This window comes from Semicossyphus pulcher, unplaced genomic scaffold (assembly GCF_022749685.1).
Source record: "Semicossyphus pulcher isolate SPU_LCO1_2020_fin unplaced genomic scaffold, fSemPul1.0.p SCAF_22, whole genome shotgun sequence".
Taxonomy (NCBI): Eukaryota; Metazoa; Chordata; class Actinopteri; order Labriformes; family Labridae; genus Semicossyphus; species Semicossyphus pulcher.
The window spans coordinates 9404920-9549098 of NW_027211696.1; the positions used below are offsets into that span (position 1 = coordinate 9404920).

At 41.5% G+C, this 144179-nt stretch overlaps 5 protein-coding genes across 9 annotated transcripts; 2 read left to right on the plus strand and 3 right to left on the minus strand.

The window, feature by feature from the left end:
• Nucleotides 1–6228: 6228 nt before the first annotated feature.
• LOC138601930 (mediator of RNA polymerase II transcription subunit 13-like) lies at nucleotides 6229–94322 on the minus strand. 5 transcript variants are annotated; one of them, XM_069673251.1, is made up of 31 exons: nucleotides 92892–94322; nucleotides 72564–72801; nucleotides 40925–41009; nucleotides 36040–36123; nucleotides 23347–23492; nucleotides 21817–22023; nucleotides 20524–20688; nucleotides 20206–20356; nucleotides 19990–20094; nucleotides 19063–19719; nucleotides 18717–18930; nucleotides 18314–18395; nucleotides 18080–18201; nucleotides 17870–17948; nucleotides 17547–17764; nucleotides 16172–16350; nucleotides 15088–16016; nucleotides 14606–14785; nucleotides 14228–14457; nucleotides 13941–14139; nucleotides 12597–12885; nucleotides 12260–12512; nucleotides 11990–12178; nucleotides 11660–11883; nucleotides 11397–11539; nucleotides 10959–11117; nucleotides 10434–10598; nucleotides 10023–10186; nucleotides 9143–9307; nucleotides 8907–9016; nucleotides 6229–8031 (listed from the first exon to the last, which is right to left on the minus strand). In XM_069673251.1, exons 1-31 carry the CDS (start codon nucleotides 92961–92963, stop codon nucleotides 7899–7901), a joined length of 6336 nt encoding a protein of 2111 aa, XP_069529352.1. In that variant the 5' UTR covers nucleotides 92964–94322; the 3' UTR covers nucleotides 6229–7898. The 5 variants fall into 5 exon arrangements, with proteins under 5 accessions (XP_069529352.1, XP_069529350.1, XP_069529351.1 ...); XM_069673249.1 differs by having other exon boundaries at nucleotides 18314–18392; nucleotides 20200–20356; XM_069673250.1 differs by having other exon boundaries at nucleotides 17547–17761; nucleotides 20200–20356.
• Nucleotides 94323–112817: 18495 nt separating this feature from the next.
• Nucleotides 112818–120557, minus strand: mtfp1 (mitochondrial fission process 1). The gene is made up of 4 exons (XM_069673682.1): nucleotides 120420–120557; nucleotides 116630–116757; nucleotides 115950–116182; nucleotides 112818–114654 (listed from the first exon to the last, which is right to left on the minus strand). The coding sequence occupies exons 1-4, from the start codon at nucleotides 120487–120489 to the stop codon at nucleotides 114588–114590; spliced, it is 498 nt and encodes a 165-aa protein (XP_069529783.1). The 5' UTR covers nucleotides 120490–120557; the 3' UTR covers nucleotides 112818–114587.
• Nucleotides 120558–122820: 2263 nt separating this feature from the next.
• Nucleotides 122821–128349, plus strand: lman2la (lectin, mannose-binding 2-like a). Its single transcript, XM_069673681.1, has 9 exons — nucleotides 122821–123010; nucleotides 123433–123551; nucleotides 123732–123849; nucleotides 123943–124025; nucleotides 124173–124205; nucleotides 124318–124479; nucleotides 125172–125286; nucleotides 126620–126742; nucleotides 126829–128349. Exons 1-9 carry the CDS (start codon nucleotides 122821–122823, stop codon nucleotides 126969–126971), a joined length of 1086 nt encoding a protein of 361 aa, XP_069529782.1. The 3' UTR covers nucleotides 126972–128349.
• Nucleotides 128350–132789: 4440 nt separating this feature from the next.
• On the minus strand, nucleotides 132790–137949 carry wbp1 (WW domain binding protein 1). The gene is made up of 4 exons (XM_069673767.1): nucleotides 137750–137949; nucleotides 136788–136890; nucleotides 136252–136419; nucleotides 132790–135211 (listed from the first exon to the last, which is right to left on the minus strand). The coding sequence occupies exons 1-4, from the start codon at nucleotides 137810–137812 to the stop codon at nucleotides 134661–134663; spliced, it is 885 nt and encodes a 294-aa protein (XP_069529868.1). The 5' UTR covers nucleotides 137813–137949; the 3' UTR covers nucleotides 132790–134660.
• A 1494-nt stretch (nucleotides 137950–139443) lies between these two features.
• Nucleotides 139444–141438, plus strand: LOC138602386 (ADP-ribosylation factor-like protein 3). The gene is made up of 6 exons (XM_069673861.1): nucleotides 139444–139476; nucleotides 139707–139850; nucleotides 139965–140081; nucleotides 140516–140566; nucleotides 140720–140914; nucleotides 141391–141438. The coding sequence occupies exons 1-6, from the start codon at nucleotides 139444–139446 to the stop codon at nucleotides 141436–141438; spliced, it is 588 nt and encodes a 195-aa protein (XP_069529962.1).
• The last annotated feature ends 2741 nt before the right edge of the window (nucleotides 141439–144179 follow it).

A 144179-nucleotide genomic window follows, 5' to 3' on the forward strand; every position in this document is an offset into this window, starting at 1 on the left:
TGCCATCTAAAATAATAGCAATAGCCTGCAGCTCAGTTAGGCTTTAATCAGTATCTGAAAGACATTGTGCTCCCTTAAAGAGACTTTAGAGTGCAGACGTGTGTTTTCTGTGCCTTTTAAACTTTTTTTTCCCATTAAGTACCAAAAAAATATTTGTCCTGTAGTTTATGCAGGGAAAAAAATGAATGTGACGCAGTTTTTTTTTCTTAAGCAATTGATCAAATCCACGTCTCATGTGCTTCCATCCTCATCAGTTCTCATTTTTTTAAACTTTCATTTTTAGGACCATGTTCTCCTCGTGCATGCGTGGGTTCCCTCCGGGGTCTCCGGCTTCCTCCCACAGTCCAAAGACATGCTTGTAAGGTTAACTGGTGACTCTAAATTGCCCTTAGGTGTGGGTGTGCGTGCAAAAGGTTGTCTGTCTCTGTGTGTCGGCCCTGTGATTGACTGGCGACCAGTCCAGGGTATAACCCCGCCCTTCGCCCAATGACAGCTGGGATAGGCTCCAGCCCCCCCGCGACCCTGAACAGGATAAGCGGTATAGATAATGAATGGATTATTAGGACTACTTTCAACTTTACTTTTAAAGTCTAATTTGAGCTTTAATTGGTGGAGAAAAGTGTCTAATATAAAGACATGGTGAGGAATCTGTTCTTTGTTGACCTTTCAAAATAAAGGAAACTTCCAGCAAAAGTACAAAAAAACAACTTTTAATTAATTTAACATGCAAAGTCTCCAGGACAGGAATATTGAGAAACATGAACCAGATTCACAAAATTGGTGCACATTTATTTCCACACTCTCGCTTTCCGTCTTCCTCTCCGGTCCCCTCTCATCCTCCCCGGATCGCTTGTGGCCTACAGTCATCAAGAGGATTAATGTCCTTCAAACTTTCATATCCGACGTCAATGACAGATTGTTTTCTCTGTTGCGTTTTGATGTGTGTAAGAGAGGCCCGCTTTGAAGTCTGCAGAGCTTTTATCTCCCTCTATTTACATTGGCTAAAGTGTTAAGTGTTCTCGTTTGGGCTTGGAGGATGTAATGCGCCGCAATGAGAGATTTACAGGAAGGAGAATTGCAAACTCTGTGTGCTCCTTTTCGGGGGCCTCCTTCTGACAAAAACTATTTATGCTAATGCAGAGGCACTCCCAGACAAAATCAGATGTTTTCAAACGGGCTGCCGTGCTGGGTTGGCAGATGTTCTGTCGCTGCAGCGGGGACCCTGTAAACAAAGGCTGAGGACGGCTCTCTGCGCTGAGTGTAAGCTGCGACAAGAGCTGCATTTCCTTGGAGCCATCTGGAACATGGTTGAGGGTTTGCTTAGCTGGAGCTGGCCGGACACAGGAGCACAAAAACTAATGATTAATAATAGCAAACTGACCTCCTATAATGACGCGATGTTAGGATATGTATATGACAACATTAATTCTGTTGTACTGTTTGTCAATGATGAGATTTGTACAATTTAAAGGGCCAGATCACCCATTTTTTTGTAAACTAAATGGGACATTTTCTGGAATAATTAACGATGAGTTTCACCATAAATCAAATAGACAAAAACATAAATACTAAAAATCGAGTGGAGAGAAAATAGTCCCACTGAACTGACATGACATGAAATCAGAGTTAAGTTGTGATGCAAACTTCTACTATTCCACTACTATTATAATGTCAAGTTGAGCAGTCAAACGCGTGATTCAAAACTGACGTGACACCTCCCAAACCAGTTTCCAAGTGCTTCTCAGAACAGGTTCAACTCCAGCTAAAAGAGTCTGTTTTTGTGTCTGCCCCGATGGCCCATTTAGCATGACACTCCTGCCAATGGTGAACCAGTCCCATCAACTTCCACATTAAATGGTGATCACCCTGACCTGAACCCCCCCCCACAGCTCCTGCAGAGGCCTGACCCCTCGCTGACCTGGCAGCCATATCAGAGGTCAGACAGCGACAGGACCTACCACGATGTCCTAAAGGCTGCCATGACAGACAGCAGGCAGACAGCAAGGTATCGTAGGAGTGTGAGCGTGTGTGTCCCTTTCCCCTCTCTCTTTAAAGTTCAGGAAATTCAGCGGAGTTGCCGGCGTCTACAAAGCGGTGTGAAGCTACAGCCGCCAGCTGCCTCCACTTCAGAGAGAGAGGGCATGTCAAAACAGCACATGGCTCTGCCCGGCTAAAGTCTCGCCTGCGAGTGGAGCACTCTCACAGGTCAGCTGGAGTGACAGGGTGGCTGTGGCGCTGATCACGTCTGAGCTGTTTGGTCTGTAATTCTGTTAAGATCTGCATTTGATTTACACAGAACACAGAACTGCTAGTCATCCATTTAAGCCTATATTGCTTTGTATTCATGCTGTATCATTTTGTGTATAGTCTTACCCTGCATTTATCTCTGCATTTCTTGGACAAATCTGGAGTTCCTGACAGGGAAAAATCAATTAAAGGCCCCATCAAGTCGGAACAACAAGAGAAAATGTAGTAACCAAGATACTGAGTCTACAGACTTAGCTTGATGGTAGAAGAAAACATAAACGTTATACTATTTAGAGTTTTACATATATCATTTTGGCTCATTTATTATTTGAAATACGGTAGGCTTAGAGTGACCTATCATAGTTCTGAGCAATAAATTCCACCCATCTTCTTTGTAGAGTCCATGTTGTTTCCACATTATAAATGAAAGCAGATTTACACACCAAACTAGGAAGAATGACATCCCAGCTTGGGACCATCTGAGGAACATGTGAATTACTGATATACAAATGCAATACAAAGTTAAGGATGTGGCAACCATTCCCCATATGCACACAGCGGCTATTTTCCTCTGACGTCATGCTAAAGGTAGGAAGTTCAAACGCTTTTATAATGTTGTACTGCTGAAATCCTAGCTAACAATACCATTAGCCAGTAACCTCATTATTAAACTATACCATAACAAAATTTACAAGCAAACAAAAAAAACAAGCTAAAAATCAACAATAAGACGTCAGAATTCATAACAAATATAAAATATCTTTCACCATAATATCAGTCTTTTTGGAGTTTGAATTAACAGCCTTGTAATACCGTTAGCTAGCTAACATTACCGTTGGCTAGCTAACATAACCGTTTGCTTCGAGTTAAACTCTTCCTTATTGTAATGTGTAACGCTATTAAACCGTAATGTTTGCTAGGAAGCGGTTGAATGCTAACATAACCGCTTGCTTCGAGTTCAACATGTTCCTATAGTGATGTGTAAGACTATCAAACCACATTGTTTGCTAGGAGGTGGTTGAATGCTAACATAACGGTTCGCTACAATTTAATCTCTTTCCTTTTGTAACGCTATCAAACCCTAATGTTAGCTAAGAAGCGGTTGAATGCTAACATAAGCTGTTAGCCAGTAATTTATCATATTTTACTTGAGGTATTGTTTGATTCACTCAGATTTTTACTTCCCATTGTCTTCTCAATTGCTCATGAACAGAAACATTAGCGATTTGTCAGAAACCACACAATTTGCAAACCTAAAACACAGCAGTATGACATTATATATTATTGAGCTCTCCACCCTCTGTGGGACATTAAAGAAAAGTGGCCGTCGTGTGAATGTTGTTAATTTACTACAGAATTTGTTGATCTGGAATTTTGTGAATATGAATCTAAAATACATTTCCATTACATGTAACTATTTAGTTAACAGATGTAGCTTCTTACATTGTGTTTCATGGCAACAATAGACCTGAATTGTAGTGTTAAGTCAACCTTTTTGCTCTCATAAGAGGGCTTTTCTGAACAACCTTGTCCTCTCATGTGGGCACATTGTAGACACAAAAGCGAGACAAAATGCCACTGACTTCTAATTGTGTTTGCGCTAATGTGACGTCAAACCAGACCCTGGCCTCCATTGTCCAGTCTGCAGGCCATTTGGCTGAAGCAATCCACTTGGCAAGGAAGATAACAGGTAAATGGCCATGGTCTAATAGGCCATCTGTGGAAAACACATTGCAGTCAATTAAGAGTCCACTGTGACGGCCATTAGACAGCCCCACCACGACAAGTGACTCTTCAGTGGCTTTTACTCTTCAGCTACCCGCTTCTCTTCATTCATGGTGTCCTCGAGCTGCCCAGTCTTCTCAAACACTGACTTTTTGTCCAGTTTTTTGTTGTCCACTAGGTTTTTTTCTGCTTCCAATGTTCTTTTAAAATGCCACTCAAGGATTTTATGTGACCCTGATGGTCAAAAAGAGCCTCCTTCACTTCCTCCTTTTCTCTCTTGTCCTCACATATTCAAACTGCCCCTCTTCATCGCACAAAAGGAGCAACCTCCACTCAAGAGGACGGCCTTTAGAGTCATTGCATACACATAATAAGCTAACTTAAAAGTCCATAACATTTCGTTGAAAGGCATTTGCCATTGTTCACATCTAGTGCTTTGCGCACGCACACTTTAGCATGCAGTTGACTCTCCTATATTCGGCACTGCTGCTCATTTAGGACTAACTGCAAAATTGTGCAACAGCTGAGACAGACAGCACATCATCAAACAGCAAACATCAAACATACCGCTGTGACCCGGAGCGTACGGCAGCCTTCTGCTCTGACGTCGGCTTCACTTTTTGTACAGTAACATACTGGTGTGGCACTCCTTGTTACTCTGCCGTGTGTCATTTTCTTTTTATATACACTTATGCTGGTATAACCAATGGATTAAAATGTAGTAAAAGTTTTATTTTATTCATCCTCTTTGGTCTCTGTTGTTCCTTCTTAAGACGTTTAATCGTTTTTTTGTGCGAGAACTGAGGATAAGTCATAAAACTAAACCATCTTGTTAAACAAGAAGGACAGCAGCATGGTGATAGACAGCATCTTTCATTATTTTCATTTGCTTTAATAATCTGTATAAGTGTGTAATAAATGCTTTACTTCAAAAGTGTGTAAATAATCTCCTCGCCACCTTCAGGCTTACTCACAATAACAGAAGCAATGCAAAGTTAGTAGACTTAATCTCCTCGGTTGTTGAAGTGTGTTTGGCAGATGTTGGAAATCAAAGACAGCACTGACACTGACAGCAGTGTAATAAAGGACGTCTTCCTCTTCACACGGTTTGTAATTATGAATGTAAGTACCGCTCGCTGCATTCAGACTATTTCAAGTGTGAAATATGCTGCTACTCTAAACATTTACTGTTGCATCAAACCCTCTTGAAAAATAACTACAGAGAAATAAATATTTGAACAAAAATGACAAAATCAAACTTGCATACTCATGTGATTTTAGTGTTGACACAGATCTTAGTCTAAACCAATTCTTAGCACAACACAGACCCTCTTTCTAACGCTGACATTACAGGCTTTTGTACTTATTATTATTAGCACAATATACGGCATGTACTTTATGTAGTAACTTCTACTGTAGAAGAAGTATTACGTTTTCTTTTACTCAAGTAAAAAGTAGCAATACCTCATTGTAGAAATACTTTCAATGTAAAGGCCCTGAGATCAAAATGTAAAGAAGAATTTAAAATGTTAATATCTGGGGGTTGTTAAATCTACATGAAGCTTCATATTTTTCAAAGAAAATTTTTGGTTTAAATCTAAAAAGAAAACATGAAGTTAAATGTTGAAATCTGGCAGTGTGATTTAGTTAAAGAGAACCAAAAGCAGTGAATTATATGGAATAAGAGCATAACCTGTCTTTGCTGCTGTAATATACATTATTATGTTATTATTATCCATATATTATTATTTATACCATAATGTATGTTATATATCATATTACACTGTACTACATTATACTATTATACTATATCATTGTAATTTGACCTTCATATTACCGTATTTTACTATTGACTTAATATTTCGTGTCATACTACATCATATACATAAACACACTGTAATATAGAGCACTGTATTTTATGTGCCACTTATACCTCATACCATACTGCATTATCTCATCATGCTAAAATGTTGCTATTACCCATACATGTCGCTTTATCCATAACTGTCACTTTAACTCGTCACTTCCTTCTACTTGTAAGAGCTGTATATAACTCTTATTTCATTTTACTTATTTTATCTATTATATTTTTTTGTGCTGTATTTACTTACTTGCTTTTTGTCTTTGTGCTGCTGCAACACCAGAATTATTCGGGGGGGATAAATAACGGATTATCTTACCCATCTTATCTAACCAAGTCTTCAGTTTTCCGGATCAAAAGAGAACACTGAACACATCATCATTTTCAAGAGTTTTAATAATTTACTAAAAAAGAGTGTAAAAGTAACAGATCTCTCCCGCTGAGGTGGATCTGTTTGATATTCAAAGTGATGACAGATGTAACAAATTTTTGCAAACTTGCCCTCGTCTGTACATTTGCGTACACTGAACTTGGCAATTTTTAACCTCTTGGCTGTAAATAAATGACTTTTGTACTGTATACTGTATATCAAAAAAGCTCACAGCAAAAAAATACTTTGATATGAATCAACTTGAAAGTAAACCAACCAGCATGAAATGTACAGCTTTAAGAAATTCCAAAAGACACAGCTGAAAAGTGTATATACAAACATGCTAGGAGTCTTAACAAAGAGCAGACTGAGTGAAGCTGCAGAGACAGGCCGTTCCATTGGTTTGCTTGACATCATTTAGGAGAGCCAATGAAATAAAGTATCACTCTTAAATATTTCATAACCTCGCAATGTTCAAATACCGTCGTCTTCTATTGCCTATTTCAAGTTTTCTTATCGCAGAAGAGGAACACTTTATAAATATAGAGTATACTGTATCTCCTGCATCGATTCGTTTAATTTAAACTCATTAAATAAAAAGGTAAAATGTTCATTATCTGTAGAAAAACAAACAACTTAAATGCATTTTCTTTGATAAATGTTCATACTGTGTCCACTTTTAAAGAGATGGTCGACTCCACCACCTTCATCATTAAGTGCCTGCATGGAAGAGGTAATATATATTTATGTATATACATTTATATATCAAATTCTATGACATGATATAATTTGTATAAATATGGCATCTTTACAATTGCATTAAAATGACAATTTTTATTTCAGATCCCAAGACCATTCAGAGTCAATTGGGAGAAAAAGGCCTTGTTTTAGTTTCTCATTTCCTTGTTTTAAATATTAAAAATAAGTCTCAATTCTTTGCAAATGTCTGTCTTACATTATAAACAACACATCTGTCTCGACTGGTCAAATATTTCCCATCGTGTTCGTCATCTATATAACACTTTGGAAGGTGAGGAAAAAGTGCCGTTATCAAATGCTCCCCCCCGCCTTTGGAGTGACCGAGGACGTTTGGCCCTTTCAGAATAAAGGTAAAAAGATTCAACCGGCTGCAAGTCTCAAGAAGCTCAACAGTGCAGTTCTGTACAAAACAATGTAAAAGCATCATTGATGTAACAAAGCCGTGTGTTTGTGTGGTCATGCCGTTTTTGCTGGTTGTATAATATGGAGTAATGTGGCCCTGCGCGGATGTCCCTTTGCACAGGAGAAGGTGGCTTCTCTGTAAGTTCTTCAAACGCCAGAAAGAGAAAATGGAACATAATGCTGTTTTTGTGGAGATAAAGTTGTGATATGTCAGTCAAAGGAGCATAGTTAGATCGATCCATCTTTCCTCCTCCTCAGAAAGCACCACAGAACCAGCTTTGAAGGTACAAACTTTCTGGATTTGCAGGTTTTCGCTTTTAAAATAGTGAAAAGGAATTGTTCAACGCATTTCACCCTCTCATTCATTACATTCCAGGCCTGTGAGAGTCTGACTCGTCCTGTCTTTAATTTGGCCGGTAGAATCCACAGAAGAGCTCTGGTGCTCTTTGGTGCCCAGAAGACGGAAGCGTAGGCACAGAGGAAGTGGAGGTTAACCGTCAGTCCCCTCCAATTGTCTCTTTAAGTCTCACACAGCTAAAGCATGTTCAGGATGGCGTTGTACATTTGGATCAGAACTGCCAAGTGGACCGGCAGGCAGGACTGGCGGTCCTGGGTGGCAGGGGTGCACGTCAGCCAGGAGAGGGCGTTGTACTGCTCCAATACAAACCTGTGATTAGAAAAATGAAATTTAAGCAAAAAATATCTGTTAGAAAATCAGACTTATATTTTATGATATCATATTTATAATACTATTCTCTATATATTCTAAAGGTTTCTCTGAAAGAGTCACATGACTTCCTTTAATACAATAGTGCACAGTCATTTTTTGTCCCCATTAGATTTGGTTAAAAATCAAAAAAAAGTGTAGCACAAAGAGACTTGAAAATCTTTTATTTTGAAAATATGCTGATCATTAATTTAATATTATAAATAACCTATTTTAAATAAAATATTTACCTTACATCAATACAATAATAAAAATAATTAACATTTTTTCAAATTAAGTTATACCGCACAGGAGGGAGTGCGGTTGTGCTGAATAACAGCACGGCTGTTATAGGAAGAAGATATGGATGTGCTGTTATTCAGTACAACAGCACGACCACGAGTGCGATATACGGCTTTTATATAACAGTTCTACAAGCATATAGTTGTAAAAGTAAGCAACAACAGTGATACAATAGTGATACTTATAATTAGAGTCCTAGTGATTATATTGGTACTCTATATCAAAACTTAAGGAATGCCTCTTGTCCAATCAAATTACTCGGTTGGACCTAGCTGTTGTATAATGTTATCTAATACAGGTATTATCATCTCTCATCTGTTTTGATGCAAATACAACGTTGTCTTTAGCATTAAATAATTAGATACTGATGTTACTCAATAAAAATAAATCACCTGCTCAGAAAACAGATATTTTAGCAACATAGACGCACACGGCTTCCTGTTTTTTACCCTCCAGTATCTGCCCTCACTCGCAGCTTTAGTCTTCAGTAAGCGATAAAGAAATCTAAAGGGATAAGGGCGTTGTGTGTTTACCTGAGCACATCAGATGTGGTCTTTGAGTCTAAGGGATGAGGGGTCCACTTGATCTTGTCCGACATCAGCTCATCTGACTGGGCGATGGAGATGTGGTGGTGGAGCGAGGCCTGGAGTAAAGACACAGAAAGTCAAATCACCTTCCATCTCTGTAAGTATCTCTCTCTACTAAAATAAGCTTCACTGGTATTCTTTTAGTCTCTCTCACCCCTTCACACACACACTGTGTTTAATACCTTGAGAAAGAGTGGACACTGGCTCTCGGCCTGCGGGCAGGACGCCCAGAACCAGTGAGGGAGTCCGTTTGCTTGTGCAGTGGAGACGTAGTAACCCAGAGCCAGCGGCTGCTGCTTCAGCTCCTCTGGCGGACTGTCCCTGGACAGCAGGCGCTCTCCCTGGCTCTGCGCACACAGGAGAAGGCCAGCAGCTTATTACAAACCCTCATATTGATCCTTGGAAGAGGTTTGTACCATTTATTAATCCTCTTACAATTGTGAGCCTTTGAACAGGCATGTAAACATATAATTTCACATCAATACGTCAAAACTGGTTCCAAAAATATAAATAATATGGCATTTTTATTCTGTGTAACGTCATGTCTTTAACCAGAACCTTGAGTCTGTAATAAAGATTGAATTGAAAACTGAAATATGTCATATTGAATGAATTTTTCTGCAGATGTTCTGAAGTCCCGCCATACGAGGTCTGCTTTTTATTGTGTTCCCTTGTTTTGAGCTGAACTGAATGGCACTGAGATATAGGTTATCAACACGTCTTTTCTCCTGTGCCCTAAAGACAAGTTCCCCTGCTATACTTGGCAAAACTTGGGATTTCTGTTCTAAACAAGGAGTGATGAGTGTCTAAACCTGAAGAGGCATATGTTTAAATTCCAACACATCTGTAATAAACACCCATCCTTATATCTAAAGGTCATATATAGCAATATTTCATTATCCAATTAAACTATTTTGAAGGCTGCCTGGCTTGAGTAAGTAGACAGATCCTTGTGAAGTTATATTCTTTAATGTTTCACACGGTATTTCTCTCCCAGCCATCTTTGCTTCTTCACAAACAATGACCTGATGTTTAAAGGGGATGTTACTGTCTCTGACTCACCTTGGCGTGCTGGAAATGCGATCCCATCCCCATCCCGGACGGAGAGCCAGGCGAGGGCACAGGGGAGGTGTTTGGGGACGGGTGGAGGTTCCCCGTGATCAGCATCATGTCATGGCCGATGTCGTTCTCCAGTTCATCAGGAAAGGGCAGATCGAACATGTCATCTGAGAGGGAAGAGATGATTATGATGTTAGCACAGGCCCAAAATATAAGCTTTTTTAATTAACAATGACACCTCGAGTTATAATGAATATTCCCACAAAGCAGCATGTCTTTAGTATATGGTATTATTTTGTGATTGTGATGTAGGGAGAGCTATTTTAGCACAAAGACGCCCCCTGTTGGTACAAAATAATACCTCTGTAATACTTATACTAAGTATAGCTGGGATGTTACGCTGCTCGTTATTACCATTATTGTCCTCAGTGGGGTAGGAGCTGGGTGCCAGCTGGGTGGTGGCAGAAGTCGGGAAGACGAGGATGTGCGTACAGGAAGCATCCTGAGGTGTGTTCAGCTGCGACGTCTGCAAGTTGAGAGCCGTACTGCGGCCGAACACTGAGCCCATGGTCACTGCATCTGCACGCAAACATAGGAACACACAGCAAAGGTGATGAGTCTGTTTACACTTGCAAAATGGTCCACATATACAGTATGTCACAGCATCATTTTAGAACAAAGTACAGCTATTTTTTATCCTATTTTGCTGTAACTCTTTTAAAGTTATCGGATGCATATCAAAGTTCCATTTTTTGTACCTTTTCTGTGTTTTTTTTGTATTAGATTACATGACGCTGACTGCAATTTTTGTCAATAAAACAAAACAATTTAATTACAATGTCGACAAAATTACAAAATCCCAAATTTTGTCCATAAACATTACCACTCTTAATACCAACCAATAAGCTCACAGCTTCACAAAGTGGACAGGCTACTAACCAGGCATGATCACAAACGAGCCCTGTGGCTCCATGGCTACTAGGCAGGCGCTGAGGATAGCAGGGGAGTCAGCAGCAGAGATCCCGCAGATACGACAAGCCTCCCTCAGCCGACGTGATACAGAGTGGAGGGAATGCTCCCCAAGGAGTGAGCTCCAGTCTGGTTGTAGCGAGAGAGAGAGAAGATAAGAGCAGAGATATTTAGAGGGAGAAAGATAAGAGAATCACTGTTCAACACCTTTTAACTCTTAACTTGGGCAGATGTGAATAAATAGATGTGTAAGGTGTAAAAGACAAGAGGTACACATAGTTTAACCTACAGATGTTTCTGGATGAACACATACTTATCTATATTTTGTACTTCAGTGTCTTAATTTTCCTTTCAACAGAACATATGATTAAGTTTAACTGCTCAAGAAAAGACGGATTCATTACTCACCTTTTAACTCCCCGTGCCCCAGTCTGCCTAATCGACCAATCACTATCCTCCATGGCAGTGAGGTCATCTGGATGATGCCGATACACCAATCCCACAGCTTCTGTAGGCCCATCTTCCTCGCTGAAACCTTTGGACGTCGTGCTCTGATGTGAGAAAAAAAACAATGAATACATACAAATATTACAGCATTATCTCATGTAACAACAATATGACCACATGACTATTTTTATACAGAATAAGTGTCATAAAAAATGTTTCCACACCTGTTCGGTACATCGATGTTGATAATGCATGTCTCCAGGAGCTCCCCCTGCTGGTCGGTGCAGGACACCAGGATCCAGCGCTGGTCATGTGATAGGCAGTATCCAACAAAGAGCACATTGTATTTGGGATGAGGCTCGGCCCATATCTCCCCTGCTTCCGGCTGCTTGGGACGGGTCGGACCAAGGATGAAAGGGGGAGAGTACAGCTGCAGTGGGCTGGGATGCTGGAGGAGGAATTCACATTTAAAACAATTTAGTTTATTGTCATTTTCAGGGTAGTATATGTTTAATTTACATCCAAATACATAATCTTTTCATTTCTATGCTTACCTCTGGACCGTTAAGAACAGAATTGACAGTGGACGCCGGTCCAAAGCCAGTCAGGGACTTGATGTGTGTTTGCGTGGGAAGCAGACGTCTGCACTGGGAGTAACAGGAGAAGGCCAGGGAGCGCAGATGTTGCAGGTACAAGTGGCTCTCCCCGCTGGCTGGCTGGAGGAGGTACTGGCACGGCACCACCTAAATAACACGCAAATAAAAGATTATGATGACAAGCGTAAGAGGGAATAACTCCTGTATAAAATCTGAGTATTTTTCTACCTGTAGCACAAGTGCAGGTCTCATGGTCTCAGGCAGAGTCTGTAGCATCTCTGTGTAGCAACGAAGAAGCCCTAGTAGCCAAATGCTACCTGCCTCCACCTCGTCACCCTCTTCTTCCTCTCCCCCTTCATTTCTTGCTGCACTCGAGCTAAGAAAAGCATCCACGATGTAAATAACTATAGCTGGTGGGTTGGCGTGGCTGTCAGCTGAGTCGGGCACAGTGGGGATGCCGATTCTGGCCTGCTCAGACGTGCTGAAAGAGAAAGAAAGAAGTTGCACCATAACTGTATTCCATCAAATGTCCGGAGCAGAAATAGAGTTTTGATTTGGGTCTTACAGTTCAGGGTTTTCTGCTGGTGTGTTGGCTGGTGGTGTGACAGTGGAAGGCCCTTTAGAATCGCTGGTGGCTCCTTGGGTTGTCTCCCCCGTCTGGTTTGTTGTTGACCCAGTGGGAGTCGGAGTGTTTCCTGAACTGGCAGCCACTGGAGCTTGTTCGCCGTCAGGGCCTAAAGATTGAGGCTGACCTGAAGATGCAGGCTGGGTTGAGGATGTGGGGTTTGAGGGAGGCTGGACTTTGGGGGGTACCAGAAGATTGCTGTCCAAAGGCAGGGATGACAGCTGGGGACCTGCATTCAGAATAAATGAAATATAGAATTGTAAGTGTAATTGACCATATTAAGAGAGCAGCCATTTTCCTCTGATGTCACTCCCAGGATGTGAAGCTAAAATGCTGGTATAATGTCAACTGCTGTTTTCCAGGTTGTACATGCGATACATGTATTGACTCCGACACATAATTATCACTTAAAAGCTCCCAGATTACTTATCAGTTGAAATACATTAAAGTTTGAAAATCCAGAGGGACAACGGTCAATCTTTCATGTGTCTACAACATATTATAACTAGTGTTAGCATTCAGCCACTTCCTTGCTAACAGTACAATGAGCTAGGGGGATGGCTAAATGTTTAACATTTAGTGTAACAAAATATGACAGGAAAGGTGTACATTCCTGAAGTGGCTAAATATTACCGTTTGATAGTATAACTAGGTAAGATAGTAAACATTTAACTCCCTTGATAACAGTAATGTCCATAGCTAACACTAATGTTAGCTAGGGAACAGTAATGTTAGCTGGAAACAGTAATGTTAGCCAGGAAGTGGCTGAATGCTAACTTTATCATTTTATAGTGAAACATGATATGGTAGGAAAGGCATAAATCCCTAGCTAACACTAATATAACACTAATGTTAGCTAGTAATTAGCTAGCTATAAGTTAGCGAGGGAACAGTAATGTTAGCTAGGGAGGGGCTGAATGCGAAAAATGACCATTTGATAGTAGGCTATAATTTAAATGGTATGATAGTAAAGGCGTAAATCCCTAGCTAACAGCAATTTTCATAGCTACACTAATGTTAGCTAGGGAACAGCAATGTTAGCCTGGGAGTGGCTGAATGCTAACTTTACCCTTTCAATGTATATATAGTGTAACATGATATGATAGGAAAGACATACATTCCTAGCTTACCATTATGTAAGCTTTTAAGTAATTGAATGCTAACATTAGCTGTTGTCTGATAGTACCTAAGGACTTATTAGAAGACTTTGTGCATCAAGTCGCTGGATTATATTTGACTAATTAGATTAAGTTACATTTCTTTGTTCTGTTTAAATGCTCTCACCAAGCTGTTGCTTGCAGGCGTAAGCGTAGAGTTTCAGTTTGCTGAGGTTGTCGGTGTGTTGCTGCCCAGCCCATGGTCCAGTCAACCACTGATCCACATCCAGCTCCTCCAGCTTTTCCAGCTCCACTTCTTCCCCCACGCGCACAAGGCCATCTCTGGACACCTTGGCCAGAGGACGGTGCTTTCCAAGGCGGCACGTCTGGAAACAGAGGGTTCATCCTTTCATAAGAAACACTACTTATATCACAAAACGTGTCTGTTTTCTACCATGCTTCTGATTCTCATACCTCGTAAACAGTGCTGAGCTCCTGGAAGAAGGCGTGGGCTGCAGCCAGCAGAGAAGGGCTGTTGGGACACAGCACCAAATAAGCTGCATCCCTCGGCCCCCCATATGGCTCCAGTAGCAACTTCTCCCAGAAAGGTAACGCCAGAGGGGACAATGCTAAGAAGTCCCTTTCACGGTCATATCCCAGTAACACTGTAGGGATGGGCAAGGGCTCTGGTGACTCCTCCGAACCTTTGAAAAACAGAAATAGTAACATTTTTAGTTGACTTCTCTGTGTCTTCCACACTTTATACAATTGTAGAATTACAAATGAAACATATATTTTAAAAAAAGGCAGGGGAATCATTTTTTCCCGAAACTGTAGAAGATATTGTCTCACCATAGGAGCCTCTCCCAGCCATCTTATGGAACTGCTGCCAGGTGAGCGGACCCTGAACGTGCTGGATGTTTTCCCACGTCCGTCCTGTTCTCTTCTTCTGGATGGCGTCCTGCAGGAAAGGCTGCAGAGACAGCAGCATACGTACCATATCCTGGGAGGACAACATGCTCATCTCCACCACTGTGGGGATTGGCAGACACACAGGCACACACACGAGTACACACACACAAAAAGGATACATGATGCACACATGTTAACATGATTCTATACACAAGAGAAACAAATAAACACACATGAAACACATCAATATGTAGTTTAGATATCACAGAGGCAGATAGGCAACAAAAAATAATATATCTTCCTAAACTGTGAAGCAGGACTTTATTTTAGGGACTTTATCACACATTATCCTCCAAAAGATTTATTCTTATGGCTTATATTTATTAAATTTTCTTCCTTTACAACCAAATCATGCTTCTCACCATTGGTGTGAGGCCAGGAGTGAAGAGCAGTGCTTCTGACAACAGCCTGATCTACTTTCCCTCCTGTGGAGTTATCCACATACTGCAGCCCCTGTTCCAAAGCATTGTAACACTCCACACAGGCATCGCTCCCATCCGCCCACTGCTTCTCAGACATCCAGCTTTGCAGCAGCGCCCCCTTGCGGCCATGACAGGAACAGCTGAGGGGGACATGTAGTGATGCCAGGGAAGAAATAGGCTGGGAGCACTGTTCCTGTAGGAGAACCATGACTAGCGGAGAGGCTGGAGCTGCGTCCTGCGGTCGCTTGGCCCTTGGGTCTCCCATAGTCGGGTCCCGCCGGCAAAGAGCCAGCCTCCTCTCGGCCGCCCGGCCTACCTCTGAAGTCCGACCGAATATATCCAGCTCGTCCTCCAAGAAGAGGCCTGTACCGTGAGCCAGCAGCCTGTTCACGATGGCGCTGAAGCCGCACATGCAGCGATACTGATCCTCACAAGTGGAGTCAGGGATGTACACCCCCACATCCGCTCCTTTGACATTCATATTGCAGGCACAGATACAGCAGCTGTCAAAATTGCGATCCTTGAAGACGTTGAGGACGGAGTCTGAGAGCAGGAGGATGGCGTACAGGCTGTGGGCCTCAGGTAAGGAGGGTCCCGGCCGAGCTAGGGGCTCTACAGAGCTGAGAGGCAGGCTGGTGGAGGGCGTGGAGACAGGCGAGCTGAGCTCAGTACCATCCTGCTTCACCGAGCCCTGCCCAGAGCTGGCGGCGTTAATGCCTCGTGGTGTCCGAGGGGTTCGTGGAGTGGGGACAGAGAAGCGGGGAGTGGCAGGGGACGGGAGGATCCCAACGGTGGTGCTTACAGAGGCAGTGGTGGCGCTCATCTGGCCGTACTCCTGGTCTGTGAGGGCGTTTACACTGGGGACATTTCTGGCAAACACACAGATAGAAGCAAACAGAAACTAAGAATCAGATTATAGCACTCTAACTTATTGAGTCCAAAAGCTTTAAAAAGAAAACCATGATCCATTTTTAAGGACATGAAATATCTTAGTCAAAAAACCCTGTGACAGCTGATTACTCACGTGTATCCGTCTTTGTTGAAAGCGTTATTCTGGGAATGCATGATCGCGGAGAAATGCTCCATTTTGGGCATGAGGGCCCAGGATGGTCGATAGTAGCATGTCTCAGGGATCTTGAGCGGTGGTAGATTCTGGCTGGGGAGGCAGGACAGCGGAGCGAACATGGAGGAGCCGATATGCGGCTGCATAGAGAAGACATGAGGAAGAAATGTAAGTCAGTAACTTAGTAACAGAGACACATGTCATTGCTTTGAGTGGTGTTGGGGATCAGGAAGATGGTTATGTAAAAGCCCTTTGATTTTAAACTGTAAGCACTTGGTTGGGCATTTAAGGACTTTAAAGACCATTTAAATTAACTAAAGTAACTGAATAAAAGTGGGGAATATTCTACATTGCAAATCTCACCAATTTGTTCCTTTTACATACATGAATCTTTAATACATTTACTCACAAATAATTTTCTTAAAAGGCACATTGTTAAATTAAAAGTATGGCACTCTAGTTTTTAGTAAATACTTATCAAACAGAGGTAAATTGTTCACTTGTTTGGCACTATTTTCAGCTGCGGATTAATACACATTTAGAACCTAACTGAGTATTTACAACAGCAGGATAGTGTACATTGAATCGAATCAAAAATAAAAACTACATTTTCCATGAGTACTGTAAGACTACAGTGAGGCTCATTGCTGAATTTAAAATAGCTTGATAGCTTAAAACGCTTTATTCCATATTTTAACCTTGCCATAAATATATATATGTAAGTTGATATCCACCATATCATGTAGCAACATGTTAAATAAACACATTGTCTCACTCTATGACTGATAGAAGCTGTAGCACAACACAAAGAAAATCTGTTAGCGCTCTGTTGTCATTAGCTGACTTAGATCCAATCAATTCTAATGCTAGATTGAACCTTTAATCCCGTTCCAGTGTTTTACCTATTGAGCTGCACTAACAATACTTGTTGTTTAGAGCAGCTCGTTGTTTCTGTTAATGAGCAGATGCACATAATGGTGGCCGCTAAGTGAATTCAGCTATAATTAGCATTTCCCCAGCACACGGAGCCTGCAGTCAGTACAGATGTCTGACTTATAGCAAAGATAGCTAATTAGCAAGCTACAGGTATAATTGAAGCAATTCCAACATGATGTGTGAGCCTGACAGGCTGCTCGGGAGCTGAATGCACGTCATATTGACGTCCTCTTGTTAAGCGATTTGGATGGATTGAAGTAATTTGTGAAAGTAATTAACAAATACAAAACCCTATCCTCATACTTAAGTATACATTTCTCAGTTACCACCTGGTGCGCTAAGCTAAATTTGCTGTTAATTGGAGATCGAATTGTCCATGTTAATTAAAACCTCCCCTCACCTTTATATCCTCCTGCCTGGGACTGACCATGCCCTCCTCAATCTCCATCCTGTACTCCGTTAGCTGGGCGGAGGCTAAAGGCGGCAGGTGGTCGGCCGCTCCGCTGGGCGCGGGAGGCTCCTGGCTCGGGGTGTCGCGATACGTCATGATGGGAGAGAAGGCCGGGTGCTGCTCTAAAGAAGGAGGGGTGGGAAACATCCGCTGGAGGTCTGCTACTGCTGAAGGGAGACAGGAAGGGAGAGCGGAGAGAAAATGTAGTTTATACAGTTGTAAGGGAAATTATTGCCACTAAAAATTACGTAAAAACTATACAATATACTCACTTGATGGATAAGGTACTGCAACTCTTCCTTCTTTCCCCAGGGGGCGCTCCTCTGTTGATACTGGTAGTTTGGTTGAGTGCTGGTTGGGGTAAACAGTCTACAAATTATTACACATAAGATAAAAGGATCAGATGTGTTTAATTAAATATCTTCTCCTTGGAATATTTATCATATATGTAAGAATGAAGTACATAAACGACGATGCCTCACCCCCAGCTCTTCCTCGTCTTCATCAAATATGTTGTCCAGATCCGAGATGTTCACCACCAGGTCTTTCTCTCTCGTCAGTGAAGGATTGGCTTTGGCAGCTCCGTCATCCTGATTTGAGTCATCTAAAAACAACAACACAAACAGCTTTAGGACAGCGGCTCCAAATTACCCATGATTCATTGCACTGTGAAATATGGATTGCACTCGGCGTGCTGTTGATGTCGATGGAGGCACCTGATTTTGGAGCGGAGTTAAAAATGGACATGGCGTCTTTCCCATCAGGCAGTGCTCCGTTGCTGGTGATTTCTTCTCCCTGCTGGGTGAATTAAAAGAAAGTCCAGTCAAATTTCGATGATAAAAATAAAATCCTGGAGCCGTCCTTTAAAGCAAAAGTTAGAGAAATAAAATGTGTTGATGAAAAAAACAGGTTTTTATTTCAACCTGCAGTTACTGATTTTTTTTGGCCACTTGGAGGCAGCAGAAACAGACTGTCTTTATAAACAGTTACACAATAGGAACATTAGCATTCATTGAGAGACATTTTTCAGGCCATGTGATGAATGCAAAGTCACATTATCTCTCCTTTTATCTCTATTCTTCTATGATTTTTCACAAGCTACTCTGGGGGGGTTCCTACCTTGGCCTTCTTGCTGGGTTCTCGCCCTTGCCCCTTTAACCTCTTGGACGTGGAGAAAGTGTACTCGATGTCTCCTTCCTTAAAGTCGTAGGGATCATCCCCCGGCTCCCGCAGCGCCTCCACGCCTGGCTGCTGGTAGAGGCCCAGAGTGTGGATGTGGTCCCTCACTCTGTCCTCTGAGATTTTAAATCTCTTGTGAGTCTGTGTGTAGAGTCTGGAGAAGGGAATAGACACACATAATAATATTTTCAGCGGCCTTGAATCTCTTTATCTGTATTCGTGTCTACTTTTTCACCTTCCTCTTCCTTTCCTCGCTAATATTTTGCTGCTCTTGTGTTTCCCTCACCTCTTTAGCGTCGCTCCCTCAATCGCTGTATCTGTCTTCACTTCCTCTAACTTATCAGCGGGGAGTTCAAGGGGTCTGCAGTCAGTCTTATCACTCCGAGGAGTCCTGAAGCCTCTCCACCAGCCGGCCCCGCTCTCCCTCTGCCTGAGCAGAGCTGTATACATGGCCGTCTCGCTGGTAATCAGCCCCATCCCTGAAGCCCCGTCTGGACAGACAGGCAGATCAACGGGCCCGTCGAGGACCTCCGGGTCCTGCACTCTCGGGTGAGGGCTGAGCGTGGGCGGGAGTGGAGACATCGGCGAATGGAGGAGAGACTCAGGGGCTTTTCTGCCGTTGGAGAGCGGCTTGGGATACTTGCAGCCCGGGAGAGCAGCCAAAGGCTCCAACGGGGGCTCAAGCGACACAAGACCCCCGAGCTGGGGTCCTCCTGGCGAGTCCTGCTCCAGAGGGGTCTCCTGTGTGATGGAGAGGCGGTGGTGGAAGGGGGTGGTGGCCGGCCTTTTGGACTGTTTGTCGGCCTTCTCCGTCTTGTCACTGGTCTTGTGTTTGGGCAGGGAGGGCGGGTATAACGACGGGCCGGAGGACTGAGCGGGGTTGGCACTGGTCGGGGGGTTGGCAGTGGATGTTGTGGTCGGATTCTGCTTCTGCTGCTTCAACCTGGAACAGAGTCAAGTAGGTTAAAAATACAAGAAAAATTAAACCTCTAAAGAGCCGATTTTAAGGTTATTACAGAGATATTGGCTGTAATTTCACAATAATGAGTCTTTAAGGTGCCAAAATCTCCCCGAATGTTCCTTTATTATGAGAATCTAAGAAGTGTTTCCTTTCTTCTGAGCAGAATCACTCTTCAGTTGAACACAAAGCTCAGATGTTGCACATACAGGTACGACGCTGATACTGAACAGCTTGCGTGCAGCTCTGCGGTACCTGGAGCAGCTGCAGGACGCTCTCGCTCCCAGATCGTTGAAGTCCCACGTGGTCACTCCGTTTGGCACTTCCTTCTTCGGCGTCGCGTCGCTTGGCTGATTCGCTCTGCGGGGACGAAAAAAAAAAACCCAACAGATCCATGAGGGCACCGGCTCGACTGCTTCACTGCTCTTCAGTAATAATCACGGCGAACAGAGGAGGCACACTTACACGTACTGTGGCTGGGTGAGATAGCACTCCCTCCAGGCCTGGTGCACTACCTGACAGGTTAGCTTCTTCCCAGAATGCTTTGGGCTGATGCTGGGGACCCCCATGCTGCTGTCCGGTGTGGGGACGCTGGACACGGAGGTTACGAAGCCGCTGTCCGCTGGAAAAGTGAAGGATGGAAGAGAGGCCGGAGTGAGTACAGGATTTCAGCTTTGTTTTGAGCTAACGTTAGCATGCTATTAAGCTAACAATGACAGTGCTAATATTCATTTTTTAATGTAGAGATTATTTTTATCTACACTATAAATAATGGTGTGTAGTTGTTACCTGAGCAGGGCTGCTGCGGGGACGTCGGCGGCGTGAGCGGCACGCTGCAGTGGTTTGATTCCCTGTTGAGGCCGTGAGCTGCAGGAACAGGTGGAGGCTGCTCCACTGGTACGTCCGCCTGGGCGATCAGCACCAAAGCAGCTGGGTAGGTCATCCTTACCCCACCTGAGGAGACAAAAAGCAGGGCATAATTAAATGTGTAGAGGTCAGTTAAACAGACAGCTTTTTTACTATGTTATACCCACATATAATTATAATTGGCCACCATTACAGTAGCTTTATAATAATGGAATGTGGTTGCTTCCTTATCCATTATTGTAATCACACACTCTCTCACTCTCTGCTCATATAAAACAAATAATCTTAATTCCCTTCACGCTCTCTCTCCCTCGCCGTCGTCTCAAGCAGCAAAGACGACACAGACTCTCCTTTTCAGCCGCTGCTATCCAAAGGAGTTTTGATTCTAATCAGGTCAAACCAACGCAGTGGGATCAGGCTGATTAGACAAAGCTATTAGAATAACTCCCCGGGGCTTTTACCTCCACTTCCCTCTCTTTCCTCTCTCCTGCTCTTTCTCCTCCCCTCCAGACATTTCCCCCCTTTTTCACTTGTGCTAAAAGACAGTAAGGATCACTGCAGTAACACTCTATTCACTGATCCCTCAGGTCAAACTCACTGGAATCACTAAGGGGAATCAGTGTAACGTTAGCGCCTCGCCGTTTGCGTTGGGATAATAATTAAGTGCCAAAAAAAAGGATGCCTTTGTGGCCTTTTTGAGAACATTTCTAAATCAAAATGAGGATCATATATTAAGGATAAATGAGCGCCTCTTTATGTATTCTCATTAGTCTCCTCTGAAGAGAAGCTTTCAGAGCTGAAGGCTGTGTCCGAGTGGAATAACTCACTCTACATATTTGTTCTCTGTCTTCATTCAGCTCATTTAGACAAATATTCTCTTATCTGAAAATAAATCTTTCAGTGAGGCTGTTTTCTGTTTGTTCTGGGACCCCCTTAATTGGAGATGATACCTCAGTACTCTTACAATACAAAATAATCTAGTAGCCGACCATTGATGTGCTGTGTTGTGTTTATAGAGCTCTCTAGCCCAGTACCTCTGTGCTTCTTATAAAATATGCAGAGCATGGTTTTCACTGCGGACTGACACTACAGCTAATCTGCAAATACTGGATCTGCTAAAATTATTTCTTAAAGCAGTAAAATCTGCAACTGATGTCGCATTTTGTCTCATTCCTCGCTTTCTTAAATCTAACAAACATGGCAACTTCTCCTTACCGACGATGACCTCCACCGCCACGTGACCAGTACGATCATAGGCCCGTCCTGCGTCTTCCTTCTCCTTCTCTCCGCCTCCCTCTTTCTGCTGAAGTACCATGGGGTAGAAGTAGCTCCACTCCTCCATCAGCTTGCGCGTGGCTGGGTCGCTCATCTTGAAGGCCTGACCTGTGAGAGTGCCGCTCAGACCGTACGGACTCAGGATCACTGCAGACGCAAAAAAAACAGTATTTTATTACATTGCACAGGACAGATCCATGCTGATGAGGCAGAGTGTAAATAGAATGAGTGTTTCCTCAATAAGGTAACGTAATAATAATATCGATAAGCTAATACAGTCCTCATAAAATCAGGAACTTCACTACTGATTTGCATTTAATAAGTCATACATTTACGAAAGAACATTTTTTGACATATTTTTCTTCATTATTTTCATTGTGTCATGTTTTATTTGACCATTCCACAACAATTCAGAGTGAAATATTGTGCTTTTTACTACACTGCATTTATCCTTTTTATGCAAAAAATTACGTTTTTTACGTATAAAACATCCATATTTATAAATAATAGTTCAAATAAGCTCCTTTTTGGGTAACTCCAACAGTAAATTTTGAATGAAACACAAAGAAAGCATCAATAATAATCCAACAATCAAATACAGGATATCACAAAAGTCACAGGGGCCATTTGTCTCCATTGAATTCCCCTAGTTTTAGTACTTAAAGTACATTATGCCGATAATACTTACACACTTTAATAATGAAGGACTTTTACTATGAAAGGGGTATTTATAGAGTTTGGTAAAGGCACTTTAACTTGACTTTGTTGAACTTTATTGCAGTGCATGCTCACTAAAAGATTATATTTTGTTATATCTGTGTACATAAGAAACAGACAGAACAGTAGTGTTGTGACCAAGTCATCTTTGCTCAAGTCTCAAGCAAGTCTCGAGTCATTTTTTTTTTCCACCCAAGATACAGCACCCTTACCTGTAGTACCCGGTCTTAATAAAGAGAAAAGACAAGGTGTTAGCAGCCTGTCTAATAATGATATTATTGGCCAATTTATATAACCTGTTCAAAAGGTATGACAATGAATTGTATCTGTATTATCTCAGCACAGACGCAGCCATGATGATGGTCTGCTCTGAGACAGTATTGAGTGGTAATGAGTTCGACTGATGAGGCTTCTCTTTGGGGAAAAAACATCAGGTAGCGGGGGGCTTTGATGTTGTCGTGTTGCCATAACGAGGAGTTTGACTGACAGCCAGTCATCCAATCATGACAATCACATACCGGGGAGCTTTTTGAGTTGTCCAATCATGATTCCCAGTTTGCGCTGGATACATACTTGATAGTTAGACAGAAACTTGACAACAGCTAACATTCAAACTTAGGAACACACGCAAGTCATCCGAGTCATTATGCCTCAAGTCAACTCTCAAGTCATTAACTTGCAAGTCCAAGTTGAGTCTCAAGTCATTAACTTTTTGTCAAGTCAAGTCGCAAGTCATCAAAACAGTGTCGTCACCTTGCACCGGTGTGATGGAGGTCTGCGCGAGCCGGATGTGCTGCTCTGTGACGTGGTACGCGGGCTGGTGCTGGGCGATCTCCACGCTGGTGCACACGTTGCTCTCCCCGTGGAGGAAGAAGGAGAAGGAGCACGAGAGGTGTTCACTGGGGAGAGAAAGCAGACACAGAGGATGAGATAAGTAGAGACGGTACAGGTGTGTGTCTCCTGTGTGTGTGTGCAGCCACAAATCTCTGTGTCCTATTTAATTACCTGTACGTTTACCTTCGCTACTGTACACATAATTAAATTGAGATTTGAATGGAACCAAATCTACATTTAATTATGTTAAAGTTGAGATTAAACAAACCCATGAATCACACGTATAGATAAACAAACGCAGAGGCGGCGGTGTGACAGATGAACACACTCCACTCGTGTCTTTCTAAGAGCCTTCCTTCCTTCTACCTACATTGATCATCTTCATCGCTCCCCACACGGCCTCCTTATTGCAGGTATAAATCCTCATTTGCTGATGACTGATTGTGTCTGCTACATGTTTACATATGCAGCGCTCTCTTTATTACACAGCCGAGGCACAGTCCATCATGCATTGCTCTTTTTTTTTTAATCACAGAGGAGTAATCGTTGCGGCCTTTTTTGCGATCCATACAGCAGTGGGCGTGCTGGACATCATTAACTACGAAGATGGCTTTACTGATGTATATTCTTAATCTATAAAGCTGCTTGGTTTTAAATATATCAGAGTGACGATAAAGTCAGCAGGTACTGTAATCTCCATGTGATTACCCTGCTGCCGATGCAATATCTCCTGTGCCCTGAGGGAGCCGGACCTCACTTTGAGCTGTAATGGATCATCAAATTCAATAAAGAGAAAAGGGCCAGCTCCACAGTCACTCATGGGCAGAACTAAACACGCTCCTAAGGGAGGCAGAGTATCATGTGGCGATGGCTGTGGCGGCCTGCAGATGGCGCTGAGTGAACCGAATCAGACAAGAGGAATAAACTGACCCTTGTAACAGGTGGTTTCAACACAGGTCTGCATGATCACAGGAGGGGAATCATTTCAGCTACTTGACACTGTCATACTGCTAAGGATGAACTTTCTACTTAAAGGACAGTTTTCTTACGAGTTAGTGTTTGAATTTAAACTTTTTAACAGCTCATTTAGGCCTGGATTATTTTTCTGCAAGCTCCTGTAAATGTCCTGTTTTCTACTTGACATTTTATAGGAAATGTTCCATCTTTTTTTGGACTAATACTCCAGCTAATTTGGGCTAAAACAGCTCCTCACTTATTCCCTGATACATGCTGCATTGCATCAGCAAACACTTTCTCCATTGGGGTTGTTTGAGCCCTGTTTAGCATTCAGTACATTTTTGCTGTTAATGAAGCTCTACATCCCCTAACTTGAGCTTCTTAACTTGTGTACATCATGTTTAGTAATTAATCTCGTTGTCTAGTCTCATTTATTATTTATGTGCATCATCATTAATTTACTCTTTATGTAAACTTTTCGCTTCATTTTACCGGTCAAAAGCATTTAGATTGTATTTATTCTGCTTGAGAAGCTTTCTAACTACTCCATCCATTATCCACACTGCTTATCCTGTTCAGGGTCGCAGGGGGGGGGTGGAGCCTATCCCAGCTGTCACTGGGCGAGAGGCGGAGTACACCCTGGACTGATTGCCGGTCAGTCACAGGGCTACGGGCAATTTAGAGTCACCAATGAACCTAACGAGCATGATGTCTTTGGACTGCAGGAGGAAGCCGGAGTACCCAGAGGGAACCCACGCATGCACAGGGAGAACATGCAAACTCCATACAGAAAGGCCCACTATCTTCGAACCAGGAACCTTCTACCTGTGAGGCGACAGCGCTAACCACTGCACCACCATGCATCCTCATGGAGAATATACAAATCCTATAATGCTATTTATTAAAGAGCCAGTTTGCAGATTTTCAACCTCAGTCCTATCATGCTATTATGTGGAGCTAATGCCATTATGGCTCTGTGCCGCTATCCGCTTCTTCAATGGGCCCTGGAAAACCTCCGCCACATGACGTGTTTTACGTAGGGAGCTCGCTAAACTACACTTCCTCAATCTAGGACGCCCGCCTGCGATGTCATGTCGGTTTCGATTTCGTCAGGTTGGAAATGTAGACTGCAGACCTGAAGATCCACCAGTATATTCTCGTCATATTTTGGATTCTGTACTGCTCTGAGCCGTTGCCTGCAGCGAAAACGGTAGCACTTCACTCCAACGTCCTTTCAGAGGGAGGGGCGCAATGTATGCTGGGTGTTGTAGGAATGTAGAATGGGCGAAACCACGAGCTGTTTGTACAACTTTCTCCACAGCTATGGCGCCACTTTCAATTATTATTGCTTCTATCGATTACAGAGATCACCAGCTTTGACTGACAGTAGCTTTTTCCAGGAGTGAACTGCTCCTTTAACTCTTTCCTGACTGGTGTGTTAACTTCACCTCTGCATATGGAGCTGTTTGGGTTACGGAGCTTATTGCTGGAACTCTTTTAGTTCTAAATTGCACCCAATCCACCTTTGCACGCTCGCTCTCACACGCATACACAGCACAAAATAATCTATCATCTCCACAACCCTCATCCCCACAACACATGACTCAAAATGTTTTCAATGTCACTGCCCTCCAACTCCGTCCTCAGTGCATCATTACAGCATATGAAGAGCTATTTATAGCCGCGCGGGGAAGCTCAAGAGAACAGCTGCAAGTCAAGAGCACCAGTTGAGCTAACTGCATGCACATATGCACAAACAATTTACACATAACCAGCTTATTGCAAAGCACAAAGCTGCTCTGATTACTCTCTGATCTCGCTCTGATTGCTCATAAGATAATCTACCTATACACTGACAGGCTAATTGGCTGAATGATAGATGTAACGTATGTGTTTCACTGTGTTACGCTCCCTGTTTGCAGCCCTGCAAGGATTAAATAAGTCTGTGAAATGAAGCATCCATTAGAGTTTATTTCCCTCTTGTGTTGATAATCTTGTTTATATTGTTATTGTATATTTTTATGAGATGTGTGCGCGCTGATCGGGAGTGATGTGTGCACAGAAACACGACTCCCCGAAGGCCGCTCGTAAAAGTGCAGCTCCGGCCAAATAGCGGGGAAAACGCATGCTGGAGATCACGTCTGCGGTGCTGTTGTCTCTCTTCAGACGGCTTAGAACCGAATTAGCGGCTTGATTCTTTTGATAGTTCAGCTGGAGTTCGTGTCTGTTAGTGAAAGCTTGTTCACCAGATTTTCTGTTGACTTATTCATGAAGAAAATTACAAAGAAAAAGCCTTAAAAAAGAGGCAGCGTGGGGAAATTATTTCAGACATTTCAGTGGGAAAACTCAGCAGGAAATTCACTCACATTTGATCAATAATAAAAGCAATCAGTCGACTAATGACTCACGCGTAACAATTATGACCTCATATCTATTACAGCGGCAATAAAGTGCAATTAAATGCGAGTGAGGCGAAAGCAGAAGTACAAAAAGAGCATCAAACTGCAGGCTGACGCAGCCGGGAGATTGATGCTCCCTGTCCTTTTACAAAGGGCATTTTTCTGCACAGTAAGCGGGTGTGAGTGTGTGGACACACTGGGCTCCGTGCATCCTCGGGGACATTTGTGCAGTCGGCAAAGCCTGTGAGTGTGCGTGTGTGTGTGTGTGTGTGTGTGTGTGTGAAGAGAGTGGACAGGGATGTGAGGCAGCTGTGTGTGCTGCCTGGGCTGCATGAGTACAGGTATTAATAAATGAAGAGGAGTGATGGCTGAGACTCGCCTCAGGGCTGACAGTACTGGAGAGAGATAGAGAGAGGAGACGGAGAGGAGGAGGAGGAGGGGTGATGAGAAGAAGAAGAAGAAGAGTGAGAGGAGAGAGGAAAGAAAGATAGAGACAGAACGGGCGCAATAAAGGTAGAAAAATTAAGGGCATAAATGAAGGGAAAATAGAAGGACGGAGAGGAAATTAGGAGGACAAGGAAGGAAAGATGAGGAGTGAGAGCAGAACGAGTGCGAGAGGAAGAGGAGGAGGTGAATAATTCAGCGCCACGCACTGCAATCGCTGCACACATATCGATGAGATCAGAGTTTTAATGGGTGGCTACTGAGCACAATTTTATGGTGAAATCAATCAGGGGATGTAGAGGCGGAGAACACACGCACACACACACACACACACACTGTACATGTGTGTGTCTGCCTGAGCTTATATGACAGCGTTAACAGCGGGCTATCGTTTGTATGCAAATGTGCACGCAGGGAGACGCAGATGCACACGCAATTACCGGAGCAGACACACGCGAAAAAGGAGCTACGTTGGGGCTCGTATGACAACATGTGTCTTTGTATCCCGTCGCAGCAGCAGCAGGCGGCCAGCAGGAGAGCTGCTTCATGTCCGACGTGCATCGTGGAGTTGACACACGCGTGCGTGCACCTGCGTGTGCAGGAGAAACAATTATGATGTTTTTCTGAATGCTTTTATGTGGAACTCAGCGGGACAAAGAATAGAAGAGATTAGATTAAAGCAGATGGAGAGAAAGAAGCTTTTTTTTTCACTCTTATCTGCATCTTAATCCCATGATGTGATAACTGTTTAGATATCATTAACTGCACTCATATTTTCCCTCCAATCTGAGGGATTAATCTCCCAAATCTGCACCTTATATTCCCTCTTCTCCAGCACTACTATGACTTATCTCCATCCTCCTTGCTGCCTCACCCTCCCACACACTCTGAGTGTATAGACACTGGTGCTCCGAGGATGTTTACACTCTTGTAAGCTCTTGTGAGCAGCATGTATACACAAGTCCTTCCAGTACGTTTTATTCTATACACGCAAATCCTTCAACTCCATCGCACATGCAGAATACTCCCAGGCCTTTACAGATGTATGTGTGTTTGTGTGTGTTTCTGCGTGCACACATGATTAACACAAGCGTAAAGGGGGGGATGCAGTCAGCTTGATGTATTATTCAGGAGCCCCAAGTGGGTGGCTTTAGCCGGTGTTTGTGCTCGAACTGTTTATACGGACTCAGGATGAGACGAAGATGACATGATGAAGCAGATTCTTTTGGCTTTTTTATGAGCGCGGGACGTGCGAGGAGAAATGTCAGCTTATTGTGAAGGAAATTAGTTTTCTTGAAAGTCCTGAAAGAGAGCCGAAAATGACGTCAAAGTCGGTGGTCGGTGCGCGATTCCCACGCAAATTAGGCCAAAAAGGAAGTCGTGAAATCTCTATAAGAACACGAGTGTGAGCAACCGAAGGCGTCCTGCGATGCATCACCGTCCTCTCTATTGATCTCTGCATTTTTCCCCTCTCGTTCACTCTCTCTCTCTCTCTCTCTCTCAGTAGTTAATATTAGAAATGCGTCCGTCTCCAGGGAGGCCTCCAAGAAACACGCAGAACAACACGATTCAGAGGAGAAAATACACACACAGATGAGTAATCCAAACATTTAAAAGTTTCATCATGAATGAACTTTAAAGTGTAATAAAAAACTTGTCAAACACATCAGATGACAGAACAGCCGTCTCATTCAACCGTGCATGTTTTTACGGCTCTCTATGCAAGTAGTCAATCAGTGAGTCACTGCACAGCCAGGAGCTGCTGGCTTTCATACAGCACACTGTCCACTGGCCTCTCAATAAAAGCCTTTTTATGGCTGATGGATCGTGCATACAATTATAGTAACAGTCAAATTAATCAATGACTGAGAAAGAGGTGTAATGGTTTGTATTGGGATTCTTTTCTGCAACACATTTTAGTGACATTATTTAATAGCAGCTTAGAGCTGGATCTTCTAAAAATAAAATCTTTTATTCTGAAAGGGCCCCTCACCTAAACACATTATAGCTTTTTATTGATCTGCACGAGTCAGAGAATGAGGTAGCATGAAAATATGGGAACCTTTAATCAGCTGCACGGAGAACTTCCCATGTCACATGACTGAATGATCGTCTGTATGATCGTCTCCGTCTTCACCACACTCATGTGGTTCTACTGTGGTTAAAGTTGACCTATCTCTCAATTATTATTTGTATTTATTTGTTTTTATTTATCATTATTTTTTCATATAACATAATTGTTACATCTTAATGTTATTTTCTGTTAATGTATTTTTGAAGCACGTGTCTTTGTACTGTCATTGTGGGTTGTATACTTGAGAAAAAACTAAATAAAATAAAAGATTTTTTTTTAATACATTTTATATATAATTTTGAAAACACAGGAAATATCAACAAATTTAAGTTTGAATTAAGTTTACTTCATTTTGCAGAAGCAGCTGATTATCAAAAAGTAATAAATAGTAACAGAAACAGTGAGTGGCACGTCTTCTCCTTAATGCTAATAACTTATTCACTGACTCAAGTATTGAAAAGCTAATTACAAAAAATCAACTTATCAAGATTTCCTCTTTTAACTTGCAGGAAAACAATCTTTGAAATCCTTTAAATCTGAACCCTTAAACTTGTATGATGGTCTTTATTAGCAGGTCACACAGTAATTTAGTCAGACAACCACTAATTCAGTCAGTAAGTCATTTAACCCAACCATCTGTCTGCAAGTTTCATCTATCAGTTAGCCCCTCAGGGGGTAAATGTCAGCCACCTTTTCAGTGGTAAATGGACTGAACTAATACAGATATTTTCTGCTGCCACACGACATGTCACACTGACACCAATCTCCAATCAGGATCTATGCACACATTCAATTTGGGGTCCAGTGAGTGACTGTAGCAGTCAGGGATCGACCCCCCAACCTTCTGTTTGAGAGACGACTGACTCTACCACTGAGCCACAGCCGCCTTCACTCTCTGTACAGATGTATGCTCATTATCTTTGTGGATTCTAATAAATTAAACTTACTTTTTAATATCCCTGTAAAGTATTTATGTAAGAATTAAAGGTCTTAATTTCTGTTTTCCTAAAAAAAAGAATGAACCAGTTTAACAACAGAAGAGAAGAGTATCACGTTGTTCTGAGCGAAGATGAGGAACAAAGGCTGGATGAGTCTGAATTGCAGCTGGGAGTTCAAATATTTCTCGAAGCCCCTGAAAGCACCACAGCGAAGATTTAACCAAATATGCTGAAATGACTAAAAGTAGGTCAGCTGGCCGTATTTTGTTATATATTTTAGATTTTTATGATGAAACTTAACTTAATTGAAGATTTTCTTTACATTATGGAAACCTCTGTATCCATTATATATCTGTTTTACTGATACCAACACATAAGTGATGTGATGTCTGCCCGGTAGTTGCAGTGTTGGTAAAGAAACACGGGTGTTTTTTTTCCCTGTACATTGTTTGACCTTGTGATGTGGACTAACACCAAATGTTTGTTGCCTAGGAGACGGCTAATACTTCACTGTCACTGGTCCCGGAGGAGAGGGAGGAGAGGAGGAGAGGAGAGGTCAGGTGAGGATTCCTGTGATATTTTAGAAGTAGTTTGTGTTTCAGGTACCAGAGGGCTGCGTCTGTGTTACACTGTTAAAAAGGAACCTTTATATGACACGTGTGTGTGTCCATTACTGCAAATAAAAGCACCTGCATGAGCAAACATAGTGTGTACTGTACCAAGTAATGAGCGGGAGAGAGACTCTAATACATCCATTCAGCCGTCTATAGTGATGATTAATTTACGACCCCCCACCTTCTCTGATCCCCACCTCCCCTCCTCACACGCTGAGCTCCCCCTCCTTCCCCTCCCCTCCTCCTCCCTGCTCGTCCTCTCTCCTTTTCTCCTGCCTCTTCTTCTCCGCAACTCTCTTTCTCTCTCTCTCTTTCCCCTCAGCGTCTGATGCAATCCGTTACCAACCCAGAGTGCTGCTATCCTCCCATTCAGACACAAAGAGAGCACCAACGTTGTGCTGAGAGAGGAGTCGGCGGGGGGTGCAGGAGGGAGGGAGGAGGGAGGAGGGAGGAGGAGGGCGGTTTGGATGTGTCCTGGATGTGCCAATCCTCGCCGTGCCCCCGGGACACACACGAGATAAACACCAGATAAGCCTGACAAAGGCGGCAGCGCCAAGGCTCAGGAGTTGGCACGGCGGTGTAAGGGGGCACGGCACGGATGTTTTCGCACCAAAGCGCCCCCTGTTGGCAAAGTGTGGGAGTGAGGGGGAGACAAAGGAGCTGGTTACAGCTGAGGCAGGAGGTCAGTGTGTGCCTAACTGAGCAATGCTCCCTTGTGGCGGGGAAACACGGCTGGACAGAGATCCGCAGGGGCTCGTACGGCTCACACTGTCAATTGTGGGGCAACAATGCTATTCTGGGAACAAGGGGTGTGTGTGTGTGTGTGTGTGTGTGTGTGTGTGTGTGTGTGTGTAGAGGCATGTGTGCTGGAAGCTAGCAGTGGAAGCAAACGTGCAGACATTTAAATACAATTTCTTTGTGTCTACATACTAAGAGTATTTCTCCCTCCGTCTCTCTCTCTCTCTCCTTCCAGGATGTTCAATAATTCACCCACAGAAGAAGAAGAAGAAGAAGTCAGCGTCGGCTCAGCAGGGGGCGTACCATCTGACAACATGTTAATATAGAGCTGTCAAAGTGTGGAGGAATTACACGACGCACTAAAGAGGCACACGCACGCACGTAAATCTCTGCGCTCAGTCAAACACAGAGCGTGATTTCAGGATGTCTGAATGTGTTTGTGTGCAGACACGCACAGCCAGGGCACAGGAGAGTTAAGTTAAATACATATGTTTGTAATATTGTTTCAGTTCATTTTCTACCTATTTTTATATGTTAAGGTTTCTAAAATGACTCCTAGACAAGCCCCTTTCACACATACACTGCACTCGTGAACATTTCCCCGACATTGTCCAGGTGGGGTGAATGTGTGAACGCAAATCTTTTATCCAGACTTCATGCGCAATTTTTCTTGCCAGCCTCCTAGTCAAAAGTTTGCAAGAAGTAGGGGAAATTGGAGACAGGAAGAGACTCGGGACCTTCTAACTGGGGTGGCTGATGCTCGAATTGTTCGCCAATTGCCAGGGACTGCAGGGACGGGTGTGAAAGAGCAACTCCGGAACATTCAGGGGCAGGCTGTCTTTACATTTTCTGGAATTTGTCAGGAGTGCACGTGTGAAAAGAGCTTTACAGGCTTCGATTATGGAAACATGTGAGGAGTCAAGCCCATAAAGAAAAAAACAGGAATTCCCCTTTAATGATCGACTTGTCAAACAGGATATTAAACCCAATGAATGCACACAGAGCTGCACAGAGAGTCTATAAAATATGTCACAACTAAATATCATCATCAGGGTTAGAACTGGGGTCTCCTTATGTGGCCAGTGATGTCATAACCATGTATACAGAGAATGAATGTACAAGCTTGGATGGTTTGTTTAAAGGGCCAGTTCACCGATTTTCAACCTCGGTCCTATCATGCTATCATGGGGAGCTAATGCTATTAGGGTAGAAGCTATTCGCTTCTCCAATGGGCCCTGGAAAACCAAGGTGGAGGCCAGGGAGCTCGCTAAACTACACTTCCTCAATCTAGGACGCCCGCCTGCGATGTCATGTCTCGTTCAAAGTCATCAGGTTTGAAATGTAGACTGCAGACAGAAGATTTTTTTTAGACGGTCCACGGGTATATACTCGTCGTCGGATTCTGTACCGCTCTGAGCCATTGCCTGCAGCGTAAATGGTATAATTTCACTTCAGTGTCTCTCGCTGGGCCGTTCCTTTCAGAGGGAGGGGCGCAATGCACGCTGGGTGTTGTAGGAATGTAGAATGGGCCAAACCACGAGCTGTTTGTTTCTCCACAGCTATGGCGCCAATTTCAAATATTATTGCTTCTATCGCTTACAGAGAACACAAGCTTTGACTGACAGTGGCTTTTTCCTGGGGCGAACTGCTCCTTTAACTTTTCCCTGACTGGTGTGTTAACTTTACCTCGGAGTATGATTTTAGCTGTTTGGATTACGGAGCTTATTGCCGGAACTTTCCAGGGGCGAATTTCTCCTTTAATTGTAGATGTTGAGTATGAGCCACTGCTACAGTTTCAATGCTCCTCCTTATTTATTCTGCACGTCCCTTAAATCTCCCATAAGAGCTCATTTAGGAGGAGTTTTGCAGACTGTGAAGGCCATAACGCCTGATTCACATACTCTCCACTCTCATCAATCTTCTTGTTCCCTGTACGGAGGCATCTGCATTCATTATGTTTCGTTATATTTATTCTGATTTTTTCCTACAATTTATGACCAGGGGTTGCAAAAGTACGCACGTTCTTTGCTCAAGTAGAAGTTCAGATGTTAACAAAGACTTTGGGAAAGTTTGGAGCACTGAATCAACTTCTTTACTACAAATAAAATAAAGAACAACTCATTTCAAATCATGAATTCCCATCAAAATCATTGAAGCTAAAGTAACAGGCCTGTAAGCAGTAGAAAGCAAAACTAGAGTAACATCCAGTAACGAAACACTTCACACCTCAGTTTAACACGTCCTTCTGCAGTAAATGTTTCCATGACGACTTTCAGGTAAAAACTTGCACAGTCACTCAGGGCTTCCTCCTCACAGTTTCTCTCTTTGCAACACAAGAGACACTCCCTCTCTCTCTCTCTCCCGAGATGTCACGCAGTGTGGCTCACCGAGCGACTTTCACCCGCTGCTCCGAACAGCTCAACCTCAGTTTGCTACATCACATCGCAGCAGACTGCACATGTGTCAGCAACTTTGTAAAGCAAGGGTTTCCTGTGCAGAGCTTCATTTGCGACAGATTTGAAGGACAATAAACCGAAAACATTTGTAGCTCTACAGTTCAAAAACTACAAAGTAAATATAAGTAGATTTAAGGTAGGGCTGTACCTGATTAAATATAAGTTTTTTAACTCCTATATCAGCTTCCATGAGTGTCATGTTTTACCTGGACATTACATCATTTTCTTGCTAACTACTTCCTTAGTGTTTCAAGTCATTTAACCATCTTTTTAAAAATGTACATCACTCAGCCAAATGAGGGGTTTTAGACAGCAGGTGTGTTAAAGTAAGCAGCAGCTCCTGGGCCCTGAAGCCCCACTGAAGAACATCAGAGAGTCAAAGATTTTTTAACAGCTATATATTTTTTATATATATATATATATATATATATTATTGTAGCAGATAATTAATCTCTCAATAAAAACCTTGCAAACATGAAACAATGAAGGTATCCTGGCTAGCTGAGCACTAAGAAACAAGCTAGTGGCAGCTCATGACCTCCTGTCTGCCAAAGAGCATAAGAGAAACATTTAATTTAACATCAAACTACTTTATTCAGTGTTTTTACTACATTTAATTACCTGTTCCTTTACTTTTAGAGAGTAATAAACCTTTGCGGATAATTCGGCTCAAGTTAAAAATGTCATAAACAATGATCCCTGAAGAAATCCTGACCCTAAAACACCAGCTGAACACCAGCTGATGGTCCTGTCCACCGAAGAGCACTGAAAAAACACAGATTTTAACGTGAAACTGCTTTATTCAGTGTTTTTACTACTTTTAATTACCTGTTCCTTTTGTTTTAGAGAGTAATAAACTTTTGTGGATAATTCGGCTCAAGTTAAAAATGTCATAAACAATGATCACTGAAGAAATCCTGACCATAAAACCAGCTGATGGTCCTGTCCACCAAAGAGCACTGAAAAAACACAGATTTTAACATGAAACAGCTTTATTCAGTGTTTTTACTGGTTTAATTACCAGGTCCTTTTGTTTTAGAGAGGAATAGACCTCTGCGGAGAATTCGGCTTCTGTTAAAAACTTTATAAGCAATCATCACTGAAGGAATCATAAAACCAGCTCAAAGTCCTGTCCACTGAAGAGCACAGAAAAAACACTCATTTTAACCTGAACCTGCCTTATTGAGTGTGTTTTCCTGTTTTCATTACTGGATCAGTTTCTTTTGGGGAAAATGGGACCTCTGTAGATAATTCGGCTCCTAGTAAAACCACATTTAAAGGCTTGTTTTGTAACACACACAGCCTGCCATGCTTCTCTCCTGCATTACTGTGTGTAAAATGATGCAACAACAAAAAAAGACGGAGTCTGATGAATCTTCGACTTTTCGTGGGCAGCGCTACTAAACGATGTGAGCCATTTGGCAGCTAAGTGGATTCTTAAGAGCTGACTTGAATCGTTAGCATTTCAGCGCGGCTATGTTAGCGATGTAAGGAATGTAGCATCGTCACCAGCAGGAGCAGCTGAAAGTGGGCAGACCGAGCTGTGAGAGGGAACTTCAATAACCGAAGCAACAAGTTGAGCTGCTGTCATCACACCCACCCCTCTTTTTTACTCGCTTTCAGTCTGTCTCCCACACTGCCTGCACAGTTACCCAGCGTGACACACACACACACACACACACACACAGAGAGCTGTGAGAGCTCGGATCGGCTCTCACCTCTCACCACCATTCATTCACTGTCCTGCTTTTTAACAGTCTCACACCACGAGCAGCAGCTGGAACATCGAGGAGAGAAGAGTCGACAAACGCTGAATCACATGAAAGCCTCCGCGCCGCCCGGCTGTGTCACACTCTGACACACACACACACACTTGGTCACACACATGGATGGAGACATGAAACCTCGGGAGACATAAAACATGCTGAAGATTTCTCAGGTGTCTGAGGTGTGTGTGTGGGTGTGTGTGTGTGTGTTCAAAGCTCTTCTCACCTGTTGCCCAGAGCCTTTTCTTCCAGTTCATGCGGCTTGAAGAACCACTTCCCGATCCTCACGAAGCCTTTATCCATCAAACATCTGCAGCAGGACGAAGAAGAAGAGAAGAAGAGTTATTCATAAGGCACTACTTTTTGAATATTTGACAGTACAGTACAACTGGATTTGTAAAAAGGACATAAAAAGAAGTTGCCTTTTTGCCTATTTAAATTGTTTTATGATTTATTCCACGTAAGCTGCAGCGGGGAGGAGTGTATGTATTTCTGCCGCACCTGAACAGCCGTGGAGTTTACAACAAGCGCTCAGGGAGAGGAAAGGTAATCTCCCTGCTAATCTGCTCTCCCCAAAGTGGCGTGCACTTTAACACATAACCCTCCAAAACCTCGTCTTTCATCAGATCAAAATGCGATCACTTCAAACCGCCATGCTCCCTATTCGGCTATCCCGCCATCTGTACGCTTCTTCACCTCATTTCAGCCTCCTTTTCCTGACTCGTCTCTGTGAGCAGGTGCCAGAGCATTCCCCGCCGGATCCTCTGACCCGGGTCGACAAATTACAAAATGATTCTACGGCTTCCCTCTTCCATCTTTGGGGCCATTCTTTCCATCGCTTTCTCTTATCTGACCACGGCTGATCCGATCTATCGTGGAAGCAACTCATCTTCTACAAACATTACCAAAGGCTGATTCGCTAACCGCTTAATAAGGTCAGTATTGGCCCTGATACCAATTTGCCGTATCGGATCAGTGCATCACAAAGCAGGGTCACTTCACTGGAGCCCTTATTAAGAACAGACTGTGAGGGAGTTAACAGAGCGTTATATGCATGCAGTAAATGCAGAAGCTGGTGCTGAAAACCCTCCAGATACAGCTCCTTTAATGACGACTTAGCACATACTTTTTATGATACTAAAGCCAATTTAATACTTCTTCACTATAAACGCAACATTTTATCTACAATTTATGCTCCTAAAGCCAAATGTTTTCATTCTTAATTGCATGTCTTAAGGAAAGCTGCGCACTCAGAAAAAGCAGCGAACATTAAAGCTCAAACATTGTTGTTTTGGCCACATGGGGGCAGCAAAACCAGCTGTAAACTAAAGTTTATATTGTTAAACATGTGATGAAGCAGTTCCTGGTTTTACACATTAGACTTTGAGCAATATTCGCATCCATTCGGATCCTTTTAGTTTTCACCGACTTCTAAGATAAGATAGACTTTATCATACCTGCCACCATTAGGGTGTGAAAAAGAGGGAGATTATCCGGGGTATCGACCGCACATAATAATAATAAACGTGCCAATGCTGCAGGATCCCCTCTGTGCCTTAAAGTTTAGCTTGTGAATGGCACAGTTAGCATGCTTGCTAACATCATATTTCCCACGTGCTCTACGCTAAAGTCCGTTCTACACACCTTACAAAATGCATGGTATGTATCAGTGCAGCTAGGGGCAATAAAGGGGAATTTCTAACACTAATTCGGGTAAAATTTTGAGGCATATTTTTTCTTCTTTTCGTCCATTTTCAGCAGCAAGCTAAGCGGTAGAGAGGTAGTGAGGAGTGACGCATACGCACGCCAGGTAGAGTGGTTTGAGCATGCTTGCCGCTGCCTCCAGTTGGGTTGCCAGGTCTTATGACACATATCCTACGTAGAGGTTGAGGAACACCGGTTTGATTGGTATCAGTGTGAAATAGGGAGATAATCAGGAGAAGTTACAAATCGGGAGTAAAGCGGGAGCGTGGGTTAAAATGAGGGAGACTCCCGCCCAAATCGGGAGTGTTGGCAGGTCTGAGTTTATCGATCCCCCATTGGAGGAAATGTACCTGTTAAAACAGCTCAAAGTGAAGGACATTCTTGCGTTCTTGCACAAAGTCAGAAACACACACGTTGTGCAGCATGTTGATATGGTTGTGGATGAATGAAGTGAAGGGGAATATCTGTCCGTTTAGCTGCTAATTGCTCAACCCTGTTCTTTAGCTAGTCGCTAACACCTAAAGTGTTATATTGGTTTGTCATAGTTTTCCAATAAAAACAGCTGCACACATCAGAAGCGCCGGCTAATGCGGGCTTTGACATTGTTCCAAAGCACTAAAGCTGTTGGCCAAAAACCAAAACTATGACGCTGACAGACTTCTCGAAGCAAAGGACAACTGTGGGGCTGGAAATGTTCAAATGTAAACTGTGAATGAGTTGATTAGAGCAGCTTCAAAGTTTTATGTTTCGGAGAGTGTGTGCTTGATTGACAGGTGTCTCAAGCTTAGATGAAAAACTCCAGACTTGGTGACATCTATCTGACGACCTTCCTGCATGTTTTAGGTTTCTGCGTACTCATCTGATTAGATTGTTTTGCTCGTTATCAATCGCCTGAGAAGCTTCAGTTGATTGATAAAAAAAGGCGACTGCAATGGGTTCCTTAAAATCGAGCCTCAGCGAGTGGCAGAGGTCCCGCTTCCTTAACACAATGACACAGTCTGGTCTCCGTCTTAGGCTCTTTTGTGATCATAATCATAAGTCTGAGTCTTGTCTATGGAGCTAAATAAATAATAGAGACATTATTTAAGTAAATAAATTAAGTATTAACTATTTTTTAGTGCTTAACATTTGGCTTTTGTAAGTGTGACGCTCCTGTTTGTTTTATTGAATTAATCATGAATGCTTACTTGTTTGATCAAGACTTGTGTAATTAAAATGTGGATTAATAAATAATACATATAATAATAACAAGAGAAGGTGACAGAGGTCGATTCCATGTGTAAGATACAAACCAGGAAGTGGAAGCGACCCCTCCCGTGTTGAAATAGTGCGCTATAAAAGGAGTTAGCTTCAAGGTAATAGGAAGGTTAATTCAGCCTGCCCCCTCTGATGATCACTGATGCTTAACTTAATAGAGAGCAAATATGTGCTGCTTCATTTAACAGATGGCTCTGACTCAGAAAGGAGAGCTTTGGGTACTTGAGCGAGTGATTCAGCGCTCAGATTATAATTTCATTAAGGTGAAGCGGCTGGAAGAATAAAGTAACGCTGTCTGTCAACATGACGCGAGGTTCATTTGTGTGGAGGCTTCTGATTGGTCGAGATTTACTTTCAGAAAGCCATTTTCAATTATGTTTCAGCCTTAAAATCATCTTTTAGTATGCAAAAAGTGTTTAATACATTACATGTGTTATTGTTGATAATAACATAAATGATTGTGGGGACATTTTAACCATTTAACCTTTGTTAAGTCGTCTTGAGGAAAAGTCACTTTCTTCCCACCCACGCTCCATGAATCCAAATGTACCTTCACCAAAAGAACACCTACTTCCTGTTATAGGAATTTTATTACATTTATGAACCTACATATCTTTAAATTAACAAAACTTTTACTCCCCTATTTAGCATTTATAAACCCAACGTTAACACTAGCGACCGTCAGCGAGGCTGTGGTGGCTGGGGCTCAGAGGGAGAGTCGGTCGTCTTTCAATCAGAAGGTCGGAGGTTCGATCCCCAGCTCCCTCAGGCTACATGTCGAAGTGTCCTTGGGCAAGACACTGAACCCCAAATTGCTCCCGGTGGCATAGCCAACGGGTATGAATGTGATAACTGATTGACAGTTGGGCTTTTTACGTTGCAGCCTTTGCTATCAGTGTGTGAATGTGTGTGTGAATGGGTGAATGTGACATGTAGTGTAAAAGCAGCTTTGAGTGGCTGCAAAGACTAGAAAAAGCGCTATATGAGTACGGTCCATTTACCATTTACAACCGCAACATAGGGAGCCAACTGTAGACGTCGAAGTGTGCTCCTGTAACTACCGTCTAACACTATAAATGCCGCCAAAGAGAACCAAACTGAGATCTAGCACTTTGACAAACTGTAATTTAACACTTATAATCACAATTTAAACATATTTTATAGTAGGGCTGCACGATATTAGAAAAAAGTGACATTGCGATAATTTTTTGTTCTGCGATATTTTTTGTGATAGAAAAAAATACATGAAATCATACCAGATAAATGCAGTGTGTTTTTATGTCCATATAAACATATTAACTTTTTTAGGGGGGGACTTTTAAGTCTCTTTTCCTTCAGAGAGAGCGTTCAGTTGGAGTGACACGTTTGACAGACCTGTTAGATAAACAGTACGTCGTCTCCCGTTTACGATGTTCCTGTTGACACACATAACCTCACGCCGTGTGTGCGCTTGCAGGTGTAACCGCTAACAGTAAACACTCTGCGGCACGGCCGCTCCGTGAACTGTCTGTTTATGTAGCCACTGTGTTAACAAGAAGCAGGACGAGGTGCCGCTGATAATGACAGTACACACAATGAAAAGCCACTAACATGGTCGCGTGCTTGTTAACAGTTAACGGGCAGGTGACGCAGACTCTGCAGCTCAGTGTCAGTTCGCTCATGAAGGCTCCTTTTGTTGTAGATTAGTGATGGAAATATGCCAAGTACTCCTTTTGCACCTAGCAACAATAAAGTAGCAGCTTCACTTGTTGCAGGTAATTTGCCTCACGAACTGCACGTCCTGCGATGTGACCGTTGCACATGTGCACATCGCAATTTACTGTGCAGCCCTTTTTTTTATAGTATTCACTCTTCTGTGTGTTGTTTTTGCAAGTGCATTGCAGAACACTACTTACTAATACATAATTAAAGCTATTAGGAAGCAGTTATTATACATTAAGATGCTACTTTAAAATGCGTCATGCAGGGGGAGGTTTTATTCTAAGATATCTTTCTGCAATAAACGGAGCGTGTATATTTTGTTTAATATGCATTACCTTCTTGGGAACTATTTTTGTTATGTAACATGTTTTCATAGTCCCTGCATATCATTGGGCAGCCCTCACTGTGCAGCTAATGAAGTGCTTCTGGGTAATGTCGCTGGCTTTTACCTCTCCAGCAGGTTGTGTATGGCCTTAAACAGGAGGGTCCGGCACTCGTAGGACAGCCCGCACTCCCACAGCCCCTCCTCAGACACTGAAAGACAAGCAGAGAAACAATCATCAAATTATACATCTCCACATTTCATTGTCTCGCTAATAATAAATAGCAAAGTCGTAATATTTCCAGTGACGGCGAAACATCTGCACACAGCAGCTTGCGGATAATAAACAACACATGATTCAGCGTTTAACTACATGTGTTTATGGTTTGCTCCGTCAAAACGTGCTGCATGTGCTGATTAGAAAACCTGCACGTCAGATCAGAGACGACACCGGAGATGAAGATGTGTGTGCGTGCGTGTGCGTGTTTATGTGTGTGTGTGGAGAGAGGCTGCTTGGCTGTACAGCTGTCAGGTTGGCTGCAGCGACAGCCCAGTCAAACCCCATGCAGTTGTCAGCTCCAGTTAGCTGCAGAGGGAGAGTGTGTGTGTCTGTGTGTGTGTGTGTGTGCAGGCCAACACACATACTTGCGTGTTCAGGTTCGTACACGCAGAAATTGAACATCTTTTTTTACAGGGAAATTTAAGCGTCAAAAGACAAACATGGTCAAATCTGCCGCACACGGGTCACAATCCTCCGTCCCCCTGGTTTCTTTAACCCCCCGACCCTTCCCTGGCACCAACCCCCCCCCCCCCCCCCCCCCATCGCCGTCCTCCCAAAAAAAACTGAACACACACAAAACCGTTCACGCACACACACACACGCAGAGGAGCCAGTTAACAGTGTTTCTCTTTGTTCTTTGCCATATACCTGCAGGGCTCCTGGAAGAAACTGGAGGCTTGTGGGTGGGTGTTGTGTTTGCTTATAGGGTGGTGGCAAACAAACCAAGCATCACAGAAATACACAAGAAAAAGGGAGTGAGCGAGACAGAGGAAGAGGAGGATGGCCTGGGGGAGGGGTGGCATTAACAACCCCAGTGGAGGTTTTTTCTCTTTCCACCTCTTTCTTCTTCTCTCATTTCTCCCTCTTTCTTTATTTCTTTGTTGATATTTCCCTCCTCTTTCTTCTTCTTCTTCTTCATACCACAGTGAATGAAATATCCTTACTCGCCAGAATTGCCCCGTAACCATGGAAACGCTGGCGGTGAGAACATGGCGCCCTGGCATTCAATTTCTAACACTGGTCCCTCCTCCTCCCCCCCCCCCCCCCCCCCGCCCCTCACCCTCCTCCTCCTCCTTCTCCTCCTCCTTCCTCTGTTCTATTGCTTCTAACACACAACTCCCTCCTCCACCCCCCCCACCCCCCCCACCCCTCATTTACTCCTGCTTCGGGGCTCAGACAGGAAGCTGCTCGCTCTAGCCAGAGTGAGAGAGAGAGAGAGAGAGAGAGAGAGCGAGCACCACGAGCAGAATGCCAAGTATCCAGCAAAATCCAGCTCATTAGCTCTCACTGTCTCTGTATCTCCCTCTCTCTCTGCTACACCTAAAAATCCACCAACTTTTTTTTTTTGTCTTCCCCCCACTCTGCCAATCCTCCACATCCCAGGTTCATTCACTCTCGTCGGGACCGGCTCCAACGAATGCTTTTGACCCCCGTTTCTCCAAAACTGTGTCACACACACCTCAGCTGATACAATACAGTAAGATAAGATAAGACACTATATGACACGCTGAGAAAAAATACGATAAGATACGATACATTACGATGTGACACATTAAGACCTGATGTGATATGATACAATAAGACACATTAAGGTACTATGAGATACAATAAGACTCAAAAAGACACAACAAGATACGATAAGACCTGATATGAAACAAAAGAAACGATAAGACATAAGATACAACGCGATTCCGATTACATTATGTTGCGTTCCGTTGCGATATGTTAATATTCCAAACATTAACATACGTACATATCGTAACGTATGATACGATACGATATGATACATTACAACATGTTAATATTCCAAACGTTAATATACAATACGATAACGCATGATACGATACGGTGCGTTACGATACGTTACGATATGTTAATATTCCAAACATTAACATATAATACGATACTTTACTGTAAGATAATATACGCTATGAAAATATATGATCTGATAACAAATGATAAGGTAATATACGACACGACAAGATACGATAATATAAAATCCAAAAATAAATGATCATGATAATACAATACGATAATATACAATACATACTGTATGATATATTTTACATTATACACATATACATACTGTAATACACCATACTGTATTTATTTGTCACTTTTATATTGCACCTTATATTGTACTTTATGTTATACCTTATACCTCATACAGTATTATACTGTACTATTACATACAGCTAAATGCTGCTGCTATTAACCGTACATGTCACTTTATCCCATAACTGTCACTTTTGTCACTTTTGTAAACCAGTTGTATATACATCTTATTTTATTTTATTTATTTTATATATTCTTATTTCTATTTGTATTTGCCTTCTTGCTACTTTGTCTTTGTGCTGCTGCAACACCGAAATTCCCCTCTGGGGATCAATACAGAATTATCTTATCTGAAGATGATAAGAAATGATACAGTATGATCAAATACAATAACAAACGATAAAACATATGATTCGATCTAAACGATAAGATAATATAAGATGCAATAATATGAGATACGATAATAAACAATACAGTAAGATGTGATAATATAAGATTTATGCAATATGACAAGATGCGATACAAAACCATAAGATAAGACACCAAGTGATCCGATACGACATGATACAAAACACGTGTTGATTCTTTATTATCCGATACATTACGGTAACTTTATTGATCTACCACTGGGTGTTTTTCACTTGTTGCAGCAGCTCAAGAGTCAGAGTGAGGAAAAGAGTAATCATGTGATACATAAAACACAGACGACAATAATGAAATAATAACATAATCAATAATATTAATAATGATAATAATCAAACTATCTACACTGTGTACACCTTTCAATTATAGGTAGATAGGACTTTAAATTGTGTAATTGCGCCTAAAAATGCACAAGAAAGTCAAGATAAAAATGGTGTGCTGCATTTTGATATAACTCAGGGTAATGTTAGACAGTAATGAAATGTATCTATAAATATAGTATATGGATATAGATATAATCCCGAATCCGCATCCCGAAAAACTGACTCAAAACTTTTCCACATTTGCTCCCCTAATTCCTGCACGTGCTCTTTCTGCTCCTGAACGAGCAGGTTCAATGTGATTCATAAATCCCAACATGCTTAGATTCCCGGTAAACATGGATTCCACATTAGACGCTCCTGTTTATATTGTCGCTGTCACAGAGCCAGCTCACTGCACCACAACAACACGAGGTGTGACAAATCACTCTCGCAAGCAAACAAGGTCAGAAGCACGCACGCACGACGCCACACTCACACTTTATAAATATAGAAAATGAAGTGTGAAATAAAACAATTATCTGATACATTAAAGCTGCAAAATCCTGCAGGGGTATGTGTGTGTGTTAGGCGTCATTTCACCAACATCCAGTCAGCGACCACCATGTTTGGAGTTTTTTTACAGCCTGTTAATCAGAGGAGGAACACAGATGGCCCGAGGGAAAAGCGCGCTGTAGACACTAAATGCACAGCTAAGTGCAGGAGGGCTTTACAGCACCATGATCCATCATTCATCACAGGCTGAGCCGCAGGAAACCGCATCACGCCTGAGAGATCTTAAAGGAACTGCATCCAATCAGCCTCAATTAGATTAAACTGAAAGCTCATCATTTTTGCTGTTTACTGATTTTCAGTGATAAAATGCCAGATTTTTTAAAAAGAGGCGGACGTGTTTAACACCCATATGTTTACTTTGAAAAAAGTGAAGAAAAATTGGAAGCGAGAAGCACCAGAGTCCTGTCATATGAGGAAAAATATTTAGATTTTATAAATATAACAGTGAAGCAACAGTCTGTGGTGAAAATATTTTACAAAAATACAATATTGTCTGTGTTGATCTATGTTTTTTGTTATTAATCAGAGAAAATTTTACCTTTTAACAATTAATTGATAAATCACTTTGTCTATAAAATGTCAGAAAGTTGTGAAACAATTTCATTTCAATTTCTAGAGCCCAAAGCCAGGTCTGCAAATTGCTTTTTTTTGTCAAACCAAAAGTTTGGACAGCAAAGACTTTTCATTTTCAAAAAAACAAGAAAAATAATGAAAGAAAAAAAAGAAAATTTTTCATAGAAAATAATTCCTGAATGGTAAAAGGCTGGAACCAGAAAATGTTTGACATTTTTGCTTGAAAAATCACAAAAACAATTAATTACAATAGATTATCAAACTTAATTTGATCGCTTAATCGATTAATCAGTTAATCGTTGCAGCTCTAAATCAAATACACCAAAATTTGACATTTTATTGTCGACATCAAATGTGAATGAAATAAATTACTGCAGTTAAACAGTGTTTAAAAAAAGTTGTTGATATTAAGAAAGAAGTCTGACAAATAATATTTGTCCAAATATACACGAACATCAGGCTTCACAAACCATCAGAACCATTAAGAAAGTGTGTGTGTGTGTGTGTGTTCATCTCCCTGCCTGCAGGGTGTGTGTGACAACTGAATCCCAAAGTGCCTTACTGTGCATGTGAGCTCTGTGCCTGCACTCTGCATGTGTGAGTGCTGCATGTGTGTACAGTGAGTGAGGTAACGTCCTCACAAATGTGTGTTTATTTTACACGACCCCCCCATCCCCTCCATCCCCGTGCCTCCATGCTCTTAACTGCCGCGCCGCCACAAACACAAACAAGCAGTGATGGAACTGGGTCGCTGCTACCACTCTCTATATTTCCACCTCTCTTTCTCTCCTTCTCCTCCTCTGTATCTCACCCTTTCTTTCCATCTCTCTATCTCTCTTTTCTCAGTACCAAACCATCTCTTCCTCTCTCTTATTTTTACATCCATCTTTTAACTCTTCTTGTCCCCTGGCTGTTTTGGTCCCACACCACTAGAGGGAGTGACCACTCACCACAATATTACTATCTGTGCTAACAAACATGAAGATGGTATTGATCTGAAGGCGGGAGTCGAGGTGTGACAACACTCTGTCTCGCATACGATGACCCCTCTCCGCACGTCTCCTTCCTCCCCTCCTCTCTCTCCCTCCCTCCCTCCCTCCCTCCCTCCCTCGATTGCTCATTTGTCTTGGATCAATAGCAGCAGCAGTCCTGGCGTCCAGCGGCGTCTCTGCAGTGTGCAGGCTATGAGCTCATACTGAGTAGCGTTTGTGTGTGTGTGTGTGCAACATTGTGTGTATGTGATGTCACACAAACCCCAATGCCACTTTACTAATTAGCTGCCCTGCTGCATGTCTGAGCAGAGGTTGGTCTCTGTTTGCTGTGTGTGTGTGTGTGTGTCTGTGATGCCTGCGGTGCTTATGCATGGTAATGTGTTTTAGCATGCTGATGTGTTTTTACTAATAAGAGAAAGAAAGAGAGATTAAAGGCTGTACATGTACAGAAAAGGGAAACAGAGACAGAGGGACAACGAGGGATAAAGACGATGATATGTCTGAGTGGATGTGTTCACAAATGGGTCGACAAAACCTTCAAGCTTCTAGAAAATTCCGCTTGAAATCGGAAAACTGTTTGTATATCAAAGTTGAGAGTCTCATAAAACATTCTGAGTGAAAACAAACCATCACAATTATTAGAAAACCAAGTTCAAAAACTGCTGTTGAGATCATTACTCAAGTCAGTTTGATTGACATCTGCCTGCTTCTACCCATAACACATGACAGTCAGTGCAGCGTAGATCTTTATGACTGTGTTCGGAATCGCACACTTCACCAGCAGTACATACTGAAAATATAGGATGTAGTATGCCAAAAAAAAAGCCTTCTGTATCCCACAATGCAAAGCGCTTGAACGTCACAATGGCGGTTAAAAATTGGCAGCAGCATTCGAGCAGCTAAAGAAGCGGCGGTTTGCTTTTGGCGGGCTGCTGTTTACTTCCACTTTCAGAAACTGGAAACTGGCGCAGCAAACTGCAACAGCTCCATGCTACATACTGCCACCAAGCGCAGCATTGCGATTTGAACTAGCCACTGATAAAGTTACAATATGCTTTGCTAATCTACACCATAGCTAGCTGTTAGCGAACACGCGCAAAGTTAGCTAAGGTGCACCTTATTGTTCTGAAAGCTAAGAATGCAACGCTAAATGATGGCGCTGTAGCGTTAGCATGTGCGATATTATTGCAGAACTACACTCCCTCTACGGAGACTAAACACTGAAAAGAGATCATAAACATCCCCAACTAAACTCCCGAATCCAAACCACAACCATGGTCAATACTTAACACCTGTGGTCATCAGTAATCGCTCACAGACTATGCTAACACTGGGTGTAAAATAGCTAATTAGCTGCCGTGTGATTGTTAGGAAACCTTACAAAAACTCAAATGACAGCATTTTTAATTGAATTAGTTTTATATGCTTGCTATATTATATAAATGAGACCCTAATTTACATAGTTAGAAGGCTATTGTGGACGTTGGTTTCAGTGCCTTTAATTACAGATAAGAAGAGAACAAATGTTTCTGTCTGTGAGTCTGTTGAAATGGAAAACACGGGAAAACATTTATATATTAAATTAATTAATCAGAACATTATCTAAATGTCAAAATCTTTCAATATTGACTGTAACTGACAACTTTGACAACTGTCTTTTCCTTGATTTAATTAATCAAAAATGTCATGCACTCAACAATAGCAGATAACCAGGTTTAAAATGTCACCTGAGTGCTGTGATAGAAATTGATAACGCTCATCTCAAGCTGCCCGTCACTGAAACCGACACGAGCGTAACACCCCGAGGTGCTGGATGAAGATGTAACCAAGGAAAATGAAGAGGCCGTAAGAGCTGACTGCTTCAAAATAAAAGCACGGGCCGTGCAGTGAGCTTCAGATCAGCAGAAAAAGAGAAGTAATAGTTATGTCACTAATATTGATTGACAAAGCAATCAGACTGTGCAGATTTTAAACTAACTTATTGATTGACACATGCACACTGTTTCCCTCCCTTCACTTTTTGCTTAATAACACCGAGTCAAGAGATTCTATAAAAAGGAGAAAGGAATAAAAGTGTGCAGGGGAGAAACAAGGAGCCCAGAGGGGATTACTTACAGCCTTTACCTATATACTAACAGCAGTTCACTGTCTTTGTGCTGGCTGTTAATATGGCCATAATGTGCTGTAATACCCTGGCACTGAGCCAGAGTTAATGCAGCCCGTCCAGAGGAGCTACACAGCAGAATGTGGGTTTATATAAGCTAAATTAATTCATGTAAAGAAAGGAAACAAAAACACATTGAGTGTGGCTGTTTTCCACTGCAGGAAGTGTTGCTAAAGTCAGGATGTGAGAGAACATTTCTGAGGGCTTTTACTGTATTATTCAGGAACTTTACCTCCATGTCCATGGGAATAATCTGCTTCCAATTTGGGTTCATTGGCTGTAGTCCGAGTAGATCGCAAACTTTAAAGCTCACAGGTTCCTGAATGTTTTCGTCAAAAGGGCCTTGTTTTTTGGTGAAAGTTTAGTGAGGAAAAATCTTGCACAAGTTCCTTTGGTTCACAATTTCTTACATCATATCTGGCCAATTATATTTCTTTGAATCTGTTCCTTCAGGAAGCAAATGATGTGATGCTTTTCTTTGAATACCATTTTTGTCATCTTTTTCCGATCTAAATCCCTCGAGATGGTTCCAGAAGATTCAGCTGACCAACATCAACTCCACTGCAATGCTTCATGTCGAATGAGTCTAATCACCAGTATTTCTTGGTAGCTATCTTAGTGTTAAAGAGGGGGTATTGTGCTGTTTCACATTTTAAGACATATATATAATGTAACAATGTTGGATGTCTATACTGAACGTGGGTGAAGTTTCAAATCTGTAGGTAAAAGTATGTTGGAGGCTTCTCAGCTCAGTCTGCAGGCTGCTGTGAACGCCAGGTTTCACACAGTTTTTTCTACATGCTGCACTTTGTGACGTCACAAAGCTGGCCAATCAGAAGAAAGCTGGATTGTAAGGGTGGGGAGTTGTTTCAGGCAGAGGCTGTATGAGGGCCTGCACAGAGCGCCAGTGTGAGAAAAATGTTGAGGTTTTTTTAACTGTAAATTATGCTAAGCTACTCCACAAGTATCACGGATTGAAATATGAAGCTTGAAATTAGCATAAAACCCCCCTTTAAATGTCTCTCCACGCAAACTGAGATCAATCCTGAAATCAAATTGGATTAGCATCAAGTGATAACGAGGCTTGGTTCAGACACATATTTCCAGTATTAAGTTTTATGTTTGGAGCTGTCCCCGTCAACAAAGGCACAAATGGACACAAAAGCACTCGGAGACACCTAAAGCATCACTTTACGAAGCACAATCTGGTTTAAAGCAAAGCATTCAGATAGCTACCCTGTGAAGCTGATCAGTTACATCACCCCATGTTTAAATAATAAAGGGATTCGTCTCATCTTCCACTGCTTATTAAACTCAAACTGTAACATCTCTGTTTTTCATCTTCTGGGGTGACGCAAGGCCTCATTACTTTATAATCGCTTCCATAACTTAATATTAATACTTGAAGAATAAGCTTGTTTGTGTTCAGACATACATTTCTAAGAAGCAATTTGACGGTTATGTAACAGTGGCTTCCTGGTCGTAGCTATAAATCAGTGGAATCGTCAGCTAGCTACAGTTAGCTTGAAAACAAGCTTGCTTCTATGTTAAACGGTTTACAATCACAGCTCTAAAAGGCCTCTGTGGCTTGTTAGTACTCCTGTTTTGTTCTGTTTTCAGTCACATGAATCAAGCTGCCTGATGGGAAATATTTATTTCCAGACAAGAAGTGGGATCAGACGAGGTCACTGAAACAACAAGGAGCATCCGACAGCGGGAGCAGGAGGACATGGCATCGCACTGGGCCTTTCATCTAGTGGTATGTGAATACTGTGTGATTGTACAACCCTGCACTATAGGTCACACTGTTAAAAAAGGAACATACTGATGTTAATGCATGTCATAGTGTAAGTACACATCAGAGGCTTTCTTAATAATAAAGAATGAGTGTAATATGCTTTTGGAACATTCTGTATGTCGTGTCAAGATTATGAAAGTAAACTTTACAGTTTAAAATTTTACAGTGTAAAATCTCATTTTCCACCTAAAACAAAGAAAAACATTTTTTTTTTGGTTTACTTTCTTCTTGAATTCGTCGCCTCAGCAGCTTTTCAAACACACTGCATCAACCACCTCTTTCTGTGTGACTCATAGACACACCCACCCACACGTTCTCACGCTGTACAGTGTGACACCATTACCTACATTTTTCAGCGACACCTGTCAACTCAACAGAAGAGAGGCTCTGCAACACTTTTATGTTTCAAGTGATTTTATTTTAATTTGCCTCATCTTTCATCCTCCGTCCATATTCTCATCTGTGTTTTTCCATCTTTTGTCCTCTTGGTTCATCTTTATTAAATTAACGCTGAGGCCTCTATACGAGCTACAAAAGCAAACCATCAGATTGATTATGTCTTTATAGTTATTTTCAATGCCTGTACCAGAGGGGTAGGTGTCAGACGATATGATATTTGTGCTGCCAGATTTTCCACGGCAAAGACTCGCAGCATGTGATACGTGTGAATGTTAAAATGAAGGAGGAGACTTTTTTGTTAAATAACACCTCTCATCTCTTTGATGACAAGATCATCAAAGAGGTACGAGGTACCACTTTGTCCACAGAGGCTGCCAAAAGCAACACAAAGTTCCTCATAGGAGCTTTAATATCGTCTTAACGTGTCAGTCCTAGTTTGGGTTTCTGTTAGTTTTGTTGCCTTCTGGAAATTCTGTCTCTGAACTGTCCGCCAAACCTTTTGGTGCTGTGTGAAGTTTATTCTTATTATTAATAACTTCTGGTTAAAGTTTTGACTGTTGGCTTATCAAGTCGAGTTAGGCCTCCTTCAGGTGCAAAATCTCGCCAAATGAGAGCAATCATATTTTAGTAAGGATGGACTGTTGCAATGTGAGGTACCTGCAGACAATTGTTTATTTTTATATGACTCCACAGATTGCAGTAAGCTACATTATTAGCCTCTTTTACATCCTCTTTAAAACTTTAAGTTATAAGAAGGCATTTATGGATTCTTTTTATATTTTACAACCGAGTATTAAGGAGACAATAGAGAGAAAAATATCAGAGATAAAGAGAAGAAAGTTGTGATTTTATGAGAATAAAGTGGTAATTTTAGCCTCTTTTATTATGAAGGGAAATAGCAAGAAGAGCCGCCTGCGCTTAAATAAGAAACCTGTGAAGTGAAACTTCACAATGAGGATCTTGTGGAAGTTATGCTTGTAAATGATCGAACAGGAGGCTTCATACAACTATAGATATATTTGTGGGACACACCTGGTAACGTGGAAGCATAGCATACATGTACCTTGCGAGCACATGCGAGATCTCCTACGTCGTAATGCGAGCTCATTACACAGCTTTAATTAGCGATACTTTAGGAAAGGTTACACAGATATGAAGCACCACTTTGTCATCACTATCAGGACATGGCCCTAATACTCCATCGTGATATCAGCCTTCTTGTGAAGCCCTGTGTAACCTAGTGAGGAACAGCTCTATATAAATAGAAGTTTTTAATATAAATGTAACAACATCATCATACATGTCTATGCATTTACACTGATGTATATATACAGCATGTGGCAGGCATTAAGGCCCAGAAAGCTCAGAAGGATGGACAGAACGCGAGGCAGCAGAGACAGCGAGAAGGAGGAGGAGGAGAGGAGGAGGAGGAGGCACAGGGTAAGTGAGGGGATGAGGGAAAAATCTGGAATCAATTAGGTGACTGAGCCGGAGTTGCTCGCATACTTGTGGGAGTGAGTCAGGCAGAGAGGCAGGAGAAGGGACCAGGGTGTGAGTGCTGTGCCATGACTCTATGTGTTCACATAAAGAAACTATACTCCTGCTTAATGAGTACTTTGATGACACATCTAGTTGGGAATGTATACATCTACTGGATATAAATATTGTTGTTGTCTTCTTTCTTCCTTAATAGCACCATCTGGAGCAGAGGAGTCAGGTTGCAGGGAGAAAAGCTCCACCTCTCCTGAGCTGAGGTCAAAGTGGAGGGTAAGAACGGGCGGCTGGCACCCACCCAGGCCGTGTCAACACAGCAGCTCTCGATTTTTTTTTTTTTTTTTACACAACTTCCTCTCGTCTTTTGCACGCCAAATTTACAGCGCTTTCTTTTCTGCCGCTCGCTGTAACAAGTTGGGGTGAAAGAAAAGCAAAAACAGGAAATTTGTGAGCACATGAAGAAAACAGGCCGTGTGCGACGCTGAGGTTTGCAGAACCAAAATCTACCAGCTTTAAGTAACGCTGATTTTGGTTTATTCCAAGCAGAAAGAGACATGAGTAAAAGGTGAAAACATAAAGTGTGTGTGTGTAAAGTTAACAGATTGAACAGAGTGTGCACACAAAGAAGCAGGAGGATGGAGGGATACAGTGACGAGGTGTAACTCTCCGAGGAGTCCGCCTCTCCGTGTGCAAACAGGGATCTATTTCACAGACAAAGCTGCACGTTTTACACTCTCAACAAGGAGGAGGGAATCATCAAGGGTGCGCAGGAAGTAAGAAGGAAATAAATAATTGAAACCAACAAAGAAGAATCTCCAAAATCTCATTGTTAACACTCAGAAACAGCTGCTCGGATTTCCTCATCGAGCCAAAGAAAAGGAAGCAAATTCTGTTTGTAATGTTAAAAACTTTCTCCTGTTTCTCGCCGAGAATCATTTATTTTTAATTCCGCAAACAGAAATGACACATCAACTCGCTAATTTATTTAGCATCTCGCCAGTCAGCCCGGTGCCGATCTGTAGCGATACAGCGTGCCATTACTGTCACAGCATGTTGACAGTGTGATTTATAATTTACAGGATATTTTACTGTATTAATGCAGAGGCGATGGTGTAATTAGAGAGAAAAGGATCTAGCTGGGGCTATTATACCAACAGAGGGAACAAAATGAGATTACGCTCTAATATAACCTGCTGTAAAACGAGTGTGTGTGTGCGTGTGTGTGTTCAGAGACACAAAAGAGAGAGAGAGACGAAAATAGAAAAAGAGACAAAGAAGTAAGAAAATAGGTCAGCATGAAACAGAAAGATTGCTTAGAAGTCATGACAGAAGAGGTAAGGAAGTGAAAATGAGCGATGTATTATGGTGAAAGTGAAGTGTGTGTGTGTGTGTGTGTGTGTGTGTGTGTGTGTGTTTTGTTTTGGCCTCCCGCCAGCCCTGACAATCAAAAAAGAAACAACTGTGCAGAGAAAAGCCAACAGAATTATCCCACAGCCTTACATAATTTGACAGTCACTTAGCTCATTCAACTCAACACACACACACACACACACACACACGCAGAAGGCAATGCCACACACACAAATCCTTTGATGTTCGGGATGCTGTGGATGGAGGGATGCTAAGTGCCAAGTGTTTTCCCAGAAGTCACTGGGAAATAAATAAGTGAAGGGGACGCGGCGTCTCGACTGTTTTGCACACATTGTCAGGAAAACACATTTAGTCTCAGTGTGGTCTCAAATAATCACAGCTGGCCTCTTGGATTTAAATAAATGTTAGAATAAATATTATAAAAGGAAAGAAAGTGAACTCTGTAAGTGTTAATTTCTCTGCTAAACAAGATTAAATCAATATTTAAAGGGGGGGTATCATGCTAATTTCATGCTTCATATTTCACTCTGTGATACTTGTGGAGTAGCTTAGCATCATTTACAGTTAAAAACACTCCTCATTTTTCTCACACTGGTGCTCTGTGCAGCCTGCCTGAAACGACAGCTCTGTCCATTTAAGAAACCCCACCCCTTTGTGATGTCACAAAGTGCAGAGTGTAGAAAAAATTGAATCCTGGCGTTCACAGCAGCCTGCAGACTGATCTGAGCTGACTGAGCTTTTGCCTACAGAGTTGAAACTTCACCCACATTTAGTCTGGACATCCAACATTGTAACATCATGTCTTCAAATGTGAAACAGCGTAACACCCCCTCTTTAACAAGACAGCAAAACTTCACGTGTCATTCCTTTGATTCCTGAATCTTCTTCTGTCTTGTGACCTGGCGTTCATAATTAATTAACCATGTGTGGTTAACATGAAAAGGATCACTACTATAATGTTATCGTTTTAGTGTTTTATCTGACTTTTCAAAGGACTGTGTGTTCAGACATGCAGGAGATATCATGCGTTAATTTGCTGGAATTCAAACGTGTATTCCCTCCACGTTTTCAGTTTGATGGCTCTAAAACTGAAGCGTGAAAACCATCATCTCGTCCTGAGATTCCCTCCGCACTCACTGTGTGAATGAAGCCGGTTTGTCTGTATAAACAGGAAGTAACAGCAACTGTATATTTCTTCTACCGAGCTGAATGAATTTAAGGAATATTTGTATTAAAAGTTTGCTGTTAATGTAAGCAGATGTTTCTGAGCAGCAGCAGCAGCGGTGGTCTGTATGACGGCATCAGTGATGATTCTTGGGTCGACTTAGGCTACAGGATTTTATGCTTTCATGCTTCACCTGGATGAAGTCATATTACCCCAGATATACAGTAATAATAATAATATAATGTTGTTGTTGTCGGTATACAGATATAGTGTATGTTTAACATAATGGGATTACACGAACTGATTGAAGGACACATGAGGAGAGAAGTGAGCATCAATGGGAGCTTTATTTTCTGTATGTTTGCTGTTGAACTGAAATATGTGTTTTAAAGCACTTCTTCAATTTGTGCATAAAATCAGGTGGGAAAAAGATTTTAAAAAAGTTTTTACGCCTGGCTGAGGTGGGAAAATTGGTGCAATAATTAAAATACTATTCTGTCACCAAAGACAGAATATTCCGGCAGACAAAAACATCTAGGAGATGGTAATGTTCCTCAAATATATGACCTTTTTCCATCATCTTTTCCACTGATTAGCGGATCTAATTGGTGCCAATAGCTTCAAGCCAAGACTACCTTCTCCGTTGTCGGAATCTTTTACGGTCTGACTAGCAACTTGGGAAGCGAGAATGAAGATACGACATCTCAGAAAGGATTGCTAGCTGCACTCGCATGCTTACGTCTATTTATAGATGACCGCCAGTGGGAGCTGGGATGCTCTCCAGACGGAGAACCAAAGCTTGCTGATACGTCATTGATCAATACTACGTCAACTACCCACCCAGAACACTTCCAATACTAAAATCCATTCTCCATGTTTACGCAGAAGATTACATTGGTGCTAATGTTATCTCATCGCACCTTCTTCTGCAGCAGTGGTCTAATGACGCTCAGCTAGCAACACCAACTGTTTATGTGGATGCACCAAATATTTGCACAGCAGTATCAGATGGAAAACTGCATTTCTTTTCATTTTCTTTGGCTGACTTTGTGTAAATTTGACTGGAAACTTGGCGGATGAGAGAACAACAACCAGACAACCAATTAACAACACGACTGAGTCATGAAGTCGACCACAGAGAAGCACAACGTCCTTCTTCTTTCAGATGTGACGCAGTGGACAGTTTCATACAGGAATGAGCTGACCTATAAATACGCAGAATGCTAGTGACACAAACTAACTGACCCTGACATCAACTGGACTCTGTGCTGTTCACACTAGCCAACAGCCTGTGGTTTCCCCAGCAGCACCACACGAGGAGAGGTTATGACAAGAGATCACAACAATGTCTTTGTCTCGTCGTTCCGGAAAAAGAGTTTGTGAAGTGGGAGATTTGAGAGCGACTGATACTAAAGTGGCTTTCTGTCGGCTGTCTGCAACGCCATCCCAAGAGCATGAGGTCTGCTCAGGTTCCCGCTACTCGGAGTGTTGTTCAGGTAAAGCAGAGTGATGCCTCCTTTGATGCCCGCTCATTCAGCGTGAACCTGCAGCTGTCAAAATAATGTGTCAAGTGTCAAGAAGCTAGAAGAGCCGGGGCACGAAGAAGAGAAGTATCCAGAAAAAGCAACCCGGGGATTTAATATATGTAAATATTCTGACAAGTATAACATCATAAACCGCAGGCTAGATTCAGAGACGGCTAATCAATATTAATGAAGAGATTGTCTGCTGCATAAAAAAGTTTAAACGTGCATTTATTGAACCGCATTAAAATGAAACACTTAAAGATTCAAATATAAGAGCATGATATCATTAATCACAGCCTTAGCGCCGGAGCTAGCCGTGTAAAAGGACCGTTTCTGTGCTGTTGACCCTCATGTTAAGCCACAGACACTTGAGCACCTCATTAGAAGTGAATGGGCCTCGAGGTGGGAGGCCGGGCGGCTATTGAGAGGCTTAGCGGGGACTCCACAGGGCTTCCCTAACTGCCACTAGAGGAGAGAGAGAGAGAGGGAGAGAGAGACATTGACAGCTAAGATCCCTCTCTGTCTCTCCTTAAGATGAGCAGGAGACAGAGAGCTCTCCTCTGTTTCCAGACAGGCCGAGACACCGTTCATTCATGGAGGAGTCTGAGTTGTCTGCACTGTTCTCTAGTCTCATCTTTAAAGCTCTTATACTTGAATAGAATTATGGAAGTCAATAATAAGACATCAATGATGTCTGGATAGCTTATAGTACAGCAGATTTAGCCAATTAAATGGCTGCATAGGGCCATACTTTACCTCCTAGTCTGCTGTGATGGCTATTATCATCCATTTTTAAGGTGGAAAAACATATAGTTGGAGGCCTTAAGGCTGTAGCAGTTCTGACCAGAGCAAGGCATCGGGAAGAAGTCACGTGACGAGGCATAAAAAGGGCATTAAAAAAATCATTGGTTGGATGGATGGGTCAAACAAACACAGGACTCTCATGCTGGAGATCAGAGTTTTGGTTCTCACGTGCAACAGCATGCAAGCATCAGATATCGAGTCACATCGCAACTGACGCTTGCTGTTCACACTGCATCCGTCAAATATACACTTCAGTTACGCCATGTGAACAAACCACACTGCTATCAGCTCCTCCTTCTCGGCAGGTAGCTGCGTATCAGCAGAAAGTAAACACAGTTGTGTTAGTCCGCATGCGTTGCTAGCTAATTCAAAGAGCGAGATGGCAGAGAGGACAAGATTTACTTTATGGAAATATTCCCATTATTTAGAATTTGTGGGCGAAAGGGACAAGAGCAACATGACGGTGAAATGTAAGTTGTGCCTGGGGGATAAGTGCTTGTCAGCTGTGAAAAGCTCTACTTCAAATTTGAAGAAGCATCTGCAGCTAAATGCAGCTCCGCTCCGCAACACTGGTGGGACTAAGAGCCTGTGTTGTATTGTTGTAATGGAAATAGCTGTGCCTCTGCCCAGTTCACTGTCAGATTGTTAGCATAATAAAGAGCTGTGAAGGTTATACCGCGTATGTCATTCCTGTTATTAGGCTGCAGAGTTACAGATTATGGGCCCTAAACTAGGCTATACTACATTCAAATTTAGACGTACAGTAGGCTATAAGCTGTCCTAACAATAGAACCGTCATGCGTAACGAGTCGCATTACTTTTCTCAGTAAGTAACACAGTAACGTAAAAGTAACATTACCCAACACTGACAATCGATTACTGGTTATTTTAAGGATCTTTTAACATCTGAAGCAGGTGCTCCCTCAAATGACGAGGGAGCCGCAGAAATCTAAAGAGTGATGCTGGATATTAAAGTCATAATTCCAACTCGGCACATTTGACCAGAATGGAGACAATTGTGTCCTGCAGTGGAAACATAAAAGATTAGCACACAATCTAATGAAATGAGCCATCAGATAATTTAGAGCTGATTGTCTTTCTTACTTGACCACACTGGGCTTTGTATACATCATTTAGTACATGATGATACGATGCTATGATAGCATTGTAGCTGCAAATTGGTCCCATACAAAAGTATAGTTTCCACAGAACAGTGTGGGAATCTTCCTTCTTACGCAGAAACGATCATTTCTGCTGTTGGCTTCACAAAGGTCTCATTATCCCAGTATTTATAACTGAATCCTCCAGGCTTCTTTCATTTGAGCCAGAAATGTGCTTAAAGAAGATAAAGGATAAAGTGATGATAAAAGAACGGTCCGTCGTAAAAAGGATATGGGAATGCATTAAAAAGCAGTGACTTTAATCTTAACTGGTTACACAAGCGGGCCGCTAAATTCAAAGAACAAAAAGACGAAGACACGGGCTAAAGTCTACATGAGTCTGCATGTGCAGGCTGTACCAATCCAAATATTCCATTTTCATGATTGCTAATTGTTAAACAAACAGCCGAGGTCCCTATAGGAGAACAGCCGTCCATTGTGTGAGACATCGATTGTGTGGGCTCTGCAACAAAATCAGCATTTCTGTGCAGGCGATAAAAACGCCAGGGGAAAAAATCAATCTGGCCGTTGTAGTCACTTGATGCCGGCTGAGAGGCCTCCTCACACAAACTGCACATATCAAAGGAAGCTGGCTCGTCTTCAAAAGGGAGGATGGAGGAGAACAACAACACTATTCATTCCATTTAATCCACAATTATTTATTTAAAAATATACGTATATATAGCTTCAGTTTTTGTTGTTGAACACATTTGGCTTCAGTCTGCACAGCTTGATGCGTCTGTCCTGAAGCAAACTAAACCCAAATCTTAAAGTGAGAGAGAAACAAGATGTGGAGGAGTGCTATCCTTATTTATTTATTTCTACAAAAAAAAAAGATGCTTTTCTCTTTGTTCTTGGGGTTTTTTGCTCAAAGTATTCTTTTGTTTTAGATGTTTTCCCATGCACTCTAGGTGCTGAGAGCTATATTTAAAAACGACTGCATTCTTAATGCTGCATGATGACGAAAGGAAAGGTGGGGAATCAAATCTGAAAGGAAAAACTCCTCACAAAAAACAGGTTTCAGACCAAACTGATGACATATGTGCAGATACATATAGTGCAGTTTTATCTTTCATTACCCTAACTTTATCTCTACAGTGGTTCCAATACAAAATCAGTACCTGAAATGCCTCCGGTATGGCCTAAAATGCACAATTGGTTATAGGCTAGTGCACCTGTCATTGCATCAGTCTGTTCATTTATCTCCTGACAATAGCATTGTCAACAACACCGATGATGTAATGCTATATAATGTAACATTAGTCAGAGATAACTGAATTAAGTTTCTCCAGCACCTCAGCGGACACAGCAGATCTGAGCAGCTGACAGCCTAGCTAGCGTTAGCTTAGTTTATTTCTAGGTGCTCTGTATTTCGGAAAGCATTCCGTTATGGGTTTTAACAGCAGCCGAATTATCTGCAGAGGCCTCCTTCTCTCTGAAACAAACCTGCCCGGTAGTTTAGACCTGTACAAACACTTAAAAAGGAGCGTCAAGTTTAAAATCTGTGTTTCTCCAGTGCTCTTAAAGGAGCAGTTTGCCCCTGGAAAAAGCCACCATCAGTCAAAGCTGGTGTTCTCTGTAATCGATAGAAGCAATAATGTTTGAAATTGACACCATAGCTGTGGAGAAAGTTGTACAAACAGTTTGTGGTTTCGCCCGTTCTACATTCCTACAACACCCAGCGTGCATTGCGTCCCTCCCTCTGAAAGGAACGGCCCAGCGAGAGACGCTGGAGTGAAATACTACCGTTTTTCTGCAGGCAACGGCTCAGAGCGCTACAGAATGCGAAATACGACGAGAATTTATCGGTGGATCGTCTAAAAAATCTTCAGGTCTGCAGTCTACATTTCAAACCTGACGATTTTGAACGAGACATGACATCGGAGGCGGGCGTCCTAGATTGAGGAAGTGTAGTTTAGCGAGCTTCCTGGCCTACGTAAAACACGTCATCTGGCGGAGGTTTTCCAGGGCCCACTGGAGAAGCCGATAGCGTCCTCCAAAGGTACAGAGCCAAATTGCATTTTTTTTCTACAATAATGGCATTAGCTCCCCATAATAGCATGATAGGAGGTTGAAAATCGGCGAACTGGCCCTTTAAGCAGATACAAGTGAGAGAAATTTGTTCAGTTCTCAATATCGTTTAAATTCAGGTATTGGAATCTAAATCGGAAAGGAAAACATGGTATCCGAACATCCCGAGGTATAACAAAGGGCTGTGTGACCTGGTTTGAACTCGCTTTGAAATGCTTTGAAATTTTTATGGCATATAAGATGAGTGCGGACATGAGTGTGGGATACATAAATCAAATGTTCTTGCACTTGGATTGTTAATGTGGGATGTAAATGTGTAGCACCTGAGGCAGCATGTACGATCGACACCTCAGGTACATCAAGCATTTCATCCTCCATATATGCAGACTCATTAAAAAAGGTGAGCAACTTTTGCCTGCCTATTGATACTACAAATAATCCCATAATGCTCTGCACTGACTCAATGTTGCATTTGTGATGAGCTGCAAACTAAAGGGATTTCCATAAACCTGTGTTCTGTATTAGTGCTTTTTTTGTTGATCTTGAACGCAACACAGAAATGTCATCCTCTCCCTTTTCCTCCACCCTCCATCTCAAACTTTGCCCCACCCTTCAACTCTGCTCGCCACTTTTCCCCCTGCTGCACCCTTCCAGACTTAAACCAATTCCCTCATGGCCTTTCCTCTTCCTCTCTCCATCCTTTTCTCTCCTCTCTTCTTCTGCAACACACACACACAAAGCTCTCATTCTTTCACTTTGTGGCTTTCCTTTCAAAACTGAAAGCATTTGAAGGAAAGAACGTTCACCCCCACCCCTGCTCCGCGCAGCTGGGAAACTTCACCCTTTACCATCTCATCTCTCTCTCTCTCTCTCTTTCACACACACTCACGCACACACACACAAGCCCGGTGCAGGGTCAGGAGGTCACAGGCCACGCCCTGACAACAACCCACAAGGGGAGGAGAGAAGAAGAAGAAGAGGAGGAGGAGGAGGAGGCGGGAAGGAAATCAAAGAATCTCCCGTCCGTCCCCACGAATTTACAGACAAGTAAACATGACTGAGGCAGTTTTTTCCCTCCGTTTCTCAGCCTGCGTCCTTCATTCCTTGTTTCCTTGCTGTATATGTTCCCCTCGTCTCTCAAAGAACAGCCAGAGGAAAAAGTTCCCCCCTCGCCTCCTACAAACATTTTTTGTCTCTTTCGCAGCACGAATTTGCACCGAATCTGCGACAGCTTACTGTACGTCTGTCCATCCCGTCAGAGCTCGAAAGAACAGACTGATCCTTTCTCGCGGATTTGAGATGAGAAAGATGTGAACAGGAGGTGTGAAGTGACCAATTTTTCAAAATAAGTGTCTTTTTTTTTTCCTTGGCTGGCAGGAAAACCAAAAAAAAAAAAAGAGGAACATGTGCGCAACAACAAACCGACTGCACATCTAACTCGCCCAAAGAGAAATCGCAGATGTTCTCCTCTCCCTCCAAACAAACCACTTTCTTTTCTTCTCTTTGAAGCATGAATTCCCGTCATACACACACACACCCTCCCTTTTCTCCCCCTCTACATGTATCTCTCCCTTGTCCTACCCCTCCCCTCCCTCTCACTCCTTCTTCCCACTTTCCCGCCCCTCCTTCCCTTTTTTTTTTTTTTTTCTTGCTCATGTTTTCTTTTTTTTTTGTGTGCTATCATGGAATCGCCGCTTTCCACAAGTGACTCACTTTTTCACCAGCCAAAGCCAGACGGGGGAAAAAAAGTCAAATGCTCGTGTCCTCTCTCTGCCTCGCGCTCCTTCCTATAACCTCTATAGGTCTCCTTTTCTCAGCAGCGTTGTTCCCTATTGAGGCATGTGTCAGCCGGCGACCTAGTTCCCGATTCACGCTAAAAAAAAAAAAAAAAAAAAGGGAGGCTAATTATTCATTCCCTCTGTTTGAGTTTTTGCTTCTGAGAGCTGCTCCTGTAAGACAAACCCTGGAGGAATAAAGAGAAGGAGTAGGCCTTGATTGGCAACCGTACACCCCCAACCTTTTTATTTGCCAAGGAACTAAGCGTGCTCACAGACAGACATGCGCCACCCCTAACATCACACAGAGCTAAACCCCCCCAAAAAACAAGGGAGGAGAGAGAGCACAACAAAGCCTGAAAGGAGGAGGAGTAGCAAAGAGGAGGAGGAGGAGGGCTGGAAGAGGCGAGCGTCAGAGGAAAGAGCGGATGCCAAGGAAAACTTGTTGACACAGAAAAGAGGATTGGGAGTCATTTTAGATGAGTTTTTTTTATTAAAATTACTTATGAAATTGGTATTTTTAGGCTTTTAATTTCACTTCCCTGAGTCAACACATACTCAGAGTGTAACCTAGTACAACTATAATATGTATCTATGGAAAAAATGGCGTGTCGTGGTGAGTACGTGCAGCAGAACCCTCAGTATCAGAATGATTAATATTTCTGTTTGAGGTTTGCACAGTCACACAACTTTCTTTCACTTTCATTCACTCTCTTTTATCCACTTCCTGCCGGCTTTATTTCACCTTAATTGACCCGCGTGCCCCTCGACTTGTTAATCTTTAACGCCTTTCATCCGATTCCTCTTCAACCATTTTATCACCACGAGTCGTAACCGTAAAAAAGAAAAGAAAAAAAAGGCTTCCTGATTAAAACCCGTGCGGAGAGGAACTACCACTTTCACCCACATTATCAGGTCAGAAACACACTTCTCCTTCCTGCTCGCCGGCACCTGTTCTCGCAGACAGTGTTGCATCCTGGGAGGATTTTTGGTTCAGCGTGTTTGCTCATCGTTTCTGCTGCGCATGCAGGGATCAAGACGGGCACATTGCTGAGCAGGGAGCTGTAAAAAAGAAATAAAGCTCTCGTAACATCACATGACCGCGCATGGGATTCACTTCTTCACTTATTTATTTTCTCCATAAATATACGAAAAAAGTGTAAAATGAAGAATATGAGGGGATAAAATCAACAGAAAAAGAAGTGAAGAGGAGGAATAAGGTGAAGGAAGGATTACATAACGCACTATAACACCCACCTACATCCCAGATCTTAAAATTTGAATCCTGGCTGCGATGATCATGGAGGTGAAACGGACACCTGCCTCCCTTCATGTAATAACTGCTTATAAGAAGCTCTTCAGCAAAACACTTAATCCAACACTGAATCAACGAGGGCAGTGAGGAGAAGATTGTGGCAGTGCTGCGGGATATGATACCGCTTTAAGATGGAGAGGTGTAAATATAAATGTATTAGATCATTTGTACAAGAAATATAACTATAAGGAAGAGCATGTTAAAGAAATAGTTTCACATTTTGGAATATATGCTTATCTAGTGATGAGAAAACGGATACACTGTTTATATTTGTCTGTCAAATATGTAGCTACAGCCAGCAGGAGCATAGCTTAGCTTGGCTTAGCTAGCTTAACTCATTTTAGCTTCTCTTAGCATAAAAGCTTTGTCCTAATTCGAAGGACGTATTTGAAGGATTGCGTCACAGCAGTGCTGAAAAATGCGTCCTTCTTTTTCCCGGGACACAAAAGATCCATTGGGTCTATCCTTCGCGGCCCAACGTATCCCAAGATTTTTTGCATGCCAATTCAAACAAGATGGCGGACTCTTAAGTGCCAAGGAATACACATTAAAATGTAAACGTTTCAACTCAATGGAATAACTAGCGATACAAATGTTAAACATAACGAAAGGGGCCTGGATACAAAGTTAGTCCGCTAGCTACCTGTTGCTAGGCGATAGGAGCCACGTTTGGTGACACATGGGTAAGGTCTGGAACAGCTTGTGACACAAACAGGAAATCCTCCGTAGACCAGACTGTCTCATTTCAGTTCAGCCTTAGCGGTCTACGCAGGCTACGAATGACTCATCCATATAAGACCGCATCCTTCAAAGGATGCAGCTCCTGAATTGAGACACAGCTAAAGACTATAACACTGGGTTAAACAGCGAGTCTTCTCTGTCCAAAGGAAACCACATCAGCTCACTGGCACCTTTAAAACTCCTGATTAACACATTATTTCTGTTTCCTGACTGATGCTGGATTTTCAAGGCCGATAGAGTTCGGATCTGGTTGATATTTGGAAAATCAGATAACAATATATCTACCAATAATATATATATTTTACAGAAACATTTGAAATGAACAAACAATTTTGATAAAGATCCCTTGATTTGATTTTTTCGAAGAAATTGTGACTAAGATCTCTGATCTCCAAACTCTTTCTCTATCACCCCAAAGCGACTGGGGTTTTATTTCTGTTCTCCTATTTCTTGTTACTTATCGGCCAACTTACACAACATTACATATACATTATATATCAGCAATACACTTTTATCGGCCAATATATCTGTCTGGTTGGTATATCGGTCTAGCGTTAAAACCTATGTAAAATAAAATGTAAAAAAATGTTTTACGGTATGTTATGTGCTGAAAAATGTCTTGGCAGTGACATGCAGGACTTTTGTCATCAGGTATAAGGTTGCCAGGCAACCAAGTGATAACTCAGTAGTCCTGTATGAATGTCAAATTATTCCTGTAGTGAGACAGATGTTTTAATACTTTAATAGCCATAAATATATAATTGAGGCTCTTATGTACATAATAGAAAGCATCTGCATGTGTAGTAATTAAATTTGAAATAATGTCTAAGTATCTGTAAACATTCCTGACAATATCGAGCCAACTTTAACGAGGCTCTGAGTTAAATGCTAAAAAAATGCTACAATGCTACAGAATCACTCGCTTCTCAGAATAAACAGCAAATTATGCACAGCTCATTAATAAACGAGCATCCTGGCCAGCAGATCCGTATCACTAATAACCTCAATCTAACCTGTATTTCTGAAGCAGGTGGCCGGTGGTGAAGAGGGTTTGTCTCCACAGGCCAGATTATGAGTTCACAGCCAGACGTGGACAGATGGAGGCAGAGGTTAGCCCTCCCTCCTGCGCTCCGATACACACACACACATTTGGCAACCGCTTTTTCACAGGACAATTACCTTGCGACCTCTGCCAGCCCTCACACACACACACACACTCGGCCAATTACAGACACACACAAGGAATGATACCAGTCATGGTGTGTACATGCATGCGCACACTCCCACAACCCCTCCAGCTCTGCAAAATATGGCACCCAGCTCTGTGTATGAAGGGCACAGCAGCACCCAGAACACAGACACGCTGAGACTCTGCACATTTGGCAGAGGGTTTTTTTTTCTTGTTTAAACCGAGCGCCTGAAGTCATGTCCAATTCACTCCCTCTCTCTGTTCTGTTAATTCCATTATCTCTGATTATTTTCTCATAAGCATTGCCGCTCTAATCCACTTGTTGGTCACATATCTTTGTTGCAGCAGCCAACCGCTGGGCTGATAATGGATGTGCACGACCCAGGTTTTTAATTCAGTCCTATCTCGCGTGCTCTCGATTTGACTCGTAAGCGCGGCTGCAGGAACGCACTGAAAGATGCATTTTAAAGGAAGATAGTGACGAAAAGGTCAGCTCTGCAAAAAAAAAAAAAAATGCACAAGATACGAGAGCCTGTGCTTCTTAGTTAGCCGCTTTTAAGATCATCTCTGAATTAAGCATGCACATAATTTCTCCGAGACAGTGTGGTGAAGACTTTCCGTCTCTGGAACAACATTCACCCCCAGCTAGGATTGATTCCAGTCAGAATCTTTTTTCTGCTGGATTTCCCCTACTTAGTATTCCTCTCAGCTTTACTACAGTTTCAAGGAAGAAGAAGGAAAAACTCAGGGTGGTGGAAGGCTTACGCTCGCTATATAATATAACGATATTGTGTCTGACATACCCTGGAAAAAAAATGTAATGCAGCGTCGATGTAACGAGCATGCAGAGGAATATTTCAGCAACCTCTGATGAAATTATTCTGATCGTACCGCATAGATAAATATGCTAACACCTGCTCTGCGGTGTTAAATTGAATGGCCCTCTTACTCTTCCTCCTGCATTCACCTTGACCACATGCTGTTCTGGTGGCACACAGGAGCACCGCCTATGGTGTTATCAAAGTCATCAGCCCTTAGTTTTCCGCCGTAGAAACTCCTAACCAGATAAGCACCCACACACTCCTCAGCGCATCCATAATCAATCCCATTACAGGACTCTTGTCTCATTGTGAGTCGAGCATGTTTGTGGGCTGACAAACCAAACTGACATTTCCATTTTAGTGATCCAGCTTGATGCTTTTATTCGGAGTAATTTGCGGTGAGTGCAGCGGCGGAACTATTTGAAATTCATAAGTCACCGACCCACTGTAGAGGCTGCGGGGTTCGGTGGCTGCGCAGCACATGTAACACTTGTTACAGAGTCGTTTCATGTGATAAAGGGCATGTGCAAATTTAATGACTGCTTTGTTAGAGATTGTGCAACACGTTTGGAAAAGAAACAGATGGTGCATATTAAATAAAGTGTAAAAAATTAGCTTCCTTTCTTTTATTGAGATAGAGAGAGGACAGTCGATAGTGTCGGAAACAGGGGATGACACGCGTCCAGGCTTGGGGAGTGTTATGTAAGGTAAGACCAACCGCTAACATTAGCTGCACAGAATTCCAGTTAAAAATGTTAGCTAACCTGTCGTCGTCTTCTACTACTACTGAAAAATAGTTTGTGCCCCAATACAGCATATGAAACTCAAGCTTTCAATTTCATAATATACAAATCTCCCTAAATCCTATAAGAAGGGCTGGACAAAGCTAATATGTAAAGTAAAAAGGTTTAACACATCATGACCATTTTCTAACTAAGAAGATAAATAGAGTCTGAGCTATGACTCGGTTTTAGCCGTGGCGGAGAAGAGGTAATGACTCATGCTCATCTATCTCAGGTGGGGAAGTCATTTGTCCCCAGGGTAGAAAGGACAACACAAGGCCACTGCAGGAAAAGGGATAAATAATTGGACAATTGTACCAGAACAGAGAGCACGGACAGGAAGCTAGGTCATGACTCGAATGTATGAGTTTTGTTTGTTTTTGTAGGCGCAATGTGGCGGGTATATTTAGGGACACAAAGGACAAACCAGGTCTTGTTTGATAGGCAGAGATGAAAGGCTCAGATGGGCTCACACAGCAGTTTGTTATCTAAGTCGCTCCAGTGTTGTCAGTATTGATAGGAAGGAAGAGAAGAAGCAGCTCAGTCTGTGCTAAAGGTTGTGGACACGCATCCGACTGGAGATGTCAGGGAGGCATGAACAGAGATGAAACTTTGCCGAACCCCATGTGTCATATTCCCGGCTGTGAGAGTGGAGACGGTAAAGGTAGAGCGCTGCTCGAGTCAGAGCAGCGGGAGAAAGTGTGAGATGAGAAGCAAGAGCCAAAGAGGAGAGTCTAGAAAGAGAAAAGCAGGGGGGCCCGGAAGTGAGCCCTGAGGAACTCCACTGGCGGTGATGACCACAAAAAACAAGAAAGCTCCTCTCTGTAAGCTTTCTCTTTTTGTTTTGATGATTTTGAAATGAACAGTTGAAGCATAATTGAAGAAAAATTTGAAGTAATTAAGAAATCCAACAGCTTAAACAAGCAGTGTTTTTCATTCACGTTTACTTCTTGATTCATACTGATTTTTCTTCTAATTGCTTTTGATCAATTTGTAATCCAGGTGCTCCCCTAACAAACATTTTATAATTATGTCAAATTAAAATAAGTTAAGTAAGTTAGTACGCAAGTCATATCCCTTTAATATTATTATTATACAACATTTGAAAGTACTATTGTTTGAAAGCTCTAACTGTGCCTGTCTGGTTGGTTTTCTGTGGTTGCTGACTATGTGTCTTTAAGCAGCAGCTGTGACTAAAGCTATTTACGCCGGACACGACTCAGACACACTTTTCACTCAAATCTTGAAATCTGTTGAAACTTAATATCAACCAGTGCTGTTGTTTAAAGCATGAGCTCTACACAGTACAACTTCATGCTCCGTCGCCCTCATTCACACGCCAAGCTGACCTGAAACATCTGTTCACACGTCTGACTTAAAACCTGCCGTCTAACCCTTCAAAACAATTTAATTGTTTATTTTTTCCATGCCACATATTCTGACATGTCCTAGCAGGAAACGCATGCGTGTTACTAATAACATAATGATGGCTGCATTCCATTTATGTGTCTCAGTGCTGGAGCTCAGGTGCAACATTTGTTAGCTTACTGTCAGAGCTTAATGGGATATATTTTAATGGACAGAGCCATTGTCAAAGTTACTGGTTACGCCTATGCTTTATGATTATATACCTGCTGTATAAAAGGCCTGCACACCTACTCAGACAGGTCAGTAAAAACACAATACCTCCTTTAGTTTTGGTGCTTTTCATAATAAGAGTCTTGTGCTGTAATTCTAGTGTTACAATAGAATTATATTTGTCATCAAAAGTCTTAAATAATTGATCATAACCTCATTATAACCCATTCAACGACTCCAGTTTAACAGATGTGACGTTATTCATCCTCATGATGAATCATCTTCATGCAGACACTCACACAGCAGAGAGGAGAAATGTGTGTGCGTGCGGTGATGATGTCTCTGTATGCAAATCTGCTTCTGTGGGATAATCACAAGGTCCAGATGATATACTCAGTCACACTTTAACCAGCGTGTGTGTGTGTGTGTGTGTGTGTGGCTGCATTCATATTTATGACTCATTTTATACTCTGCAACTATCCTGTGTTGTTTCTGCTTGTATCCTGTGCATTTCAATATCCCTGCAGTTTGAGCTGAAAGGTCAACGTGGTGTTTATAGTTTTATTATGATTTTATTATGATTTCTATTTTCATTCATTACTTAAAAACTATTTTTCTCCCCTTTAATTATGTGAATTTTGTGACTGCTAGTTCATCACCTTTATAGAATATCAAGTCATTTCGATTTGCAATCGGTCAGCTCAACACTTCAGTCACACTGTCGATTCTAAGGCTTTATCACGATAACGACCATAATAATACGATTTTTGTATTAGATTTGGATAAGATTTGTTTATTCCCAACACTACCTGCAGCTTTGTGAGCCTAACAAACAAATTAACTCAGCGGGAGTCAGCCAAATCCACCCTGTCACCTTAGATCAGATCACTTGACGCCACTGAAAAGTGGGCAGGAGATGACTCTGCCTCTATAAGGATGATCTGCCAAGCTACAGCTGATTTAAAAGGTGAATTATCTTCAATTCCTGTCTTAACTATGCAAACATTACACTGTTTGCACAAAAAATAACTACCTAAAATTAGAGATGGACCGATATGTTTTTTTCAGGGGCCGATACCAATACCGATTATTAGTAGTCAAGGAGGCCGATAACCGATATTTGGAGCCGATATTCATTTGCAGTAAAAGTTAAAATATTGGCGTCAAAATCTCTTAACTTTGTTTAAATGCCTTTAAGCATATGTTTATTAAACAAACAAACAAAAAGCGCAGGGAGTTCCCAGGGTCAGCAGCATCTCTTATAAAGTTAAATAAAACAAAGTTTAATAAAATTTGCAAAGAAATGAACTCTTATCGGCCGTCAGATTAAAAAAAAAAAGGCTGATGCCGATATGCGTCAAAATGCCGAATATTGGCGCCGATAATCGGTCTATCCCTACCTAAAATAACTGCATGGACAGAGTTTTTTGTATCATCGACAAAGCTGCCTTAGTGTGTAACATAAGTGCAGCTCAACAGCTCAAAATTTGAATGAGACTTTCACTGAGAGGACTCTGATGAGGAAGTGGTTTAAGGTGGTTACCCAACACTTTGGTTGACTGACTTAATAAATGTCCTATAATGTTAAAATAACAACTAGACTTCTCAATTAAAAAGATAAACCCCTGAGTTAAATGACTCATACACTGACTGTGTTACTTCTTAATAATGAAACATATTTTAAGGCCATTGATGTTAATCTTTCCTGTTTACTTCCGTTAAGGTCTGTTTGTCTTCTTAACTCCCTGCACGTCTCTCAGCACACTCTGAATTTACCCACAAACCCACCTGTTGGATTAAAGTAAGTGCAAGTTGGACTCTCAGTTTTGTGGTAACAACAAAGTTTATAGAGTTTGTATCTTTCCAATAGCTGCCCGAGGGTGTGCTTTAGAGATGATACATGTAATGCAAATTTCATGAGCCTGTTTCTTCCTACATTCATTTAGTTAAAAAAATCCTGGTTGTAGTCTCACCTCGCAGTGTATCTCTCCCCTTTTCCCAAGTCAATCTGAATATTATGATGCCAATTGAATTAAGCAACTTGTCACAGTTGTAGAAAACATACTGAAGAAATATTTGAAGTGAGGGATTGTGGGAGGAGTCACACAGGAAACAGGCTGACACAGGCGAGAGGGAGGAGAGGAAGAAGTCCAGGTGACACGAGGGAGAGAGAGGGAGAAAACTCCCACGCTGAACAGACACTGAGGTGTGTTAGAGCTCTTTAAGACGTGGTTAAACATTGATGTTCCCTGTGATACAACTGCTGCGGGAGAAATCGAGCTTCTCTTCAATTAACAAGGATCAAGTGTTACTTTAAGTGCTTTGTGGGAATTAAACAGAGAGACCTGAAAGATCATACAGGAGAAGTAAGAGTCCCTCAACTCTGACGCATGCTGTAAGTGATGACAACATATAACAGCCTGGACTTTCCATTAGTTATATTAGGGGAGTTTTACACCTTTTAAAAACAAAAATATTAAACATTTCATGGTCCTAGTTTCTTAATGTGACAATTAGCTGACTTTTTATTGCCTTTATTTTATTGTTAATTAAATATTTTGTTAGGTTTGTACCGTTTGTCTGACAAAAAATTGACATTTGTTGACATCACGAGTGTTGAAGGAGAAAATCTGTGTACACAACTTTGATTAACTGATTATTTTTCTTTGCCAACATATTAAATCAAAACTTAAAAACAAATGAAATTAAATAGGTGAGATTATAATTAACTTTATTAGCACTTATGTGTTACTCAAAGGGAGTTGTAATTGGTTGTTAAGGCTGCTACAAACAGCCTGCAAACTTTCTGCTACATACTAGTTATATGGCTTCAGGTAATTTTATACCTGTCACTATACTTATCACACAAGCTGAGTTTATCATCACTATCATACTCAATAAATCAATTACTACTATCAAGTATATAAACAGCAGAGTGGAGTTAAGGTATATGTGCTTTAGATGATGGGAGATGTAGTTCTGATCCTCTGTAGAAGCAATAAAATGATGCATCTTGGTTATCGATGCACCCAAACTCAATTGAAATGTACAGTGTATCTCCCGCTGCATGCCTGCGCAGGCTGAGCAAAGGGCTCTCCCAGCAGCTGTAACAACATCTGTCAGATATCTGCTGCAGTGCCTGAAAGGCCTTTTCACATCAAGTGAGCTTTAAAAGGTAACAGAAGACTGAAATTCTCACTATCGCTTCAACCTCTCCATCCGATATTCCTGCTTTTTTTTTCTGCCTCCTGACTGTTGTTCTGCTAAAGCAAACCCAATATAATCCCTCTCCTGTTTCCTGCTCTGCCTGTCTTCCCGGGGCTTAGTCGATATGTTAGACTTCCACACACGTGCGCGGTGAGATAATGAAAATGTTTCTATAAATAGGGACAATAGTGCTGACAGAAGCACTCTCTCAAGTGAGATCTCTGGGTGTAATTTTCAGCAACACACACACGCAGTAAATACAGGCAGGAAAAATCTCCTCCTGCTGCTGTGTGCTTCATCATTGTGATAGTCCTGAAGCAGCATATAAACACTCGAGATGCAAAGCAAACACACATTAGATATGTGCTATATGAGGCTGGAATACAGGGCTACTCACAAAGCGGATCAATGCACCCTACATGTCTTAAACAAACAGCACGCAGCTCCAATCTGCAGCCGAATAAACAGCTCCAATCTGCATAACACTGAACTCTGCATTATGTCAGACAATACAGCTCATGTGTAACATGCAGGCTTTACGCTACAGCAAAGAACTCTCTGTACTTCTGATGTATGTTCACACACACACAGGACATTTTTCAGTACTTCTCACATAAAAACGACAAAAAACGGCAAAAACATGAATCAAATCTGCGGAAACAAAAATCTGCAAAAAGAATTATAAAAATCTGTAAAATAAAAAGATTAAAAAGCTGGAAAAAAAACAATAAAGATCTGCAAAAACTTGATAAATTCTGCATTAAATTATGAAAAATCTGCAAATAAATAATACAAATCTGCAACAACTTGATAAATTCTGCATTAAATTATGAAAAATCTGCGAAAAATGATTAAAAATCTGCAAAAATAATTAAAAAAAAAATTATGATAAAATCTGCAAAAACAATTGATAAGAAATCTGCAAAAAAAAAGATAGAAAATTGCAAAAAATTTATACAAAAAACTGCAAAAACATAAAATCTGCAAAAGCATAAAAAAAAATCTTGATAAAAAACCACCATTAAATGATAAAAATCTGTAAAAGCGTACTAAAAAAAATCTGCAAAACCATAATAAAAATCAGCAAAAGTATCATAAAATCCACCATAAAGTTATACAGCCCAGACAAGCCTCTAACCTAAATGTTAAGAGCACCAACAGAAGCTGACCAGAAGACTGATGCGACAGAAAATAACTGAGACGTCACCGACAAGCCTCATCCGTCATCCCTCTCATCCCCTGCCTCACCTTCCAGCTCGTGATGGATGACGTCGGACAGGTTGGGCTCCTCGCCCCACCAGAAGATCCACAGCTCCTTGGCGTCGGGCTTGATCTTGCGTCGCCACACGCACAGCAGGTTGGCCTGAACGCAGCGCATGAAGCTGCGCAGCACTGGGTCGTCCTGGGCCGGGGCCGAGATCACCGGGCCGTACTCCCCGCCGCTGCGGAAACCGTAACAACGCCATTTAATGCCAGTCAACTCCGCCTGGGGGAGGAAGAGAGAGGAATTAAAACATTAATCCATTTAACAAGCTTAAAATGTGTAATGGAGCAGCTTCTTCTCTAGCCCTTTCCATGCTTTTTTCCTTTCAATATTTACCACACATGCAGTAGATGAACTAAAACAATGATCGCATTTATCTATAACGTGATAGCAGCCTTATTACAGTAGTGTTGTGTTAACTATGAAGTGCTGTGCTACATAGATTTCTTTCACATCATAGTGAGCACTAAGCAAAGCTGATTCAATCAATAGGAGCATTGATTCTGTGCATTATGTTCTATTTTCACTGACTTCCTGTTTACACATCTGTGAGTGTTGTGTAAATCTTCAAGTAGCGTGCATTTAACATCCCATTGTTGTGTTGTTATAACCTTATTTAACAGATCCCCTCACTCGCTGCTGTAAACATACAATAAAGTGTAACTACTGAACAGCAGATAAAGGAGGCGGAGAGCGACAGCGAGACATAAAGGATGACCTTGAGTGAATCACGGTGAATGAACAGCTACGGGAGAGACAGCGCTGAAATATAGAGCGAGCTACAAAGACATGAGAGGAGGAAACAGCGCCGGGGTCAATGGTTGGAGCGCGGCCCAGCAGCTGACATCTTCTCCACTTAATCTAATGGGATGATGGGTGTTTATGTTGCAGACTTGGGCGTGGATGCACTCTGGGAAATTTACTGATGAGCCAGTAAAAGAGGCCAACTTCTACCTCCACCTGAGCCAGAAAGTCATGCATGTGCTGCCACGCTCATGTGCGCTTCTGAGACGTATTTTACGTCTGTTTGTGTCCTTGTGTTTGTATTCGTGCATGAATGAGTCGAGCGCACAAAAGGCATTGTTGAACAGGACGGAGATTTGGCAGGCAGGGGCGAAAATCTCGCTGCCCTCCTCTCTTGTGTTCAACCAGCTGTGAGGATCATGTTTGGCACACGCTGGCTCGGGGACGAAGACATCCAAGACCAGCTGAGGGAAGAGAAAAAAATACTGACCCATTTTAACGCAGAGACAGGTGGAAAGGAGCAGCTCAAAGAAAATTAAAGCCTGCTGTAGTGTCTTTTGAGTGGATGAAGAAAAGGAGGCTCTAGAGCTTTGAGTGAGGGGCCAAGGAGTGTGGGTTTCATCCAATGTGCCCAAATCCAGACCTAAAATCTAGCCAAACACAATGCTTTTAAGGACTTCTTCAACACACACTGCGGCCTCTTCTAAGTGAGTATACACTGAGGTATGCACATGACCCCCAGGAACATCCTTGCAGCAGAATGCACCCATAATTACAAGCATGTCCCTCCTGTAATGACAGTGTGTGTAATGGGAGATATAAACATTGGCGCTGTGATAAGCCGAGCCCTAAAATTAGCCGTGACAAGGTCAAGGATGCTGTTTCTCCCAAAGCAAAAGAGGAAGAAGACATCTGCTCGCGCTGCCTCGTCACTCCCAGTCAATGTCAAAAGTTGCTCCGCTGTTTGACACGGCTGTCTGCAGCGAGTGAACCGGGAGCAGAGAGGAGGGTGAGTAAAATGTCAGAAAATGAATTCAAAATGAAGACAGAGCAGTTTGTTTTATAAGGCAACACATGCTCCTTTCAGTTGCTAAAGATAGCCTACAGTCATTTTTAAAGACATAAAAATACTCTCCTTTGAATAATAATTTGAATGTGAGATGTTTTTATCAGCAGCTTTGCTAGCAGCTCTGTGAAATCGGACACGCGGATGCTTTGAGCTAAATGCTATTATGCTAACTTCGACAATGCTAGCATGCTGTAGTAGAGCACAGATAATGTTTCCCGTGTTAACCATCTCAGTTTAAGATAGTTATCACTTAATGCCAAATATAGCTACGGTATTTAGTCATAAACCAACGGTTTCGGACAAACATTAAGCTAATGGCTGCGCTTGATGAATGTCTCTAGTGGCCTACTGCCTAAAATTAGATATTAGGTAAAGGCAAGTAAGCCAGTCAGTGTGCCAATGCAATACCATAATTTATTAGCCTCCCAAAAAATATATACTTGTTAATTCTTCTTTAAAACAGTAGCCTACGCAGCAATATTATATATTATGGCCGCCACTCTACTGTTTCAGAGCAAATAATTATCATGTGATGTTAGCAAACAACAAAAGTGCGATGCTAGCCCTAGTCTAGAGCTAGCCAAAACTCAGCAATCAGTTTTAACATACATTTGAAGGCTATTTTTTAGTAAATATAAGTTATGATGATTAAAAAGATTAAAAAACAAAAAAATCAATTTAATGTGAAAAATTAGTGTTTGTTGATTCTTCTTTAGCTGACACAGGACATCAGGAGGGGCTGCGAGCCATGCTGGGGCCAATGTTTGTTGTTTGAGTATATGAATCAAGCTATACAACAATCACATCCATACAGTTTTAGTAGTATACAACTGTTAAAAACACAAAAATATACTTGTTTATTCTCCTTTATAACAGTAGCCTACACAGCAATATTATTTATTGTGGCTGCTACTCTCCACTACTGTTTTGGAGCAGAAAATAAGAAGTGAATTCAGGTAAATTATCGTGAGATGTTAGCAAACAACAACAGTGCGGTGCTAGCCGCTGTCTAGAGCTAGCAAAAACTCAGCAATCATTTTTTTCCTCTATCGTACATTTTAGGGCTTTTTTTAGTTCATATGAGTCATGATGATTAAAAAACAAAAAAAATAATTTAATGTAAAACTTTAAGGTTACTTGTTTTGTCTTTAGCTGACACAGGACGTCAGGAGGGGCTGCGAGCCATGCTGGAGCTAACGTTAGCTAAGCTTGTTTGAGTTTATAACTGATAATAATCACGTTTTCACACTGGTATTGGAAGGGTACTAGGTTTACATCTCTAGAGATTTCATTTAAAGCTACAACTACCAGAACAAGTCAGGGGATAGTTAAAGTCAGTAGGTTTAATCCTCTGTGGAACATGAATGTCTGTAAAAAGTAGGAAGCCATTCACCGTGTAGTTGTAAATTTGTAACCATGCCGCTTATGTGGCTAACCATTCTTAAAATCACATTTACTTATTCTTCATTGAAAAAATGTAAGAATGTATGAATGCTGTTTGCATATAGTTTTTGCTTACAAGTGCTTAATCCCTGGACTTTAATGTCTTCTCCTTTAATGAACCGTCCACTCTCAGAGTGTGTGTGCACTGGATGCTTGAAGTTTCACACTTCTGCTGTACACAATGATCGACTTCAAAATTATGTCACAAAATCATACTCATAGGTACACATATTAAAGCACAATAAAACTCTCCACCTTTACCCTTGTAGCGTGAAGTTGCAGATAAATCATCCAAAAGGTCACATTTTCAACAGCAGCAACAAAAACCAAAACCACATTTCTGAGTGCGAGGGGGGCTTTAAGGCAGAACATGCTCACTTTCAAGTGCAAAAACATGGGTAAGGTAGCAGGTGCTTCCAGGTGAAGTCTGCACTAAATGCCCAGAGGCTGCACTTCGTCGTCCTGGAGCCCAAACACAGTGTTGTGTGTATGTCAGCCGTGTGTAAAGCACTAACCCAACACCCTGCTGAACTCCTGTGGAGGATTAGCTGTGGCACAGTTGCAGGAAGAGGAACAGAGCTGCAGTCACATGCTCGTAGGCACATCCAAACACATGCCTGCACACACACACTAACACACGCACGCACACACATCACACACAGCAGCTGTGGTGATGTGCGGACCAGAAGTGCTCAAAAACACTGACATGCATGAGGAGGCAGACATATTTTCCGGCTGATGTCCGGTTATTTTTCAGTGGTGACAGCTAAGATCTGTGGACGTATCTGTGCGTGGTGTTTCTGTCCTGAATGCGAACATGTATCGACATCCATGTGTGTCATTCACTAAATAAGCCCTGAAGTCGCATTAATATAATATTCTTCTGTTTGTATGAATAAGTTGTCACTTGAAACACATAATAGAAAGCAGAGAAAACCTGTCGAGCGTGTCGAGCTATTATCTTTGCAACTTTGGTGACAAATCAGTGTTGTGAGAAAAATCCTGTCACGCAAATAAAAACAAGCTTTAATCATCTTGGCTTTGGTGCTTTCATTGTTAGTCATGACAGAATTTGGGATAAAAGTTGTTGAAGTGCCACAAGCAGCAGCCGCGCCAGGGAATTGTGATTGGGGGAGCTATAAGAGGAGCTTGAGTGATGGGAGCAGGGGCTAACAACAAACTGTAACAAATTAATATCACTACAATAAAAACAAGATTGACTTAGCTGGCAGCTAGCTGCTAGCTAACGTTAGCTGGAGGCACACAGCACTTGACAGAAGTAGATTACTGTCAGGTTATAGTATTACTGCAGCTCAGTCAGGCAGTCCTTTTCTTAAAGTCGAGGTAAAATGGAAAATGTCATTTTAATCCTTTAAGATCACATTGTGCTCTAATATTTTGCATCTATTTGACAATACAGGCCAAAAAAAATACAGAAAATCAATTGTTATCATTTTTTCTTCCGGTAAAACTAAATTTCACGCGTGCTAACGTTAAGTTAGCACCAACCAATTTCAACCAATCAATCTGCAACATTTAGCTGCAGAGCACCAAGAACGCTCGGTCAGTTAGCTAGCTACTGCACTGTGGAGAACGTCTGCCTCCGCCCACTTCTCAACGATCAAATCAAATCCCTCTAATGATATGTCCCGCCTGCACGTCCTGTTTCACTCGGAATACGTCACGATACGGAAGCTAGATACTCTCGAAATGCCGTTTCAGCTCGACTTTAATCATCCTCTAAAGCATGGTGATTTGACACCTCTCAGTTCCTCATATTTGGCATAACAGTAGTTGTGTCTCAAATCAGGGACTGCATCCTTCGAAGGACGCAGTCTACGAAGGATGAGTCATTCGTAACCGGTGTAGACCGCTAAGGCCGAACTGAAATGAGACGGTCTTGTCAACAAAGGATTTCCTGTTTGCGTCATCAGCTGTTACTGCCCTTACCGTTGCTTTACAAAGCGTCACTCCTGCTGCCTAGCAACAGGTCGCTAGCTAGCTAACTAGCTACTAACATCACATAACTTAACTTGTATAGTAAAGTTGTTTCAAGGCTCCTTTCGGTCTTTAACATTTGTATCGCTAGCTATTCGATTGAGTTGAAACCAAAAACTTTTTCATTTAAAAGTGTATTCCTTGGCCACCATCTCGTATGAATTGGCACGCAATGAATCTCGGGATACGTTGGGCCGCGAAGGACACACCCGATGGATCCTCCATGGCCCAGGAAAAGGGGAACGCATTTGTTGGCAGCATCTGAATGGGACAGCCTTCGACACGCCGCTGTGACGCAATCGGCCTTTGAATTGGGACACAGCTAATGTCTTCACCATGCTATCAGACTTTTGACTGTACAAGACAACCACAACAAGCAGCAAAGGTCAAAGGTCATCATCTCTCCAACACTGATACATCATTACGACAATTAAAAATCTGAATATATTCAGTTTCAATTGCATGCCAGATGGATATCTCCATACATTACAGTTTTTGTTCCAAATAAATTCTTCAGCACTTTTCTTAGGCTCTTTAACTGAGCAATAGAAATAAATTTGTTGGATAAAATGTCTGAAATGTTTGGTGAAACTGAATTTGTATGTATTTTATGTATGAAGTCAAAGAGCGAAGCAAACTTGCATCCAAAGCAGCAAATTCCTCGCCATCCTTCAGGGTGCATGAGAGCAAATCAACGATTATTCTAGGTAGCAGTCTCCGTCTCTTTAAAGAACGACCGCGGGTGTAACAAGGCCCGAAACAGGTCAAGGGAAAAGACAGTTGGTTTTGTTTCACTGTCAATAAAGCCAGCGTTCGCCCAATCCTCTCGTTTCTGTAGGTTAGCTGGTTCAATTTCTGATTGAGTGAGGGACCAAAAACAAGAGCTTTTCCTTCCATTGCAAAGACAGACCAAAGCTATGACCTTACTCTCACCTCTATTATCTTCCTCGTCTGCGCTCTCCCTCTCATCTCTCAGCGCTCTCTCACTGTCAGCGACGCCTATTGAATACAGCCAGGAGGATCTCACGCTCTCGTCTTTTTGTTATTCCTCTCTTTATGTCGAGTAAACAGAGAAAAGATAACAGCTAACCGTATGCTTCCAGAGTGTTTGTGTTAGCACAGAGGAGGTGGAAGTATTCTATTAAAATCCCTCTGTTTTCTAGCGGTGAGATTCTTTTATTTTGAAATCCTCTTCCAAATGGCATCCTGACCTTAAAAAGCACAGTTAAAAATAATTTCCTGTATAAAAGGTGAACTGAGCCCGAGCTCGGAGAACGTAATCTGTATCCCGACGCGGGGTCGTCTTCGGTGCAGCGGACATGTGCTTGTAATCAAAAGAAAATATGGAAGTCAGGACTTTAATCTTCACCGTGCATTGCTCCAACAGAAAGCACAGGATGAACTCTAAACCATGCGACTCAAAGAGGGGAGAAGATCCCATTTCCAGAGAGTCAAAAGGGTTTTCATACCGCGGGTCTAACCGGACACATGCGCTCAGTTTATATACTGCATATTGTTTGAATGCGGCAGGGTTTACAGTGTAGAGGAAACCTCAGTTACTGGGAGGAAAACACACTTGACATGCACTTCGCAGGAATGCTTCTGCAGACTGGAAGCATTTAGCTCCTCCTGCTTTTTCTCAAAAACTCGTGGGACCTTTTGAACTTCCCAGCATGCAGCTGCACTGTAAAAACTAGTAACTAACTAGTTGTTCTAACTAACAATAAAGTTGGGCTGCTAACTGAATTTGAGAAGACAAGATACATTTAATTTAATGATTTAAAACAAATGTTCTAGTCATATTAACTTGATTTAAATCAGTTTTATCTCGAAGATTTTCATTTAAATAAATGTGTGTTAAGTCACTTGTAGAAGCCATTTATTTATGTGTTTATATTGTTCCTCCGGGCACCAGGGGGCGTAATGTGAGGCCAAGTTGGCTAGAGGTTATTTTAAGTTCATGCCCTGCCAGCACAGGGGCAGGGGCTAATGGGGCAGAGGCAGACTGTTATTTGACTGTGTCTTGGTTTGTTGGTTTTTCGACGTTTGCATTTGTCTTTGTTTTGAAACATACAGTAATGGACACTTCCATGGTTAATAAACCTAATATATAAGTTTTTCTTGGAAGTCGAATTTCCTTCATCCTGAGTACACGTCAACTATTTGGCCCTATTAGCAACAAGTAGCGGCTAAAGGCTGGGGCTTAGTCACTACATCACTATCTATCACCAAATGAGGTAACACAATGGTGATTGAGCCGATGGCCCACTGATGCCTTTGCTTTCGCAGTATAGAGTATTGTTATGGACTGAGTGTCTGTGGCATCTTTGGGGAAAAAATCACAAGTGGCACCCAGTGACGCGTTTTCCATCACCCAGCAGTGGTTGGTCTGCCAGAGAGGTTAGGCGGAGCTAAGCAGCTGTGGCTTAGTGGTAGAGTCGTCTCTCAATCAGGAGGTCTACAGTCACATGTCGAAGTGTCCTCGGGCATGACGCTGAACCTCAAATTGCTCCCAAAGGCAGAGCCATCAGCTATGGATGTATATAGATACTGATTGGAGATTGGCACTTAGGCCTTTGTCATCAGTGTGTGAATGTGTGTGTGAATGGGTGAAAGTGACACGTAGTGTAAAAGTGCTTTGAGCGGTTGTAAGACTAGAAAAGCGCTATATAAAGACAGTCCATTTACCATTTTCCAGTCTATGCAAGTGTTGCGAGTAAACAGCAATCTACTATGGCTGAACAAACAAAGAAAAGATCGATGACTACAGATACAACTTATCTATAAGTTATCTATAACTAAATAAGTGGAAATCCAAAGAAAAAGAAACAAATTGGATCAGATGAAGGCATCTGTCAAGAGTTAAAACCGTAATAAAAAGGAGCCAACCATAGTCTGGTTAAATTGGGAAGGTGCCGCCAAAGAGAACGAGATCTTTGAGATTAGACCTCTAATTAACGTCATATATTTAAAGTAGAATTAGAGTCTCTTATGCTATCCATCCATTATCTATAGCGATTATCCTCTTCAGGGTCGTGGGGGGGCGGAGGGGGCCTATCCCAGCTGTCATTGGGCGAGACGCGGGGTACACCCTGGACTGATCGCCAGTCAATCACAGTGCTGACACACAGAGACAGACAACCTTTCACGTCACCAATGAACTACGCATACACTGTGAGAACATGCGTGGGTTCCCTCCAGGTACTCTTGACTTCCTCCCACAGTCCAAAGACATGCTCGTTAGGTTCATTGGCGAGTCTTACTCACTCGTAGGTGTGAGTCTGAGCATGAATGATCAGACCAGGGTGTACCCCGCCTCTCGCCCAGTGACAGCTGGGATCGGCTCTAGCCTCCCCTCCCCTGGATGAAAAGACAGTGTATTCAAACACAACTCTGCACTTGTATATTACTTTCATTCATTCACAGTCATTAAGTATGCATGTGTTTGCATAAGAAGTTAAGAAAAAGACATTTACTTGAGTTATGTGCACATACTTGAGTGTATTAAGGACACTGCAGCTGATGTGAACATCCAAGTGCAGTCATGCTCTATCAAAGCTGACAGAAGAGCGTCTGAGAGAGATGCCACTTCTTCTTTAGGAGTCTCACAACAGTGGAAGAGCCGCGCAGTCTGATAGTCTGACAAAGGAGCCACTTTAGGCAATTGAGAGACGGCTTGTATCAGCAGTTTTACCTACTCTGGCACAAGTGGAACACTTATTCTGTCAGAGTGGCATCGCTTTCTCATCGACGTCAAATCTGTTTAGACACTTGACAAGCTGCCAATATTTGGGGTGTGTTCGGATCGCTTGTGATGCCTCGAGTCTTCAGATAAGAGTCCGTAACTTTATCAGACACAACGCTATCTATCTCTCTTTCATTCAATGTCAGAGAAGAGGGGAGGGGCAGACACTGGGGGAGAATTTACCTCATAAAATGAATCTAAAGATAAAGCAGAGGCACTTTTTTTTTGGAATGTGTAGACACATTTCCATAAATTCAAACCCCCATATTTTAGACATTTCGTCATCAACATCTTTAGTAGCTTCAACACCATGAAGTGCAGAGGCGTTAATGAAAGAGCTGGGGCTTTAGCTTCTTCCTAAAAGCGTACAGTGACTTTGTGGACCGAATGGAGTTTGGTAGCTCGTTCCACCGCCAGGGGACTATAGAGGAGAAGAGTCCCGTTAGCAACTAAGGGCCCTGTTGTGATGGGAGGCGCCTTTCATTGGCAGAGCGTAGTGGGCGGGAGGGAGTGGAGACCTGGATGAGGGCATTCAGGTAGGCAGGAGCCGTTTTTTGTTGCTGTTTTGCAAGTGGCAACTTGGAGCCAGTGGAGTGACGTGCTGTTTTGGGTTGATTGAAGACCAGTTGCGCTGCTGCGTTCTGCATCATCTGGAGGTTTGAATGTGCGTTTAGTCGGGAGTTGCAGTGATATCACTGTTTGCTTTCTCCAGGTTGTCATTAATGTTTCTACTTTTAAGCGGGGTTTTTTGACCAGTGGGAAAGTGGCTACAGAGTCAGAGAAATGTAATGTATTTATCAGCTGGGTTGGTGCTGACTGCATCTTTAAAAACAGACCAGGGTTAAATATTTATATATGGAAAAGTCCCTAGAGGAATCAGATAGTGGCCGGTTGTACACGGCAAAGCATCGACTGACTTCTTTATCAAGAGAAAGTGAGCTGTACTGTGAAGAGATATACTAGTTGCTCTTCTTTTGTGTTCCTGACAAAGTAGCTGCTTAAAGAGTGTTTTTGGAGTATCAACACAACGTCTCCAAATACACTGAAACTGAAATCTTCCAACTTAAATGGTTGAATTTTTCTTCGCTGCATCAAATTCAAGACAAAGAAAAGGCAGGTTTGGTGTCTGCGCTGCTCAGTCAGCTGTGAGAAGTCACCAGTTAGAAGAACAAGTGGCAGAAATCAGAACAGGCAACGACTCCCCCTTCATCAATTAACCCAGTGAAATCAAATTAACCCACAAGGAGTAGCGCTCCCCTCTGGCGTTTTACACCACAAATGAAGAGCGATGCACATTACTGCACTTGTGAGGCGGCGAGGGCGACACAAAAGCACCAAACAGGTGTAGAAAAACAGGCCTCTGGGGCTGCAGGCACTAAACAGATGCTTTTCCTCTGCCTGCTGCCGCCACCTTTACAAGTCCCAGCAAAACAAGGGACCGTCATTTGATCTGCTGCAGCATCCGGCGCTGGGAGGTGAGCGAGCCAAGCGACCTAATTAGAGCAGCGAGAGTCCCCGGGGTTGAGTGACGGATAGACCTGCCAATCACGCGGCAGAACGCCTCCATCAAACGGTGACTTCTCACCTGACACAAAGAGAGTGGGGATGTGGGGGGGTAAGGACAGCGAGACAGTGTGTGTGCACTGCGTCGAAAAAAGGGCTGACAAGATCCCCAGCCGTTTGGCAAATAAAACAACACAAAGCTGCAGCGTCAGGATGCTTTTAAAGCGTACGGAGGGACAGGCTGAAGCACCGGGCCTGCTTAGACTGAATTATTAACGTGCAAATAAATAAACCAGGCTCTGCTTTACTAGCGTCTCCGGTGTAACTAAATTAACCGTGACAAGCCACGGGGGGGAGGAAGTGACAGACAAAGACTGAAAAACTGAGAATCACATGGAAAGAAGCACATCAAAGACAAGACGTCTATAGAAATTCAGCATATATTACGGTTTCTGTGAAACCTTATTTTACTCTGTACTGTTTGCTCTGTATGTTCCCTCTCCATTTGTTCCCTCACAGCTGGAATTCACGAGCTCGAATGTGGCCGTTGATATAATCAAGCGCGTCACACATGGGTCAGGAAAGTCCTGGGATTATCAGAGCTAGCATAGCATTACTCAGTACGCGTCTTTAGAGAGAAAATGACAGCACGGTAATTGTACAATTAGCACGGCATGCAGGCTCGTGAAATGCTTACAAGAAGTTAATAGCGTGGTTGTTCCTGAAATTGGGCAAATGGAGCATAAGCGGTATGAAAAAAAATATCTCATTTAGGCGAGTAATTTCCTGCATTGATTTTTTCCACGGGGATGCAATTTCTGATAAAATGACGGCGCTGCATAAGCCAGCATGACTTTTACTTGTTTCATTACACAGCAGATAAACAAAATGCTTCTGTTTCTGTGTGCGTGTGTGTGTGTGTGCAGGACAGGGCCGGGCCTTCTTTATTTCTACCGTAGGTCACAACACGACAGGTTTCAACTCGCAACTCACCTGGCTGCTGTGTGTAGTCTGTTGGTTGCTAACTAAATGGGAGTGGCAGCCAATCAGATTTTAAACACCAGAAGTCCTCTGCTAACAGGTAAAACACACAAACACACAAAGCCTTATGTAATCACACAGATATAACAGCACCATGGGAGGTTCATATATTTGCTCACTCAGTCATGCCTGGTGAGCGATCTATCAAACCTTTTGTGTCTGACTTTTATTCTAAAAAGTCACATCTTCGAGCCACGACTTGAAATAGAGCTGTGCAAATTTTCATTAGCATGTTAAAAAAAAAAATCATGCGTGTCTGCCTAAATCAGGATGAGAGAGAGAGAGCGCGCCGTTTTGGCAGCGCGCGGCGAATCAATGCACCACAAACGGCCGTGAATCAACAGTCTGCACATAACGTGTTTGTTCTCATCAAGCGCCCCGTTTGATTGGCCGCAGATAATCTCTCAATGCAACATGATCATTAGAATTTGCAACAGCAGCAGCAGACAACATTAATGTTTTCTCTCTCCTCTAAAAAAGACACCCTTTAACCTAAGTGTGCTCTAACTGCAATTGAATCCCAGCCAAGCATGATATTGGCAAAGCTGTCGGGCTTGCAGAAAATATTTGCCCGGGCTACGAGCGGGGCAGCGTCTCCCTTTTAAAGACATTCTCTTTGTCGATGTGTCGGCATTCAGGTGAAGCTATCGCAAACAGATTTTTTTCTTCCCTAAACAAAAGCAGCAACTCTCCTGTGGCACAGAGGCATCATCGAACACAAGTTTTATCTGCTGCTGGAATTTATCGAGCAATCAGGCAGCAGGCCCCAGAGTTTGGGTTCAGACGAGAGGCAATGTATCAAAACATATTTGAAATATAAGAGATTAAAGGGAAGGGGTGTTAATCTTTAGGCGGGAAACAACAGGGGGAAATATATCTGAGCCAGGTGTAGTGTCTCTGTTAAAGATAAGAATTTGCTATATAAGAAAGAACAGCTAAATTCATCATTGGTGGAAAATAGCTTAATACAATATTCAAGTACTCTGTTTGAAAACAATTGTGAGGCTCTTGCAGGTCTTAAAATACTGTACACACCCCCAAACTCTAATATAGTTTCCACAGTATCTAAGATCTCATACAGCGGTGTGTAAAAACCCAATTCTTGCCTTTGCTGTATATTAGCATTGCGCACAAACCTGAGCTAGCTAACGTAGGCTACATTTGTATGAAGCTAAATCCATTATTATGTTAGCATAAAATGTAAAGCTTTCAGAGAAAGGCTATAAATCTTTTTAAGTAGAGACTAAATTATAATTGTTAGCCATTTATCATGTTTTTATATGTTACAGTTTATTTATCTTTTAGTGTGCGTGCCAGCTAACTAGCTAACTTTCCAGCTAACACAAGCACTTGGTGGCACCAGTTAGCCTCCTGCCCATTTCTACCAGTCCTCGTTTCCCACTCAGCCTTCTGTCGCCCGCCTCACACACAGGAGCACCAGCGGGCTCCGAGAATAGCACACAGCTGGCACTGCGGGGCTTACATATTTCACACTCAAGCCACCGTGCTCGGAAATACTCCTCCTGTCCATCCCGGCCCATTTCCAGCTCCGCGACCAGTGGTGCTTCCCTCCCTCGCTCCCCTCTCTTCCTCCTCGCTCCCTATCCGTCTTTGAGTCGTTCTTCACCTTTATGACAGAGCCCTGACAAGCCTACTTCTCAGAGAAGATCCATGACTACGCTCGGGAGGGTTTAAAATAAAAGGGATGCTCGAATAGAATCATGAGTGTCCTCCTGTTCTCAACCAATTCAGCGTATTCACACTGCAGCCATTTTTCTCTGACATCACCAGGGTGCGAAGTCGCTCAAATTCTGTTACAATGTTGTAGTTCAGTAGTTTGAAGCAGAAGTATAAGGGAATGTGTCAAATTGTTATCATGTCACCATTTCTTGATTGATGAGCAACTTCTAAGAAAATGGACAGCAAATGTCATGACTGACATCGGTCCATATTTCAAGATTAACTAACCCTTTAACTACCTTCAGACACCAGCTAATGTTAGCATTGAGCCACTCCTTAGCTATTATTACCATTAGCTGGTGGCTGAATGCTAAGGTTACATTTTGTCTGTAGGAACGATAGGAAGGCGTAATTTGCTAACGTTAATGTTAGCTGGGAAGTGGTAAAATGCATGCTAGCTGTTTTCTGAAAAAGATTACGTTTACAATGTTTCTTTTGCATCTTACAATACTATTAAAAGGTAATTTTGGCAACCACTTCCTGGTTAATATTAACATTAGCTAGGAAGTGGCTGCACTTTTGTCTGATTAAAGCTAATGTGTTATCAAATATGTTGTTTCTGTAAAGTTGAGTCAGTTTCCCAACTTTTCATTCCATAAAAAGTAATCTTAGCATTCAGCCACTTTCTAGCTAATGTTAGCTAGGAAGTGGTTCAATTCTACCGTTAGCTGTTGTCTGGTTGAAACTAAGGGGTTATCAAATATGTGGTTTTTACAAAGTTAAGTCTGTTGACACCTCTCCTTTCGTCCTTTTCTATCTTCAAATATTAAAAAGAGGGGCTCCAGTTTAGCTTAGCGGCTAAGTCATGCACCCCATGTACAGTGGTTCAGTCATTTCTCGAAGCAATGGCCCCGGGTGCAACTCCAACCCCATCTTTCCCTGTGTCTGACTCTATCTACTCTTTTCAATAAATGCCTAAAAGGGCAAAAAAAATTATCTTAAAAAAATACTTAAAAGTAATGTTGGCTTTCAGCCACCTAGCTTATGGTAAATTTAGCTAGGAAGTAGCTAAATGCTATCGTAAGCTGCTGTCTGATTGAAGTTAATGGGTTATCACATGTTGTTTTTACAAAGTTAAGTCTCTTTACACTTTTGATTTCGTAGCTTATAATCCTATAAAAATGTAGGCTAATGTTGGCATTAAGCTTCTTTCTAGCTAAGCTGGGAAGTGGCTGAATGCTAACATCGGGTAAGGGGTCATCAAGTGTTGTTTTAACTTGAAATAGGGCCCGATGTTGCTCCTGTTTTCACTGTGCTTTGTCTTTAAAGTTGGTTTTCAACAACAAGATTTCTCAGATTACCTACATTTCTATGACTTACAAGCTAAAAACACAGCATGTTATAACAGCCCTTAAGCTTCCCACCCTAATGTGATCTCTGAGGAAAATATCTGCCGCGTGATTATAGTCAATATTCTGGCCTTTTTCTGTCAGATTCTAACATATAGCACCGCTTGCTCACACACCAGTGTGTCATGGCAGAACACTATCTGAGGAACACTTCTGTCTGTGTGTGACATACAGAAAGCCATGTTCACACAGGTGGGCCACTGCCGGCTTGAGTCATATTGAGATGACAAGGGATTCCCACAGCAGTGACAGGGGCAGATTAGTGGGAGGCTCCACACACACAGACTCAAGGTGAAGCCAGAGCTAGCTGTCAAAATAGCTAGCGAGCGGAGCCAAAAGCGCAGGTTGGGCGTAGGGGGGCGGACTGTTTAGTGAGAAGCAGCCAGATGGAGCTGCTCCATAGGGCACAATGCACAAGACTGGGAGTGATGCCTCCGAAACCTGGACTGATCCTCTCCTTGAGTAAGAGGACGCTGCCAGGGCTTCAATGTCATCCTTAGACGTCTCTATATAAACAACACTTTTTGGTTTTTACAGTTTTCAACAGTGAGAGTTAAAAAAGTGTCAAGAACCAGCAGCTGGCCTCAGAATTAAAGCGATTTTTACTTATCAGTTTCATTGGATAGTTATTTCTTTTCCTCTGTGATGTAGACTTCCATCCTTGTAGGAACTCTAACTTGACTGACTCTGCGGCCCAGCAGATCCTGAAACACACTTAACCCAACGCCCCTCTCTCTCTCCTCCTTTAGCATCATCGCTACATCCCCCATCATCAATAACCAGGAAATGCAAACAGTCTATATTAAAAAGGCTCCATCCCTGATTACCTCCTTCTTCTTACACGGCGCGGCCACTCACCTGCCATAAATCAGGCCTCTGCTGTTAATGGTTCTCCCTCTGCCTCATCTCTTAGCACTTTATTTCCATGCCAGACAGTAGCATCATTATTATTACACATGCAGGATCTCTATTGGAATACAGTTGGAGCTAATGAGCGGCTCTTAGTTGATCACATTAGACCTGCACTTGAGGACACTTAATTACCGTCGAGGGGACACAGGAAGTCCTCTAATTAAGGCCTCTGCTTTCTACCTATGTTTGTACAAGCATGCGTCCTTGGGATATAGGATGTATGGAGTGTGTGTGCATGTGGGTGGAAGATTTAGTGTGTGTTGCATTTGTGCTACATATGTTTGTGCGAGCATGTGTGTGTTTATTTTTTCTTCCTCTCTCGCCGTGGTGTTTGTGAATGCATCTGTGTGTGTGTGTATAATATGATGGGTGTTTGAAGTTCGTCTCCCGAGTCTAGATGGTTTACAGTGTTTACAACACACGCGCAGCCGCACTCAAACACACACACACACACACACACACACTGAGGCTTCCTGTGTCGTGAGGCAAGCTCTCAACTGTCTCCTCCTCGCATTTCATATTCAGGCTCTGGCTCGAGTCAGTGTCAGAAGAAAAAAACCTGCCCAGTCCACAGAAAGACGACTGTTTTCTCTCCCTCTCTCTCTTTCTCTCTCATTACGTTCCTCCCTCTTTAATTTTCTCCCTCGCTCTGTCTCACTCTCAGTTTCTCTCTCTCTCTCTCTCTCTCACAGGGCCGAGGCGAGTAGTCAGGAAATGCACATCAGTCATAATACTTTCCTAAAATGAAAACAGATTCGGCTGCAGCTGAAAACATTCCTCTGTTTCTCCTCTCTTTCCTCCACCCTTTTTCGCTCCCATCTTTTTTTTTTTCACCACATACGAGGGTCTCGTTTGCTTTCAGTCACAGATGGATGAGCAGCAGCACACCACACAGTTGTTTTGTGGGTTTGTGCGATCGTAGCGATCTCAAGTATGTGACACCGGCCTCGCAGAGAGAGGGAGCATGACAGTAATCTGCTGCTGCCCCCATAAAGCCCCACAGTATGGGCTCTTATGCTTTCTAAAGGTACTTTTTTATTGATGCTGCTTGCAATAACAGGCAGTAAATCAGTGTGAGGGACGAGGTTAGTGTTAGCTGGAATGCTGTTTAACAGGCTGTCACCGGTTAGCTACAAGACCTTTATGTAAGCTAGTTTGACCTGGAGGAAAAGGTTAAGAAATATCCCAACGCAGGGGTTTTATTCTTGACATTTTTGGACCTCTTAATGACCAGTTGGCTTTCAACTAATTATATTATTGACACCTTAAAATTGAAGTAGGAGTTATTAGCTGGTTATGAAACCAACTGCAATTAATATTGATGCCTCAATGGGACCTACAAAAGCAAACCAGTCCATCGGGCCTGTGTCAGACGATTATTAGCGCCCACAAAACAGCCTTTGATTTTCCAAGACAGAGATTAAGTGAAATGTTTGACTGTTAAAAGACAAAATAAAAGCTTGTCACATACAAACCCTACAGAGTGAGCAGGTTACTCCGCTATAACAACCTTACTATACATTATCCCTTATTACACTGCTATTCCTTACGAAGTCAATTATTTGATACAAAATATTGATGATAAAAATGATTATATTTCAGTTTTCCATTTAAAAATAGTCTGTTACACTCACAGTGAGAGCTGCGTCCATAGCAACGGTTAACTCTGTAGCTTTCTTAAAATGAGCTACAGCAGCTGTTTTTACTCACATAAAAATTAGCTAAGCTAGCTGTTTTTACTCAGATTAAAATGAGCTAACCTATCTGTATTTACTCACATTAAAATTATCTAAGCTAGCTGTTTTTACTCAGATTAAAATGAGCTAAGCATATGTCCCTGATTGGTACTGACCTGAGGTGGGTGGGTGGGTGGGAAGAGGGAGGGGTAATGGGTTTGTTGACATGCTACTTCAGAGCTGTACCATTGCCACTCATTTGTTTATTATTTAATGAAAAATGTCAATAAAAAGAGTTGAAAAAAAAAAATGAGCTAGCTGTTTTTACTCACATTAAAATGAGCTAACCTAGGTGTTTTTACTCACATTAAAATGAGCTAACCTAGGTGTTTTTACTAACATTAAAATGAGCTAACCTAGCTGTGTTTACTCACATTAAAATGAGCTAACCTAGCTGTTTTTACTCACATTAAAATGAGCTAACCTAGGTGTTTTTACTAACATTAAAATGAGCTAACCTATCTGTGTTTACTCACATTAAAATGAGCTAACCTATCTGTGTTTACTCACATTAAAATGAGCTAAGCTAGCTGGTTTTACTCACATTAAAATGAGCTAAGCTAGCTGTTTTTACTCAGCTTAGCTAGCTGTTTTTACTCACATTAAAATGAGCTAACCTAGCTGTTTTTACTCAGCTTAGCTAGCTGGTTTTACTCACATTAAAATGAGCTAACCTAGCTGTTTTTACTCAGCTTAGCTAGCTGTTTTTACTCACATTAAAATGAGCTAAGTTAGCTGTTTTTACACACATTTAAATGAGCTTAGCTAACCGTTTTCACTCACATTAAATGGAAATATTTCCACTGATGGTGAAGTCAGACACAGAACAGGGCCGTATGAATCAGCGCAGCACCTTATTGAGGTTTTCTGTCTCGTCACGTCGGAGTCTGTTGACATTTTCTTTTCCATTCACCGTCTTTAAACACCGCTGTATTCCACACTCTGTTCCATTTAATGTTTACTTCTCTACAAAACAGTTTTGTAGATCTCTTTGTCGTAACCTACAGTTTTTGCACCGTTTAACCTTTATTGCTTTCTCTCTGCTGGTTTGTCTCGTCTCATTTTTTCCATCTGTAAACAGACTGACGTCAAATTTACCGGACTTCTTTCGGCAGTTTGATATAATTACAGTTTGTCCTCCGGATTCTGTGATTAGAGCAGCATCCCTAGCAACGGTCGGTTCTTCATAGCAACAGTCTGTTATCAAGAAATAACTGACCTCGGAATGCCTTAATTAACCAATCAGAATCAAGTAGTTGTGTTATAATATCCCAGTATATAGTCTTATCCAGAGTTTTATTTTCTTTTAGATATGATGTTTATATGGACTTGAGAAACCTGGTTATTCACATCCATGAATACATTCTCATCATCTGTTAGCAGCTGCGTCTTTGATAGTTCATGTCAGTGACTATGCTCTGTAACATTAAAGCATGATCAGAAACCTGGATAAGGTGTTAATATTCCACAGTATTCTGCTTTCTGTCAGAGTACTCCAGGTAGCATCCAAGGCCTTTTGAGCTTGTCATTCATGTCTCATTCTCTACATCAGGACACAATCTGCATCCCTCTGTCTCTTTGTCTCAGACGTACCCTCTAACCAGGACGCCTCGAGTGTCATTAGTGTTATTTTCTGCTTGGACTTCCCTGTAGGAGCCCTGCCAGTGAGCCACCGCTGTGCTCCATCCAGTCATAAATATTCTCAACAAGCCAGCTGATGGATGAGTCTCTTTCTGCCTCACTTTGAAAGGGATGTTCACACAGGGGCCGGCACGACGGCCAACAAACGCCACGGCGAGTGAATGAAAGCTTCTTCCACGAGGGAATAACCTCGGCTGAAAAGCTGACAGAGACGTAATCGCTTTAACGTGTCAGGCTGAGTGAATTTAAGACGTGTGATGCTTTGGATTTCAGCGTCAGTGCACAGGAATTTTAAACAAGATGCTTTGAAAGAGCTTAAGATATTATTTGGAGTGGCTGTTTCTGTCTGCTCGCTTCCTTGACTGAGACAAGAGAAGAAGAAGAAGAATGCTTTGCTTGACATTTTAAAGCTTTCTGTAAGCTGCAGAAAGTTTCTTTCTCTTCTCAATGAGCCACCAAAATCCAACAAAAATCCAAACCATGTGACAGGAGTGTCTTTAGCTTCCTTGATGACATGTGTGGCGTGTGACAGACCTGCTGCATGATCACCTTAAAAAGCCCTCAGGACCCCTATGTTTGTGTGCTTCTCAGCAGCCTGCTCTGCCCGGGCTCAGTCCATACCGCATGCCTTTCCACTCGGCTGCCTTCTGTAGTAGGACGGTTAACTCGCTGATTGCAGGATGAAAACTGTGAAAACACACTGCTCAATCTCCTGCACCCTTAAAACCAGCCAGTTCTGCAAAAAAAAGATGCTGCCAGTGGAATAAAAAAACCCTTTTTTTAAGAGTATGAAAGTGCCTGTTTCCGCTGTGTGCTGTCATTCAAAATCTTAATAACCTTCCTCAAAAAATAGTCCCTAATCTTCCAGTTCGTAACCGGGCGAGCCTGTTATTTGTAGATCAACATATTAAGCCACAGATGTTTTTCTGGCTTGAGAAAAATTAAACAGAAGCAGCTTTCTTTCTAAGTTTGTTGCCTGGCAATGCAACAGAGTTCCTGAGAATTGTTTATAGGAAGGGGAGGAGGATAATGATGGGAAATATGACGAAAAGTGCAAAAACAAAGCCAAAATAAGTGAGTTTGATTTGGTAGCATTTTAGATGAGTATTCTCCGCGTTATTATACATGTATTTGGTTCAAATCAGTTAATAAAGTGGAGTTATTCTTTTTAAATGGTGTTTGTTAACGCCTCTGGGCTGTGATGTCTTATTATAACAGGCGTAGTGGTGAATATGGTGCTAATGATTACCGAATAACAACAGCAGCAATTGGTTCACCTTTGTACAGCAGACACACATTTACGCGTGCCTCCCACGGTCTCATGACTTGTCGATCACAGCTGGCTCGCGTGTCAGTGTGTGACGTGCGTGATTTATTTATTGATACTGTACCAGAGAGAAGATGTTGGAGTGGCAGTCCTCAAGGCTTGCCCCGTTAGCCACCCAATTCGCTGTTGTAGTCATAATCGTCCGCCGTTGGGGTCGTCAGCGCTGGGCATGTCGAAATCCTACATCGGTACCAAACACCGAGCAGGGCTGACAAATCGGTTTCCTCAAAACAAGCAGTATTAAAACCTCACGAGAGGTCCAGATAATAGACTCGGGATTGGGCGTATTCAGAAAGAAGTGCAGAACGCATCCATGAAGCCCCAAGCGGATATAATGTTGTAATGTAAATCCGGGGATCAAAACATTGTTACAATCCAGGTCAGGCGATTCCAAATGTGATCATTGTCAAAGGCGGAGAGCTCACAAATGTATCCATTTCAATCCAAACGCACAGAGGACGATCAGCCTGTTTCCATATCAGTCTTTCCGCTGATAGTTTCATCATTAAATGAGCAATAATCCATGGGGAAAGCTGTTCTTCCGCGCCGAAAACACAACCAAAAAATGCTGAATTAAGAGTCAAAACTTCTGTAAAAAAATACCACCCGTTTAACGCTCTGCGAAACAATTAAGTTCAAAGCGAGACATTACATGCAGGATATCTGGTTCCGTCTGCTCCACAAGCTGATGCACCACTTGTGATAGTTTTCGAGAATTGCATGAGCTATTTATAGCCTCCTTTCTTACCACAACCGTTCCTCTCACAATGTAACCCAGTCTGCCTCGCACAAACAGGCGCTGCGAGCAGGAATGTTTAATCCCTCTGTTGCTCTTGTATTAAACGGACCGCAGACGAAAGGAGAGGGGTCGCTGAGGAGAAGAAAAAAGCCCCCACCAGTGCTCCTCTCCGTGGCAGGCAGGGCGGCGGGTTCCCAGTATAACCCCGAATCATGAGTCAAAGCGTTCAGACAAGAACAACTATTCTTACACTCCACCACCACCACCACCAGGAAAACGGCGAGCAGGCTTCTGTAGACGGAGGTTTAAAAAAATCCTTCCTTCCTTTCAGTTTGATATCATTACGAAACGTCCTCTCGCGACCACAACAGCCTCAATCTTTACAAAAAATGAGATTTTTTTGGTTTTAAATGCACACTTCAAGCAAAAGTGACAGTCCTAGTCTGGCACCGAGCACTGACATAAAGAATATGTTGCGCTGCAGATTTTTCCTTTACGACATTTAAAAGCGAATCCTCCTCCTCCTTCCTCGAGAAAATGATGATTTGATCATTGAATTAAATCCTCAAACATGTGCAGCGTTTCCTCAGCAGTGTCTCCTTCCTTCCTTCCCTCCTTCCTCGTTTTGTTTATCCCTCGCAGCGTGTTTTTATACTGGTAAATAAGTGCGCGTGAAGCCCGAGTGTGTCATTCTCACCCTCTGTGTGTGTTTGCTTCACGCGAAGCGCCGCTGTAGCATTTTTCTCTCGCGCACGATCGTCCAGCCCACCACGCATTGTAATGTAATGGCGGTCGGAAGCGTACTACAGAGACTCGCCTTCCCATTTGGCCAAGTTTGCGCTCACGTGATCAAAGTCTGGGATTACAGTACTGTTTAGTATCTTTGATATGAGACTGCATGCGACGCTGGAGACGCCGTGCCTGTCGCGCGCGCTGACAGTCAGCTGCCATACGGGTTTCTTTTATTGTGATAGTCTTTGTTGTTAAATGTGTCTTTGTTGTTTCCGGTCATATGTCTGTTAAAAAGCTTGAAGAAAGATTGTCTTTTATGTGATGGATTTGTTTCATCACTGTGTGGTGTCTTCCTGTGATGCATTTGTTACATAATGTTTCTGTGTTCTCACAACAGAGGATGTGACAGAATAGAGGTCAGAATGACTTACTGAGCTCATACTGTGTTTCATAAGAGGCGTCTATGTATGTAGGTTAGTCTTACACCCACCAAATACATGACATCATAGCACTTGGTGGTCTTTATTATTTGAAAATAATGACCAAAAATAAGAATCATTTTTAAATCCAGCAATTTTGGGGTAATCCTAATTACATATATCCAGGGCCGTAGCCAAGATTTTAAGGATCCTGGGGGTTATGATGAGGCAAAGTCCCCCCGAGACCCCAATTTTCAATTTTATTCAATTTTCAATTAAATTAAATTTTAATTTTATTTATTTACTAGTCACTATTTTCATATAAAAAAATATAATATTTATACAGTATATATATATTTGTGTAACATGAAAGGCACAACTTCCGATAGAGAATGACAACCCAATTCTGCACTTCTTCTCAGCTCTGTGTAGCATATTACTCTTCTGGTTCAACACTCAATTCTTGCATCAACCTCATTTGTAGTCGCAGCAGCCATTGTTTTTAACAATAAAGCTCTACAATCCCACTGGTTGCTACGTTCTCAGAATCAAAAAGCAGACAATAGTTTGCAACTAGCTTGTGAACATAGTGGAGCATTTCGCAGCAGAAGAGCCATGTATATTTTTCTGGAGTTGGTAGAGACCAAAAACAGAGATAAAAGAAGAGTTTGCCTGATCAGCTTAATAAGGTGAAAACATTTTCGCATATGATTAAGTGGACATAGCCACCGTGACGTGGTTTGTGAACTCATGTTTTGAAGCCTCAAGTTTGGCAATTTGGCTTTGGCCATATTGGATTTTTGGAACCAGAAGTGACTATATTTGGACAACAGGGTTGATAATCATTGCTACGTCTCTTTCCTTATTGACAGGTCAACAGGGTAGCAACTGGTCAATCACAGGTAGCAGAAATCAGACCATGAACTAATCAGGAACATATTTTCTGTTGTAATAAATGAACTGAGAAGTACAGTCATTTTACTTCTTTCTGCAACCAGTGGAGTCTCCCCCTTCTGGCCATGAGATAGAATGCAGGTTTGAGGCCCTTTTACACTGGCTTAACTTTTGAAACCATGAGTGTACATCCACTCTGATATTAAATCTATTGTTTACAGCTTTTGGCGCTGACCTAGGTGGTAAAAAAAAATAATAAATGGACTAATTCTTTCAAGAAAATTCCTCTCTGAATCGTAATTTCTCATAAATTTAACAAACCAAAGTTCAACTCAAACTAACCTGTCCTCGAACTTTGTTTCCATCATCTCTTTTATGAGTATCGCCTAATTACAGAGGGTTTTTTCTTCTTCAGGAAATCACTATAAAACTGTAAACCATTTAAGTTATTTCCAAACACACTCCACTGCAAGGTTATACTAAAGCCCCCTGACATTCCCAGGTAGAATACTTGACCTCAGTGGCTTCAGTGGTCGCCATGTTTATATCCTCACTTTAAATTGATTTCCAGTCATGTGCGGTGCATTGTTTTATTTACGCGGACATATTGTTGGAGGTTTTGTTTACACTCTCTATAAAAGCCTGCTTCAGTAGTTCTCTCTGTTCTCTGAGATAGCAGGTGGTGTCCTTTGAGGATGAAGAACAAAAGATTATTAATATAGCCACAGTTTCCTGAGGTAGACTGAGGAGGCCATCAAGGAGTCAGGGCATGAAATATTTGTGTCATTATAAATAATGGATCGGATATTATATGCTATATATATATGCACTACATACGCTTGGATTTTCATCTTGTTCGGATGAGATGGAAAGCTGGATTTGCTGGTTTTAAACTTACTGTATAATGATTTCATACTCTTTTATCCAATAAGGGAGGTGTTGTCTTTTAAACAGTGATACTACAGTGCAGACTGGTTTATCTTTAATCTAATTTTAGTCATGAATAAACAGAAAAAACGAACGGTTAATGCCGCAGCTCTTTGAACATGGGTGCCCCTCGAGGTCTTTAAAAAGGTTCAATAGTGAGTATATTCAGTCAATAAGCTTTTTATCTCTCAATCACAATGTCCCTCGCAGGAAAAATCAAATGCATCATATCCAAGTGAATGGGCTTTTTCATTTGCACTCATAAATGTGCAACGATTTTTTAAATGCCCACACTCTCTACACATTACCGACCCCCTTTATCCTTGTATCAGGCATTCTTTCCAGGGATTCATTTCGAACGTCAGCGTGGCTACGTGAGGATTCAGCTAAGACCAATGTTCGAGGCTGAATTAGTTACAGAGAGTGACAAGAGAAGTCTCTTCTCCCTGCCAGGTTTTCCGCTGAGCTCAATCACAGTCTGTACAAATAATAACGGTGCTCTCCTGAAGTGAGAGGAGGTCTTTAAAGCAGCAGCGTCAGCAGTGGAGATAAGTGTCACCGGTGTGTCACAGCGCCTGTATAATCTAAGGATGAAGCCTTAAGTAAAGTCAGGAGAGGAAAGGAATAATGTTAAAACAGTTCCTGACTACTTTTTTTGTCAAGTTGATGGTATACTTTTCAGCTAACTTATGTATTTTTGAAATTATACTACTTTCTAAGAAGGGCCAAATAAAAAAAAACTCCCTATAGGAGCAAATCTGTAGGTAAAAGTATGTAATCTCAGCTCCAGGTTTCACACTGTTTTTTCGACATGCTGCACTTTGTGACGTCACATAGCTGGCCAATCAGAAGAAAGTGGGCTTGTAGGGGCGGGTTTTCTTAAAGGGACAGAGCTCACTGAGTCATTTTAAGCAAAGGCAGTATGAGGGCCTGCACAGAGCACTAGTGTGAGAAAAAATAGGACTTTTTTTTTAACTGCAAATAATGCTAAGCTACTCCACAGGTATCACAAAGTGAAATATGAAGCTTGAAATTAGCATAATATCCCCCCTTTAAATATTTCTGTGCTCAGCAATCAAAGGGCCAAATTTAGCTCGCTTAAAGGCCCATTTTTGGTCCACGGGCCTGTGGTTGAATGAGTCTGATTTAAGAAGTTAAATAAGTAAATGACACAGGATAGTTATTTTTATCTTCAAGCACTGGGAGACGTTTAACCATCATCCCACCATCATGTGAAGTATAACTGGATGCATAGTTGTTTGATTCATGTTCCATAATTTATAGGCTGTTCCTTGCCAAGTTTCTACACGTATGAGATGTTACCTCTAAGTGTAAATCTAACAGAGCTGTGCATCTCTGGAAAACATCACCACTGACTGACGTATCCTATACATTATGATATAAGCACACTTGTGATATTAATCATAACGGTACAGGTTTATGTGTTTGAGGAAACAGTTTGCAGATGGTTCACACTGCCACAGACAGGGAGCCTTTAGTCCGGCGATTCCTCTTCTATCTGAAAAGCAGGAGGGGAAAAGATATGAATCAGATGGATGAGCGAGGGCTTAGCCTGGCGGTTATTGATCCCCTTGCTCCTAGAATGATCCAGAACTCATTTGGAGACTTTTTTTTTTTCACCCTTTTGTTCAATACATCCTTTAAAGGCTTCAAAAGACTCTCGCGCACAGTTTGGCACACTCGCTGTGGAGCTGATGGGATGAGATGCTATCAGTTTGAATAAATCTATTTCAATATGCCACGCGCTTCCCCTCATCAGGCCCCCACTGACTCGATCTGTGTGTGAGGAGAAAAGATGCATTACTGCTCTGATTAAAGATAATGTGTTTGTCTAGACAATGTGTTTAGACTTCTTCAGGGTGGAGTGGATAGGCGCGCACATGTGTGTGTGTGTGTGTGTGTGTGTGTGTGTGATATGTCAATCTTTTATTTATTCTCCTGTCATATAAAGTCAAAAGGTGCAGTAAACTATGAACATATACATGACTATATATTTCATATGGTAAGCATGGCCATAGTTTGTTTAGTATGTTAGCGTGCATACCCCTTGTACATTCAGAACTTCTGCTTAATATTTTTGTCTTTTAAAAGAAATTTAAACTCACTATTTAAACTGGCACCGAATAGAAGACAAAACTTCACTGACAAAAGAAAACAGGGTTTTACATCAATTTTTGCACTTTATGTATATTTAAAATATTTCTCCCTTGTATTAAATATTTATGAGCAAAAATAGAAGCTAAACTTTCGGGGAAAACATCTTTAGGTATCATTTATTTAGACTTTACTCTAAAAACAGTCTCATTTAAGAGCCAGTTAAACCAGCTGTATAAATGTTCAAACTTAGCCAAGTAACACATGAGTGTTGACATGGTGGAGTTTTCCATTTCAGTTTATTTTAACGGGGTTGCCTCATTAAATGTACTCAGGGATGCGTTCTTTTTACACCCAGTAACTGCCAGGTGTAGCTGTTGCATAGCTAACTGGCAGTGCTTATGTTAGCTTATCTGTTTTAACGTTAGCTTACCCAATGAGAGTAAAATACACATCAGAGCTGTCACTTGACTGAAATGCTTTTTAATACAGATGTTAACTAAGAACATTTTAAGCTACATTTCTTTTTAACTCAATATACCTCAAAACTTTAAACCAGTAACATTAACATGACCAAATAGCATCGGTTAGCTAGCATAATTATTAGATGTTTGAATGCTGACTATAGCACACATATTTCTCCATGTATGCTTAAAAAAAAGGTGATGCAAAAGTGATAACTAGCCTACATTTACAAGGATTGGCAGCACAAAAAATGTATGTGATATCATGACCCCTAGAAACTATTATTTTTGGAATTAAAGTTGTGTTTGTGATGCTAAAGTGACTTCCTGTTGATTGTGCCGGGCTACAGATGATTCCTAGCCACCATATTACCCATTACTGAAGCCTATAAGCCATTCTTTAAGTTTAAATGGTGCATCTGGCTCAGTAAATCACAAGTCTAAAACTAGCTAGTAGCTGCTACTAGCTTACACAACAAATTAGTAATGAATTAACACACGGCTTGTGCTAACCAATGGGTGAACACTGATGCTATCATAGTTAGTCGTTCTTTTCTGAAGTAAGACATCACAAATAGGTCAAGGTGACGAGCACTACTTGTACACGTGTTCCTAAATGTTTTGCATACAGCTAACTGTTCGAGGGCTCATTATAAATTTAGGACGAGCATGTTTCAAGGGATAATGCTCGCATGGACTTCTAAGGCTGTTTATCATTCGTACCCGGGGAGGAACGTGTTTCTTTTTAAGAACAAGCAGTAGCCTCGCAGTATCTTCATTAGTGATTGATGGATCACCGTGCGCTAAGTTAACACACACACCTAGCAGCAAATTCTCTCCATAAAATCAGATGAGAGTTGCTCCTCTCTTCGCGGCTCCAATACCTCTCTGGCATTTCCTGGAGCGCGGAGAGTCTGGCTGAGAAGAAAAGATGGTGTGCATTATAATGAACATGGGCTGACACCGCCTCATCCATCATTCCACCCAGGAAAATTATAGCAGAGCCGGAGAGAGAGAGGGAGAGAGAGACACTTTAAATCACAGCCGGTGTAACTCTTCTTAGACCGTCTTCAGCTCTTTGTTGTTGTTTTTTAACTGCCCAGTCCACTCCTGCTTTTGCTCTCAGGACAAACACTGTGTCTCCCTGTCAGGTGACTGTAAACCCACTGTAACTCTCTTCATGTATGTTAGCTTGAACATGCTTCTGCCTTCCGTCTTGTGTCCGTCTACCTGCAGGTTGGATTGCATCGCTGATTCTGTTTCTGGGCACCAGCTACCTACTGTTTTCATTATTAAATAGTCCTATGATTTTGTTTGACGGCTCTGAAAGTCTGGCCGTAGAAAGTTCCCAGAGGCCTCGGTTACAACTTCTGTTATCTCTGCAACAATCCCAGACCCAAAGATATTCAGTTTTTACAATTCCAAACAGAACAAAACAACCAATCTTTTGGGACAAGCATTTTCCCTAGAGGATGAATCCTGTTGACCTTGTGGATCCTGTGACCTTCCTCCAGTGCCAACAGCATGTTGACATATTGACCTTTCATGTAGCTCCATCTGCAGGTCAACATTTCATTTTGTCTAATACTGTCGTTTATGACTGAATATCTACAATACTGATAGCATTCCCATCAGCCTCAACTGTACTTTCGGTTTACTTCTAATTAGAAATTGTTGGCACACTAACATACTAAACAAACTATGGCCATCCCTACCATAGTACATGTTTAGACCTATCATTATTATAAGGGACTGTGTCCACTAACAGCATTTATTGCGCTGGCAGCGCCTATTTTTTAGACAAAACCAATCAGCGTTTTCAGTTCTACCTTTGGAACACCGCCGCGCTCGTCAATGTCAGTTCTCCCTCACCAACCAATCAAAATCAAGAAGGGCGGGACATCCAGTATCAACTTCGTCAACAACATTTTCCTTGCATGCTTTTGTCTCGTTTCTTCTAGGGTACAATCTCCAGGTGTAGAGCTGAAATATTATGTATACAGAGCAATTTAAAACAGACTTCGGTCACTTAAAACTCACTTTTCGTGGGTCACTCCCACGAAAGGTTAGCGATAAAGGACTTTCAGCCAAGACCTCCCTCTCTGTGCTCTGCATTGTTTACGGTCCGACAAGCAACTTGGGAAGCAAGACTTGAATTGGAGTTAAGATATGATGTCTAAGAATGGATTTAGTCGTCAGATGACCGCTGATGGGAGCCAGTTGCTATACGGTGGATTGCGTTGTGCCCCTTTTACTCTCCACACGGACTGTTTTTCTTGCATGCAACCAAATCCTGCTGATACATGATTGGTCACTACTACTTGGACTACAGACACACTACAAATGGAGATTAGACTGCTTGGATAGCGTTTAGCTCAAAGCCACACTGTGACTGCAACCTTGAAGAGAACGCAGCAAACGAATAATTTAAATATAGTTGAATAATTTTGTGTTGCTTGACTGATCAAAAAGTTTCAGTAATCAATTCAGATTTGCTCACAGTCTTTATTCAAATATTTTAATATTTAGCTCTTTTCTTTTGCCCGTCCTATCTTGTGATGCTAAATGTTCCCTCCTTCTGTACTCTTCCTCTAATGACTGCAGTGACTGTCTGTCTGTTGGCAAAGGATGCGCTCCACTGGCCGTGATCCTGTCTCCCCTGTGAGCCCAGTACACCCAGTGTAATTCATCCTGATCCTAAACATGATGCTGGTTTAGCTCCTGTGTGATTTTAAGCACATTTCTCCACATACTTAAGATTTGTCCCTGGGCACCGACACAAATTAAATTACGCTGAGCACTTTTGTGCTTTTAAATTAGTCTTGTCATTTCAAAGGACACACACGAGGTGACAGGTTTTTTGTGTACCTGCTCCTGTGTGTGTGCGTGTGTGTGTGTGTGTGTGATCTCGAGTGATTCACTCAAGCTCAGTGAAGACTGTTGTAATAGTGTTTCCGCAGCATATTGATTTCACGACGAGCAGACGATGTCTTTGTGAGATTACTCGAGAGATGGGAAATTAGATGTTATCTCATAACAGCAGAAGATGAGGAATCATATGGTGTGTTATCTGATTTTGAAATGATGTCAAACTCACTGATTCACGGATGACATTGTGCTGCAAGACAAGCATGATTACCAGGGATATACTGTAACTAGTAAACCAAGCGCGGGACAGGACAAAATATAGATTTTAATTTAAATTGCAAATAGTAGCTTAAAGTTATGCAGCGTGGGAGATCGCCTGAAGGTTAGAGCAAGGCCTTTAATCCTCTGTTGCCCCAGTAAACCTCCTCCGTGGCCACGAAAGAAACCTGGTTGTGTTGCATATTTCAACCTGCGAGTAGAAGAAAACAGCCCAAGCCGCACGCTGCGCTTTCATGTAGAAATATTACCACAGATAGTGTGCTCTAAGTGACCAGCCAGCATTTCCACTTGGCTGCACCCTCTGATGCCACCTGAACAGAATTCAGTGGGAGCCTTCAAGCTCCTCATACATAATGTATCGCTGAAGGTCTGCTCAGTTTTCATGTTCTCCTAATTCACTCCACAAAGAGAGGGAGCTCTGCCAGCATACAGAGCACACAGCAAGTGTTGCACTGAACACTGTCAGACCGGGAGTCAACACTTCAACACATGCAGTTTCTTTGTTGAAAACAGAGATTATGCTGCTTTTTATTCAGCTTGAATCTTTAGGGAATTTTATTAAGCCAGTACACATTGACCCAAATGATATTCTGGATGAATTCTCGTATTATTCTGTCAAAATAAAAGTTAATATCTCTTAATGTATAATGTATTTCTTAGGTTGGCAAAGTGTTCTTAAAGACACAGGCTGGCACTGGTTGTTATCTATAACAGTGGATTGTAGTTTTAGTTGGAATATAATACTTTATTTAAGCTAAGTTACAATATAATAGGATAGGATGATATAAGATACGATATGATACGATATGTATGATACAGTATTCATGAAATGATATGTATGATACAATATGTATGATACGATATGTATGATACAATACGATACGATACAATATGTATGATACGATATGTATTATATGATACGTATGATATGATACGTATGATACGATACGATACGTATGATACGATATGTATGATACTGTATGTATGATACGATATGATAAGATATGATAAGATACAATACAATACAATACGTACGATACAATACGTACAATATGATGCAATATGATTTGTACGATATGATGCAACACGATATGTCCAATATGATCTGATACCATATGTACGATACGGCACATATGATACAATACATATAATATGGTGCGATATGATATGATGCTATATGACATGTATGATACAATACGATACGTATGATACGTATGATACGATACGATATGTATGATACGATACGATATGTACAATATGGCACATAAAATACGATACGATACATACAATGCAATACGATAAGAGAAAATAAAAAAATATCTTAAATAGAATAAGAGAAAAGAGAAATGGAGTGATTAATAGAAACACAAACAACAATAAATAGATATTAATAAAAGAATAATATTCTCTAAACTATACACTTACCGGCCACCTCATTAGGTACACCTGAAAAATCTAACGTAATCCAACACACCAGCTCAGCTGTAAGATTTGCTTTTATGTTGCCTGTAATGTCCAGGCTTTTTTCTAAGCTGTCATAGAAGTGTTAATTCAATGATATTTCAGTGTCAAGGTCATAACTGGTAGTGGGGTTATACTGAGCTGCATTATATTCAGAGGTGTCTCTAATACTCTGGCCCGCTCATGTATGTAAATAGGGAGGACAAAAAATTAGAGACACATCTCAATTTAATTTAGTTCAGTACAACACCACCTTTAACTACGGCCTCAGTAATAAACACAATTGAATTTACACACTTCTGACTCTCAACAAAACAAAAATCAACAAAAACTAAACTTCATAAAAGCAGAATCCATGGCAGTGCTGTTGTACCGAATTGCATTAGATTGTACAGGTGACCGGTGAGTGTATATACAGTATATTATCTTATTTTTATGTGTCACTAAATAAATACACTATTTTTAAATTAAATCAGTCTACACACCAATAATATGCTAACGTCGCCCCTTTCCACCGTAAAGAACTTGATCAAACCAGCATTACAGCATAATCCAGCAGTATTCTCCATCCTCTTTGTCTCCACGACTCACAGACAGAAACTGATATTTATTAGTTTAATGCTCAGTGACACAGCTCTGGCCTTGCCCTTCATTTTTTATGTTGCCTTCCCTCGTTTCTTTTGTGGCGTGATTTGATGTGCCCTGATTGTCTTTTGTTTCTCTTTTAGCTCACAGCATAAAATCATTCATGAAAATCAATCCCAACATAGCCCGCTCCTCTGTTTCTCAAAACGTAGCCTTCTGCTGACCTCAATAAATCGACCAGCGAGCGTCAAACATTTCAGTTAGTGCCCTTAAAGTGGCCTTTGCACAAACATGGTCCTTCACTAAAGGGGGGCACTGAGAGCCGTGTGTGTGTGTGTGTGTGTTTTGTGTGTATGAGACAGGGCAAGAGAGAGGAAGAGGAGCAAGAGTGCGTAGTAACCACCAATGTAGTGTAAAAAAAATGATGGCCCATTGCCCATTGCACATGATTGTGTGATCATTTTAGTTTATGAATCTTAATAGAAGGAATCCTGTTCAAATTGACCCTTATGAGGGTGTCAAGTAAAAAAAAAGCCTCGATGTCAAATGTCAATGAAATTGTATCTGCTTGGTGCTTGTGTGTTTGTTTATAAGGATTTTTTATCCATACTTGTTGCTCTAGAATTGGCAGTTTTTCAGTCAGTAGTTACTTTGGTGTGGACTGAAATATCTCAACAGTTGGATGGATTACCATTAAAGTGCACACAGATATCCATGGTGCTAAGACACTGACTTTTCCTCTAGCTTCACCACAACACAACGGTTTTCACTCATCTTCTAATATCTCAACATTCACAGGTTTGATTGGCACCAAAATATTTACAGAAATTTGTAGTTCCTAGAAAATTATTGAGTTAAATATCTTAACTCAAAACCACGCTATGACGATTGCTGTGATGCCTCCTGGATTAGTACTCGTTACGTTGGTGCCACCATAACATCAAACTTATATTATATCCAATTCTTTGGTTAACTACTAACTACCTGCAAAAACTAAGGGCATTCCAGTCATCCTTAGCTGTAGCGAATGTTAGCATGCTAATACACCAATCTCAGTTAATGAACCCGGTAATAATCCGTCATTGTGAGCATGCTAGCATCCCTTTGCCTAAGTACAACCTCACAGAGCAGCTAGTGTTGTTTCTCAGACATCGATGATGCTAGCATGGATGTAGACGCTAAGGGATATTTCCTGAGGTGTCTATCATCAGGAATTAAGGGAGGACGTGGAGACCGTCACCTCAGGTGTGCTTCCACAGTGTCTATAAGTTCAGCTTGGATACTTGCTGAAGAAAATAAAAAGATCTTTTTGCTGATTTTTTCTGCGTTTCGAAATCAAAATCTAGCGTTTTTTACAAGCTGTAACTCCATCGTCCTGCTAAGGCCGGAGGGTTTAACTAATACCTAAAAAATCATTGCCATCCCATATGGTTCAAATACAGTTAAAATATTGTTCACTACTACAGGAAATAGAACAGGTCTTGGATAAATATCAGCAACGGAAAATATGTCTAGTCCGTGCATTTTCTACAATGCTTTGGCTCAGCTGTGCGTTAGCCAGAAAGTTAATAGTTTGCTTGCAAGATTCAGGTCAAGTCAATTACACTGCGTATGTCGGTCATAAAGTGAATATCATTTGACAGTATGTTTAACAACATGACTAGCTAGCTAACCAGCCAAATGTTAACGTCACCCATTATTATGCTGGCTGGTTAACGACTTGCATGGATTGTTTGCTAATAAGTAGCCAGTGCATTAAGCTAGAAAGGTGAACAGACAGTTTAGCCGGACCTACTTCATGTGTGGTGTCCATTATCAGGAATTACTTGACCCCCTGCAGCCAATCAGGATCCAGTATTAGCCCACTTTGGTGTAATTTTGCATAGTGTCTTCTTCCCTTCTATCCTGACCTGTTCAGGGCTTGTTCTGTTCATCCCCCTGTGACAATGATAGCTTGAACCTTTTCCAGCACCTCTGCACCCTGTGTCACATTACAGTATTAATTTACTACATTTCACTTCACCCTCTACTCACCTGCTGCTGTTTTTGCATAGTCATCTCCAGTATCCTGCTCTCTCAGGCAGCAGATATGATCTGATCTCAATTTGTAATCCACACATGACACAAAAGAAATGAAGAAATCAGAGCTCTGTATCTCTATTCAATCTCCTCTTAGCGTCTGTTCCTTTAGTGGTTCACATGTGTGGAAGCCCTTCGAGCATTTATTCTATATCCTTGATATCAAGCATCAGTCACCTATACTAGTTCAGTCTTTGACAGCACTAGTTCATTAGTTGGACACTAAAAGCCCTACTAGTTAACTGGCAGCAAAAGCTCTGATATGTTAACTAGTAAGGGCCAAAATATCCACTAGTTATACTAGTGACTCTTAATGGTTAACTAGTAAACAGTTTTGAGCCCAACGACTGTAACAAGTGGTTGTTTTTGCTCTCACTAGTAACTGGTGAGTCATTAAAATCTCACTAGTTCACTAGTGAGGTCAAAAACACCCTAACAAGTATTACTAGTGAACATATTGGCTCCAACTCGTTAACTAGTAAAAGTTTTAAGGCTCAGTTTAGGCAAGATAAAAAAATGCTCTTACTAGTGGGCACTTACTAGTTAACTAGTAAGGTCTGGTACATCCTCACTGGATTAACTAGTTGATATTTTGGCCTTAACTAGTTTACTAGTAAGCATTTTGAGCCTCACTAGTTCAACTAGTAAGTAGTAGTTGCAAGAGCAACATCACCTTCGCTAGTGCAACTAGTTAACATTTTTAACATAGTTAGCTATAATATATATTTTCACCACGACTAGTTAACTAGTATGGTCAAAAGCGCTCTCTGTAGTGTAACTAGTAGATATTTTGGCTCTTACTAGTTAACTAGTGACTCCGTTTAGATCTCACTAGTTTACTACTAAGGTCAAACAGACCCTAACTAGTGTTCCTAGTGGACATTTGGGCTAGTATACAAGTAACATTCTATGCCTCACTAGTTAACTAGTAAGGCCTGCATGTCTTCCACTAGTTTAGCCTAATTAGTAGATAGTTTGGCCCTTACTAGTTAACATGTCACAGCTTTTGCTGCCTACTAGTTAACTAGTAAGGCTTTCAGCATTTAACCAGTCAACTACATGCTTGATATCAAGAATCTGGAATAAGTGCTCAAAGGGCTTTCCATGGAGCAGGAGCTTGAGAGACAAGAGACTGAAGATGCAGAGCCAAGAATTCCCCTCCACACACACACACACACACACACACACACACACTTCATTTGTTTGTTATTATTAAATGTCCAGGAGCATAAAGGCTTTACATGTTAATCTATCACAGTGAACACACGTGGATTAAATGAACCATAATATTAGCTCGGATCAAAATATTATATATATTTTTTTAAGTATGAAAACCCAAACATGGCGGCTCAAACGAGAGCTCAAGTTTAAATTCCAAGCTCCTCCACTTTGGACTTATATGGACCGCATATTTAAAGCGAGAAAAGAGGATTATGAGCGACAGTTTGAGAAGAAATTAAGGCATGACATCACTTTTTCTGTGCTAAAGACATACTTTAATGTTAGCAGAATAATGTATAAAATAAAAACCAAATTGCATGCTGCTCTGTTGTTTTAATCAGACACCTTTTTGTGCAAGTTTTGGCTCCAGTACGTGCACAGTAGTTTGTCTCTGAATGTGAGCTGCATGTATTGAAAGCTCCATAAATTGTACATAAAAACAAAGCAGGTCTGACAGATATTTATGTTTGCTGGTCCTGAGTGAAGGCTTGTTTTTCTGCTTCTGGCTGTATGGATATCAGTGTGAGTTGTGGGGGTGGAGGAGGCGATTGAAAGGCTGGGAACTCCTGAAAAAAAAAAAAAAAAAGCAGTGAGAGAGGGAGAGAGAGGGAGGTCTTTTGGCTACTTGTGGCCTTCACAACCCGGGCACAAATCATAGAGGGACATGGCAATCTGAGTGACAGATGAACAATGCTCCCATTTTCCAGCCCCCTGTGAACAGGCCCATCCATCACAGGAGGGGAGATTAATTCAATTCATCAGCTTTTTGTCCTCGCGGGCCCCCTAATGCCACCTGATATTGCTGGAGGGGGACTTATAAATGTTTGTGGATTTGATCCGAGCCCGCTTGCTTGACACCGAATTAAAACATTACTCTTTACTCGTTGCAGGGCGCTGCTTTTGCCAACAGCCTTCCTGCCAATTCTGCTGTAATTCTGATCAAGATTAATTCCTACAAAGGGGGAAGTGTTTGCCAATGGCAGAGAACAATAACATAAACTGGAGTTACAAAGTGAAAAGAGCTTTGGTGATATTTGGGCTGGAGGTTATGGAAGAAAATACAAGGCCTGTAAATGATTCAGGGAAAAAAGCCTTTCATGAAAAGCTGAATCATCTCTTTAGGGATTCAACTTTTATTTAAATTTTTAATAAGAAAATACAGACACCTCCAGGATGATTAGCATGACAATGCTAAAGGCTATAAAGAGTAGGCAATTCAGCTAGTTTGAGCTGTTCTCCCTGATGGCCAACAATAAATATGCTGATTCTAAATATCTACACAATCACAGCAGATATATTAACGTGCGCGAGAGATCCACTAATCATCTGTCAAAATGTTTAATATTTCAAAGTCATGCTCTCTTTTTACAGCTTACATGGCCTTCATTTAAAGGTTGGTTTTTAAGTTAGAAGTTATTTTATGTATTTAATGTTTTTACATTGAACAAATACAACAATTTTACTTTGTTATTCTGGTATAAAACACATTTAAAATCTTTTAAACTTTTAAACTGTGTCGATGCATGAAGAACCAAAGGCTCACTGGTGTCGACAGCATTAAATCCATGAGCAACGCTGAAGGGCCAATCCACTGGTGTTACGTGTTAATATATATATAATAAATATTAAACATGTAGAAGTATAAATGCACTGTTAAGTGAAATACAGGCCCTTACAAGTGTGTATTTCTGCAGTCCAGTCTGGAAGATAAGTGGAACGTGGCACAAAGACAATGTTAGTGCTGCCCTCTAGTGGTCGTTACAATACCTGAAAATAAAAATGTGTCTGCTCTACAGAGAAGCGGTTTACAGGAAGACAAACAAAAGCAATATCTAATGCGTTTTAAATTAACCTAGTGCCTTTTACAACAAAACTTAAACTAGTCTTTTTTCCCCCAAAGAGTTTCAGGCCTTAAAAGCCACTTTATTCTTTAACACACTGCTGATTTAGTTAAGATGATAAGCTTAACAATTAACATACTTCATGGCTTTGAAGCTGTGGAGATTACCTCGCTTCAAGCCTAAATAGCTTTAGAAAATGCATTTGCGTACACACAGAAACTAAAAAAAAAAATAGTATGTTAAAGTGTATACAACAGTTAGTTCCGACCAAGTAATCTGATTGGATAAGAGGCATTCCATGAGTGCTGATAAGACAAGATAATCCTTTATTCGTCCCACAGCGGGGAAATGTAGTGTTACAGCAGCAAAGTGGATAATGCAACATTACAATAAAGGGCATATAAAAATAAGTAAATAAGCATATCCTAAAAAAATCTGTACAGAACTAATAAAATAAGTGAGATGAAGTGAAGAGATAAATAATTGCACATGTAGATTATGGAAAGTTGCAGCACTCTAAACAAGAGTATTGTTGCACATTGTGTTCATTTTGGTGTTCACTGTTGATTATAGAGTCTGACCACAGCAGGAAGAAAAGACCAGCGGGTGAAGGAGCCTGTCACTGAAAAAGCTTCCCAGTGGTGTTATGGTCTCCTGCGAGGGACGGGACGTGTTGTCCATCAGAGACGACAGCCTAGCCATCATTCTCCTGTCAACCACCACCTCCACGGGGTCAAGAGGGCAACCCAGGACAGAACTGGCCTTCACCAGTTTAGTCTATTCGCTGCACCAGCAGACTACTCCAAAAAAGATGGCTGATGCCACCACATCAAAAGGAGGACTACAGAAGTGCCCCCTCCACTCCAAAAGACCTGAGTCTCCTGAACAGGTAGTCTACTTTGTCCCTACTTGTAGAGTGCGTTTGAATTGTCTGACCAGTCCAGTTTATTGCTCAAGTGGACACACAGGTACTTTAAGATTTCACAATCTCACTGTCCATCCCTTGGATGTTCACTAGTGTGAGGGGAGAAGTTTATATCGCGAACATCACTGACTTTTCACTCTGTATCACTACACCTCAGCCAGGTGTTACGAATACGGTTAATTAACATTACAGCAGACAGTGTGTGTTACATTTATCAAGCTGGTGCCTCTGAATCACACAGCAGACTCTTATTTCACTGGTTGATAATAAATTAACATAAATGTACATTATAGAAAACAGATCTGTGGTAACTTTTAGACAGAGTGCAGGAGAACGTTCGGTTGCTCGGCAACAAAAGTCCAGTTTCAGTCAAGTTGTGGAACTAGTTGAATTGATGTTGTTGTTAACTACATTATGCTGATTGTAGAGCCAACTGTGGTATAAAAGCAATATCACACTTGAGGTCGTGATGTTATACTGAATATCAGCACTGCTGCGATTATCTGCGGCACGAGACTGATATTTAATACGTCACTCCCTCTCATGTGATATTGCTCAAATATTTAAGCACATCTTAAGCGCCACTTTTCAAACAGATTTTCCAAACTTATATATAAAGTACAATACTTTCAGAAAAGACACTTTTACACCATTTAAACTACATTTTCCTTTTGCAGTAAAGCAGCGCAAGACAGCTTGAGTCTTGGAAGCTTTGGCTAAAGAAGTTGACTTAAAATTATTAAGCTTGAATTAAGCTGTATTCGACTGGCTGTCCAGTGATGCCAAGCCAAACCTGCTTCTGCCCAATATCCAAAGCAATAAGGGGTTAAAAATGCCACTGTTAGCAATCATTGGTAGAAAACCAAGCTGTATTAAAGAAAAAGACATGTTGTTAAAAAGGTTTTAACACTATAGTCACTTTATTTTAGGCATAAACCTCCTTCTGAGGCTGATAGTAAATCCTGCCTCCTCTCCACACACAAAGGTAGTAGGCCATGCTCACAGATCCCACCAGAGACACCAGCAGGACGCCTACGACCAGCACGATTTTCCACACAGCCAATTCTTCTCCTTTATCTGAAACTAGCAAGACACAAAAAAAAGTCACAGTAAATCTAATCTGGAACAGGTTTTAACTTAGAATATGATCACACAGTTACCTTGTTCCTTTACAGTATTTGACACTGGGGTGGTCAGCAAGTTCTTCTCTTTTGGTGTCACAGGTTCAACCACTTCAGGGGCGCTGTCAGGCACAACAACCTCCTCTGCTGCTGGAGATAGCGCATATGTGTCTTCATATTGTGGATTCTCGTTAGTGATAATCCACCGGCCCTGGAAGTATCGAGGAAAACCTGGAACACGGTAAAAACATATTAGGAACGATGGGAGTGCAATTTAAATATAAGAGCTGCAATTTTCTTCCGACCTGGCTGAGCAGCTGATGTGGCCAACAGAGCCAAAAACACAAGATCAAGAACAAACATGGCTGCACCTGCCTGAGCTTGTGTTTCCTTGCCTTTATGTGCTCACATTATCCACAGGATTGGCATCAGCTGTGGCCTCCTGACTCAATCAAGACTGCACCCAGGCTCTGGAATTGCTTTGGAGTTCCTCCGTTTCATTGGTTAAACTGACTGCAAGTGGTGATGGGTTTTACTCAGGAAGTGGAAACTGTGCCTGCATTAAGAGCAAGGTGTTAGTGCCACTTGAGATCACAATTGAGCTGTGTGTCTCAGTCTGAAGGTATTCTATAGAGTGATTTGTGTGATCTGAAAGAAAAGTCAGACATGCTCATCTTTACACAATTTATTTCACTTCAGATTTACAAGGTTTTTTTCTCCAGTGTTACAGAAGTTGTTACAGCAAAGGAGGAGTGCTGAGCATCAGGTGTCCATTGTAATGAATGGAGCTTCAGCGTCCAATAGTTGGTTTTCACATTTGAAAAATAATCTTCACCTTGTGAACAACAGTTAACGGAACGTTGTTTTTTTCACCCCCTAAATAAGGCTGAAAATGTGTCTCATAAAAAACACCTCTCAACATGCTGGCGCAGAAGAAGAATGTCAAAAATGCTCAGAAAAGTAAACCAGTCATTTACGTTTGCAGCAAACAACAATAAAAATACAGTGAAGTTCTTTGTACAAACTGAAATGTTAAAATTGACTATGAATATATAGATTTTCACCATGTATGCACCAATATGCTCTTATTAGGGATAACTTGTTGACATTTTAAAGCAGTATTTATTTGTAACATTAATTTAGGGAACTTTAACATTAAGTTTTCCCAGTTCTATGGCCACAATACTGTGCATAACAAATCACTATCATGGCTGACTGGGACATTTAAAGGGGGGCTATTATGCTGACTTCAAGCTTAATTTTTCACTCTGTGATACCTGTGGAGTAACTTAGCATAATTTACAGTTAGCCTGAAACAAGCTCTGTCCCTTTAAGAAACCCCGCCCTCTACAAGCCAGCTTTCTTCTGATTGGCCAGCTTTGTGACGTCACAAAGTGCAGTGTGTAGAAAAAACTGGCGCTCACAGCAGCCTGCAGACTGAGCTGAGAAGCCTGGGGATTACTCCAACATACTTACAGATTTGAAAAGTTAGTATGGACATCCAACATTGTAACATTATATACATGTCTTAAAATGTGAAACAGCATAATACCCCCTCTTTAAAGAAACTATCTGATGACTTTTAACTTTGGCACCTTTGTTGCTTAAATCAAATTTTTTTTAATATTTAAGGTCAAATATTCTGACGAGATAAAGGTCTGTAACCTCATAAGTAATCTTTGTGCTTAGGTGAATGAAAATGTCAAACTGTGTACACACTGGTGCCTAAAACAGGTGTGTTTCAAATTTATTTAAAGAGCCTATAAAGAATAGGTGTCATCAGTATTCAGTATCAACATGTAAAAGCACCCCATGTTTTCACAAGCATCCCTTTCAGCATGACAAAGTGAACCACGTCCTTCACAGCATGGAGAATATAGTGACACAAACACATTGAACAAAGGGTATTGCTAAAATTGGTGCATTGGTACACTGGCGTATACAGACACATTATACAGTATGCTCCTCTTTGTCCAAATTTCAAGCTACATTTATGTGCATCAGATTTCCCTTCTGAGTTCACAACATTTTATTATTATGTAACAACACAGCTCACCTTTAATGTGAGACAATGATCCCTGTAGTTTGTGCACAGCAACTCGTTTCCCTTGCATAGTTAAGCCTGAGGTACGGTTTATTAAATGGCTCCTCAAATAATACAGAGATACTACATCTGCATGTATCTACAATAATCCCTTTTCTGCATAGGTACAACACTGACCTCTACGAGTACAGAACCTTAAATTAAATAGATTTTTCTATATATAGGAGGAAAAGCTTTTTCAATTGTATTATCAGCTATACATTGTTTTACAGTATAACTTTAAATAGGTACATCTCTGGTCTCCTGACGCAGGGAAGAAATAGTTATAACTGCTATTCCTTTTATGTTCAGACTAAAGACTTAAGTTAAGATAGGTGTGAAATATTTAAACACCTGTGAGGTTCATTGCACAAGTATTAACCGTATACCATACAGAAAAATAAAGATAGTAACCATTAAGTGAAGATGCTCCCATGACCAACGATAAAGTAGAATGAAACAATGGAAAAGTGCATCTCTTGAAACATCAGTTCCAAGTAACAGACATCTTTTAGAAGAAATATAAGAAGGAGCGTCTTGGCCTGTCGTCACAGCACCGCTGAATATGGCGAATAACAACAGGAGGAGTGGATTTAATCTCCTTGACGTGTGGACACGAGGTGAGCCGCAGCCCATAACTGTAAACCACTAGGGCAACCTCGGAGGGTTTCTCTGTCAGGGGGATGACAGGAATGTAACAGCACACTGTATCCCTTTACTGTATAGAGTGGAATACGTATACGCTTCTAATACTGTTACATTCCTGTTTAACATGTTTGGTGTTGCCACCCAGGGACCCAAAGGAAGAAGGATTTCACTTTTAACTTACCTCTATAAATCATATAATTTAAGAATAAATCAATTTTATTCTAACTATCTTTGACTAGCTGTACAGTCATGCTCCATGAAATCCTTCTTCTTCTTTAGTGCGTCACAGCAGCGCAGGTCTACTCAGACTGGACTGGTCTCCACCACGGAGGGGACCATTTGTCCCGCATGATCCCTCCTTATTTGTGCTTCTCTTCCTCATTGTAGACCTTTCGAAGGCTCGAATCCAGCAGGAAATCCACTGACCTACAAGGTACAGAGAAGGGAAACCTTGTTATGTTTGAAACATAATGAGGTTATTCTGTGTCCATTTTATGAAGGCATGAAAACTTCTGCTTGAGAGTAAAGTGCAGCTCTCTATTGATCCCACAATAATTGGTAGGTAAAACCAGTGTCCTTTTTTTTAACTCCTGAAAATGAAATACAAACTTTATTTTTCATGTAAAGTATTCTGAAATATGGGACACAGGTTTAGTTCAGAGCTTTTTCTTATTGTCAACAGAGCGATCTCAGAAACCCATCGGCTATCATCTGACGACGACGCAGCCTCTAGGAGTGATGGTGAGTTTTGCAGGCATTCCGGTTCAGCCAGCGGTTAGCGATGAACGACATCCTTTACCGTGCGCTGCATTGTTTACAGTCCGGTGAGCAACACGAGATATGTCCAGATATGTCTGCAAAATAAACACCATCATTTCTTGTTCATTACATCCCCTAGAGGAGCTTCATCTGTTTCAGGTGAGTCTCAGTTTCACAGAGGCTGCACTCTGACTTACTTCAGCGGTATGAACCTGAAAAATAAACTACTTTTCTTGTGATTTACTTTAATTAACTGGTCTTAAGTTTGCTGAAATTACAACATCATGATGCAGATTTGTAACAAGTCAAAATGAAGCTTTGTCAGGTCTGTCCTCAAGAGGTGGAGAAAACTTTTAAAATGCTCGTTTGTTGAACGGAGATCGAATTGATCATTTCTGGTGCATTCGAGGAAATCGGGAAATCTAAGCACGGAACGGCTTTTTGCAACACAGCATCAGGGGAATTTATCTCAAGTTAATTTTTTAACTCAAAGATTGTTAGCTGAACTTGCTGCAGAGATCTGCTTGTAGAGAGCCGCAGCCTGCTGATACATGATTGGTCAATACTACTAGGACTACAAATGTACTACAAATGGAAAACAAAACACTTCCTGTTCTAAAAATCCATGTCCCTAAGATTATCAACATAGTAACAGTTCAACAGGTCTTTATACTTGCCTTTCTTGAAGAATTTGTTTTAGTGTTTTTCAGTTTGATTTTCTGACTGTTAGAAAAATATGCTCTCTCACCAGACTTATTATTTAATGGAAGTACTATATAGACAAGATAAACTATATTACATCATATTTGTGTTGAACTGAGCTGTCAGCACTTAGTTTGCACCCAGCGCATCAGCAACAGCAGCTAAAACTGCTAATCATGAGCAGCCTAACCCGTAAAATCAAATCTTACATAACATGTGATTTACATAATCTACATGCATACAGAGACACTCGCACCAACCTGTCTATAGGACTGATGATGAAGGGGATTGTAGAGAGGCCTATAGCCGTGGTGGTCCACTTGCGGACGGGCAGGGGCCACTTGGTGCTTTTGCCTAGTAGGTAGAGCGACCCGGCGCACACGCGGTTAATGGTGAAGCCCGGGATTATCACAGAGGCGAGCGCCTGCCACACGAACGTGTCCACCACCGCCACGGCTACCCGTGTTGTCTTCCCTGGGTTGTCCCCGTGGGCCTGAGGGAACAGATGGAGGATCAGCTGTCGCATTTAGGTTTTCAGACATAGTGGATTCACAAAATATTGTAATAATTTATTCAGAATTTGGAGCTTAAATTCTTCTTCTCTGCTAATTTTTTAAGGATGCAGCCTTTTTAGCTTATGACCCCTTAAAACAAAACTGTTTGTCACCGGTTCAAACAACTTAAATTTTAAATAATTTCTACAGTCCTGATGGAGCAAAATTATCCAGAAATTAACAAGAAAAAAAAAGCAAGGCTGGAAAAACATTCGTCTATTTTTCTGCTTTCTGTTAATGCATCTCATGACCCCTCAGATTAATCATGTAATCCCTTGTGGCATTTGTCAGCAAGTGATATAAGAAGATGTTGACCTCAAATTCTTTAAACCCCCTTTCTCATTACGTAACATTGGACAGTTTAAAGACAAACAGTTGTATCTTACCACAGCTGCTTTCTTCCCTTTGTCCACAGCATCTGCAGTGACGTACGCGGTTGCGACAGCATAGCTTCCCCACACAAAACTCACCGGCACCAGCGCACGGAAAGCCTCCCCGACCTCATTGGCGTAGCCTGTATGCAAACATATATGTAGATAAGACTTTACCCATCTTTGCCTCCTCTAAATGCATCATAACTTTAGTTAGCCACCCTGCTAGCAAGCGCTAATCCTCTCCATAAAAGAGAATCATTAGTCCTTAACATCTATTGAAAACTAACTGAGGTTTAGTGCCATTTTTTGAGCATTTGATATTCAAAAACTCAGCTATATCAAGAACCCTCGACTTTACCTCTCACACTGTGAAAAGAGAGAGCAACATTTGGGACATTACGCAACACCCATTTCACAAGGGCCGGATGGCTCAAAAGCCCTTGATCTCTTACAAGGAGAGTCACCTCACCTGTGCCATACACCAGAGCTCATGTAAATCACTGGTTAGTTTAGCTCATGTCACACATGGAAGTATTATCTGTGGTTCAAAAACAGCAGAGTTATCAGAGCAGGCTGAAGTCAAATTCTGCTGCTGCTTTTTGTCTCTATCTCTGCTGACAGTTTATTTCTTTATGGTCTTCAGCTGGATAAAGAGGAAATTAGAAGTCAGTGTAGTGTACACCTGACAGTTTTAAATGGGACTTTGCGACATAAACACATTAAATGCAAAGACTTGTCTTTATTCTTAATTAACAGCAATCAAAATGGGATTTAGCGAGGACACTAGTCAGATTAAAGCGTTCTATTATTACTCCTCATAACCAATTAGTCGGCTGTAAAAACATAATAATGCTATCTTATGTGTCAACAGTAATCATGATATGATTTATCTACATTGTATACAGGTTCTCAGTGTTTGGCTAAAGTCTGACCGTTGCTATCAGTCATATGTATTCAGTTTTAATGCAACACCACAATCTCAATGACACCTTGACAGATCAGAAAGCAGTGGTATCACTTGGTTACGTTGTAACCTTGGGTCTCTGAGTGAGTTTGAAACCTGAAACGGTGCCTCACTACAATATGTTTGTCTAAAACTGTACTAATACTATAAGACTCATGCAGTATTTTTGGCTGCTATGGACTCTCGTTTTCAACTAATTTCGCAGGACTAAAGGAAATGGGTTTGTGGGTTTCCCCTATCGCAACACATTACAGGAATTACTCATCAGTTTTTTTCCTTCTCATTGAAATGAATCCTCAAGTAACACAAGGATGAATCATTCTGTAGCTACAATGAAAGAGGAAATCACATGACACCTTTGTTTTTTACAGTTGTCTCCTAGCTGCAGACAAAACCTTTAGACTCTAAACTAATCATTGGCAAGTTTAGGAGTGAGAAATACTCCAACAATGATAATAAACTTCAAACTCAACGATAGAATTCAGGCTGTTTAAAGGGGACATATTTTAGCTTTGAAATCCATTTTATTCTAATGTGTTTTTGAATCACGACTTGACTACGAGCTAGTGCAAGAAGGCAGCTTGAGGTGACTGACGATTGGTCGATTTCAGCAAAAGCAGCTGTTCTGAGCGGCCCGTTTCAGAGGCGACTTTTTTAAACATGTCATTCTGGAAAAACGTGGCATTATGCAGTTTTCACTTTTTCACAATGAACAATATACACACAAACATGTGAAACCCATGAAAATATGAGAATATCCATTAAAAGATATGACCCCTTTAATGTCTATGAGTGCTTACAGTGCCATATTTGAGTGAGTGAAAAATTTCTGTTGCATCAAACCAAACATCTTGAACAGGAAAAGGTGTGTATCTGAGTCAACAGTAAGTGTCATAATCCATTTGTTCTTGTTTCACAATTCTTCAAAGAACAAGAGAACGAGGCTGGCACTGTTCAAAGTCCTAAAAACTGTCAAAGTTAAGTGGTACAGTAAAAAAAAAAATCAGACGTAAAAACCTTAAACTAAGACAAGTCAAAATATCTGCTTTGACAAAGGCCGGCAAAGAGGCCGCGAGAATTTTATAGCACTGGGTCTTAGCCCTAGGCTGCTTTGTTTGATACTGTAACAACAAAATGTCAATATAGTTACTACTGAATCTGGAGCACCAGCAGCCATTGTGAGCACAAGGTGATTAGAGCTGTGCTGTTATTATTAAACGTGATAACGAGGAGAACCCGGATAAGATTATCTTCCGGCATCGCAGGCCGGGGTTTCAATTGTGACCTGTGAGCTTCAGATTACACTCTGTTATTCAGTGCTTGCGTGTCTGTATGGGGTTACAGAGACAGACTGTGAGTGCTCACCAGATGTTGAAGGCAGAAGAGACAGAAAGAGAAGCGATAAGGAATGAGAGAGAGAGAGAGAACAGGGTGAGGGCAAGGTATGCAGGCTTGGATGAAGTGATAAAAGAGAGGAGATAAATATAAAGATGAAATATCTGCTATATAATCAAGTGTCATGAGCCAATCATATCCATCTCTAATGCTGTCAATCAACATTTAGCCTGCAATATATTTTCACTCATACATAAACTTTAGTTGTTTGAAATGTCAGTAAATATCAGTTTGTTGTATTGTTGAATAACCACTATCCCAGTTGTTCAAAAGCAGCTAATTTTTTGCCCCAAGGAATTCTGGGAAATCCAAAGCTGGGAATTCATTCATTCATGGCAAACATTAGTGCATAAAGAATGTATATTATAATACTATAAAAAAATCAATATCTAAAAAGGAGCTATAAAAATAGGCAACATACTAAATGAAATGAGCTCTCGTTTGAAATACATATTTTATAAACTGCATTATCCTTTTCACATTCCAGTGTTTAACTCATTATGAAGGCAGTTACTTCAAAAGGAGACAAAAGTCACAGAAACTTGACAAACTAATATAGGAACTCTTTTACACTTCAAGCCAGTTGTTTGTGTTTGTTTCTGCCTGTAAAAAGGATATTCTTCATTACCCCAGTGCTTGCTTGTGGTGATCTAGTTTGATGTCTGTATGGACTAGTACCAGGATTATTGTCTAGACCTACTCTTTATATGTTAGGTTTCCTGTTGTGATTTGACGCTGTCATATAAAAAGACTTATTTAAGTTGTGAGAAAACAGATTATGATTTATGACGGCTGTGAATTGACACTCCTGACACTGCATGGTCTCTCTGCCCAGTATAATTTGTGGAACAGCAGTAGATTAAAACACCTCCACCAGGTGAACTACTGCAGTATAAATGCCCTTCAGCTCTTTTCTCCTCTCAATGCCCTTCTCAGCTAACAGCACATTTAGTCATAGTGTATCTACTCTTAGGAACGACCCTGATTCAAAAGCATAAAGAGAGGAACCATGCACTGATCGTATCCGCTATAGTAAGTGTGTTTTCAGTCTGGCGATGCCTGCGGGCGTTTCGTTGTGGTTGTGTGAGTCACTGCCTCAACTTGCTAAACAACTGCCTCTATTGAGACAGCAGTGAGCTACAGAGCCAACTCTAACGCTAACGTTGAATATGATAAAGAAACAAGTCATGAACAACGTCGCTGGCCAGTCTTGGACTTCGTCCATTACAAACTGTGGCAACAAAATGACCTTTAATAGCCAAGTCTGCTATAAATAGATATTTCACAGAGAGGTTAGCCAGCTATGCTAACCTTCAGCGAGCTAGCAAACAGTCCAGGGTCAAAACGGCTGCAGTGTAATGTTAACTTCTCGCCTCATTTGTAACGGGTTGTTCAGGGTAAAGAGTCAAATGACACACCGTAAATGGAAAACAGAATACATACCTAGGAAGCGGACCCATGTGTCGCGATAAATGTCGACTGTTTTGCTAGTTTTTTCATCAGTGGGATCCATGCTTTCCTTCCTTTGACGCTACTCCATCCCCCTATGTTACTACACCGGTGTGTGAGCAATGCAGGAGAGCCGACAGAGGCAGGGGAAGTCAAGGGGGCGTGGTCTGTACTCAATATTCATCTGGTTTTACTGACGTCACACGTTTGAGTTATAGGCTGAAAGTGCAGTAATCCGCCTCTTATCTCACGGGATTTGTATTGAGGGGAGCGCCCTTTTTCGCTGTTTCGCTGAGGGGCATTATCCCCCGTAAACAATGGTCCCCTGCCAAAGATAAAACAATGCCATTCATTTATCTTTTCATGCGTTTTGCAATCAAAATAAAGTTTTTAAACTTTTTAAAAGTTTTTAACAAGCCCTTACTTACTTTCCCTTTTAACGCCCTATAGAGTTTGATTTATGGAAGGCACTGAACTGCTGTATGTATGAATGGTGCGTCATAGATACACTTGCCTTGCCTATACATGACAAAATTACTACAATACTAAAAGGATCTAATGCAATGGAACCATTGCTGACTAGTACAGTGAAATGAACAGCTCATAGATATATGACGGTTAAACTCCTTTCCCCTTGACATGAGCTCAGAGAACGCTTTGACTCAGCAATCGGCCAGGAAACTGACTTACTAGCTAGAAACATTCACAGTCAATTATATTGTGTACTGTTGACAGAGATGATTTGACAGCTTGAATAGCTAGCTAACCAGCCACGCTAATGTTGCCAAACATCAAGATTTTCATAAACAAATGAATAAACTTTTCTTTTCAACAACTAATAATTAGGGGTGTGGTCGCTTTGAGCGACAGGTGAGCGAAATGTCAGACAAATAATCTGCCTTTCTGTGTGATTTATGGCACTAACTGCCTGTCCAAGAAGTCTGTGCTCCAGACTTCTACTCTTCTACTAATTAGCGGGTATGCTGCGCTCGCCATATGTGCCTTGTTACCTTGCCAGATTTCATCATACATTTATGTATTTTTCGATCTCTGCAGGGGTCAGGATTGTTGTTGGCTTTTCCCCTCAGAGATTAGAGTGGGCCAAAGTGATGACAGGACCGTTTGTTTTAAGTTACCTGGCAAGTTTGGTTCAGCCGCTCCTCTCTCACCAGAGATTCAGGGGATTGAGAGGTCAGTCCGTTATGTTTTACAAGCTCTCTTAGCTCCTGTAATCTAATAAACAACCACAAATAGACACCTACTCGGTGGGTACACAGGTCACGAGCTCATTCACCAGCTAATGAATTAGCTAGCCTAGCGGTGTAGGCTATTAAGCTTTGATAACTTGGCATTTAGATAACCAACATGGCGGCGGCCGGTTTGCTAAATTCGAGGCTTCATATATACAGCTGAGAAACTAATGGTGGTCTATGAATAACTAGTGCCAATCACTTCCATATTTTCTGGGTTTGAAGGATTATTGTATATCATTGACAGTTGACATTCCTTTTAGATGTTATACTGTACATGAATAACATCTTCTTTGATAGGTGCATAAAAATGATAAGAAACTGGTACAAACAGAAAAGCTTTCAAGAGAACAATGCTTGAATTAGAGCCACCTTCCATGGATAAATGCATATAATTAATATATGACATATATGTTATGAAAATATGTTGATTGTCTCTTTAAGCCCACTAAGCAAAGTTTTTGTGTGTGATGAATAGAGTGAGGCCTATTTACACCTATTTATTGTCAGACTTTATCTTAAAAATGACTGTGATTTTAAATACTTTATTGCATCTAACAGCTTGCTTCTTATCAATTTATTCCTTTTAAAATTAAAGTCTCTGGAGAGGCTTTAATTTGGTAATGAAATGTTATGTAATTCATTTTGTTTGTCTGAGCGTGTATAATGTAATGTAAATGTGCATGCAGTAATGCTGATACTATGTAGATGTAGAATAATTTATTTATCAAAATAGTTTTTTCTAAAAAGGAAAGTATAACAGATCTGTTGGTGAAGTTTGTAAAGCTTGAATAGTGATACTTACTTAAAACTTTAGCAGTACTAAAAACATGTTGTCAGTGTCAACACACACTCACTGCAGCTGCAGTTCTCATTTCAGATGATCATCTAGAGATAAGAGATGGAGTGTAATAAGGGACAAAGGATACATTCCCACCCAATTAATGTTTATAAATCATTTTTCATTCATCGATTAATACATTTTCAGTGAGGACCTTATTTAGAACAACCCAACAGTAGGCTGCATCTAATAGAACGCGTGTATTCTGATTGACAATCAAACGGACCAATAGTGACGAGCCATGCAACAAAGTGAACCAATGGGAAGAAAGTGGGGGATTCGGTGGGATGAGTTTTGTCCTACGATGGCTGCCGTCAGCAGGAACTATCATTTCAGGGAGCCTAAAACACCATTCAGACGGAAAATAATGCCTTTTAAATCATGCTGGACCTTCGCTTTTCTTATATTTATTGCAAGTCGTTGTTGTGCGGACGATGACCATGAAATGGAAGAGTTTTTGAAGCGGGAATATTCCCTTTCCAAGCCATACCAAGGTAACGCTATCTTAACTGTTATACACTGATTCACAGGGCGAGAGACAGATGTTTCTAGAATAATTCTGTAAGCGGTCAAATTACATCTTTGCTTGAACCCCTTTCTTTTTAAAATGTCAAAAGATTTGGCTTTTATTTTTCGTTATTATTCGTCTTATTCTTTGTATGAATGTTGCTGTTGTAGCTTTCAGCCTTAGAAGCCCTTAATCTATTATATTTGTGGAAATATACCACATAGTATACCTTACATAGTGATGTATTAGAGACCCTTTACTTCAACGCTTTTTATTTGGCTCATTATTTGAAAGTCAATCAGGTGTTTTATTTTGTAACAAAGAGCTAATTTGTCGTCAGTTTCAGTGGGCTCTATTACGCTGTGTCAGCTGTTCTCATTGTAATGTTGATGCTATTTGTGTACTCAGGTGTGGGATCTTTAGGCTCCTCCCACTGGGAGCTGATGGGGGATGCCATGGTAACCACCGACCAGGTGCGCCTCACACCTGACATGCAGAGTAGGCAGGGGGCAGTGTGGAGCCGCATTGTGAGTATAGAAATACTACTACTGGTAAACTGTATAATTCCTATGTTGTGATATGCCAGAGCTGTATTTCAAAAACAGGTCCCCAGATATTAAGTTTTAAAATCTACGTTGTTCTCTTATTTGTTTATTTGATGTTAAAACTATGTTTAGTGGATTGATTTAACTTGCGTGTGTTTCTAGCCGTGCCATCTGAAGGACTGGGAGATGCAAGTGCACTTTAAGATTCACGGGCAAGGAAAGAAGAACCTGAACGGTGATGGCTTGGCCATTTGGTACACTAAGGAGCGTACGCAGAAAGGTAAATGCTCATATTTACCTGAACTTTCTTCTTATCTAGTAAGAAAATAGTTGTTAAATATTATTAACACCCTCTCTTCTCACATTTTTACAGGTCCTGTTTTTGGAAATATGGACAACTTCACCGGCTTGGGTGTATTTGTGGACACGTATCCCAATGAGGAGAAACATCTCGAGGTATGCTGCAGCAGCACTGTTTAGATGTCACATGTTGTGGGATAGTTGAGTTGGGTTAAAGAAAAGTACAAGCCATGGAAGGAGGCTCTTGCAAATTTGTGTAAAAGGGCTGTTTTTGTGTTCTTTTGTGCAACCATTTGGAGACAGGCGCAGAAGAAAAGATATACTCCTCGCACACAGGTAAACAGCTTTTTGAACGTGTGACCCCAACCCTCCCTCACTATACAGCCTCCACTGGTCCTTACATCAAGTCCACTTCCTCATCCCTCTATTTCCCCTCTGTGACCACTAGAGGATCTTCCCCTTCGTCCTGGCCATGGTCGGCAACGGCAGCATCAGCTACGACCACGAGCGGGACGGTCGGCCCTCAGAGCTGGGCGGCTGCAACGCCATGGTGCGAAACCTCAAACATGACACCTTCCTCTTCATCCGGTACATCCGCCGTAGGCTCACGGTGAGAGACGCACACTTATCTCTAGCTTCAATCATCCACATTAATAACACTATAAGCACACAGACCAACCTGTTATTTGCATACAGTGGGTAGACTGAGTTTGAATTGCTTATATTTGTTTAACCTTTATGTATCAAGTGTAGGCATGCAAGCTGTCTTTGAGGACATGAACAGAACAAAATAATGAGGAAGCAGTTGAAGTCTAAATAAAGCAGGCAATTTTTGAGTACAGAATTTTACAAGACTGGTGCACAGTGAAAAGAAGACTTTCCAGAGGAGCAAAGATTAAATCAAAGATGGACGGATTATTTAAACAACTGCTTTATAGACAGATAAATACCACAAGTTATAACATGCCTCAGTCGCTCTGGAAAAACCAGCTGACTTTGTTGTAAAAATGCAGCTTTGAGTTATGTAAGAATTCCTAGTGGTGAAACTGAGATCAGAAAAAGAAGGGCTTAAGAGTGTGGGCAGCAGCACCTTTATACATTTTTGTCCAGCATCTGTTCCAGTAAAAACAGAACAGCTGTTTGTTCCTTTGATCCGTGTCCAATATTTGAGAGGATTCTAGTTTTTAATCGCTCTTTAGAACTCAGTAAACCTGCTTCTGGGAACAAAGCTAAAAGTCAGATGCCGAGGTATTTCCATCGTGTGGCCTTCTAAAAGACACTGTCCTTATCTCTGTCCCTCAGGTGATGATCGACATCGACGGGCAACATGAGTGGAGGGACTGCCTGGACATCCCCGGGGTGCGGCTGCCCCAGGGCTTTTATTTTGGAGCGACAGCCATCACAGGAGACCTCTCAGGTAAACGGATGTTACTGTCAGTTTTTCACAGTGAACTTGTGACTCATGTTATATATTTCATTTTTGAATCAAAAAATATCACAATATATAATACGATAATGCTGTCAGTGTGAAGTGCATCATGGTCATGACAGCGCCCTGAAGAAATCTGGCAATTAAAATTTTAAATGTATTTTATTAAAGACCCCCTCCTGTGAAAATCCAGTGTTTAACCTTATAAACATCCATGTGGTGTTTTTCATGTGCTACAAGACATATCAGGGACAACATCAGCAGTCATCTCCATGGCTGGGCCTGTCTGCTTTTAAACTGCAGTGTACCAAGGACAGGCTGAACAACACGTTTTCAGATTGGCAGGTTTTGTGACGTCACAAACCTAAAGAGCCAATCCCGTTAATGGACGGGGTGACGCTATGCATATCATTATATGTAACCTATGGCAACCACTTTGGCGATGCGCAAGCCAGCTGTAACCGTCATCAAGTCACTACTGACAACTAACGTTAACATTACTGCTACTAGTTACTACATTTCAAGCTAGCTAAGTTTCAACAAGTTGCCACTAAACGATGGGAGACACATGTTTTGTTTTCGCGACGGTGGGGGCAGTTAGAAATTTGCGTAGTATTTTGCAGAAAAAACATATCAGACACAATTTATTATTTAAAGCAGAGCATTTTATATGTCTTAAAACATGACTGGAGCTGGTCTTTAACACATGCTAATTTGTCTAATTATCTTTAGATAATAAAAAAAAAAAAAGGAACAAAAGCAGTTTTAGGTTAAAATCAGCGTCTGTTCTGACTTCTCTGTGAGCTGAGCTGAAACTGTTATTAGCTCAGATTGATTTTAGGAACTTCCCTTATTTTTTAATGGAATATAATCTTCATTTATATGTCTTTTATTTGTATATAATCACTTTGAAATGAGAACTGTTGTGTTTTTGGTCATGTTAGAATATGCCCTTTATATCTCCTGAGAGAACAGGTCCTCTCCCACCAGGACGGCCATGTTGCACCTCCTTTTTTCTACAGCAGTTTTGCATTTTTTGCATTTTTTGCGTCCAACATAGGCTCTCCTGCATGCTTTGGAAGGGAAGTCTGAACCGAGCGTTTTTCAGCTTATTACAATCTGCAACCTCACCACTAGATGCCACTGAATCCTAAACACTGCTCCTTTGAATCATCAGTTCATTCATTCATACAAAATATTTTGCATTTCACTTAAAATACCGCTTCAGTTTAAGAAAGTGGAGTACTGATATAGTTTTTATGTTCACTTCTGTCGTGTGTTCATGTAACTGTATTCAAATTGTCCGATTCTCAATCCATAGACAACCATGATATTATTTCCCTGAAACTCTACCAACTGACGGTGTTGCGGAGTAAAAAGGAAGAGGAAGAGCAGGAGGAGGAGATAACCATACCCAGTGTAGACAACTTTGAACTCCTCAAATGTAAGACACAAACACAAACACGTTGTGGTGGAATTATAGGAATGTCTTACTGTCCGTTTCTCTCTGACTGTCTTCCTCTCTTCCAGTGGGTCAGATTGATGAGGGGATGAGCGGTATAGCTATTTTCTTCACCGTTCTCTTCTCCATGCTGGGCTGCATCTTCCTCATCGTCATCGGCCTGGTGGTGTACAGCCACTGGAACGAGAGCCGACGCAAACGCTTCTACTGAGAGAGAAAACACGTGGACGATGATTGTGATACCCACTGTGGTCCGTGGACCCAGCTGCACTGAGACAAAAAGATGGACGCTGCTGTTGAACAATAAGGTTTTTTTTAACCCGAGGACACTATATTGACGGGAGATGGAGCCAATGTGTCACCTTCTAAAAAAAGCCATTTTCTAACGTTGCCATTGGTAGTTGTAAACAGTAGGAGGACTTTATTGTACACCTCAGCCCCTGCCTGACGCACACCAACTGGGCCTTACCATCTCCACCTGTGATCGTGTTACTCAGCAGACGTGTAGTTACAGTGCGTCGCGTGACTTCTGATGAGCAGCTACGTTTTTATTCATTGTGATCGTGTGGTGAAGATTTTCAGCTGACTGATGCTGGTTTTATGGCGTTGAGAAATTGATTTAAATAATATATAAGTATCAAATGTGTTCCTACTAGTGATCCACCTGCAGTATGACTTGAACCGCTAACCAAATAGCCCTACAACAAACACGATTGTGATCTTTACGGTAGCTTACGGCTAACTGAAGATGCATCTCTACTCTTCTTTGCATTAGAAAAAAAAAACGCTTTGAGTCTGTGTAGGTACTTTATAGTATGCTGTATATTCTCATCCTGCAGCTGTAGTATGCATGATAGACATTGTTTATTTTTGTCTCATTAGTGCATGTGGCAAAGATCTGGATGTTTCAGGGAAAATATGTTTAAATGGCATCTTTATTTTACAGTATCCCTTCCCCAGATTTTATGTGCATATTTAAGAGAAGATTATTAGTCAGTTAGAAGCAAATTCTTCTATTTAAATAGATTCATTTATATGCCTGCTTTGCACTGAAGGAGGGCTGAGAATAAGTAGTTTTAATGACTACTCATTAATGTAACTATTTCCCTGTATGCTTTTCCTGACAGTTTTTCTTTGCGTATTGAACACTAAAACAACCTTTTGTTTGTGTTTTTCTTTCCTGTTATATGTTAAGAAAAAAACACCACCCTTTGTCATGGAGTACATGTTTTTGCAATGAACCGAACAAACATGCTGGTTTGGCCTCAGGACGGCAGTGTTGACTCTAGTTTTTCTACATTTCCAGGAACTGGTTCACGGTCTCGTGTCATTGTCACATACAGTATATTTATGTGCTGCTTTGTTTTCAATCACGCAATGTGTGAGGACTTCCTCATTTCCTGTAGCCACTTTGACAACCGCCCTACCTTATTTATATTCTGCGGTTTGTTTGACGCCTTGTGTGTGTTGTTTTCTATGAAGACTGTGCCTCATGTATCCATTCATGACCTACAAATGACGTTTTGTAGCCTTTGTTTATGTTGTTTCTCTGTCCTGAACCTTTACTGCCTCATTAAAGACAAAACAAGACCGACACTCATATTGTTTATGTCTGGGTGTGACCTATGGCAGCAACACACAGATACAAATTAGCATATTTGTTCAAGTTAAATCCTAATGTTTTTATCATGAGCAAATATAGAAAGTTGAAGAATTAACTTAAGAACATTATGGTCCAACAAACTTTCAGCCTTTAGTTTGTGTATTATCCTTATTCCTGGATGATATAACATACTGTCAGTAATTTAGGCATAGATGCCTAAAGACAGCCGTGTAACGATCCGTCAGATCAATATTAATGCCTGGGTGGAGCACTACTTTCCCTCTCAGTGTTCATTTATCAATATTACATGAGAGGGAGTGCTGTTATACCGAATATCCGCATGGCTGTGATTTGGTTATAGGAATATAATCACAGCCGTGCTGATATTTAGTACAACAGCACAACCAAGAGTGTGACATTGCTTTTATACAACAGTTATCAAAACGGAATATTTTAGTAAACAGTATAAAGCAACTGTTTTTGTATTTCTGCAACCTAAACCTTTTCCTACACACTTGGTACTATACCTCATTCATGTCTACAGGTTACCGCAGACAAGCTACTTTCTTTGTTCATTTATCTGGAAGTTTCCTTGTATCGTGTAACCAGTAAAATAAGAGTCCGTTGACAATTACTTTGGTGGAATGTGTGATTGAGTAATCCAAACAAAGAGTTTTTGTTGTGACGTTGACAGTATTCAGAACACCTGCAACGGTCGGATACATATAGTATCCAATGACGTTATACTGTATAACAGCACTCAGAGAATGCCTCTTGTCCAATCAAGATTACTTGGTCAGAACTAACTGTTGTATCATTTTCTTTATCACTCAGGAAGCATTTTTCCCAGGCTTTAAAAATATTTATGAGGAACTTACCAGTTACTGTAACTGTTGTATACAAGCAATAGCACACTCTTGGTTGTGCTGTTGTACCGAATATACGCATGGCTGTGATTTGGTTATAGGAATATAATCACAGCCGTGCTGATATTCGGTACAACAGCACAACCAGGAGTGTGATATTGCTTGTATACAACAGTTATCAAAACGGAATATTTTAGTAAACTGTAAAAAGCAACAGATTATTTTTCTATTTAATTATTTCCATAACTTGACTGTGAAGCCACCTGAAGTTTTTTCCGACACACTTGGTACCTAATTCATGTCTACACGTTAACGCAGACCAGCTGCTTTGTGTTATGTTCATTTATCTGGAAGTTTACTTATATCGTGTAGTCAGTAAAATAAGAGTCTAGCCAAAGAGTTTTGACTGTGACATTAATAGTATTCACACCTGCAGCAGGGGACTACTTCTAGTGATGTTATACTGTATAACAGCACTCAGGGAATGCCTCTTTTCCAATCAGATTACTTAGTCAGAACTAACTGTTGTATCATTTTCTTTATCACTCAGGGAAGCATTTTTCCCAGGCTTTAAAAGTATTTATGAGGGACTTACCAGGATGTTGTAAAAATCAAAGTATTTAAGGTCAAGAAATGGCAAGAAACGCTCAGCTGAGTGCCAATGTTTGTTTTATTAAAAAAATAAAATACAAATGATGACCCAACAAGTACACAGCAGACTTCTTACTAAAACAAAAGCAGTTTTTCCATCATTCAGTGCTTTCATTTTTTTCTCCTTTTGCACTTTACTCATTTTGGCTTATTTAAAGTTATTAGGAAAACAATATAGGAAGAGTCTGGTCTGTGTTTGTAGATGCCTGCTTCCTTCTTGAACTAGGATTTTGGCAAAAAAAAAAAATCCACATTTGCTCAAAAGTGGCACCTCCATGTGTTGGGTTTCATCAATGGTGGCGAAAAAGTACAGTTTACAAGTTGTTTAAAAGAAACAATCACACTGATCATGGAGATATCGTTTCTTTAAAGGGTCCACAAACAGTTCCTGTAATGTGTCCTGGTCTAACGTAAGCTGACTGTGTTCCATGTTGAGGTTATTCATATGTATAGTATATAAAACTTTTGAAACTGATGGTGTTATAACTGAGGATTAAAAGGCAACAGTTACATGTTCAGTCAGTGAAAATTCATCAGGGTGGAAAAATGAAGAAATCTGTTGCTTAAACGGAGAAAAACTAGTGCAACAAAAATGAGGGATGGAAAAGTAGCAAACAGACGAAGGAATCTAACAACAAAAAAAAACATTTTTAACTCTTTCCTTTCAGCTTACACAACTTAATAATGTGGTTTACCCATAAGTCGGAGTACAAAGTGTAAGTGGTTGAGGAGGCAGGCAGGAGAACACAAACAAGGGGGGGTTGTTATATATATATAAACTAGAATGGCTTTTTAAACAAGCCCCTCGGCTGACACTGAAGCATACATACACAACATCATTATTATAGCATGACAGGTATTTTTTCAACATTTTCTTAAACAAATACATGTACACAGACCCAAAAAAAAAAGCAGATTACAGTCAGTGCCACACATACTGAGAGTTATATTGCTTTTACTGGTGTCCACAGACGGATGATGGAGAAGGTGAGGAAAAGGGGTCGCAGCATATAACAGTAGGTTTATGTTTTTGCATAGCCTCGTTGAGAAAAGTAACACACACGACAGAGATGCGTGATGCAGAAATAAGAGGAAACAATGGGGCTAAAGAAAAAATGATCATGAAACGACTGCTTTGGCTTTATGAGAGTGAAGATGTGTTAAAACTCTTGTTAAAGATAACCCTGAGAGTGGGAAACCAAACAGAACATCGTCATGACAACAAAAACACACGTAGCATGGAGACGGCAGCGACTTTGGTTGATTATTATGTCGACACTTCTGCATGGTTGTTCCTGCTTTTTAAAGGGTCCACATGCAAAGAAAAAACAGCTACACTGTTAGCTACAGTAGCTGTTAGCACGGCGTCATGGTTCATGAACAGAGCAAAGTGTAGCTGGTTACATAAGAGAGAGAAAAAGTACTCAATGCCTGGAGGGGTAGTCGCATCACGCACCTCGGTCGAGGTTGACAAAACAAAAAGGCAAAAGTTAAAGCCTAATACACACACATACATGATCATGTACAATCAGCTATTGTTAAATATGAGCTCCACCACAATGTTAAAAAGGACTCCACGCAGCGACCGTGTTCAGATGGTGGATCTCGGCAACTGTGGCTTCAAACAAACGAGCACAGAGCAGACGAATCAACCGTTTAAAATGGATGGATGGATGTTTGTCCACAGCTGATGACTGATATAGCCCTTAATCTTAGTAAACATGTGAAAACCGGCGAGGCATAGTACTTGTTTGGCAATGGGAAAACTATGGACCTCACTCAGTTCACTCATGCACAAAAGAATCCCTATTCCTTCCTCATTCCTCCCCCACCCTCCCCCTCCCCCTATTATTGTAACTACATATGTATACAAAGAAGCAAAAAAAAATGCACCTTAACAAAAAGGTTATGATGTAATCTCTTGTTGGAGTTATCCTCCAAAATAAAACAATTCTCCTCATGCTTTTCGAGTCACCAACTGCGACCAGAAACAACAACAGAAACGAGCACAAACTCTGCTCTCGTCTAATTCCATCAGTGCCACAACTATCTACACACACAGTATTTGAAAGTCAACTAAACCACCCACACAGATACAAAAACCAATGCTGGTAAAACTATACAGAACGTTCAAATGTTGTGGCTTTTAAACCAACCACATCCTCTTTTTCACGAAGCGAGCGGAACAAGCTCAGACGCCGTTTTCCAGCGATACAAAGCAGCTCCTCTGCTCTGAAGCGAAACTGAAAAAAATCAACTACTTTATCTAGTCTAATAAGGCAGTAGCACAACTGTCTCCGCAGCCCAATAATGAAGTAATTTTCTCTATAGAGGTGAAGCAAGGCAGCTTGAGGTGTGTTGGTCAAAGTATACCTTTCATACGACTGGGTGTGCAGTCATGCTCACAGTGTAACAGCTCCTCTGCAAAGGTCATTGTCATGTTAGTTTGCCTTCTTATTTAAGCACCTGCTCACTTTGTATCACAAGGGCTGCAAAGCGTTCACTACAGCGTGTCTGATGGAAAAGAAGTAGCTGTGCATTCGTTTAGTTTCACCCTTTAATGGTATATTAGGCGCACACTATCTGTCTCTTGTGTGGTTTTCCTGTGCTTCAGTTTAAACAGCTCAAACGATAGATCACAGAAACACAAACCGCAGCCAGCGCAGAGCTCTGGGCTGCTGCCAGTTGGAGGAAAGAGGAAACTTTCAGTGCATAAACCAGCACCGTGTCTTGTTAGGAGGCCAAGAATTCCCTAAATGTGACCTTGTGAGAGCTGAGAAATAAGTCGCATACCAATTCTTTTTTAAAAATGCGTGAATAAATATATCCACGTAGCATGAAATGTTAGCATTTTGACAACTGGAAACATATACTTGACAGCTATATTTGACATGTTGGGAGCAGTTACTTTGTGGAGCAGAATGAGTCTTTACACTGTGCCCGTTGACACACATCAGCGCATGTCTTCATGAAACATTTAAAGATATGTACGTTTCCTCTGGTCTTGCACAGACTTTAATCTTGCAACAGTTTTGTTTCGCTGTGGTTTTCCTGCCTGACAACACCCAGTTCGCCTGCTTTCAATACATACATGTTCATATATATGAGGCAAGCGGCGTGACGTGCAGAGAAGCATGCGGTTAATCACAACAGATTCTGCAGCTGTGCCAATAGTGACGGGACTGCAGAGCAGATCCTGCATCCACCTCGACTTGCTAATGCGCCCGCCCTCCGCTGCCAATGGAAAATACCATTGCAAATCCCTCAGGCTGCCAAGAGCTACAGGGTCCGCAGAGAGACGAGACAGCACACGGCTAACTTGCTAACGGCACGGCAGCCATAACAACAAAAGGAAGCTAAGCTTGAACATCAGTTCATCTGGGTGCAAAAAAAGTGTAACCACCGCTGCCTAATATCGTTATGAAAAAGTGAGCAAACAAAGTAGCTAGAAAATGCTAATGAACTCAAATATAATCACAGAAAGTCATGCCTCATGCAAAATAGCAGTGCTTCTAATCCACCTCCAACCAGATGCTACAGCACTTTAAAGATTCACAAGACTCAACCCTCAACCACTGCACTGTAACATCCATCCACTAGCACACGCATACTCTAGCAGCCCCCCGTCAGGGGCTTTGTTACAATTAATAATGACACCTGAAGCACAGCTGGTTATGAGATGAACAAAAGCAGGTACATCCTTTTCGTTTATGAACATCCAAACGATATACTTGTGTGTAAAATGAGCTAAATGCTGCCAGTGCTCACTCGGTGATTAAAAGAAGCTAACGCAGAGCCACCACAGGGTTATCTTGTCGAGTAGAAAAAGTGGTGGCATAGCCCTTTTGGCTATTACTATGAATTTATCGCAGTCAGTAACCGAAGTGGAGAGATCATGTGCACACAATCAATTAATCATTAAAAGCTGGTCACCCCTTATGGTGGCCACAGAGCTGTGGACACAACAGTATGGATATCAAATGGGGTTGTATGACATTAAAAACCCAGAGACAAAACTCCTTCCTGTCATTCTTGTCTGCTATTTGCGGTTGAGTCCCCCCCCCCCACACTTCACACCAGCAGACACTGGTTGCCATGACCTCACAGCTGACATCACCGTGCAGCTGTGTCCTAGATTTCACAGCACACACAAACCACACACACATAAACTCTCAGGCACACGCAGCTTTGGGGAAAACTTAATGTGTGCTCTTGTTTGATTCATCCGTAACGTCGTAAAGTTTTCGAGAGGATTTGTTATTGACTCCTCTGCTTAGTCGTCGAAGGGAGAAATGTTGTTGACCGTGTTGGTATGCTCCTGGCTGACCATCCCAGCGGAGGTAAAATGTCAGATAGATGCATGGCGGGAAATGTTCTGACCGGGGGGGAACGGCGAGACAGAAATGGAAACATGAAGGCAGTGCTCGGAGAGAGCGTAGGAGCAAAGGGAAACAGTCATTTCTGGTTCATTCACAATCAATTGCTGCCTTTTTATGACGCTCTCTCGCTCACTTAACAGACTAACGTGTTTGCTGGTTTCCTCGCTAAGGAAAAGCAAAGCAAAAAAGAAAAAGTTGTCCACACAATGTGTTATTCATCTTCCTAATCAGGCGCCAATAAGGATTAGTTATCAACATCATCGTAACGTTGTGCCTATGTGTTAGTTCAAAGAATTAAAACACAGACAGTCCCTGTGCTGATGATGATGGTAACAGCTATCTGGTCTCGCCCTGTTTGAGGCAGGAAGCCGGACTGGTTGGCTGGTTAGTCGAGCTGTGGATCACACCATGTGGTCCCCAGTGCTGGTGCTGGCGGTCTGGCTGGGCAGCTCTGAGGTGCGCTCCTTCTGCCTGAAGGCCTGCTCGTGCCGCCCGGGGCAGCAGTCCCGACCGCTGACCTTGCACATACGATGCTCCTCGTCGCATTCCTCCTCAAGCCCTGAGCCCTCGTCGACGTCCAGCTGGCAGACACACACCTCGATCCCTGAGTCGCCGGTCACATGGCGGCGCCGAGTCACAAGCTCCTCGTCCTCCTCTTCCTCCTCATCGCCCTCGGCCATCAACGGAGCCTCCACGTTCTCCTCCGCAGGACTCTCCGCTTGGATCGGCATCGACGGCAATTCCTGGTCTGATGATAAGCCCAAGGCCTGACCCTCCACCCTCTGGTCGGGTTCAGCCGGCGGTGGTGGCACCGTGGCAGGGTCGGGTTGGTTCAGTTGCGCAGGGAGTGCTGGAGCTGTCTCAGGAGGGTTTTCAGAGTAAGGGGGAGGTGGCGTTGGGGGGTGACCCACCACTTCTTCATAGTCAGGAAGCTTGCAGTCGTTCCAGAACCCTAAAAATCAGCAAATACAAAAACTTTTAAACTATCATCCTCATAAAGGCAGTTGTAGATCAATTCAGGGCAGAAACTATTTGACATTTATTAACATTAGTTTAACATGTTGTAAAAATCAAGTTACAGTTGTAATGTTTGAAGGCATGCATGCCTTAGACAGCTCAATCACACCACAACCGTTGCCTATTACTAAATCCCCCATGATTTCCTGTGATGAAAGCTGAGAGAGTACCTATTACGAGTGTCACTGTGTGAGTCACTGTCTGTGTGCGCTCATAATTCGGCTTGTGTTCACATTGTTAACATTAAGTGAAGCATGTTCAATGTGAGCCTCAGACTCTGACGAGCATGCACCTTGTCCCACTCCTGTTTGTGATATTAGTGGACACGATATCAAGTTTCAGCCAAGTTTCAGAGTGACCACTGCCATTAGGGTGGCATCTCTGCTGTCTGCTGTCCTTTTGGCAACGCCAGATCCAATTCACTCAGAGGCAATTTGCAGCCGAGTATGACAAGATCAGGATGAGGATCAGCATTTTCAGCGCTGAGGTTATGACTGCAAAGAGGTGGATGTTTCATTCAGGAAGAGGGAACACAGCCTCCTCAGGGTACCATACTTAGGGACATAAGGTTTTTGTATCGCCCAGAAAGCTCTGCACTGAATCAGGTGAAATCTTATGGCAGAACTAGCCGAAACTGAATTTCACAGCCGGTCCGTGACAATGGAGGATATCATATGAGGGGCTGGAGGAAGTTCCTCAGATCCTTCCTATAAAGATTATCTGGCTTTCATGCTTTAAACGCCACAGCCTTGTTTGGTGTGCTTCATATCTATTCAACCATGCAAATCTCCATCTAATAGAATGGGCACTAAACAACTGTCAAATGTTTTGAAGAACAGCAAACACATGAAGCTGCACAGAATACAGAATCACATAGTTATTAAAATGAAAATAGTAAGTAAAGTAAAGTATTATCAGCCTCAAAATTAGACATAAAAACTCTAACATTCCCGTATTAAATACAAAGATACTCACTTAGATTGAGCGGTGGGGGGGAAATGAAGGAGCTGGAGGCCCCCTGGTAGGCCATGAGGCTAATCTCGCGTTGACGTTGCTCCTGTTGTAGACGCATTTTAACCCTCCGGTGTCGGTAGGCACAGCAGCAGCTAAGCATGATGATCAAGGTCCATACCAACCAGAACCCTATGAAGGGAGAACAGACATCATCATCATCAACGGGTAACTGTTGCAAGGCTTCCCCATCTGAATATAAAAACGGTATGATGGTAGGTTCAGGGGAATTTGGGTTTAAAATATAATTTAATCTATCTTGAATGGCAGGCTAAAGCAGTTATCCCATGCATGTAGTTTTTGAACAGTGAAACCAGTTTGAGGAAGAAAAAAACAAGACATTACACAAATAAACACAATTTCTGGTAGAGGTATTAATCCAAAATAGGGAGTAAAATCAACAATATGAACTGAATTTAAAAAAAATGTATATGCCATTGTTATTTATGTGAATAAAGAACTGAGAAATGTAAAAAATAATAATAATAACTGTAACTTACACCAGAGTTCATAATAGTAGGTGCAGCATTCTCTCTCTCCACAGCAGTAGCCCATCTCACAGCGGTACTGCTCATTGTTTACCCCAAAACAGAACTCCTTCCCCTTAAACACACACAAGAGGCACACAGAGTGAATGTCTGAGTCAACACTCAATCACACAAGTTGTATAGCAAGCTCTTGATAGATTGACCTATTTCCAGGATGTCTTTAGCCTTTGCCATTTATCACCTCAGTGTCACTTATTGTGTTTGCACACTTCTGACCTAATTTTAATGTTTTAGTGACACCTACATTTGAGGCAGAATTACGAGATTTAAAAATGTAACCGAGGCCAGCAGCCTCTGCAAAATATTCCTTCAGTAAAGTACAATTATTACAGTACACACAGAAATGAATTCAACTACGTGGGGATTTGAAGAGTAACAGAAAGTAGTAAAAGAAGGGCGCTAATGTTACACAGATGAACTATGAATAAGTTCAGTTACGCAATAAAATGCTAAATTGTTCTAATGCCATTTTGATGGTTCGTATTGTTATCAAATTATTTTGACACAGGTCAACAAAATTAGCGATTCAATAACGGAAGCGAGCTGGGGGTGACAGCCCTATCAAGCTAGCTGGCTAATATCATCAACTATGAATAAACACGTCAGTTTGCCGGGTACCAGTTAGCAACGGCTAACGTTAATCTGATACCCTTGATTCAAACTGTGAAATTGAGGTTATAAAACACATTCGTGATGCTTTTAGCGTTAAATCGACATTTTTTAGCGAGTGAACTGTCGAAAATGAAATAAAAACTTTGACTAACTGACGTCATCTACGGTGTTCAGTAACGAACCGTGCCCAGTTTCCTTTGTCGGGGAAACAAAAAGGATCGGCAGAAGGCCTTCAGCCAACCCAGGAGCCGCGGCCTCGGCTGAAGCTTTAACCGACCCCGGGAGCCCTAGCAGCGGCTTACCTGCACCAGACAGGTCCCGGTACAAAGAAGACCTACAATGGATCCCAGTGCTTTCTGCGGCATCTTTCTGGGTTGTCGGCCGTTGACACGACGGGAATCATATAGCAGTCGGTCGAATCGACGACTTTTTGAGGTGACTTCAGGTGGCTATTGCCAGTTAATGGTTCAGCCTGTCGCACTCGGACATGTTTTTGTTGTTCCCTGACTCAGAAACAGCGTTAGTAATATGAAACGGAGTCCGGTGTAGGGCTCTGGAGGGCGCTGTGTATGCGTGTGTGAAAACATGATTTCATAGTGGAGTTAGTGGAGTTCTATTTTCTTCTTCCTTGTTATTTGTGCTGTTACTTGTAGATGGATGATAATGCATTAATTCTAATATTAATAATTGTTTCAAACATTGTTTATACGCAAGATAAAAGGCCTCGCTTAGAGTAGCAAGTCTCATCATTACTCTATCGAATAAAGGATTAGAATGAATGGAGCGACGTAAGATATCATTAGACTTCTGTGATTAAAACACGTGTTATGATTTTATCATAATGTGGCAACTGAACTCTTGGCATACTTTTAAATAAAGAGAAAATAAATACAAATAAGAAAAAATAAATAACATTTAAAATAAATGAATTAGAATAAGAAATATCTGCGGTTAAAGTAGGCTACTTACTAAAATGTACTAGTAAAATGTAAACATCAAAATAAACATCTATACAGCAGTTTAAAAACATGTATTTTATTCTGAATTCATAAAGAAATCCTTGTTGATGTTTTGTAATTTTTGATCGTCATTTTTTGTACGATGTCTTGTCGGAGCAGAAACGCCTAGCTGTCACGTTGTTTACGCTGACGTCACGGTTTCCACGGAAACGGAACTTGACAGCTGTTTCTCCCCCCCCACCGAGAGGCATGGTTATAAAGATTTTAATCCACTCAGCCTAAGCAGGGCAAAACACCACAACACCTGAGGCAAACATGGTGAGTTCTCCCGATTAACATCCATTCACTATTTTAGAATTACAAGATATTTAGTCATGTTTTGTATTTAATTAAAGTTGTTTCATTAGACGTTAGTTAATGGCAACTGTTAGCTACAGCCTGCTAAAGTTACACAAGTTACTACCATTTAATTAGGCGCCTAGTTAAAATAGCTTAAACACAGCATTAGCTTTTAGAAAGTCATCAGTGACAAAAGGTCTATAATACCTTAATATCGAAGCTGATAATGATAATATTGGTTGTCAATGAAAATAGCTGTTCATCGATGCTCAAATGTCAGCTTTGGAAAGTTGCAGTAGGGTAGTTTTAATTGAGCAAAGTTTTTCAAGCTATTGTTGTGATCATTTTATTGAATTGAGCCAAGAAAGGAGAAATATAAGCAGGCAGAGATGACAATATTTAAAAGACAAGGCGAACAAATCACAGGAATTCACAAAATCAAGGAAAAGGCAAAGAAGTTGTTGGTTTGTTTTAAAGATATACATGGTTACGTCCTGAAATTATTACCGTGTGTCGTTTTGTTTCTGTGACAAAAAGAAAGAAAGTCTGCTGTTTCTACATTTGACACAGTACACGTGTTACAGGTGACAGAGTGCAGTTAGTGACAGCAATTTTAATCCTAACACAACACATTGTAGCGGAACTAGCGTGAGCAAAAGCTTTCCTTCCACTTTTTGGACACAAGCCACTAACTGCACATGCCAATCGGAGCTTTTGGCCTGCTAACACGGGTAGGTCACGACAAGCCGCTAACAGCTAAATCCTCATGTTCTAGATGGCTCTTGCTGTGGGGTTAGGGTTAAACCTCCCGTACAAGCTGTTTTATGATCGTCTGCCAACCCCTGACACCAAACTGAACTCATGATGATTGAGGCATTACCTAACACAGCTAAGGCCACGTTTCTGTAACAATAAAAGGAGAAAATGCTTGTCCTATTGAAGCTCCCTGATCCACCTGCAGGGCCTGTTGTCCATTCTGCGGAGGATGAAGCAGTCTCCAGAGCAAGAAGTGCGCTTACTGTTTCTCGGCTTGGACAATGCTGGCAAGACCACTCTGCTAAAACAGCTGGCAGCCGAAGATATCAGCCACATCACCCCCACACAAGTATGAATATGCCAATTCTCACATATACATCTTCATTTTCCAGTCAAACACATTGCTATATGTTGCTTTAAATCACCTGCTGCTAGTATAAGCATCTATGTTGTCTTTCCACAGGGCTTCAATATAAAGAGCGTTCAGTCGTCTGGCTTCAAGCTGAATGTTTGGGACATTGGAGGTCAGCGCAAGATCCGTCCTTACTGGAGGAATTATTTTGAGAACACAGATGTACTGGTAGGTTATCCATCATGTACTTGACAATATTTAATACAACAGTTAGTTGAAATTAGAAGTAATTTCATTGGACAAAAGCGATTCCTAGAGCGCTGATGTAGTGTACAACATCACGGTGACTTTTAACTTCATACCATTAATTCATGTTATATAATTGATCAAGCTGATACCTTCGGCAACTAGCCGTGTTGGTGAAGCAAAATGAATGACAAACAAAGTGACTGTTAACTCATATTGCTGCTACAGAAGTTGTATAAAAGCAATATCACACTCTAGGTTGTGCCGTTGTACTGTATATCAGCACGGCTCTGATTTGGTCGTATGCAGGAGGCCTGATAATCTCAGCTGTGCTTATATTCAGTACAACAGCACTCAGTCACGTATGATACTACTTCATTATGCACTTTGATAATATCTCTTACTGTTATTTTCAGATCTATGTGATTGACAGCTCAGACAAGAAAAGGTTTGAAGAGACGAGTATGGTGAGATGCAGTTTAAATGTATTTAAATGAGGCAATAGCAAGATATAAGTGCTATTTTGTGTTGATGGTAGTAAGATGATGTCCATTACATTATACATTCCCTACTGTAGCCGTGTTATACTCATGATGTCATACTTCACCGACTTCTTCCAGGAGCTGGCTGAGCTGCTGGAGGAGGAAATGCTCGCCGGTGTGCCGCTGTTAATCTTTGCTAACAAGCAGGACCTGATGACAGCCACCCCGGCGTCCGAGCTGGCAGAGAGTCTCAATCTGCACACTATCCGGGACCGCATGTGGCAGGTCCAGGCCTGCTCAGCCGTCACAGCCGAGGGAGTGCAGGTAAATACAGTACGCATGGTTACATGCATAAAGTTGAGACGGAGGGGGAGGGGGCTGCAGAATGACTTTTTCTAACAGCGGTAAAATAAATGCAGTGTGTGAGTTTGATACGTTTTTATAAGCAGCAGCAAATGGTAAGTTAATATATAGCAGAATTTAAACCTAATTATTACTCTCCCTGCTGCTCACGCTATATACCCTGTTAACAAGATTACCCGGATTAGGGGTGTGAAGTTAAGCATGTCATCATCTTTTGTAATACCAAAGAGGCTTTGTTGTTGCGTCTTCAATAGGTATGCAATTGGTTCAGCCTGTTATGATATTTTCATCACAGTAAGACAACATTAATGCTACTGCCAGGCGATACAGTAAACAATCTATTTAACTCTAATAGAAGAATTTGTTCGTCTTGATGGGCTTATAAACATGCTGTTTAAGTGTGGCTTACCTCAAGTCCCCCTTTCCTTTTTTCCTCTTCTTTCCAGGACGGCATGACCTGGGTTTGCAGAAATATAGCGTTCCGGAAGAAGTAATTCCGGGAGGAGGAAGACCTTTTGAAGAACTGCAGTGACACTTTTCAGCTACAGGGTGACAAGAAGGCGGCAGAAGGTGTTGTATTTTTACCACTTTATTGACATTTTCTTCGCTTTTATACAAAGGAACTGTCAATTCAATGAATCTACTCTCGCCAATGCGTATCTTAAAATGTTTATACTGTATCTGTTAGCTGGTTTTGCACATAATGTTTTTGTAATGTGGTACTTTTGATACAAGGGTTTGTAGGCATTGACTGAATAGAGTATTTTATGATGAACTCATGGCTGATAGGTGGTGAACGCCTGTGAGTCTCTTTACTGAAAGCTAGAGGGCGACCTTGCGCTTGTGTTGCCTCTCAAAGCCAATTATTAAATCTTCTACTTTATCTAAATGATGTGGCATCATGTGCCATATTTGATTTGTTGATTCTTCAGCTAATAAAGTATGCTGTATTGCCAACCACACCGTGTATTTCTCACTTATTGTCAGTAAGAATTAAGGCTGTGAACATTTAACAGCTTTAACATTTTGATACAGATACAGAAACGAATCTGTATCGTGACCAAAATGACCGTAAAATGTGAACACTTGCACGTGCAGACCTCGATACATCTCGCCTGCATACACGGTAAAGCATACAGAAACACCTTGGCCATTCAATTACTCCACTACTCACCTTGTTCACCATGATTTACCACAAGGCAATTGCATTTTTCCGTCTATTTTCCTATTTTGTCTTTTGCAGCACATTTGCCACAAACTCCGCTAATCTGAACTGGCCGAGTGCTCCGCTGTGGTCCTATAGGGCATTTACATACAAACCTTTTCCAGGACTAATAGCTCTCCAATACAATTTGCATTTATATAGCCCCCTTCATACCAACATGATTTGGCGCCTTTGCCCGTGATAAAAATAAACCTCCTCCTTTGGCCTTGAGTTACTGCCCCTACTGCTGCTGCTGGTGGCGCGTGTGATCGTGTGTGTCTCTCTAGGTATGTAAGGTTGGTTGATTTTAATATATCAGAGCTGCTTGATCCTCCGATGGAGAAAGAAACAGGTGTAGAAGTACTCGAAATGGGCCTCATAATGCTCCAGTACAGTACATTTGACTATTGTTGATACAGCAGTGTAGGGGAGACCAGGGCAAAGAGTCACGAGGTAAATATTAACATATTTCTTGGACAAATGGAAAAAAAGGAGGTTTTTCAGTTAACGCTGCTTTGTACAAATGCATCCAACACTTTTACAAGGCTCCATAGATCATACATCAAACAGAACAAAGTAATGAACGAGGAAATGAAAGTCTACCAAGTGAGACAGAAAATAAAATGCCAGTGCTTAATCATTAACATCTAATCCATGTGATTATCACCCAACCTGTAAAAAATATACCCAATTACACAAAGAAGTGCTTTCCAATTGTGTGTCCTCTGAGGTGCCGTTAAATCCCAAATGATTAAAATTGGATTTACCAAATAGAAGATGGGATCGGAGCAACTAGTCCTCGTTACCTCCGGCTCTATCATCAGCGAGGTGAGAGGCAGTCAGGCCTGCAAAGGGCCATAAATCATGGGACTTTCCCAGCTACTCAGGCCAGCACAGCGGCCTCCCACACAGGGGGAAACGAAGGGCAAGAGAGTCGGATTGACTCACAGGGGCAGGAGAGAAAAAAAGAAAGGAGGGGAGGCTGAGATCCTGTGACTTAATTAAAGTGTTAGGTATCTCACACACTGTAAGTACTGATCGGACACTTTGTTACTGCAGCAGAGGTGTGACTTTTAATACATGTAAGAGACATCAAACAGAGAGGGATATATGTAGCCCTTTTCAAACATACACTCCTGAAATGTTCCAGAGTTGCGCTTACGCTGCAGTCCCCGCAACTATCAAACAATTTCAGCTTCGGCCCCCACAGCCAGAAGCTTCTCTTCGTCTCTCCAACGTGCAGACATCTTTGCCACTGCAGCTATCACTGTGTCTCAATTCAGGGTTCCTGCATTCCTTGAAGGACGCGGTCTACAAAGGATGAGTTGCTTGTGTAGGCCGCCGAGGCCGAACTGAAATTAGACGGTCTGGTCTACGGAGGATTTCCTGTTTGTGCGCAATAAATCTCAGGATCCGTTGGGTCGCGAAGGATGCACGCACCCGATGGATCCTTCGTGGCCCAGGGAAAAGGAGGACGCATTTGTCGGACGCATTTGAAGTGGGACAGCCTTTGACGCGCCGCTGTGACGCAATCCCCCTTCAAATACCTCCTTCGAAGGATGCAGCTTATGATGGTAAAATGCTGCTAACAGGCCAGGCGTGCTAAATACTGTGAATGGCGAAATAAAACAATCTAAAGTCCAGATGCATTTAACTCTGTATTAAACTGAAGACTGATAACCGAATTCTAATACATAAAGCAAAATGTAACGTGATGTCACGGTCAACAGTAAATGTCTGAGCCTAACTCACCCTCTTTTTCTGAAATCCTGCCACCCAACTAAACAGGTAAATAATAATTCAACCATAAAAGGAGTGCAACAAAACAAATGATAATCAACATAGACATTAAGCCCATCATGGCTCCGACATTCACGGTGAATGTTCCTGATTGCTACCTGCTGCCTTCACACAACGGCTCACCCTGACTTCTTGCCGACATTGTCCCAGGAGGCTGGCTGGAAAAGTTGTGTGGGTGAAAAATTCGGCCGTTTTGCATTCACACATGCAAGCACACCTGGACAATGTCGA

Excerpts from the sequence above, each read along its gene's own strand:
- LOC138602386 (XM_069673861.1), top strand. The coding sequence starts at position 139,444 with ATGCCAATCGGAGCTTTTGGCCTGCTAACACGG. Across the intron at positions 139,851-139,964 it reads GCCACATCACCCCCACACAA|GGCTTCAATATAAAGAGCGT; the intron begins GTATGAATATGC and ends GTCTTTCCACAG. Across the intron at positions 140,082-140,515 it reads TTGAGAACACAGATGTACTG|ATCTATGTGATTGACAGCTC; the intron begins GTAGGTTATCCA and ends TGTTATTTTCAG.
- LOC138601930 (XM_069673248.1), bottom strand. The coding sequence starts at position 92,963 with ATGACTACAACAGCGAATTGGGTGGCTAACGGGGCAAGCCTTGAGGAC. Across the intron at positions 12,886-13,940 it reads CGCCTGCAAGCAACAGCTTG|GTCCCCAGCTGTCATCCCTG; the intron begins GTGAGAGCATTT and ends TTCTGAATGCAG. Across the intron at positions 8,032-8,906 it reads ACCACATCTGATGTGCTCAG|GTTTGTATTGGAGCAGTACA; the intron begins GTAAACACACAA and ends TTCTAATCACAG.
- lman2la (XM_069673681.1), top strand. The coding sequence starts at position 122,821 with ATGGCTGCCGTCAGCAGGAACTATCATTTCAGGGAGCCTAAAACACCA. Across the intron at positions 123,552-123,731 it reads GGGCAGTGTGGAGCCGCATT|CCGTGCCATCTGAAGGACTG; the intron begins GTGAGTATAGAA and ends GTGTGTTTCTAG. Across the intron at positions 124,206-124,317 it reads GATATACTCCTCGCACACAG|AGGATCTTCCCCTTCGTCCT; the intron begins GTAAACAGCTTT and ends TGTGACCACTAG.
- mtfp1 (XM_069673682.1), bottom strand. The coding sequence starts at position 120,489 with ATGGATCCCACTGATGAAAAAACTAGCAAAACAGTCGACATTTATCGC. Across the intron at positions 116,183-116,629 it reads AAGGGAAGAAAGCAGCTGTG|GCCCACGGGGACAACCCAGG; the intron begins GTAAGATACAAC and ends CTGTTCCCTCAG. Across the intron at positions 114,655-115,949 it reads ATCATCAGTCCTATAGACAG|GTCAGTGGATTTCCTGCTGG; the intron begins GTTGGTGCGAGT and ends TGTACCTTGTAG.
- wbp1 (XM_069673767.1), bottom strand. The coding sequence starts at position 137,812 with ATGCCGCAGAAAGCACTGGGATCCATTGTAGGTCTTCTTTGTACCGGG. Across the intron at positions 136,420-136,787 it reads CTACTATTATGAACTCTGGT|GGTTCTGGTTGGTATGGACC; the intron begins GTAAGTTACAGT and ends CTCCCTTCATAG. Across the intron at positions 135,212-136,251 it reads CCCCCCACCGCTCAATCTAA|GGTTCTGGAACGACTGCAAG; the intron begins GTGAGTATCTTT and ends GCTGATTTTTAG.